This window comes from Zea mays, chromosome 3 (assembly GCF_902167145.1).
Source record: "Zea mays cultivar B73 chromosome 3, Zm-B73-REFERENCE-NAM-5.0, whole genome shotgun sequence".
In the NCBI taxonomy this organism is placed as follows: Eukaryota; Viridiplantae; Streptophyta; class Magnoliopsida; order Poales; family Poaceae; genus Zea; species Zea mays.
In genome coordinates this window covers 233,658,283-233,802,461 of record NC_050098.1, presented here as the reverse complement: position 1 = coordinate 233,802,461, position 144,179 = coordinate 233,658,283, and the positions used below count along the sequence as shown (strand labels likewise).

At 48.7% G+C, this 144,179-nt stretch overlaps 1 protein-coding gene and 1 pseudogene across 5 annotated transcripts; both read right to left on the bottom strand.

Moving 5' to 3' along the window:
• Window positions 1-55,278: 55,278 nt before the first annotated feature.
• On the bottom strand, window positions 55,279-113,607 carry LOC103651639 (callose synthase 7). 3 transcript variants are annotated; one of them, XM_020550613.3, is made up of 42 exons: window positions 113,346-113,607; window positions 110,148-110,248; window positions 109,265-109,362; window positions 109,081-109,165; window positions 108,886-109,002; window positions 108,666-108,797; window positions 108,443-108,532; window positions 107,931-108,016; window positions 100,585-100,717; window positions 99,312-99,431; window positions 99,147-99,223; window positions 94,497-94,563; window positions 90,447-90,554; window positions 90,246-90,363; window positions 89,806-90,137; window positions 89,642-89,694; window positions 89,512-89,572; window positions 88,808-88,889; window positions 77,480-77,529; window positions 77,330-77,416; window positions 77,122-77,205; window positions 76,880-76,962; window positions 76,714-76,795; window positions 76,476-76,639; window positions 76,254-76,377; window positions 76,057-76,157; window positions 75,872-75,953; window positions 75,646-75,797; window positions 75,274-75,383; window positions 75,037-75,159; window positions 74,889-74,957; window positions 74,627-74,792; window positions 74,444-74,549; window positions 73,861-73,983; window positions 73,673-73,788; window positions 73,463-73,546; window positions 58,016-58,128; window positions 57,705-57,934; window positions 56,430-57,227; window positions 56,298-56,348; window positions 56,033-56,218; window positions 55,279-55,881 (listed from the first exon to the last, which is right to left on the bottom strand). In XM_020550613.3, exons 2-42 carry the CDS (start codon window positions 110,166-110,168, stop codon window positions 55,528-55,530), a joined length of 5,418 nt encoding a protein of 1,805 aa, XP_020406202.1. In that variant the 5' UTR covers window positions 110,169-110,248; window positions 113,346-113,607; the 3' UTR covers window positions 55,279-55,527. The 3 variants fall into 3 exon arrangements, with proteins under 3 accessions (XP_020406202.1, XP_008675537.1, XP_020406201.1); XM_008677315.4 differs by having other exon boundaries at window positions 112,846-113,365; XM_020550612.2 differs by lacking the exons at window positions 73,463-73,546; window positions 113,346-113,607 and adding an exon at window positions 112,846-113,321.
• A 420-nt stretch (window positions 113,608-114,027) lies between these two features.
• On the bottom strand, window positions 114,028-115,142 carry LOC100191744 (uncharacterized; annotated as a pseudogene). Of its 2 annotated transcripts, none has more exons than NR_168462.1 (2): window positions 114,499-115,142; window positions 114,028-114,370 (listed from the first exon to the last, which is right to left on the bottom strand). The product of NR_168462.1 is annotated as an uncharacterized protein, transcript variant 1 (transcript). The 2 variants fall into 2 exon arrangements; NR_174188.1 differs by having other exon boundaries at window positions 114,029-114,370; window positions 114,977-115,142.
• Window positions 115,143-144,179: the final 29,037 nt, after the last annotated feature.

Sequence of the window (144,179 nt, the reverse complement as noted above, 5' to 3'; positions counted from 1 at the left end):
GCGCCGGCTCTGAAAATTCCTGAGGCTGAGGAGTTCAGCGCGAGGTCCCCTGGTGCACCGGACAGTCCGGTGCGCCAGACCAGGGAGCCTTTCGGGATGCCTTTAGCTCTCTATTTTGAACCCAACATTGGTCTTTTTAATTGGCTTGTTGTGAACCTTTGGCACCTGTATAACTTATACACTAGAGCAAACTAGTTAGTCCAATTATTTGTGTTGGGCAATTCAACCACCAAAATTATTTAGGAACTAGGTGTAAGCCTAATTCCCTTTCACACGGCCTTCATAGGCAGCCGACTAGGGGTTTGCCGCTAACCCACGCCTAGAACTCATGATACTCTTGGAACTCCTGGAAGTCTTCCTCCACGACTTCATCCTCTCATGAGCAGTGGTTGCAACGTGGACAACCTAAGGGGGTTTGGTGTGTAAAGCAAGGGTGAGTACACATCAACATACTCAGCAATTGTCCCGTTTGGCTGTAGTGGACTAGCTTTATGTGGGGTTAAAGTTAAGTAGTTGCTTTTAGTTGGTCAGGTTATTATTACTAGTAAAGAGCCAAGTTTTAGCATTTACCCAAGTTGTTAACCTAGAAGTACCCTTAACAAATGGAAAGAATACCAGAAACCATTACCATAATCATAATCAAAACCATCATTCTCATTATCACTTGTAAACAAAACATTTGTGATCAATGTGTCTCTAATCAATGGAGCTTTCTTGGCCGCTCATAACCGCGAGCACGGCTGATATATCAGTTTCATAACACTCTGCAGAGGTTGCACACTTTACCCATGAGCCATGATCTCTTTTTGCCTTGGGTTGTACGGACTCATAAACACTTCCAAGGTGAGTAGGCAAGGTTTCACTACATAGCCTTTACAAAGATCCCCTGAGGCTGTAGCCGCCTGTTAGGTTTCCTAAATGTATAGCACTCCTCCCCAAGGGGCAATCCACCCTCGGCAAAGCGAGCCGCATACACCGAGCCCCATTGACGGCACGACGGTGAAGCGAACTACACCCCAGTTTCTCTAATTATTCAGCTAAGGGCGTCCCATACTACCCTCATGGTTGCACTGTTTTCCCGGGTGATCATCCAACGAACCAGTCCTTACGGAGAGGCACTCGAGAAACCGCTCGAGTCCCCTTAAATATCATAATATCATCATCATAAACAAAAGGAAGACATCGCATCATAAATAATCTCATTATGTTCATTGATTAGTGTGGAGCAATAGCATAGAGCTAAACCAAAATAACCCAACCCACATAGGTAAACAAGGACATGATAAACAAAAGCTAGTCAATCCTTAGGTATAGATTGTGTAAATGTGGAGAGTGAATTATAAAATGAGTAGGACATAGATGGGTCAAGGGACACTTGACTTCACCAACCAGCTGTTGCTCAGGGTCTTCACCTTCAACTCCTTCGGACTCTGCCCACAGACTATTATCTATGCGAGTGCAAACATACATTCACATCTTAAATCAGAAAAGGAACAGTACACCATATAAGGAAACAAACAAAGCTCGCGTTTACGATCACGCGAAAACTAGCGTCGACGGAACGACACACGATGACGCGTGAAACCGCACGTGCTACTCACAAGAACTACTAACTTGACGACACGTCTATGCCTAATGAGTATAAAACATTCGAGTTGATCTAATTACACTATCGTATGATCACGAAGTGTAAGTCCAGATTGTAAACTAGTCTTCGCTAGCTCGCTATTTTAATAATTATTGGATCAACAATTAATTAAATAATTAGAGAAAGCATGCGCTGCAATAAGCTATTATTACTAGTATATGAATGATATTATCAGTTTATCACGAGCCCATCGTATGCATACATAACTTCAATACACACCTATGATTATTCTGTTACTCGAACACCTGTCGGTTCACTAATGAATCAATTGATCAACGTAATCTACTTCACGCGAGAAATAATAATCGTGCGCGCAATGCGGACGCACGCGCGACGAACTCGGAGTAATCGCGCACCCGCGTCGGGGACACTGAAAGGGAAATAGGGTTTAACCTTTTCCTCTAAATAATTTTGGTGGTTAAATGCCCAACACAAATAATTGGACTAACTAGTTTGCTCTAGATTATATATTCTACAAGTGCATAAAGGTTCAACACAAACCAATAAAAGATAAAAGTTAGGGTTCAAAAGCAATGAAGCAAAGGAACCGAGGATGCCCTGGTTTGGCGCACCGGACTGTCCGGTGCACCAGGACCGTACATGATCAAACTCGACAGTCTTGGGTTTCTCCAGCGCCGCTCCGCTATAATTCACCGGACTGTTGAAAGGGAAATGTGCCCTTGGGCCATTTCTAAGTATTTTGGTGATTAAGTGTCCAACACAAATGGTTATGTGTTAAACTATGCCAAATGGTGGACAAAGTGCAAATCAATACAAAGGTATGATTCTAGACTTAGTACATTGGTTTTTGTGTACTAACATATTTGTCTAAGTGCTAGAATCAGAGAAAAGGCAAATGGAAAAGACTTGGCTCGAGCAGCCAAGACTGCTCAGTCTGGGTGCACCGGACTGTCCGGTGCGCTAGGCTGGCGTCTGGTGAACTGCCTGCTAACGGGTCTCGACGGCAGCGTACGACTATAAATCACCGGACTGTTCGGTGGTGCACCAGACTGTCCGGTGAGTCGGCTGCGGCGAAGTCGCCGCCCTCAGGAATCAAGTCAACAGCGTACGACTAAAATTCACCGGACTGTCCGGTGGTGCACCGGACTGTCCAGTGAGCCAACGGTCGGCCGAGCCAACGGTCGGCCGCGCAATCCGGACGTGACGCGTGGCCGGGCCAACGGTCTGAAGGGGGCACCGGACTGTCCGGTGTGCACCAGACAGTGTCCGGTGCGCCAACGGCTCCAAATCGCCAACGGTCGGCTGCACCAGAACATGAAAGAAATCTGCACCGGACAGTGTCCGGTGGTGCACCGGACTGTCCGGTGCACCAGTCGACAGAAGGCAAGATTTGCCTTCCTGGATTGCTCTCAACGGCTCCTAGCTGCCTTGGGCTATAAAAGGGACCCCTAGGCGCATGAAGGAGAACAACCAAGCATTCTTTGACCATCTCTTAGCACCAAGACATCTCTCTAGCGCATTTGATTCGTTGTGATAGCAATTTGAGCTCCTCTTGAGTTGAGAACTCCGTGTGTGATCTTAGAGCTCAAGTTGCGACTTGTGTGCGTGTTTGTGCTCGTGCTTGAGGCTTGTGTGCGTTGCTTTTTGAAAGGGAAATGTGCCCTTGGGCCATTTCTAAGTATTTTGGTGATTAAGTGCAAACACAGGTGCCAAAATGTGAAAATATGCCCATGGATGGACAAGTTGCAAATCACAAGTAAAGGTATGTTTCTAAGCCTTAGTACATTGGTTTTGTGTACTAATATATTTGTCTAAGTGTTAGAAACAGAAAGAAGAAGAGAAGAGAAGACTTGGCTGTGTACAGCCAAGAGGCTGTTTCGGTCTGGGGCACCGGACTGTCCGGTGGTGCACCGGACAGTGTCCGGTGCGCCAGGCTGCCTCGGCTGAAGAGGCCGCTCTCGGGTTTTTCTCCGGCGACTTCGGCTAAAATTCACCGGACTGTCCGGTGTGCACCGGACTGTCCGGTGAGCCAACGGTCGGCCGGGCCAACGGTCGGCCGCGCGATCGGCGCGCGACACGTGGCCGAGCCAACGGTCGGAAGGAAGCACCGGACTGTCCGGTGTGCACCAGACTGTCCGGTGCGCCAGATCTGCAACGGTCGGCAACGGTCGGCTTCGCTTTTTATGGAAACAAATCGGGCACCGGACAGTGTCCGATGTGCACCGGACTGTCCGGTGCGCCACGAGACAGAAGGCAAAGATGGCCTTCCAGATTTGTTCCCAACGGCTCCTAGCTGCCTTGGGGCTATAAAAGGGACCCCTTGGCGCATGGAGGAGTAGACCAAGAATTCCTTGAGCACTCTTGATCACTCACACATCAATCTCGCGCACTTGTTCGACATTCTAGTGATTTGAGCTCCGTTCTAGTGTGCTAGTCTTTTGAGCTCAAGTCTGGGTCTTGTGTGTGCGTATTCGCTGTGATCCTTGTGTCGTGTGTGAGTTGCTAATCCCTCCTTTGCTCTGTGATTCTCTGTGAACATCTTTTGTAAGGGCGAGAGGCTCCAAGTTGTGGAGATTCCTCGCAAACGGGATTGAGAAAAGAAAAGCAAGAACACCGTGGTATTCAAGTTGATCATTGGATCACTTGAGAGGAGTTGAGTGCAACTCTCGTCCGTTGGGACGCCACAACGTGGAGTAGGCAAGTTTTGTACTTGGCCGAACCACGGGATAACCACTGTGTCATCTCTGTGATTGGATTCTTGTGGTTATTGTGTTTTGACTCCTCTCTAGCCACTTGGCATAAACTGTGCTAACACCTAATCAAGTTTTGTGGCTATAAGTTTAAGTTTTTACAGGATCACCTATTCACCCCCCCCCCCTCTAGGTGCTCTCAATTGGTATCGGAGCCGTTCTCTTCAAGAAAGGGACTAACCGCCCGAAGAGATGGATCCTAAGGGGAAGGGAATTGTGATCAACGACAAGGAGAAGGAGTCCTTCGTCAACGAGCCAAGGGATGACAAGTCCAATGACTCGGGCTCGGGCCACAAGCGAAGAGATGGGAAGAAGAAGAAGACAAGACGCATCAAGGAGATCGTCTACTACGACAGCGATGAGTCCTCTTCTTCCCAAAAGGACGACGACTACGACAAACAAAGGAAACCGGTTAATTCTAACTTTTCTTTTGACTACTCTCGTATTCCGCATAGTTCAAATTCACATTTGCTTTCCATTCCACTCGGCAAGCCCCCACACTTTGATGGGGAGGACTACGGATTTTGGAGCCACAAAATGCGTAGTCACCTATTCTCTCTCCATCCTAGCATATGGGAGATTGTAGATAGTGGAATGCACTTTAATAGTTCGGATAGTCCTATATTCATTAATGAGCAAATCCATAAGAATGCACAAGCTACTACTGTTCTTCTAGCCTCATTGTGCAGGGATGAATATAATAAAGTGAGTGGCTTGGATAACGCCAAGCAAATCTGGGATACCCTCAAGATCTCTCATGAGGGAAATGACGCTACCTTGCTCACCAAAATGGAGTTGGTGGAGGGCGAGCTTGGACGGTTCGCGATGATAAGGGGCGAGGAGCCAACTCAAACATACAACCGGCTCAAGACCCTTGTCAACAAAATAAGGAGCTACGGAAGCACGCGATGGACGGACCACGACGTCGTCCGACTAATGCTCAGGTCCTTTACCGTTCTTGATCCTCATTTGGTGAATAATATTCGTGAGAATCCCAGGTACACCAAAATGTCGCCCGAAGAAGTACTAGGAAAATTCGTCAGCGGGCGAATGATGATCAAGGAGGCAAGGTATGTGGACGACGCCTTGAATGGACCGATCAACGAGCCGCAACCTTTTGCTCTCAAAGCCACAGGGAACAAGGAGGCGCTACCCAGCAAGGTGGCGCAAATTGAGGCGGCCGGTCTTAATGAAGAAGAAATGGCCCTCATTATCAAGAGATTCAAGACGGTGCTAAAGGGTCGCAATGGACAGCCGAGCAAGACTAAGACCAAGGGGAAGCGATCATGCTTCAAATGCGGTAAGCTTGGTCATTTTATTGCTAACTGTCCTGATAATGATAGTGACCAGGAAAAGGGGAACAAGAGGGAAAAGAAGAATCATTACAAGAAGGCAAAGGGCGAGGCGCATCTAGGCAAGGAGTGGGACTCGGATTGCTCCTCGTCCGACTCCGACAATGAAGGACTCGCCGCCACCGCCTTCAACAAATCAACCCTCTTCCCCAACGAGCGTCACACATGCCTTATGGCAAGAGAGAAGAAGGTATGTACTCGCAACTCTACCTATGCTTCTTCAAGTGAGGACGAATCTAGTGATGAGGATGAAGTAGATTATTCATGTTTGTTCAAGGGCTTAGATAGATCTAAGATAGACAAAATTAATGAATTAATTGATGCCTTGAATGAAAAGAATATACTTTTAGAAAAGCAAGAGGATTTGTTGTATGAAGAGCATGATAAATTTGTTGAGGCACAAAAATCCTATGCTTTAGAAGTTAAGAGAAATGAAATGCTTTCTTTTGAACTATCTACTTGTCATGAAACCATTTCTACTTTGAAAGGTGTCAACAATGATTTAAATGCTAAATTAGAAGTAGCAAACAAATCCAATTCTTGTGTAGAACATGTTGAAATTTGTACTAGGTGTAAAGACTTTGACATTAATGCTTGTAGTGAACACCTAGTTTCAATTTCCAAGCTTAATGATGAACTGGCTAGTCTTAATGCTCAACTTAAGACTAGCAAGAATGATTTCGATAAGCTAAAATTTGCAAGGGATGCCTACACAATTGGTAGACACCCCTCAATTAAGGATGGACTTGGCTTCAAGAGAGAAGCTAAGAACTTAACAAGCCATAAGGCTCCCATTCCCGCCAAGGAGAAAGGGAAGGCCCCTATGGCTACTAGTGCTAAAAGGAACCATGCATTTTTGTATCATGATAGAAGACAAACTAGAAATGTAAGTCATGATGCTTATGATTCATATGTTTATGATTCTCATACCATGTTTGCTCCTAGTTCCTCTTATGTGTATGATAGAAATGTTACTAGGAGAAATGTTGTTCCTAAAAGAAATGCTATTCATCATGTGCCTAGAAGGAATGTTATTCATGCTCCTAGGAAAATAGCAAATGAACCTTCCACAATTTATTATGCTTTAAATGCTTCCTTTGCTATTTGTAGAAAGGATAAGAAAATTGTTGCTAGGAAGTTAGGGGCAAAATGCAAGGGAGACAAAACTTGCATTTGGGTCCCTAAGGATATTTGCACTAACCTTGTAGGACCCAACATGAGTTGGGTACCTAAGACCCAAGCCTAAATTTGCCTTGCAGGTTTATGCATCCGGGGGTTCAAGCTGGATTATTGATAGCGGATGCACAAACCATATGACGGGGAAGAAGAAGATGTTCACCTCCTACGTCAAGAATAAGGATTCCCAAGATTCAATCATATTCGGTGATGGGAATCAAGGCAAGGTAAAAGGGTTAGGTAAAATTGCGATTTCTAATGAGCATTCTATCTCTAATGTATTTTTAGTAGAGAGTCTTGGATATAATTTGCTATCTGTTAGTCAATTATGTCATATGGGGTATAACTGTCTATTTACAAACGTAGATGTGTCTGTCTTTAGAAGGAGTGATGGTTCACTAGCTTTTAAGGGTGTATTAGACGGCAAACTTTATTTAGTTGATTTTGCAAAAGAAGAGGCCGGTCTAGATGCATGCTTAATGGCTAAGACTTGCATGGGCTGGCTGTGGCATCGCCGCTTAGCACATGTGGGGATGAAGAACCTTCACAAGCTTCTAAAGGGAGAACACGTGATAGGTCTAACCAATGTTCAATTCGAAAAAGATAGACCTTGTGCAGCTTGTCAAGCAGGGAAACAGGTGGGAGGAGCGCATCACAGCAAGAATGTGATGACCACTTCAAGACCCCTGGAGCTGCTGCATATGGACCTCTTCGGACCCGTCGCCTATCTAAGCATAGGGGGAAGTAAGTATGGTCTAGTTATTGTTGATGACTTTTCCCGCTTCACTTGGGTGTTCTTTTTGCAGGATAAGTCTGAAACCCAAGGGACCCTCAAGCGCTTCCTCAGGAGGGCTCAAAATGAGTTTGAGCTCAAAGTGAAGAAGATAAGGAGCGACAACGGGTCCGAATTCAAGAACCTTCAAGTGGAGGAGTTCCTTGAAGAAGAAGGGATCAAGCACGAGTTCTCCGCTCCCTACACACCACAGCAAAATGGTGTGGTAGAGAGGAAGAACAGGACGCTCATTGACATGGCGAGGACGATGCTAGGAGAGTTCAAGACCCCCGAGTGCTTTTGGACGGAAGCCGTGAACACTGCTTGCCATGCCATCAACAGGGTCTACCTTCATCGCCTCCTCAAGAAGACGTCGTATGAGCTTCTAACCGGTAACAAACCCAATGTATCTTACTTTCGTGTATTTGGGAGCAAGTGCTACATTCTAGTGAAGAAAGGTAGAAATTCTAAGTTTGCTCCCAAAGCTGTAGAAGGGTTTTTGTTAGGTTATGACTCAAATACAAAGGCGTATAGAGTCTTTAACAAATCATCGGGTTTGGTTGAAGTCTCTAGCGACGTTGTATTTGATGAGACTAATGGCTCTCCAAGAGAGCAAGTTGTTGATTGTGATGATGTAGATGAAGAAGATGTTCCGACGGCCGCTATACGGACCATGGCGATTGGAGAAGTACGGCCACAGGAACAAGATGAACGAGATCAACCTTCTTCCTCAACTATGGTGCATCCCCCAACCAAAGATGACGAACAGGTACCTCAAGTGGAGGCGCTTGATCAAGGGGGAGCACAAGATAATCAAGTGATGGAGGAAGAAGTGCAACCGGCACCTCCAACCCAAGTTCGAGCGATGATTCAAAGGGATCATCCCGTCGACCAAATTCTGGGTGACATTAGCAAGGGAGTAACTACTCGATCTCGATTAGTTAATTTTTGTGAGCATTACTCCTTTGTCTCTTCTATTGAGCCTTTCAGGGTAGAAGAGGCCTTGCTAGATCCGGACTGGGTGTTGGCCATGCAAGAGGAGTTAAACAATTTCAAGCGCAATGAAGTTTGGACACTGGTGCCTCGTCCGAAGCAAAATGTTGTGGGAACCAAGTGGGTGTTCCGCAACAAACAGGACGAGCACGGGATGGTGACGAGAAACAAGGCTCGACTTGTGGCAAAAGGTTATGCCCAAGTCGCAGGTTTGGATTTTGAGGAGACTTTTGCTCCTGTGGCTAGGCTAGAGTCAATTCGAATCTTGCTAGCATATGCCGCTCACCATTCTTTCAGGTTGTTCCAAATGGATGTGAAGAGCGCTTTCCTCAACGGGCCAATCAAGGAGGAGGTGTACGTGGAGCAACCCCCTGGCTTCGAGGATGAACGGTACCCCGACCATGTGTGTAAGCTCTCTAAGGCGCTCTATGGACTTAAGCAAGCCCCAAGAGCATGGTATGAATGCCTTAGAGACTTTTTACTTGCTAATGCTTTCAAGGTTGGGAAGGCCGATCCAACTCTTTTCACTAAGACATGTGATGGTGATTTGTTTGTGTGCCAAATTTATGTTGATGACATAATATTTGGTTCTACTAACCAAAAGTCTTGTGAAGAGTTTAGCAGGGTGATGACGCAGAAATTCGAGATGTCGATGATGGGCGAGTTGAACTACTTCCTTGGGTTCCAAGTGAAGCAACTCAAGGACGGCACCTTCATCTCCCAAACGAAGTACACGCAAGATCTGCTAAAGCGGTTTGGGATGAAGGACGCCAAGCCCGCAAAGACTCCGATGGGGACCGACGGACACATCGACCTCAACAAAGGAGGTAAGTCCGTTGATCAAAAAGCATACCGGTCAATGATAGGTTCTTTGCTTTATTTATGTGCTAGTAGACCGGATATTATGCTTAGCGTATGCATGTGTGCTAGATTTCAATCCGATCCTAAGGAGTGTCACTTAGTGGCGGTGAAGCGAATTCTTAGATATTTGGTTGCTACGCCTTGCTTCGGGCTCTGGTATCCAAAGGGGTCTACCTTTGACTTAGTTGGATACTCAGACTCCGACTATGCTGGATGTAAGGTCGATAGGAAGAGTACATCGGGGACGTGCCAATTCTTAGGAAGGTCCCTGGTGTCATGGAACTCTAAGAAACAAACTTCCGTTGCCCTATCCACCGCTGAGGCCGAGTATGTTGCCGCAGGACAGTGTTGCGCGCAACTACTTTGGATGAGGCAAACCCTCAGGGACTTTGGCTACAATCTGAGCAAAGTCCCACTCCTATGTGATAATGAGAGTGCTATCCGCATGGCGGAAAATCCTGTTGAACACAGCCGCACAAAGCACATAGACATCCGGCATCACTTTTTGAGAGACCACCAGCAAAAGGGAGATATCGAAGTGTTTCATGTTAGCACCGAGAACCAGCTAGCCGATATCTTCACTAAGCCTCTAGATGAGAAGACCTTTTGCAGGTTGCGTAGTGAGCTAAATGTCTTAGATTCGCGGAACCTGGATTGAATTGTAGCATACATGTAGTTATGCTTTTGATCATGTTCCTTTTTGCATTATGTTGCTTATTATGGTGCTCAAGTTGTACAAACACTCCCTGGACCTCACAAGTCCGTTGCAAAGTGATGCACATGTGTAGGGGGAGATGTGTTACAACTTGACCCTTTGAGACTAACCATGTGCTTGAGTTTGATAATTTAGTCTCGAAGGAGGATTGAAAGGGAAAAGGTGGACTTGGACCATGAAAGACTTCCACTGCACTCCGATGAGAGGGTAACTAATTCCAAGTTCATCTCATGAAATCTTATTGCCATTTGCTCTTAATTGAAGACTTTGGTGAGGCAATGGGGTTAACAGGCCAAGATTGATCCCGTTTTGGTGCTTGATGCCAAAGGGGGAGAAAATAAAGGCCAAAGTGATAAATGGATCAGCTACCACTTGAGAGATTTTGAAAATAGTAGAATAGAGTTTTTGTTTTGTCAAAAGCTTTTATTGTCTCTTATTGTCTCTATTTTCAAAAGTTGGCTTCTTGTGGGGAGAAGTGTTGATTATGGGAAAAAGGGGGAGTTTTTGAAATCCGTGGTCAAATTCTTTTGAAATGACTCTCTTTATGCTTCAATATGTGTGTTTGACTTATAGATAGAGATTTGAGTTTGATTTGCAAAAACAAACCAAGTGGTGGCAAAGGATGATCCATATATGCCAAAATTGAATCAAAACCAATTTGAGTTTTTATTTGAAGTGATTTTGCACTTGTTCTAGTTGCTTTATGTTGTGTTGGCATAAATCACCAAAAAGGGGGAGATTGAAAGGGAAATGTGCCCTTGGGCCATTTCTAAGTATTTTGGTGATTAAGTGCAAACACAGGTGCCAAAATGTGAAAATATGCCCATGGATGGACAAGTTGCAAATCACAAGTAAAGGTATGTTTCTAAGCCTTAGTACATTGGTTTTGTGTACTAATATATTTGTCTAAGTGTTAGAAACAGAAAGAAGAAGAGAAGAGAAGACTTGGCTGTGTACAGCCAAGAGGCTGTTTCGGTCTGGGGCACCGGACTGTTCGGTGGTGCACCGGATAGTGTCCGGTGCGCCAGGCTGCCTCGGCCGAAGAGGCCGCTCTCGGGTTTTTCTCCGGCGACTTCGGCTAAAATTCACCGGACTGTCCGGTGTGCACCGGACTGTCCGGTGAGCCAACGGTCGGCCGGGCCAACGGTCGGCCGCGCGATCGGCGCGCGACACGTGGCCGAGCCAACGGTCGGAAGGAAGCACCGGACTGTCCGGTGTGCACCAGACTGTCCGGTGCGCCAGATCTGCAACGGTCGGCAACGGTCGGCTTCGCTTTTTATGGAAACAAATCGGGCACCGGACAGTGTCCGGTGTGCACCGGACTGTCCGGTGCGCCACGAGACAGAAGGCAAAGATGGCCTTCCAGATTTGTTCCCAACGGCTCCTAGCTGCCTTGGGGCTATAAAAGGGACCCCTTGGCGCATGGAGGAGTAGACCAAGAATTCCTTGAGCACTCTTGATCACTCACACATCAATCTCGCGCACTTGTTCGACATTCTAGTGATTTGAGCTCCGTTCTAGTGTGCTAGTCTTTTGAGCTCAAGTCTGGGTCTTGTGTGTGCGTATTCGCTGTGATCCTTGTGTCGTGTGTGAGTTGCTAATCCCTCCTTTGCTCTGTGATTCTCTGTGAACATCTTTTGTAAGGGCGAGAGGCTCCAAGTTGTGGAGATTCCTCGCAAACGGGATTGAGAAAAGAAAAGCAAGAACACCGTGGTATTCAAGTTGATCATTGGATCACTTGAGAGGAGTTGAGTGCAACTCTCGTCCGTTGGGACGCCACAACGTGGAGTAGGCAAGTTTTGTACTTGGCCGAACCACGGGATAACCACTGTGTCATCTCTGTGATTGGATTCTTGTGGTTATTGTGTTTTGACTCCTCTCTAGCCACTTGGCATAAACTGTGCTAACACCTAATCAAGTTTTGTGGCTATAAGTTTAAGTTTTTACAGGATCACCTATTCACCCCCCCCTCTAGGTGCTCTCACTTTTCCCACTCTTACATCTGTGCTTCTTTGTCATTTCATTGTTAGGGCGAGAGGCTCCAAATTGTGGAGATTCCTCGCAAACGGGAAGGAGTAAAGGAAAAAGAACACCGTGGTATTCAAGTTGATCATTGGATCACTTGAAAGGAGTTGAGTGCAACTCTCGTCCATTGGGACGCCACAACGTGGACTAGGCAAGTGTTGTACTTGTCCGAACCACGGGATAAATCTCTGTGTCTCTTGTGCTTGTTCTCACTGTGTCAATTGTGGTTCACAAGAGTTCTCCTTAGCCACTTGATTTCATTGTGCTAACACTTAATCAAGTTTGTGGCTTTAAGTTTCAAGTTTTTACAGGATCACCTATTCACCCCCCTCTAGGTGCTCTCAATTGGTATCGGAGCCGTTCTCTTCAAGAAAGGGACTAATCGCCCAAAGAGATGGATCCTAAGGGAAAGGGGATGGTGGTCAATGACAATGAGAAGGAGTCCATCTTCAACGAGCCAAGGGACGACAAAGTCAATGACTCCGACTCGAGTCAAAAGAAGAAAGACGGAAAGAAGAAGAGGCGCATCAGGAAGGTTGTCTACTACGACAGCGACGAATCTTCCTCTTCTCAAAAGGACGAGGAATACGAGGAGAAAAAGAAAACGGTTAACTCGAACTTTTCTTTTGATTATTCTCGTATTCCGCATAATTCAAATGCTCATTTGCTTTCCATTCCACTTGGTAAACCCCCACACTTTGATGGAGAGGACTACGGATTTTGGAGTCACAAAATGCGTAGCCACTTGTTTTCTCTTCATCCAAGTATATGGGAGATAGTAGAAAATGGGATGCAATTTGATAGTTCGGATAACTCCATGTTTATCAATGAACAAATCCATAAAAATGCACAAGCTACTACTGTTCTTTTAGCATCCTTGTGCAGGGAAGAGTACAATAAGGTGAGCGGCTTGGACAACGCCAAGCAGATATGGGACACCCTCAAGATCTCGCATGAGGGGAACGACGTCACCATGCTCACCAAGATGGAGTTGGTGGAAGGCGAACTAGAAAGGTTCGCAATGATCAGGGGAGAGGAGCCAACTCAAACGTACAATAGGCTCAAGATCCTGATCAACAAGATAAGAAGCTATGAAAGCACGAGATGGACGGACCACGACGTCGTCCGACTCATGCTAAGGTCCTTCACTGTCCTTGATCCTCATCTTGTAAACTCTATTCGTGAGAATCCTAGGTACATCAAGATGACGCCCAAGGAAATACTCAGAAAGTTTGTAAGCGGGCGAATGATGATCAAGGAGGCGAGATACGTTGATGAGGCGTTGAATGGCCCAATCTACGAGCCTCAAACCGTTGCTCTCAAAGCAACAAGTAGCAGGGAGGCGCTACCTAGCAAGGTGGCGCATGTTGAGGCAGACGGGCTAAATGAAGATGAAATGGCCCTCATCATCAAGCACTTCAAGACGACGCTCAAAGGTCGCAAGGAGCACCCCAACAAGAGCAAGACGAAGGGGAAGCGCTCCTGCTTCAAGTGTGGTAAGGTTGGTCACTTTATTGTTAATTGTCCTGATAATGATAGTGACCAGGATCAAGGAAAGAGCGGAAAGTGGGAAAAGAAGAAGACCTACAAAAAGACGAAGGGCGAGGCACACCTTGGAAAGGAGTGGGATTCAGATTGTTCCTCGTCCGACTCCGACAACGAAGGGCTCGCCGCCTCAGCCTTCAACAAGTCGGCTCTCTTCCCAAACGAGCACCACACCTGCCTCATGGCAAAGGAGAAGAAGGTAAGTACTCGAAGTACCACTACGTATGCTTCTTCATGTGACGATGAGTCTAGTGATGATGAAGTAGACTACACTAGCTTATTCAAAGGTTTAGATAGAACTAAAATTGACAAGATCAATGAATTAATTGATGCTTTGAATGAGAAGAATAGATTGTTAGAGAAGCAAGAGGAACTTTTATATGAAGAGCATGATAAATTTGTTAGTGCACAAAATTCTCTTGCTTTAGAAGTTAAAAGAAATGAAATGCTTTCATGTGAAATATCTACTTGCCATGAATCTATTTCGAGCTTAAAGAGTATTAATGTTGATTTAAATACTAAGTTAGAAATAGCTAATAAATCAAGCTCTTGTGTAGAACATGTTAGGATTTGCAATAGGTGTAAGGATTTTAATGTTGATGCTTGTAGCGAACACTTAATTTCCATTTCCAAATTAAATGATGAAGTGGCTAGTCTTAATGCCCAACTTAAGACTAGCAAGAATGAATTTAACAAACTAAAATTTGCAAGGGATGCCTACACTATTGGTAGACACCCCTCAATCAAGGATGGACTTGGTTTCAAAAGGGAAGCCAAGAACTTAACAAGCCAAAGGACTCCCACTTTCACAAAGGAGAAAGGGAAGGCCCCTATGGCTAATAGTGCTCAAAAGAATCATGCATTTATTTATGATAGGAAATTTTCTAGAAATATTCATCATGATAGGAGTTGTAATGCTCATGATTCAAATGCAATGTTTGCTTCAAGTTCTTCCTATGTGCATGGTAGAGATGTGCCTAGGAAAAATGTCATTCATCATATGCCTAGGAGAAATGTTGCTCATGTTCCTAGGAAAATAGTTAATGAACCTTCTACAATTTATCATGCTTGCAATGCTTCCTTTGCAATTTGTAGAAAGGATAAGAAAGTGATTGCTAGGAAATTAGGGGCAAAATGCAAGGGAGATAAAACTTGCATTTGGATCCCTAAGGCTATTGTCACTAACCTTGTAGGACCCAACAAGAGTTGGGTACCTAAGACCCAAGCCTAATTTGCCTTGCAGGTTTATGCATCCGGGGGCTCAAGTTGGATCATCGATAGCGGATGCACAAACCACATGACGGGGGAGAAGAAGATGTTCACCTCCTACGTCAAGAACAAAGATTCCCAAGATTCAATCATATTCGGTGACGGGAATCAAGGCAAGGTTAAAGGACTAGGAAAGATTGCTATTTCATCCGAGCACTCCATTTCTAATGTGTTTTTAGTTGAGTCGCTCGGGTATAACTTGTTGTCCGTTAGTCAACTTTGTAACATGGGTTATAATTGCTTATTCACAAATGTAGATGTGTCTGTCTTTAGAAGAAGTGATGGTTCATTAGCTTTTAAGGGTGTACTAGACGACAAACTTTATTTAGTTGATTTTGCAAAAGAGGAGGCCGGTCTAGATGCATGCTTAATTGCTAAGACTAGCATGGGCTGGCTGTGGCATCGCCGTTTAGCACATGTGGGGATGAAGAACCTTCACAAACTTCTAAAGGGAGAACATGTGTTAGGTCTAACAAATGTGACTTTCGAAAAAGATAGACCTTGTGCAGCTTGTCAAGCAGGTAAACAAGTGGGAAATGCTCATCACAGCAAGAACGTGATGACCACATCAAGACCCCTGGAGCTGCTGCATATGGACCTCTTCAGACCCGTCGCCTACCTTAGCATCGGGGGAAGTAAGTATGGTTTAGTAATTGTTGATGATTTTTCCCGCTTCACTTGGGTATTCTTTTTGCAGGATAAATCTGAAACCCAAGGGACCCTCAAGCGCTTCCTAAGGAGAGCTCAAAATGAATTTGAGCTCAAGGTGAAGAAGATAAGGAGCGACAACGGGTCCGAGTTCAAGAACCTTCAAGTGGAGGAGTACCTTGAGGAGGAAGGAATCAAGCACGAGTTCTCCGCTCCCTACACACCACAGCAAAATGGTGTGGTAGAGAGGAAAAACAGGACACTCATCGACATGGCAAGGATGATGCTTGGAGAGTTCAAGACGCCCGAGAGGTTTTGGTCGGAAGCCGTGAACACGGCTTGCCACGCCATAAACCGGGTCTACCTTCATCGCCTCCTCAAGAAGACTTCGTATGAGCTTCTAACCGGTAACAAACCCAATGTTTCATACTTTCGTGTATTTGGGAGTAAATGCTACATTCTAGTGAAGAAAGGTAGGAATTCTAAATTTGCTCCCAAAGTTGTAGAAGGGTTTTTGTTAGGTTATGACTCAAATACAAAGGCGTATAGGGTCTTCAACAAATCATCGGATTTGGTTGAATTCTCTAGCGACGTTGTATTTGATGAGACTAATGGCTCTCCAAGAGAGCAAGTTGTTGATCTTGATGATGTAGATGAAGAAGATGTTCTAACAACCGCAATACGCACCATGGCAATTGGAGATGTGCGGCCACAGGAACAAAAGGAGCAAGATCAACCTTCTTCCTCAACAATGGTGCAACCCCCAACTCAAGACGATGAACAGGCTCATGAAGAAGAGGTGTGTGATCAAGGGGGAGCGCAAGTTGATCATGTTATGGAGGAAGAACCACAACATGCCCCTCCAACTCAAGTTCGAGCGACAATTCAAAGGAATCATCCCGTTGACCAGATATTGGGTGATATCAGCAAGGGAGTAACCACTCGCTCTAGATTAGTTAATTTCTGTGAGCATTACTCTTTTGTCTCTTCTATTGAGCCTTTTAGGGTAGAAGAGGCCTTGCTAGATCCGGACTTGGTGTTGGCCATGCAGGAAGAGCTCAACAATTTCAAGAGAAATGAAGCTTGGACACTGGTGCCACGTCCCAAGCAAAACATTGTGGGAACCAAGTGGGTGTTCCGCAACAAACAGGACGAGCACGGGGTGGTGACAAGGAACAAGGCACGACTTGTGGCAAAAGGTTATGCCCAAGTCGCAGGTTTGGACTTTGAGGAGACTTTTGCTCCTGTGGCTAGGCTAGAGTCAATTCGCATATTGTTAGCCTATGCCGCTCACCATTCTTTCAGGTTATTCCAAATGGATGTGAAGAGCGCTTTCCTCAACGGGCCAATCAAGGAGGAGGTGTACGTAGAGCAACCCCCTGGCTTTGAGGATGAACGGTACCCCGACCACGTGTGTAAGCTCTCTAAGGCGCTCTATGGACTTAAGCAAGCCCCAAGAGCATGGTATGAATGCCTTAGAGACTTTTTAATTGCTAATTCTTTCAAGGTTGGGAAAGCCGATCCAACTTTATTCACTAAGACTTGTGATGGTGACTTTTTTGTGTGCCAAATTTATGTCGATGACATAATATTTGGTTCTACTAACCAAAAGTCTTGTGAAGAGTTTAGCAGGGTGATGACTCAAAAGTTTGAAATGTTGATGATGGGCGAGTTGAACTACTTCCTTGGGTTCCAAGTGAAGCAACTCAAGGACGACACTTAATTTCATCTCCCAAACAAAGTACACGCAAGACTTGATCAAGCGGTTTGGGATGAAGGACGCCAAGCCCGCAAAGACTCCAATGGGAACTGACGGACACATAGACCTCAACAAAGGAGGTAAGTCCGTTGATCAAAAAGCATACAGGTCTATGATAGGTTCCTTGCTTTACTTACATGCTAGTAGACCGGATATTATGCTTAGTGTATGCATGTGTGCTAGATTTCAATCCGATCCAAGGGAGTGTCACTTAGTGGCCGTGAAGCGAATTCTTAGATATTTAGTCGCTACGCCTTGCTTCGGGATCTGGTATCCAAAGGGGTCTACCTTTGACTTGATTGGATATTCAGACTCCGATTATGCTGGATGTAAGGTTGATAGGAAGAGTACATCAGGGACGTGCCAATTCTTAGGAAGGTCCATGGTGTCCTGGAGTTCGAAGAAACAAACTTCCGTTGCCCTATCCACTGCTGAGGCCGAGTACGTTGCCGCAGGTCAGTGTTGCGCGCAACTACTTTGGATGAGGCAAACCCTCCGGGACTTTGGCTACAATCTGAGCAAAGTCCCACTCCTATGTGATAATGAGAGTGCTATCCGCATGACGGATAATCCTGTTGAACACAGCCGCGCAAAGCACATAGACATCCGACATCACTTTTTGAGAGACCACCAGCAAAAGGGAGATATCGAAGTGTTTTATGTTAGCACCGAGAACCAGCTAGCCGATATCTTTACCAAGCCTCTAGATGAGTCAACCTTTTGCAGGTTGCGTAGTGAGCTAAATGTCTTAGATTCGCGGAACCTGGATTGATTTATAGCATACATGTGTTTTATGCCTTGATCATATTCCTTATGCATTTTGTTGTTTATTCATGGTGCTCAAATTGTACAAGCACTCCCAGGACCTCACAAGTCCATTTGCAAGTGATGCACATATTTAGGGGGAGATATGCTACAACTTGACCCTTTGAGGCTAACCATCTGTTTGAGCTTGCTTGATTTAGTCTCAAAGGTGGTTTGAAAGGGAAAGGTGGACTTGGACCATGAAAGACTTCCACTACACTCCGATGAGAGGGTAACTTACTCCAAGTTCATCTCCATACTCTTATTGCCTTTTACTCTTATTTGAAGATTTTGGTGAGGCAATGGGGTTTAAGGGCCAAGATTGATCCTGTTTTGGTGCTTGATACCAAAGGGGGAGAAAATAAGGCCAAAGCAAGAAATGGATCAGCTACCACTTGAGAATTTTGAAAATAGTAGAGTTAGAGTTTTTGTTTTGTCAAAATCCTCTTAAATGTCTCTTCTTGTCAAAAGTTGGTCTCTTGTGGGGAGAATATTTGATTATGGGAAAAAGGGAGAGTTTTTGAATCTTTGATCAATTTCTCTTGGAATACCTTTCTCTATGCCTCAACAAGTGAATTTGACTTAGAGATAGAAAATTGAGTTTGATTTGCAAAAACAAACCAAGTGGTGGCAAAGAATGATCCAGATATGCCAAATTTGAATCAAAACAAATTCTTGTTCTCATTTGCATTGATGTTGCACTTCTATATGTTGCTTTTTGTTGTGTTGGCATAAATCACCAAAAAGGGGGAGATTGAAAGGGAAATGTGCCCTTGGGCCATTTCTAAGTATTTCAGTGATTAAGTGTCCAACACAAATGATTATGTGTTAAACTATGCCAAATGGTGGACAAAGTGCAAATCAATACAAAGGTATGATTCTAGACTTAGTACATTGGTTTTTGTGTACTAACATATTTGTCTAAGTGCTAGAATCAGAGAAAAGGCAAATGGAAAAGACTTGGCTCGAGCAGCCAAGACTCTGCTCAGTCTGGGTGCACCGGACTGTCCGGTGCGCCAGGCTGGTGTTTGGTGAACTGCCTGCTAACGGGTCTCGACGGCGGCGTACGGCTATAAATCACTGGACTGTCCGGTGGTGCACCGGACTGTCCGGTGAGTCGGCTGCGGCGAAGTCGCCACCCTCGGGAATCAAGTCAACAACGTGTGAGCCAACGGTCGGCCGAGCCAACGGTCGGCCGCGCAATCCGGGCGTGACGCGTGGACGGGCCAACAGTCTAAAGGGGGCACCGGACTGTCCGGTGTGCACCGGACAGTGTTCGGTGCGCCAACGGCTCCAAATCGCCAACGGTCGGCTGCGCCAGAACAAGAAAGAAATCTGCACCGGACTGTCCGGTGCACCAGTCGACAGAAGGCAAGATTTGCCTTCTTGGATTGCTCTCAACGACTCCTAGCTGCCTTGGGGATATAAATGGGACCCCTAGGCGCATGAAGGAGAACAACCAAGCATTCTTTGATCATCTCTTAGCACCAAGACATCTCTCTAGCACATTTGATTCGTTGTGATAGCAATTTGAGCTCCTCTTGAATTGAGAACTCCGTGTGTGATCTTAGAGCTCAAGTTGCGACTTGTGTGCGTGTTTGTGCTCGTGCTTTGAGGCTTGTGTGCGTTGCTTTTCCCACTCTTACATCTGTGCTTCTTTGTGATCATTTCATTGTAAGGGCAAGAGGCTCCAAGTTGTGGAGATTCCTCGCAAAAGGGAAGGAGTAAAGGAAAAAGAACACCGTGGTATTCAAGTTGATCATTGGATCACTTGAAAGGAGTTCAGTGCAACTCTCGTCCATTGGGACACAACGTGGACTAGGCAAGTGTTGTACTTGGCCGAACCACGGGATAAATCTCTGTGTCTCTTGTGCTTGTTCTCACTGTGTCAATTGTGGTTCACAAGAGTTCTCCTTAGCCACTTGATTTCATTGTGCTAACACTTAATCAAGTTTGTGGCTTTAAGTTTCAAGTTTTTACAGGATCACCTATTCACCCCCTCTAGGTGCTCTCAACTGTCCGGTGTGCCACCGGACTGTCCGGTGTACCAGCGCAGCAACGGCTACCAGCGCAACGGTCAACTGCAACGAACACCTGCGAACGCTACAGTGCGCGGACAGTGCGCGCAGAAGTCAGAGCAGCCGTCAGAGGCGCACCAGACAGTGAACAGTACCTATCCGGTGCCACTAGAAGACAAAGCTCCAACGTTCGTCTGCGCCCGAACTCTAACGGTTGGGTGACGTGGCTGGCGCACCGGACAGCGTCCGGTGGCACACCAGACTGTCCGGTGCGCCCATCGACAGCAGCCGAACCCCAACGGTTGGTTGGTGGTTGAGGGTTATAAATACCCCCAACCACCTCCACTCTAACCATCCAAGCATTCAACACATTGCATTCAATACAAGAGCAATAGACTCCACTCCAAAGACACAATTCAAGTGATCGATCCGCTCAAAGTCCCCAATTCAACTCTAGCGCATTAGGACTTGTGAGAGGATCATTTGTGTTTCTTTGTTGCTCTTGTTTGCTTGGTTGGCTTTCTTTTCTTTCTCACTTCTTACTCTCAAGCTTTGTAAGCAAGGCAAGAGACACCAATTGTGTGGTGGTCCTTGCGGGGTCTAAGTGACCCGTGAGATTAAGGAAGAAGCCTCACTCGGTCTAGGTGACCTTTTGAGAGAGGGAAAGGGTTGAAAGAGACCCGGTCTTTGTGACCACCTCAACGGGGACTAGGTTCTTTAGAACCGATGTAAACCCTAAAATACATTTTTAGAAAATAGGAAGTAACTTTGTTCTATTTGAGGGGTAATAATGGGATTGAATCTAGTGTATGATTTATCCTTCCAAATGATTAAACAAATAAAAAAAAATCAGGGTTTAATGACTCAGATTTAAATTTAACTTATAAAATTTAGATTATAATTTCAAATCTCAGAAAAAATAAATAATATGGAGTTTTCCTATTTAATTTAACAAATGTTTCTTTCACCAAAATTACATCTGGAAGCATTTATTTGAAGGGAATAAATAATAAGCAAATAAAGAATGAAAGAAATATTTTTGCATTTATGCTAAAGTTCTTGAGTTATGTATTTGATTTTGAGTTACACTTTGAAAACAAATGAGAATTTAAAATCTAATTTGGAAAAGAAAAACTTGAAAATGGAAAACATAAATAGAAATTAGAAAAAGAAAAAAAAGAAAGGACCTCTCCGTGCGTTTGGGCCAAAACTCCTTCCCTCAGCCCACTCTTCTCCCCCTCGGTCTGGGCCTAGAAATCCCGTGCAGCCCACTTGTCCTCAGCCGCACTCACCACTTACGTGTGGGGCCGATCTCTCAGCCTCTACTGGCGCGCGCTCGGGTATGACATGTGGGGCTCGCGCGGTCAGTCACCCACCAGCCTGTGCCGCGCGCGCTTGGTTGCCGAACTGCGGGGCCCGCACATCAGTATCCGCACGCGCCTTTCCCCTCCGTTCCTTCTCCTTGTTTCACTTCCGGGTCGGGCCCAAGCCGTCAGCGCCATCTCCCACCTACCTACCGCCGAAATCTCCTCCGCGCCGTGCTCTCCGCGCATACTTCGCCGCGGCCGCTGCGGTTGTTGACCAACCGGTTGCTGGATGTTGTCCGCACCCAACCATGTCCCTGGCCCACTCGCCACCCTTGGTCCTCCCCGTCAAGCTCCGACAGGTTCTTCTCCTGTGTACAACGGCGGAGCGAATCTCGCGGATGCCGTGCCCAACAGGGCGGACTCCAACCAAATCAACCGATCTCCACGCGCACGATTCTAGAGATCAAGTCAAATCTGGATTGCACTCGCACCATAAAACCCAGGCCCTCCCATCAACCGAGCCACCATCGCCATGAGAGCAAGAGAGAGAGAGAGAGAGGGATCGGGTCGTCGAGAGAGGAAAAGCGTGATGCGTCCGCCGCGGGGAGAAAAACTTCGATTCACCACTTTCGAGCTCTGCGGTGCGGGTCTGGTAGTCTCGCCAGAGCATTATTATGGCGTTCATGGGCCCTCGGTGCTCAATGGCGGCGTGAGCTCAAGGGAATCCCTCACCGGCGCTCTGTTCATGTCACAGACCCGCCCCAAACCGTGGACGAGCTCGCTACTCCTTCAATCGCGGGTACGAATCTCCCTTCCGTGCTCGCCATCACCCCGTCTAGGTTTAGCACCGGCCAATTTCAGGTTAGGGGCGTCCGGGCGTCGGCATGCCGTCCACCGGCGATGCTCCGCCGCTGGCAGCCCTATGCGCCGCCATTGTATGACTAGAGATGGGGGAAAGGGCTTTCGGCCGTTAGATAAGCGATCGGCGGCCACGATTAGATGTTGGATACCGGTTCGATCAGGTCCGTCGATCTGGATCTGACGGGCAGAGTTAGATTTAGGGTAATAAAACCCGCACCGTGGATCCTGGATCCAACGGTAGGATTTGCATACCGATTCGGATGAGAACTTGGTTTAATCTGGATCGCTCACGCTTGATCGGACGGCTGTGAGCGCACCGTACCCCTTCGCGGGTCAATTTTGCTAAAGAACCCCCGCGAAAGTAAAGAATCAACCCGCAGTCCTGTCTGCGGGATTCTGTGTCTCGGTTTATTTTGCGCCAGGGCCCCTGCACTCTCTAAAAATAGTGCGCCCAGTCCAGAGATCGTTTAAATCGAATAAATGAATAGAAAATGGATTTTTAACATAAAAATAATTACTAGAACTTGTTTAATTCATAGAAAAATCATTTTAACTCCAAATTGAGTCATTCCAGTTGCAATAATTTTGTATTAATATTGTTTATCATTTAGTGCCACTGTTTGGACATAAAAGCCATATTAAAATTGATATCCTAATTAATCTTGTACAAAGCACCTAGAATCGTTGGAAATCCATAACTTAAAATCTACAACTCCAAAATTAATAATTCTTTTTCCTGTGATCTTATTTTAATATGTAGATTATTAATATGTATTTTGCATATATGTTTGTTGTGATGTTAAATTTTCCTATACCATGTTTGTTTGTATTGCTACGATTAGCAGCGAGGTTACGAATCTTGAAGATCATCCTGGTACCTGGAATCTCAAGTCCCAGGCAAGTTGTGCCCTTGATCACTTCCTTTACCCACTCATGTTCTAATTAATCATCATGATCTGCATAGGTTAATTTTGATGGGACCTAATAGGTTACCCAGTTTGTCTATCTTTATGCCTTGTTTACCACTAAACTTTTTGGGTAGTACTTGCTAGTGCTATATGTGGTTTTGGGCATTGAGATACACATTATTCATGATTATACTTTTGTTATCCGTTGTTATTTACTGTTCATGTCAAGATCATTAATGTTAATTGGAACATAGAGCTTAACTTGAGAAACACGTGCCACCACAAGGGTTTATGGACGCCCTTGGCTGATTAATTAGGAAAGCTAGTGGGGGACTACCTTACCCGAAAGGGGCAAGGGCAGTAGGGGAGTGGTCAGTGTAGGGAGGTCCTTGGTTGATTTTGCTGCGATGGCGGTCAGGCAAGAACCCTGCATTGGAGCTTCCTATAAACTGTAGCGGGTTTTCTGAAACTAGTGGAACTTTGTAAAGGCCTCGTAGTGTTACCCTGCCTCGCCTCCTCGGTAGAGGTGTATGGGAAGTCGCGATCCCTTGGCAGATGGGTAACATGACTTGTGGGTAAAGGGTACCACCTCTGCAGAGTGTAAAACTGGTATACTAGCCGAGCTCACGGTCATGAGCAGCTCAGGACTCTCTGATGATTAATTTATGGAACTAAATTCAATTTGTCATATGCATTGCATCGCAGGTGATGATGTTACTTTTGTTCTACTACTTAATTGGGTTGGTATTTACTTATACTTAGTAACTGCTAATAAAATTTTGACCAACTTTAAAAGCAATGCTCAGCTCTAACCATCCTCTTTGGTAAGCCTTACACTTCACGTGAACTCCCACCTTTGGTGAGTTCATGCACATTATTCCCCACAACTTGTTGAGCGATGAACGTATGTGAGCTCACTCTTGCTGTCTCACACCCCCCACAGGTCAAGAACAGGTACCGCAGGATGAGGCGCATGGAGGATGCTGTGACGAGTTCGTGAGAGGTCTAGGCCGTCGTCTCCCAGTCAACTTTGGGTTGCTGGACCGTTGTCTCCTTATAATGTAATTATTTGTTTATTTTGTACAGAACTCCTGTTATGTAGTAAAGATGTGACATTCGATCCTGTGCCATGAATCATCATATGTGTGAGACTTGGTCCCAGCGCACCTGGTGATTATGTTCGCGCCCGGGTTTTGGACCCCTAAAATCCGGGTGTGACAGAAGTGGTATCAGAGGAATGTTGACTATAGGACGAAACCTAGATAGAACTGGACAACCATTGTCTACTTACCTTTGCCACTCTGATTCTTTCTAAACTTTTCTTAATCTTTCCTCATCTATTTCCGCTTTACTCTGATTACTCTTACCTTTTCACTTTAAAAGACAAAAGTGGATTTCACACTTTGAAATCATGTACCTAATGTGACTTTTAGGGATAGGAAACCTAATCTTAGGAACAAAAAAACTAAACTATTATTTTTTTATATGCTTGAATGCTTGTTCTTATGATATTTGTCTGATTTGGATCTTTGATTGAGTGTGATAGGTTGTGGATTAATGTCCACAATTACATCTGCATATACATCTAGTCATAAAGGATAGTATTTATAAAATAACTAGACAAACTAGATTATCCCTTATTAAAAGTATCTAGTCTAACAATATTCATCCCATCTTAAAAGATTTTATCCTACACTCATAGATCCATCTCATCCCAAAAGATCCTAACTTATCCTAACATATCTAGCATCATAGATCCATTCATTCTTATCTTAAAAGATTCTAACTTATCTTATCTTATTCTATCCTAACTAGCTTGCTTATCTCACTCTAGTGTAACAACCATGACTTAATCCAAAATAAATTAATTAGATCTTAACCATCTAAACTAGTCATACCAATCTAATCTAGATTCTATCTAATCTATTATGATTTAATCTAGAGTAAGTTACTTAATGCTGGTACAAAGGATCAAGCCATACTTCAAATCCACTTAAACTTAAACTAGTGACCTAGATCAACTCGGCCATGCCCAACAACTTGACCTACATAACAAATCTATGTTAGCCTCTTGTCCCAAACCCGGATGGAGACACCAAAGAGCAGGATTGGAAAAGGACAAGATCAACCTCATCAAGAAAGGGGAGAATTCAAACTCGATCTTCAGATGCATTACCACCCAAAAAGGAATCCTTTCTCACCGTAAACTCTTACCCCAGGCTATTCTTGCCCTAACCTATCCATCTCTTATTCCAAATAATAAGTAGCTGGATACAAATGCTCTCCTAATCACCCACTATTGACTAAAAAATGAGACTCTAAATTTTTGAACCAAATATAAACTAATAGCTGGCCAATCCTTCTGTGTCTTTTTTTTTCACAAATCTCGAGGTCGAGATTTCTGTTAAGGGGGTAGGATTTGTAAATCCTAAAATACATTTTTAGAAAATAGGAAGTAACTTTGTTCTCTTTGAGGAGTAATAATGGGATTGAATCTAGTGTACGATTTATCCTTCCAAATGATTAAACAAATAAAAAAAATCAGGGTTTAATGACTCAGATTTAAATTTAACTTATAAAATTTAGATTATAATTTCAAATCTCAGAAAAAAATAAATAGTATGGAGTTTTCCTATTTAATTTAACAAATGTTTCTTTCACCAAAATTACATCTGGAAGCATTTATTTGAAGGGAATAAATAATAAGCAAATAAAGAATGAAAGAAATATTTTTGCATTTATGCTAAAGTTCTTGAGTTATATATTTGATTTTGAGTTACACTTTGAAAACAAATGAGAATTTAAAATCTAATTTGGAAAAGAAAAACTTGAAAATGGAAAACATAAATAGAAATTAGAAAAAGAAAAAAAAGAAAGGACCTCTCCGTGCGTTTGGGCCAAAACTCCTTCCCTCAGCCCACTCTTCTCCCCCTCAGTCTGGGCCCAGAAATCCCGTGCAGCCCACTTGTCCTCAGCCGCACTCACCACTTACGTGTGGGGCCGATCTCTCAGTCTCTACTGGCGCGCGCTCGGGTATGACATGTGGGGCTCGCGCGGTCAGTCACCCACCAGCCTGTGCCGCGCGCGCTTGGTTGCCGAACTGCGGGACCTGCACATCAGTATCCGCACGTGCCTTTCCCCTCCGTTCCTTCTCCTTGTTTCACTTCCGGGTCGGGCCCAGGCCGTCAGCGCCATCTCCCACCTACCTACCGCCGAAATCTCCTCCGCGCCGTGCTCTCCACGCATACTTCGCCGCGGCCGCTGCAGTTGTTGACCAATCGGTTGCTGGATGTTGTCCGCACCCAACCATGTCCCTGGCCCACTCGCCACCCTTGGTCCTCCCCGTCAAGCTCCGACAGGTTCTTCTCCTGTGTACAACGGCGAAGCGAATCTCGCGGATGCCGTGGCCAACAGGGCGGACTCCAACCAAATCAACCGATCTCCACGCGCGCGATTCTAGAGATCAAGTCAAATCTGGATTGCACTCGCACCATAAAACCCAGGCCCTCCCATCAACCGAGCCACCATCGCCATGAGAGCAAGAGAGAGAGAGAGAGAGGGATCGGGTCGTCGAGAGAGGAAAAGCGTGATGCGTCCGCCGCGGGGAGAAAAACTTCGATTCACCACTTTCGAGCTCTGCGGTGCGGGTCTGGTAGTCTCGCCAGAGCATTATTATGGCGTTCATGGGCCCTCGGTGCTCAATGGCGGCGTGAGCTCAAGGGAATCCCTCACCGGCGCTCTGTTCATGTCGCAGACCCGCCCCGAACCGTGGACGAGCTCGCTACTCCTTCAATCGCGGGTACGAATCTCCCTTCCGTGCTCGCCATCACCCCGTCTAGGTTTAGCACCGGCCAATTTCAGGTTAGGGGCGTCCGGGCGTCGGCGTGCCGTCCACCGGCGATGCTCCGCCGCTGGCAGCCCTGTGCGCCGCCATTGTATGACTAGAGATGGGGGAAAGGGCTTTCGGCCGTTAGATAAGCGATCGGCGGCCATGATTAGATGTTGGATACCGGTTCGATCAGGTCCGTCGATCTGGATCTGACGGGCAGAGTTAGATTTAGGGTAATAAAACCCGCACCGTGGATCCTGGATCCAACGGTAGGATTTGCATACCGATTCGGATGAGAACTTGGTTTAATCTGGATCGCTCACGCTTGATCGGACGACTGTGAGCGCACCGTACCCCTTCGCGGGTCAATTTTGCTAAAGAACCCCCGCGAAAGTAAAGAATCAACCCGTAGTCCTGTCTGCGGGATTCTGTGTCTCGGTTTATTTTGCGCCAGGGCCCCTGCACTCTCTAAAAATAGTGCGCCCAGTCCAGAGATCGTTTAAATCGAATAAATGAATAGAAAATGGATTTTTAACATGAAAATAATTACTAGAACTTGTTTAATTCATAGAATTATCATTTTAACTCCAAATTGAGTCATTCCAGTTGCAATAATTTTGTATTAATATTGTTTATCATTTAGTGCCACTGTTTGGACATAAAAGCCATATTAAAATTGATATCCTAATTAATCTTGTACAAAGCACCTAGAATCGTTGGAAATCCATAACTTAAAATCTACAACTCCAAAATTAATAATTCTTTTTCCTGTGATCTTATTTTAATATGTAGATTATTAATATGCATTTTGCATATATGTTTGTTGTGATGTTAAATTTTCCTATACCATGTTTGTTTGTATTGCTACGATTAGCAGCGAGGTTACGAATCTTGAAGATCATCCTGGTACCTGAAATCTCAAGTCTCAGGCAAGTTGTGCCCTTGATCACTTCCTTTACCCACTCATGTTCTAATTAATCATCATGATCTGCATAGGTTAATTTTGATGGGACCTAATAGGTTACCCAGTTTGTCTATCTTTATGCCTTGTTTACCACTAAACTTTTTGGGTAGTACTTGCTAGTGCTATATGTGGTTTTGGGCATTGAGATACACATTATTCATGATTATACTTTTGTTATCCGTTGTTATTTACTGTTCATGTCAAGATCATTAATGTTAATTGGAACATAGAGCTTAACTTGAGAAACACGTGCCACCACAAGGGTTTATGGACGCCCTTGGCTGATTAATTAGGAAAGCTAGTGGAGGACTACCTTACCCGAAAGGGGCAAGGGCAGTAGGGGAGTGGTCAGTGTAGGGAGGTCCTTGGTTGATTTTGCTGCGATGGCGGTCAGGCAAGAACCCTGCATTGGAGCTTCCTATAAACTGTAGCGGGTTTTCTGAAACTAGTGGAACTTTGTAAAGGCCTCGTAGTGTTACCCTGCCTCGCCTCCTCGGTAGAGGTGTATGGGAAGTCGCGATCCCTTGGCAGATGGGTAACATGACTTGTGGGTAAAGGGTACCACCTCTGCAGAGTGTAAAACTGGTATACTAGCCGAGCTCACGGTCATGAGCAGCTCAGGACTCTCTGATGATTAATTTATGGAACTAAATTCAATTTGTCATATGCATTGCATCGCAGGTGATGATGTTACTTTTGTTCTACTACTTAATTGGGTTGGTATTTACTTATACTTAGTAACTGCTAATAAAATTTTGACCAACTTTAAAAGCAATGCTCAGCTCTAACCATCCTCTTTGGTAAGCCTTACACTTCACGTGAACTCCCACCTTTGGTGAGTTCATGCACATTATTCCCCACAACTTGTTGAGCGATGAACGTATGTGAGCTCACTCTTGCTGTCTCACACCCCCACAGGTCAAGAACAGGTACCGCAGGATGAGGCACATGGAGGATGCTGTGACGAGTTCGTGAGAGGTCTAGGCCGTCGTCTCCCAGTCAACTTTGGGTTGCTGGACCGTTGTCTCCTTATAATGTAATTATTTGTTTATTTTGTACATAACTCCTGTTATGTAGTAAAGATGTGACATTCGATCCTGTGCCATGAATCATCATATGTGTGAGACTTGGTCCCAGCACACCTGGTGATTATGTTCGCGCCCGGGTTTTGGACCCCTAAAATCTGGGTGTGACAACCGAACCTCGGTAAAACAAATCACCGTGTCATCCGCTTTATTTCTTGGTTGATTTGTTTTCCCCCTCTCTCCCGGATTCGAATTTAATTCTAACGCTAACCCGAACTTGTAGTGTGTGCTTAAGTTTATAATTTTCATATTCCGCCTACCCCTCTCTAGGCGACTTTCAATTAGTATCGGAGCCCGATACTTAATTTATAGTCTAACCACTCGAAGTGATGTCGGGAGGATCCGCCAAGAGGGAGATGGAAACCGGTGAGAAGGCCATAAGCCACGGTAAGGCTCCATCAAGGGAGTCCGGCGCCAAAGGAAGGGAGGAATCACCTTCCCGCGTCAAGTCGCATCGGAGTGGCGATAAGAAGAAAAAGATGAAGAAAGTGGTCTACTACGAGACCGACTCTTCGTCGCCCTCCAGCTCTGACGCCGCGTTCGTCACTTCTAAGCGCCATGAGTGCAAGAAGTTTAGTAAGATCCCTCTACTCTATCCCCGCATTTCTAAATGCGCTCCTTTACTTTCCGTTCCATTAGGCAAACCAACATATTTTGATGGTGAGGATTATTGTATGTGGAGTGATAAAATGAGGCATCACCTAACCTCACTCCACGCAAGCATATGGGACATTGTTGAGTTTGGAGCGTAGGTACCTTCCATAGGGGACGAGGGCTACGACTCGGACGAGGTCGTCCAAATCCGACACTTTAACTCCCAAGCCACTACTATACTCCTTGCCTCTCTATGTCGAGAGGAGTATAATAAGGTGTAAGGGTTAAAAAGTGCCAAGGAGATTTAGGATGTCTTAAAGACCACACACGAAGGAGATGAGATGACCAAGATCACCAAGTGGGAGACGACCGAGGGGGAGCTCAGTCGATTCGTCCTCAACCAAGGAGAGGAGCCACAAGCAATGTACAACCGGCTCAAGACCTTGGTCAATCAAGTGCGCAACCTCGGGAGCACAAAATGGGATGACCATGAGATGGTCAAGGTTATTCTTAGATCCCTCGTATTTCGTAATCCTACTCAAGTTCAATTAATACGTGGTGATCCTAGATATAAGCTAATGTTTCCCGAGGAGGCAATTGGGAAGTTTGTTAGCTTTGAGTTGATGATCAAAGGCTCCAAACAAATCGTCGACTTGGAGCAAGGCGGCACCTCCACACCCGAGGTGCAACCTGTCGCATTTAAAGCGACAGAAGAAAAGAAAGAAGAATCTACATCAAGTAGGCTCCCCATCGACGCCTCCAAGCTCGATAATGAGGAGATGGCGCTCATCATCAATAGCTTCCGCCAAATCCTCAAGCAAAGGAGGGGGAAAGACTACAAACCCTGCTCCAAGAGGGTGTGCTACAAGTGTGGTAAGCCCGGTCATTTTATCGCTAAATGTCCTATGTCTAGTGATAGTGACAGGGGCGACGACAAGAAGGGAAATAATAATAATAATAAGAAGTACTACAAGAGGAAGGGCGGCGATGCTCACGTATGTCGGGAATGGGACTCCGACGAAAGCTCCACCGACTGCTCCTCCGACGAGGATGCCGCCAACATCGTCGTCAACAAGGGCCTCCTCTTACCCAACGTCGACCACAAGTGCTTCATGGCAAAGGACGACAAAAAGAAGAAGGTACAATCTAGAACCACCCCCAAATATACTACATCTAGTGATGAGGGTAGTTCTAGTAATGATGAAGATGATTTACTTACTCTTTTTGCCAACCTTAACATGCAACCAAAAGAAAAATTAAATGAATTGGTAGGTGCTATTCATGAGAAGGATGAACTCTTGGACAGCCAAGAGGAATTCCTTATTAAGGAAAATAAAAAGCATGTTAAAATAAATAATGCTTATGCTCAGGAAGTAGAAAAAAAATGAAAACATGACTAATGAGCTTAGCATTTGCCATGATTCAATTGCCAATCTTAGAGATGAGAATGCTAGTTTAATTGCTAAGATTGACAAATTAAATGAATCAATTTCTAGCCTTATAACTGAAAATGCTAGTTTAATTTCCAAGGCTAAAGATTTGACTGTTTGCAATGATTCTATTTCCTGTCTTAGAGATGAAAATGCCATGCTAAAATCTAAGATAGATGAATTAAATGTTTGCAAACCTTCTACATCTAGTGTTGATCACGTTACTTTTTGTACTAGATGTAGATATGTTAATATTGATGCTATTCATGATCACCTTGCTTTAATTAAACAACAAAATGATCATATAGCTCAATTAACTGCTAAAAAAAATGAGCACGAAATTGAAAATGAAAAGTTTAAATTTGCTAGAAGCATGCTCTATAATGGGAGACGCCCTGGCATTAAGGATGACATTGGTTTCCAACAGGCAAGCAATGTCAATCTTAATGACCCTAAAAGATTGTCTAATTTTGTTAAGGGCAAGGCTCCCATGGTTCAGGATAACGACAACTATATTTTATATCCTGTTGGTTATCTCGAACACAAAATTAGGAGAATTCATACTAAGAAATCTCATTCTGTTCCTCACCATGCTTTTATGTATAAGAATGAGGCATCTAGCTCTAGACATTCTACACATGTTAAAATGCCTAAAAAGAAAACTCCTACTGCATCAAATGAGCCTAACATTTCATTCAAGACTTTTGATGCTTCATATGTGCTTACTAACAAATCAGGCAAAATAATTGCCAAATATGTTGGAGGCAAACACAAGGGCTCCAAGACTTGTGTTTGGGTAACCAAGGTGCTTGTTTCTAACATCAAAGGACCCAAGACTGTTTGGGTATCTAAGAACAAGGCCTAAATTGTTTTGCAGGTTTATGCATCAGGGGGCTCAAGCTGGATAATTGATAGTGGATGCACAAACCATATGACAGGGGAGAAAAGGATGTTCTCCTCCTACGAGAAAAACGAAGATCCCCAAAGATCTATTACATTCGGGGATGGAAATCAAGGTTTGGTCAAAGGACTTGGTAAAATTGCTATATCACTTGACCATTCTATTTCTAATGTTTTTCTTGTAGATTTTTTAGATTACAATTTGCTTTTTGTTTCTCAATTATGTAAAATGAGCTACAACTGTCTTTTTACGGATATTGGTGTTACTGTCTTTAGAAGAAGTGATGATTCAGTAGCATTTAAGAGAATATTAGAGGGTCAACTATACTTAGTTGATTTTAACAAAGCTGAACTCGATACTTGCCTAATTGCTAAGACTAATATGGGTTGTCTCTGGCATCGCCGACTAGCCCATGTTGGGATGAAGAATCTTCACAAGCTTCTAAAGGGAGAGCACATTTTGGGACTAACAAATGTTCATTTTGAGAAAGACATGATTTGTAGCGCATGTCAAACAGGAAAGCAAGTTGGTACCCACCATCCACACAAGAACATCATGATAACAGACAGGCCACTGGAGCTACTCCACATGGATCTATTCGGCCCGATAGCTTACATAAGCATCGGCGGGAGTAAGTACTGTCTAGTAATTGTGGATGATTATTCTCGCTTCACTTGGGTATTCTTTTTGCAGGAAAACTCTCAAACCCAATAGACCTTAAAGGGATTATTGAGACGGGCTCAAAAGGAGTTCGGATTGAGAATCAAGAAGATAAGAAGCGACAACGGGACGAAGTTCAAGAACTCACAAATAGAAGGCTTTCTTGAGGATGAGGGCATCAAGCATGAGTTCTCTTCTCCCTACACACCTCAACAAAATGGTGTAGTGGAGAGGAAGAATAGAACTCTACTAGACATGGCAAGGACCATGCTTGATGAGTACAAGACACCGGACCGGTTTTGGGCGGAAGCAATCAACACCGCTTGCTACTCCATCAACCGGTTATATCTTCACCGAATTCTCAAGAAGACATCATACGAACTCCTTACCGGTAAAAACCCCAATGTTTCATATTTTAGAGTCTTTGGCAGCAAATGTTTTATTCTTATTAAAAGAGGTAGAAAATCTAAATTTGCTCCTAAGGCTGTAGAAGGCTTTTTACTTGGTTACGACTCAAACACAAGGGCATACAGAGTCTTCAACAAATCCACTGGATTAGTTGAGGTTTCTTGTGACATTGTGTTTGATGAGACTAATGGCTCCCAAGTGGAGCAAGTTGATCTTGATGAACTAGATGATGAAGAGGCTCCGCGTGTCGCGCTAAGGAACATGTCCATTGGGGATGTGTGTCCTAAGGAATCCGAAGAGCCCATACAAGCACAAGATCAACCATCATCTTCCATGCAAGCATCTCCACCAACTCAAGATGAGGAACATGCTCAAGATGATGAAGATCAAGAGGATGAGCCACCTTAAGAGAAGGACAATGATCAAGGGGGAGATGAAGATAAGGAAGATGAGCAAGAGATACAGGGTTAAAGACCGCCACACCTAAGAGTCCACCAAGCGATTCAAAGAGATCACCCCGTCAACTCCATTCTTGGTGATATTCATAATGGGTAACCACTCGATCTGGAGTCGCTCATTTTTGTGAACATTACTCTTTTGTGTCCTCTATTGAGCCATACAGGGTGGAGGATGCACTAAGAGACTCAGATTGGGTGCTGGCAATGCAAGAGGAGCTCAACAACTTCACGAGGAATGAGGTATGGCATCTAGTTCCACGTCTTAACCAAAATGTTGTAGGTACCAAGTGGGTATTCCGCAACAAGCAAGATGAGCATGGTGTGGTGACAAGAAACAAAGCCTGACTTGTGGCCAAAGGTTATTCACAAGTCGAAGGTTTGGACTTTGATGAAACTTATGCACCCGTAGCTAGGCTTGAGTCAATTCGCATATTACTTGCCTATGCTACTTACCATGACTTTAAGCTTTATCAAATGGACGTGAAAAGTGCCTTCCTCAATGGATCGATCAAGGAAGAGGTCTATGTTGAGCAACCTCCCTGCTTTGAAGATAGTGAGTACCCTAACCATGTTTACAAACTCTCAAAGGTGCTTTTTGGGCTCAAGCAAGCCCCAAGAGCATGGTATGAATGCCTGCGAGATTTTCTTATCACTAATGGCTTCAAAGTCGGAAAAGCCGATCCTACACTATTTACTAAAACTATTGCAAAGGATTTGTTTGTATGCCAAATTTATGTTGATGATATCATATTTGGGTCTACTAACAAATCTACTTGTGAAAAGTTTAGTAGGATCCTGATTCAAAAATTCGAGATGTCGATGATGGGGGAGTTGAAGTATTTTCTAGGATTTCAAGTCAAGCAACTCTAAGAGGGCACCTTCATTAGCCAAACTAAGTACATTCAAGACATACTTAACAAGTTTGGAATGAAGGATGCCAAGCCCATCAAGACACCCATGTGAACCAATGGGCATCTCGATCTCGACATGGGAGGTAAGTCCGTAGATCAAAAGGTATACTTGTCGGGGACCATAATTAGGGGTACCCTCAAGACGCCTAATTCTCAGCTGGTAACCCCCATCAGCATAAAGCTGCAAAGGCCTGATGGGTACGATTAAGTCAGGGATCAGTCCACACGAGTGACTCGATCACGCTTCACCCGAGCCTAGCCTCGGCCAAGGGCAGCCGACCTCGAGAGACTTCCGTCTCGCCCGAGGCCCCCTTTTTATGGCGGACACATCACCGGCTCGCCCGAGGCCTTGGCCTCGCTCAGAAGCAACCTTGACTAAATCGCCACACCGACTGACCAAATTGCAGGGGCATTTAACGCAAAGGTGGCCTGACACCTTTATCCTGACACGCGCCACCGGCAGAGCCGACGTGACCGCCGTCACTCCACCGCTCCACTGGCCGGTCTGACAGAAGGACAGCGCCGCCTGCGCCACTCCGACTGTAGTGCCACTCGACAGAGTGAGTCTGACAGGCAGCCAGGCCTTGCCAAAGGCGCCACGGCGAACTCCGCTCCGCCCGACCCCAGGGCTCGGACTCGGGCTAAGACCCGGAAGACGGCGAACTCCGCTCCGCCCGACCCCAGGGCTCGGACTCGGGCTAAGACCCGGAAGACGGCGAACTCCGCTCCGCCCGACCCCAGGGCTCGGACTCGGGCTAAGACCCGGAAGACGGCGAACTCCGCTCCGCCCGACCCCAGGGCTCGGACTCGGGCTAAGACCCGGAAGACGGCGAACTCCGCTCCGCCCGACCCCAGGGCTCGGACTCGGGCTAAGACCCGGAAGACGGCGAACTCCGCTCCGCCCGACCCCAGGGCTCGGACTCGGGCTAAGACCCGGAAGACGGCGAACTCCGCTCCGCCCGACCCCAGGGCTCGGACTCGGGCTAACACCCGGAAGACGACGAAACTCCGCTTCGCCCGACCCCAGGGCTCGGACTCCGCCCTGGCCTCGGCCGAACGACTTCCGCCTCGCCCGACCCCTTGGCTCGGGCTCGGCCACGGCAACAAAAGGCAGACTCAACCTCGGCTTCGGAGGAACCCCCACGTCGCCCTGCCTAGGGCACAGACCGCCACGTCAACAGGAGGCGCCATCATCATCCTACCCCGAATCGACTCGGGTCACGGAGAACAAGACCGGTGTCTCATCCGGCCAGCTCCGCCGGAGGGGCAATGATGGCGCTCCACAAACTCTATGACGACGGCAGCCCCCAGCTCTCTTACGGAAGCAGGACGACGTCAGCAGGGACTCGACAGCTCCAACAGCTGTCCCTCCACCAGGCTCCGCCGCACCTCCGACAGCCACGACATCACGCCAGCAGGGTGCCCAGATCTCTCCGGCTGCCACATTGGCATGTACCTAGGGCGCTAGCTCTCCCTCCGCTAGACACGTAGCACTCTGCTACACCCCCCATTGTACACCTGGATCCTCTCCTTACGACTATAAAAGGGAGGACCAGGGCCTTCTCAGAGGAGGTTGGCCGCGCGGGACCGAGGACGGGACAGGCGCTCTCTTGGGGCCGCTCGCTTCCCTCACCCGCGTGGACGCTTGTAACCCCCCTACTGCAAGCGCACCCGACCTGGGCGCGGGACGAACACGAAGGCCGCGGGACTTCCACCTCTCTCACGCTCGGCTCCGGCCACCTCGCCTCTCCCCCCTTCGCGCTCGCCCACGCGCTCGACCCATCTGGGCTGGGGCACGCAGCATACTCACTCGTCGGCTTAGGGACCCCCCTGTCTCGAAACGCCGACAGTTGGCGCGCCAGGTAGGGGCCTGCTGCGTGCTGACGAACAGCTCCCCGTCATGCTCCAGATGGGCAGTCTCCAGCAACCTCTCCAGCCCGGGACGGTGCTTCGTTTCGGGACTCTTGAGTTCATGTCCTTCGACGGCAGCTACGACATGATACTTCTTCCACCGCCGCGCGACTACGACAATGGCGGCCGACAACCCGCCCGCCGGCGGCGGAATCGACGACGTCTTCCCCGCGTGGTGGAAGAGCAACATTCGAGCTCGCTCCGTTCTCTCCCTCGCCAACGGAGGAGGAGGCGGGGCCGTCAAGGCCAGGCGGGAGGCCGCGCTTCGTCGGCCATCGAGCGAATCGACGCCCCCGACGCCCCGGCGGAAGGCACGCCGGACGTCGACCTCGCGTTCAAGACGGAGGCAAGCGCCGTCCCCCCGCGGCACGCTGACCCCGAGCAAGAAGACGACGCCGGCGCGCTCGCGGAAAGCCTGCAGGACGTCGCCCTCGAACCAGAGATGACGGTGCAACCAGTCCCCGATGTGACTACGTCGCTCCTCGTCGACCAAAAGGTACCGACTAACTCCCACCTTGCGTCATTTCGACTCGGCCTCAACCCGCCAAACGACCTCGTTTTGGCGGGCGCTCTCATTGAGGCGAGTGCAACCCCACTGAGGTTCCGTATGCGGTCGCCTTGGGACCGACTGACGGACGTCTCGACCTACGGGCCCTCTGGGTCCGAGGAAGATGACGATCCCAGCATTGGTTGGGATTTCTCCGGACTTGGCAACCCCAGTGCCGTGCGGGACTTCATGACCGCATGTGACTACTGCCTATCCGACTGTTCCGATGGAAGCCGCAGCCTTGGCGACGAGAGCTGCGGCCCAAGCCGCGAATGTTTCCACATCGAGCTAGGGGATCCCTCCGAAGGAAACCATCTTGGCATGCCGGAGGATGGTGATCTCCCTAGGCCGGTGCCTCGCGCCGACATCCCACGGGAGCTAGCTGTGGTCCCCGCTCTGGCGGGGGGTTACGACCCACAACTCGAGCAAGTCCGCGAGGCGCAGGCCAGGCTCAACGAGGGAACAGGAGCGCTTGAGCCGATCCGTCGGGACGTCGGACAGGCATGGGTGGGCCAACCCCTGGTCGGAGAAATACGTCACCTGCCCCAAGGTCTCCAGCACCGCGTCGCCAACGATGTCAGGATCAGGCCGCCGCCCGCATCCAGCGGGGTTGGTCAGAACCTGGCAACCGCAGCAATGCTCATCCGCGCGATGCCGGAGCCGTCAACCACCGAGGGTCGGCGAATCCAGGGAGAACTCAAGAATCTCCTGGAAGGCGCTGCGGCCCGGCGGGCCGAGAGCACTGCATCCCGAAGGCAGGGATATCCCTCGGAGCCTCATGCCGCGACTTCCCGATTCATGCGGGAAGCCTCGGTCTACACCGGGCGCACGCGCAACACCGCGCCTGCGGCCCCGGGCCACCTCGGCAACGAGCACCATCGACGCGACCGTCGGGCTCACCTCGACGAAAGGGTGCGCCGAGGTTACCACCCCAGGCGTGGGGGGCGCTACGACAGCGGGGAGGATCGGAGTCCCTCGCCCGAACCACCCGGTCCGCAGGCCTTCAGTCGGGCCATCCGACGGGCGCCATTCCCGACCCGGTTCCGACCCCCGACTACTATCACGAAGTACTCGGGGGAAACGAGACCGGAACTGTGGCTCGCGGACTACCGCCTTGCCTGCCAACTGGGTGGAACGGACGACGACAACCTCATCATCCGTAACCTCCCCCTGTTCCTCTCCGACACTGCCCGCGCCTGGTTGGAGCACCTGCCTCCGGGGCAGATCTCCAATTGGGACGACTTGGTCCAAGCCTTCGCTGGCAATTTCCAGGGCACATACGTGCGCCCCGGGAATTCCTGGGACCTCCGAAGCTGCCGGCAACAGCCGGGGGAATCGCTCCGGGACTACATCCGGCGATTCTCGAAGCAGCGCACCGAGCTGCCCAACATCACCGACTCGGATGTCATCGGCGCGTTCCTCGCCGGCACCACTTGCCGCGACCTGGTGAGCAAGCTGGGTCGCAAAACCCCCACCAGGGCGAGCGAGCTGATGGACATCGCCACCAAGTTCGCCTCTGGCCAGGAGGCGGTCGAGGCTATCTTCCGAAAGGACAAGCAGCCCCAGGGCCGCCCATCGGAAGAAGCTCCCGAGGCGTCTGCTCCGCGCGGCGCCAAAAAGAAAGGCAAGAAGAAGTCGCAATCGAAACGCGACGCCGCTGACGCGGACCTTGTCGCCGCCGCCGAGTATAAGAACCCTCGGAAGCCCCCTGGAGGTGCAAACCTCTTCGACAAGATGCTCAAGGAGCCGTGCCCCTACCATCAGGGGCCCGTCAAGCACACCCTCGAAGAGTGCGTTATGCTTCGGCGTCATTTCCACAGGGCCGGGCCACCCGCCGAGGGTGGCAGGGCCCGCGACGACGACAAGAACGAAGATCACCCAGCAGGAGAGTTCCCCGAGGTCCGCGACTGCTTCATGATCTATGGAGGGCATGCGGCGAATACCTCGGCTCGGCACCGCAAGCAAGAGCGCCGGGAGGTCTGCTCGCTGAAGGTGACGGCGCCAGTCTACCTAGACTGGTCCGACAAGCCCATCACTTTCGACCGGGCCGACCACCCCGACCATATGCCGAGCCCGGGGAAATACCCGCTCGTCGTCGACCTCGTCATCGGCGATGTCAGGCTCACCAAGGTCCTGATGGATGGGGGCAGCTGCCTCAACATCATCTACGCCGAGACCCTCAAGCTCCTGCGCGTCGATCCGTCCTCCGTCCGAGCAGGCGCTGCGCCCTTCCACGGGATCATCCCTGGGAAGCGCGTCCAGCCCCTCGGGCGAGGTGGTCGGGTTCCGAGGAACCTACCACGCCGTGCTAGGGAGGCCATGCTACGCGAAGTTCATGGCCGTCCCCAACTACACCTACCTGAAGCTCAAGATGCCGGGCCCCAACGGGGTCATCACCGTCGACCCCACGTACAAACACGCGTTCGAATGCGACGTGGAGTGCGTGGAGTACGCCGAGGCCCTCGCCGAGTCCGAGGCCCTCATCGCCGACCTGGAGAACCTCTCCAAGGAGGTGCCAGACGTGAAGCGCCATGCCGGCAACTTCGAGCCAGCGGAGACGGTCAAGGCCGTCCCCCTCGACCCCAGTGGCGACACCACCAAGCAGATCCGGATCGGTTCCGGGCTCGACCCCAAATAGGAAGCAGTGCTCGTCGACTTTCTCCGCGCAAACGCCGACGTCTTTGCGTGGAGTCCCTCGGACATGCCCGGCATACCGAGGGATGTCGCCGAGCACTCGCTGGATATTCGGGCCGGAGCCCGACCCGTCAGGCAGCCTCTGCGCCGATTCGACGAGGAGAAGCGCAGAGTGATTGGCGAAGAGATCCACAAGCTAATGGCAGCGGGGTTCATCAAAGAGGTATTCCATCCTGAATGGCTTGCCAACCCTGTGCTTGTGAGGAAGAAAGGGGGGAAATGGCGGATGTGTGTAGACTACACTGGTCTCAACAAAGCATGTCCGAAGGTTCCCTACCCTCTGCCTCGCATCGACCAAATCGTGGATTCCACCGCTGGGTGCGAAACCCTGTCCTTCCTCGATGCCTACTCAGGGTATCACCAGATCCAGATGAAAGAGTCCGACCAGCTCGCGACTTCTTTCATCACACCGTTCGGCATGTACTGCTATGTCACCATGCCGTTCGGTTTGAGGAATGCGGGCGCGACGTACCAGCGGTGCATGAACCATGTGTTCGGCGAACACATCGGTCGCACAGTCGAGGCCTACGTCGATGACATCGTAGTCAAGACACGGAAGGCTTCCGACCTCCTCTACGACCTTGAAGTGACATTCCGGTGTCTCAAGGCGAAAGGAGTCAAGCTTAATCCTGAGAAGTGTGTCTTCGGGGTGCCCCGAGGCATGCTCCTAGGGTTCATCATCTCCGAGCGAGGCATCGAAGCCAACCCGGAGAAGATTGCGGCCATCACCAGCATGGGACCCATCAAGGACTTAAAAGGGGTACAGAGGGTCATGGGATGCCTCGCGGCCCTGAGCCGCTTCATCTCACGCCTCGGCGAAAGAGGTTTGCCTCTGTACCGCCTCTTAAGGAAGGCCGAGTGTTTCGCTTGGACCCCTGAGGCCGAGGAAGCCCTCGGCAACCTGAAGGCGCTCCTTACAAAGGCGCCTGTCTTGGTGCCCCCGGCGGACGGAGAAGCCCTTTTGGTCTACGTCGCTGCGACCACTCAGGTGGTTAGCGCCGCGATTGTGGTCGAAAGGCAAGAGGAAGGGCATGCATTGCCCGTTCAGAGGCCGGTCTACTTCAACAGCGAAGTGCTGTCCGAGACTAAGATCCGCTACCCACAAGTTCAAAAGCTGCTGTATGCTGTGATCCTGACAAGGCGGAAGCTGCGACACTACTTCGAGTCCCATCTGGTAACTGTGGTGTCATCCTTCCCCCTGGGGGAGATCATCCAGTGCCGAGAGGCCTCGGGCAGGATCGCGAAGTGGGCAGTGGAAATCATGGGCGAAACGATCTCGTTCGCCCCTCGGAAGGCCATCAAGTCCCAGGTGTTGGCGAATTTCGTGGCCGAATGGGTCGACACCCAGCTGCCAACGGCTCCGATCCAACCGGAGCTCTGGACCATGTTTTTCGACGGGTCGCTGATGAAGACGGGGGCCGGCGTGGGCCTGCTCTTCATCTCGCCCCTCGGAAAGCACTTGCGCTACGTGCTGCGCCTCCACTTCCCGACGTCCAACAATGTGGCCGAGTACGAAGCTCTGGTCAACGGATTGCGGATCGCCATCGAGCTAGGGGTCAGACGCCTCGACGCCCGCGGTGATTCGCAGCTCGTCATCGACCAAGTCATGAAGAACTCCCACTGCCGCGACCCGAAGATGGAGGCCTACTGCGACGAGGTTCGGCGCCTGGAAGACAAGTTCTTCGGGCTCGAGCTCAACCACATCGCTCGGCGCTACAACGAAACCGCGTACGAGCTGGCTAAGATAGCTTCGGGGCGAACGACGGTCCCCCCGGACGTCTTCTCCCGGGATCTGCATCAACCCTCCGTCAAGCTCGACGACACGCCCGAGCCCGAGGTACCCTCGGCTCAGCCCGAGGTACCCTCGGCCCAGCCCGAGGCACCCTCGGCCCAGCCCGAGGTACCCTCGGCCCCCGAGGGCGGGGCACTGAACGTCGAGGAAGGGCAGAGCGGGGCCACACCAGATCAAGATTGGCAGGCCCCGTACCTGCAATATCTCCGTCGAGGAGAGCTACCCCTCGACCAAGTCGAGGCTCGGCGGGTAGCGCGACGCGCCAAGTCATTCGTCTTGCTGGGCGACGAAGAGGAGCTCTACCATCGCAGCCCCTCGGGCATCCTCCAGCGATGCATCTCCATCGCCGAAGGTCGGGAACTGCTGCAAGAAGTACACTCGGGGGCTTGCGGCCACCACGCAGCGCCCCGAGCCCTTGTCGGAAATGCTTTCCGGCAAGGCTTCTACTGGCCAACGGCGGTAGCTGACGCCACTAGAATTGTCCGCACCTGCGAAGGGTGCCAATTCTATGCGAAGCAGACACACCCGCCCGCTCAGGCTCTGCAGACGATACCCATCACCTGGCCCTTCGCTGTATGGGGTCTGGACCTCGTCGGTCCCTTGCAGAAGGCGCCCGGGGGCTACACGCACCTGCTGGTCGCCATCGACAAATTCTCCAAGTGGATCGAGGTCCGACCTCTGAACAGCATCAGGTCCGAGCAGGCGGTGGCATTCTTCACCAACATCATCCATCGCTTCGGGGTCCCGAACTCCATCATCACCGACAATGGCACCCAGTTCACCGGCAAAAAATTCTTGGATTTTTGCGAGGATCACCATATCCGGGTGGACTGGGCCGCCGTGGCTCATCCCATGTCGAATGGGCAAGTAGAGCGTGCCAACGGCATGATTCTACAAGGGCTCAAGCCTCGGATCTACAACGACCTCAACAAGTTCGGCAAGCGATGGATGAAGGAACTCCCCTCGGTGGTCTGGAGCCTAAGGACGACGCCGAGTCGTGCCACGGGCTTCACGCCGTTTTTCCTGGTCTACGGGGCTGAAGCTATCTTGCCCACTGACCTGGAATACGGCTCCCCGAGGGCGAGGGCCTACACCGAACAAAGCAACCAAGCTAGCCGAGAGGAATCGCTGGACCAGCTGGAGGAAGCTCGGGACAGGGCCTTACTACACTCGGCGCGGTACCAACAGTCCCTGCGACGCTACCACGCCCGAGGGGTCCGGTCCCGAGAACTCCAGGTGGGCGACCTGGTGCTTCGGCTGCGGCAAGACGCCCGAGGGAGGCACAAGCTCACGCCGCCCTGGGAAGGGCCATTCGTCATCGCCAAAGTTCTGAAGCCCGGAACATACAAGCTGGCCAACAATCAAGGCGAGATCTACGGCAACGCTTGGAACATCAAACAGCTACGTCGCTTCTACCCTTAAGATGGTTTCAAGTTGTTCATATACCTCGCACCTACGCAAAGTTTAGTCGTCAAGGAAGGGTCAGCCTAGCCTCGGCAAAGCCCGACCCTCCCTCGGGGGCTAAAAGGGGGGAGACCCCCTCTGCGTCGAATTTTTCCTCGAAAAAGGATCTCTTTTTAGCAGGATTTCTTTCGTGCTTCTTGACTACTTCGGAAAGCGGATCCTGGAAACGACGAGGTACACGTAAGCAGCCAAGGCTGACCGAGCCGAGGGACTCCTACGCCTCCGGGATACGGATACCTCACTCATCACCTTCTGCAATAAGTAACTTGCGCTCGGATAAAGCGACTCCGTGGACCGAACGAGTCATCACGTTCGGAAGCTCTCCTGCCAAAGCAGTCCTTCAAGCTTTCTCGACTAAGTCGGGGACAGGGCCTCATGGACGGGTGAAAGTACGCCTAAGCGGCAAGGCCGACCGAGCCGAGGGATTCCCACGCCTCTGGGATACGGATACCTCACTCGTCCCTTCCGCGAAAAGCAACTCTCGCTCACACAAACATCCCTGTTACCGACAGAGTCCAGATGCTCGAAACAAGAGGAAAAAAGACGCAGCTTCGCAAGCGCGGCGAGGGTGTGTTCTTCTGGCCTCGGTGGCCGCAGAAAGCACACGCTACAAGGTGATCTGATCCTGCAGGCTCGGGTCTTCACGCTGAAGGGAGCCGTAGCACCCTCGGCATCGACGACGTCTTCAGCAAAGCCCGACCCAGCCTCGGGCGGCGCCGCGGTCGAGGGACTCCTCCGGGAATCCGGCCCGAGCAGGCGGCTCAACCGGTTACCCCTGGGGCCTCGGTCAACCGGCTTCCAAGGGCGCCAGCCCGACCCGAGGCCTCGACTGATCGACTTTGGCGTCGGCTCCGCTGACGGACAACACGGCTAGGCTCCGGCCAACCAGGTTCCCATTCTCGAGCCAACTCCGCCTCTGTTCATACTGATATCGCTACCCCTGGCCTCGGTCCACCGAAGGGCGGCCGAGGGGTCTCTTTAACTAAGCTAGAGGAGCCCCAGACAACAAGGCCGAACGGGTCGAGGGATTCCTACGCCTCCGGGATACGGATACCTCACCCGTCACCTTGACACGGGGCGACTCATGCTTGGTAAAGCGGTTCAGATAATAAAAAGGCGAGACTTAGTGCTCAAAAATGAGGAAAAAACACGGCTCCGTGCCGAAATTACATACATGTTCAGGCCCCGACAGCCGCAATGAACAAAAAACACCGGCATTCGAGATGCCATTACGAACGGAACTCCGGTTCCCCCTCCGCAGGCACGAACGACCCCACTCCGAGGGGGAAGGCCTGCGGAGCAACGGAAGGCCGACGAACGGCGCGCCGTCACCTGCTCCGGCAGCAGCGACAACGACGACTTCTGCTCCGGGGGGCCGAACAGCGGCAGCACTGACCTCAGGGTCGATGCCGCTGTCAGGAGGCCCCCGCCCATGCCAAAACTTGTGAGGCAAGGATGGGCAGAAGGCCGAGAAGTTGGAGGTCATCCCGTGGTCGGTCCCGGCCGCCGCGCCGGTGGAAGAACCTCTTCCAGCTGCCGTGGCGGACGCCGGCGCCGCGAGCGGCCCCGAAGCCACTCGCGGCTGAAGACCGGGCACGCTGCAGCTGTCGGACGCCACGGGCAATGCCCGCTTCTCCCCCCATCACTGAGTGAAGGAGCGGGCCACCGCCCACGCAGGGGCCGACCCCAACTCGGCACTCTCCCCTCCCCAGCCTTGGTGATGAAAATCCTTGAGGCTGAGGAAGGGGCAGAGGCCGCAGCCCGGCTCGCTTTCCCCCACCATCAAGCTGGAGGTCGCCATCTCGGGTGACCGCCGGTGAAGGGGTGCGACCGGGCTGCGTGATGAAAATCCTTGAAGCCGAACGATGGCTGAGAGGTACCAACTCCCATGGAGTTGCGTTCCTCCAACGAGGAGGCGGAAAGGCGGCGGATACCCCCCATCCGGGGGCTTGGAAGATGGGAAGACACGACGCTTAAGGGAGGAAGAAGACATGGTTGCCTTCCGAAAGGAGTCTCCCTCCTTTTAAAGGCAACTCTCCCTACGTGCACCCCCAGGCGCCGCGGGCCGAGTCTTCTCCAACACGCTCCAAGGCCCTCCCCTGCGACTCGGGGGCTGGGTCCCGCATGTCATGCAAGCCGGCTCAGGGCAGAAGAAGCCAAACCGCCGCGCGTGGTGCGCACGACCGTCCAGCGGTTACAAGCGACCCCCCATTTTCGCCCAGACTAACGGGCAGAAGGGGCGGGCAGCCATGCAGGCGGCATGCAACCGCGCCAGGTGGACGCGCTTCTCCGACTTCTGACACGCCAGCTTGGGAACCCAGGCCCACGCGTCGAGCAACCGGCGCGCCAGTTGCTGCATGCAAGCAACTGCACCACCACTTGTGCCACCGTCGCGCCTCTTCGGTTGCGAAGCCTATGCCACGACTCGAGGCGACCCAACAGCACCAGACTGGCGCGTCGGTCAAAGCGACCGAAAGTGGGCCGGCAGTAATAGCGGTGACAAGCGGGCGGGCGCAGCGGTCACGTCGTCAGCCAGGCTCACGTCCTATCCTGAGACAGCAAGAGAGCCTCCTCTCATGGCGTGGAGATGGTGCACCCGTGACCCATTCCTCGAACGGATCGCACGCGCGCAGCGGCCGCCCCGCCAACCACTCGCCCCATCGCATTAACTCCGCGGCGGGACACGCGGCGCCTCTGGCAGGAGGAGCGCGCGACGCTTCACCTTCGCCGTAATAACCGCGTCAGAAAAGGTACGCCACGTCGTCCGATTTCGTATCCTTTTCCGTTTTCCTCTTTCTCTATCTCTTGCAACAGGGACCGGGAAAGGGGGATACCCCGAAAGGGATCCTTCTCCGCGAAGGAACCGGGCTCCGAGCCCCCCATTACTGATCAGGGGTTCGAAGGCTGGCCCTCCGAAGGGTTCAACAGTCGCCTCAGATCGCGTGGGCCCGACACCCACTACTGGTCAGGGGTTCGAAGGCCAGCCCCCCGAAGGGCTCCATGGCCGCCTCGGGCTACTCGGGCTCCGCGCCCATTACTGATCAGGGGTTCGAAGGCTGGCCCCCGAAGGGTTCACAGTCGCCTCAGACACCGAGCGAGGGATGACCAGGGGTACGTTCGATACATAACCAAGGCTCGGGCTGCGCTCCCGAGGTACCCTAGGACATTTCCGAGACCAGCGGGAACGATCTTGTAACGGAATCCCATCGGAGGGAGGCATCGAGCCCTCGGACCCCGTCGCCAGGGGACCGGGTCCGGCAAATCACCCGCAGGTACTTTTGGGCGTGCCTCTGGGCCCCTAGCCGACCCCCAACGAACGGGGCACGGACGTCCACTCGGATTACCCGCTTGCAGCTCACCGGAGACACCATGTTCGGTGCCCATCGAGGGTAACATGGCGCACTCCCCCCCTCCTCCTTGCGGAAAGGCGACGTAGGGGCGTATGTAAAAAGTCGAGTCTGTCCCTGATCGTCCTCTCGCCCTGTGCAGAGGCTCGGGGGCTGCTCTCGCAAAAACCGGCTCCGGCCAAATCGTTGACAGCGTCAACATACCAGCCCGAGAGCTTGGGCCCCGACCGTGCACCCGGGCTACGGCCAGTTCGCATGAGGGAACGATCAGACCAGCCGAAGCGTTAAGCGAAGTATTAAGACCTCGAAGGAGTGTAACCACTCCTCCGAGGCCTCGGGGGCTACACCCGGCAGGTGCGCTCGCGCGCACCCACCGGAACGAAATGCAACCGAGAAAGGCTGGTCCCCTTGCAAAAAAGTGCGACAAAAAGCCTCCAAGCGAGTGCTAACACTCCCTTCGAGGCTCGGGGGCTACTGTCGGGGACCATAATTAGGGGTACCCTCAAGACGCCTAATTCTCAGCTGGTAACCCCCATCAGCATAAAGCTGCAAAGGCCTGATGGGTACGATTAAGTCAGGGATCAGTCCACACGAGTGACTCGATCACGCTTCACCCGAGCCTAGCCTCGGCCAAGGGCAGCCGACCTCGAGAGACTTCCGTCTCGCCCGAGGCCCCCTTTTTATGGCGGACACATCACCGGCTCGCCCGAGGCCTTGGCTTCGCTCAGAAGCAACCTTGACTAAATCGCCACACCGACTGACCAAATTGCAGGGGCATTTAACGCAAAGGTGGCCTGACACCTTTATCCTGACACGCGCCACCGGCAGAGCCGACGTGACCGCCGTCACTCCACCGCTCCACTGGCCGGTCTGACAGAAGGACAGCGCCGCCTGCGCCACTCCGACTGCAGTGCCACTCGACAGAGTGAGTCTGACAGGCAGCCAGGCCTTGCCAAAGGCGCCACGGTGAACTCCGCTCCGCCCGACCCCAGGGCTCGGACTCGGGCTAAGACCCGGAAGACGGCGAACTCCGCTCCGCCCGACCCCAGGGCTCGGACTCGGGCTAAGACCCGGAAGACGGCGAACTCCGCTCCGCCCGACCCCAGGGCTCGGACTCGGGCTAAGACCCGGAAGACGGCGAACTCCGCTCCGCCCGACCCCAGGGCTCGGACTCGGGCTAAGACCCGGAAGACGGCGAACTCCGCTCCGCCCGACCCCAGGGCTCGGACTCGGGCTAAGACCCGGAAGACGGCGAACTCCGCTCCGCCCGACCCCAGGGCTCGGACTCGGGCTAAGACCCGGAAGACGGCGAACTCCGCTCCGCCCGACCCCAGGGCTCGGACTCGGGCTAACACCCGGAAGACGACGAAACTCCGCTTCGCCCGACCCCAGGGCTCGGACTCCGCCCTGGCCTCGGCCGAACGACTTCCGCCTCGCCCGACCCCTTGGCTCGGGCTCGGCCACGGCAACAAAAGGCAGACTCAACCTTGGCTTCGGAGGAACCCCCACGTCGCCCTGCCTAGGGCACAGACCGCCACGTCAACAGGAGGCGCCATCATCATCCTACCCCGAATCGACTCGGGTCACGGAGAACAAGACCGGTGTCTCATCCGGCCAGCTCCGCCGGAGGGGCAATGATGGCGCTCCACAAACTCTATGACGACGGCAGCCCCCAGCTCTCTTACGGAAGCAGGACGACGTCAGCAGGGACTCGACAGCTCCAACAGCTATCCCTCCACCAGGCTCCGCCGCACCTCCGACAGCCACGACATCACGCCAGTAGGGTGCCCAGATCTCTCCGGCTGCCACATTGGCATGTACCTAGGGCGCTAGCTCTCCCTCCGCTAGACACGTAGCACTCTGCTACACCCCCCATTGTACACCTAGATCCTCTCCTTACGACTATAAAAGGGAGGACCAGGGCCTTCTCAGAGGAGGTTGGCCGCGCGGGACCGAGGACGGGACAGGCGCTCTCTTGGGGCCGCTCGCTTCCCTCACCCGCGTGGACGCTTGTAACCCCCCTACTGCAAGCGCACCCGACCTGGGCGCGGGACGAACACGAAGGCCGCGGGACTTCCACCTCTCTCACGCTCGGCTCCGGCCACCTCGCCTCTCCCCCCTTCGCGCTCGCCCACGCGCTCGACCCATCTGGGCTGGGGCACGCAGCACACTCACTCGTCGGCTTAGGGACCCCCTGTCTCGAAACGCCGACAATACTGGTCGATGATAGGATCTTTACTCTATTTATGTGCATCTCGACCGGATATTATGCTTTCCGTATGCATGTGTGCAAGGTTCCAAGCCGATCCTAAGGAAGTTCACCTTAGGGTCATGAAAAGAATAATGAGATATTTAGTTTATACTTCTAAGTTTGGACTTTGGTACCCCAAGGGATCCACTTTTGATTTAATAGGATATTCAGATGCTGATTGGGCAGGGTGTAAGATTGATAGGAAGAGCACATCAGAGAATTGTCAGTTTCTGGGAAGATCCCTGGTGTCTTGGGCTTCAAAGAAACAAAACTCCGTACCTCTTTCTATCGCCAAAGCCGAGTATATTGCCGCAGACCATTGTTGTGCGCAATTACTTTGGATGAGGCAAACCCTCAAGGACTATGGCTACAAATTGAGCAAAGTCCCCCCCTCCTATGTGATAATGAGAGTGCTATCCACATGGCGGATAATCCCGTTGAACACAGCCGCACTAAGCACATAGACATTCGGTATTACTTTTTGAGGGATCACCAACAAAGGGGGGATAGCGAGATAGCTTATGTTAGCACCAAATAACAATTAGTCGATATCTTTACCAAACCATTAGATGAGAAGACATTTAGCAAACTTAGGAATGAGCTAAATATACTTGATTCTCGGAACTTTGATTGAAACATTGCACACATAGCTCATATATATACCTTTGATTATATATCTTTCATGACTATGACTAATGTGCTTTCAAGTGTATTTCAATGCTAAGTCGTAGATTGAAAGGGAAATGGAGTACTCGACGAAGACAAGGCTTCCATTCCACTCTACCGGTATCATTTACCCTTCATCGTCACTCCACACATCTCTTCGATTGGTATAATCTTTCACTCATATTTACTTGTACCAATCGGGGAGAAAGTAAAAAAGGGCTCTCAATGTCTCCGTTTTTGGCGATTAATGCCAAAGAGGGAGAAATATTAAGCCCAAAGCAAAAGGACCGCACCACCACCCTTTCAATTTTTTTTATATATTTCAAATTGGTATGATGATTTTCAATTTGTATATTTTCAAAACTAGCATCTAAATATATTTCCAATTGATATCTATTAAAACCCTCTTTAAAGCTAAGAGGAGAATTTCATTCAGGAAGAGTTTTGTTTAAGTCAAAGGAAAAGCATTTGAAACAGGGGAGAAAATTTCAAATCTTGAAAATGCTTCTCAAAATCTTATTCATATACCTTTGACTATTTGCAAAAAGATTTTGAAAATGATTTTCCAAAAGATTTACAAAAACAAAACAAGTGGTGCAAATGTGGTCCAAAATGTTAAAAGAAAGAAAGCATACATGCATATCTAGTGAAAGTATAAATTGGTTTAAATTCCATGTAACCTATGCACTTACATTATGAAAACTAGTTCAATTCTGCACTTATATATTTGCTTTGGTTTGTGTTGGCATTAATCACCAAAAAGAGGGAGATTGAAAGGGAAATAGGGTTTAACCTTTTCCTATAAATAATTTTGGTGGTTGAATGCCCAACACAAATATTGGACTAACTAGTTTGCTCTAGATTATATATTCTACAGGTGCATAATGGTTCAACACAAACCAATAAAAGATCAAAGCTAGGGTTCAAAAGCCAAGGAGCAAAGGAACCGAGGATGCCCTGGTGTGGCGCACCGGACTGTCCGGCGCACCAGGACCGTAGAGAATCAAACTCGGCAGTCTCGGATTTTTCCAGCGCCGCTCCGCTATAATTCACCGGACTATCCGGTGTGCCATCGGACTGTCCGGTGCACCAGCGGAGCAACGACTACCAGCGCAATGGTCGACCGCAACCTACACCTGCAAACACTATAGTGCGCGCAGAAGTCAGAGCAGCCGTCAGAGGCGCACTGGACTGTCCGGTGCCACTAGAAGAAAAAGCTCCAACGGTCGTCAGCGCCCGAACCCTGACGGTTGGGTGACGTGGCTGGCACACCAGACAGGGTCCGGTGGCGCACCGGACTGTCCGGTGCGCCCATCGACAGCAGCCCCTCCCCAACGATTGTTTGGTGGTTGATGGCTATAAATATCGCCCAACCACCTCCACCCAACCATCCAAGTATTCATCACACCTCATTCAATACAAGAGCAAAGTGCAACACTCTAAGACACAAATCAAAGCCACTGATCCAATCAAAGTCCCCAATTCAATTCTAGTGCTTTAGGACTTGTGAGAGGATCGTTCTTGTGTTTCTTTGTTGCTCTTGTTGCTTGGTTGGCTTTCTTCTTTCTCTCATTCTTATTCTCAAAGCCTTGTAAGCGAAGCAAGAGACACCAATCATGTTGTGGTCCTTGCGGGGTCTAAGTGACCCAAGAAATCAAGGAAGAAAGCTCACTCGGTCTAAGTGACCGTTTTGAGAGAGGGAAAGGGTTGAAAGAGACCCGATCTTTGTGACCACCTCAACGGGGATTAGGTTCTTTAGAACTGAACCTCGGTAAAACAAATCACCGTGTTCATCCGCATTATTTCTTGGTTGATTTGTTTTCCCCTCTCTCCCGGACTTAATATTTGTTCTAACGCTAACCCCGACTTGTAGTGTGTGCTTAAGTTTATAATTTTCAGATTTCGCCTATCCACCCCCTCTAGGCGAATTTCAGATAGGAGATACCTTCAGGTAGACAAAATCTCCGACTTCAAAACTCAGCTCTCTTCTTCTTGTGTCTGCATAACTTCGCTGCCTTGACTGTGCTATCTTTAGATTCTCCCGAACCATCCTAATGTTCTCTTCAGCTTCGAGCAAAATGGCTGGCCCAAACACTTGCTTTTCTCCAGGCTGATCCCATTGCAACTGAGTTCTATAACTCCTCCCATAAAGCGTCTGAAACGGTGACATCTTCAATCTAGCCTGGTAACTGTTGTTATAGGAGAATTCTGCATAAGGTAACCTCTTGTCCCATCCGGACTGATCTTGCAATGCACAGACTCTCAACATATCTTCGAGGATTTGATTAGTTCTTTCAGTCTGACCGTCTGTTTGCGGGTGATAAGTTGAACTGAAGTTTAAATGTGTACCCAAAGCTTCATGCAACTGTTGCCAGAAATGAGAGGTGAACTGTGTTCCTCTTTCTGACACGATCCTCTTTGGCACACCATGAAGACAAACGATCCAGGACATGTACAGCTCCGCCAACATTGCACGACTGTAGCTAGTCTTGACATGTATGAAGTGGACTGACTTGGTCAAGCGATCCACCACTACCCAAATGGAATCGTAGCCGGCTCAAGTGCGAGGCAATCCGACTATGAAGTCCATCCCGATTTCATCCCATTTCCACTAAGGAATTCGCAATGGCTGCAACAACCCAGCTGGCTTCTGATGCTCTGCCTTGATCCTTCAACAGCTATCACACATAGCCACGTGCTCTGCGATCTCCCTTTTCATTCCGTACCACAAGAATTTCTTCTTCAGATCCTGATACATATTCTCACTTCCAGGGTGTATGGAATAAGCTGTCTCATGAGCTTCCTTGAGGATCAACTCTTGAATAGACTGGACATTGGGAACACACAAACGGTCCATGAACCATACCACACCTTCTACATCCTCCCGAAAATCTTTGCCTTTTCCTTCTAGAATTAGTTGCCGGATTTCATTGATCTTCTCATCGTTCTTCTGTGCTTCCTTGATTTCCCGCTCTAAGGTGGGTTCTAACTCAACTGTTCTCCTCGCATGTTATTCAGAAATCTGAGACTCAACATGTCAAATTATTTGGCCAACTCATAAGGCATCGGATGAGCGACCATCATATTGACTTGACTTTTCCTACTTAAGGCATCTGCTACCACATTCGCTTTTCCTGAATGGTAGTGAATTTCCAATTCATAGTCTTTGATCAACTCTAACCATCTTCGTTGTCTCATATTCAGCTCCGACTGGGTGAATATGTACTTCAGACTCTTATGGTCTGTGTAGACATCATATTTCTGCCCGTACAAATAATGCCTCCATGTCTTCAGTGCATGGACCACTGCTGCCAACTCTAGGTCATGGATTGGATAATTCTTCTCATGAACCTTCAACTGTCGGGACAAGTAAGCCACAACTCTCCCCTCTTGCATCAATACACATCCCAAGCCAGTGTAACAAGTGTCACAATACACCGAGAAGGGCTTGTGCACATAAGGCAAGACTAAGACAGACGCTGTAGTCAACTTCTCTTTCAGCGCTTCAAAGGCCTCTTGGCACTTCTGGGTCCACTTGAACTCAAATTTGTTAGCTAGCAAAGCTGTCATTGGTCTCACAATCTTCGAAAATCCTTCAATGAATCATCGATAATATCCGGTCATTCCAATGAAGCTCTTGATTCCTCGAGCATCTATTGGCGCTTTCTAGTTCAGAAGATCTGCCACTTTCTTGGGATCCACGACCAATCCATCTTTGTTTATTATGTGACCCAAGAACAGGACTTCATCAATCCAAAACTCACACTTGCTCAACTTTGCATACAGCTGGTGCTCTCGCAATCTCTACAAAAACCATCTTCAAATGATCCACATGCTCCTCCTCACTTTGAGAATATATGAGAATGTCATCAATAAATACCACCACAAACTTGTCGAGATAATCCATGAATACATTGTTCATCAGATTCATGAAGAAGGCTGGTGCATTCGTCAGGCCAAAAGACATCACGGTGAACTCATACAACCCATACTTGGTAATAAATGTCGTCTTTGGAATGTCCGAAGGTCGGATCCTGAGTTGATGATAACCTGACCTTAGATCTATCTTTGAAAACACGCTGGCTCCTCTCAGCTGGTCGAACAGATCTTCTATTCTGGGCAAGGGGTACTTGTTCTTAATTGTATCTTCATTTAGAGCTTGGTAATCGATGCACATCCTCCTAGTGCCATCCTTCTTCTCCACGGATAGGACATGGGTGGCCCAAGGTGAGGTACTTGGTCTGATGTAACCTTTCTCTGACAGCTCATCTATTTGCTTCTTGAGCTCAACCAACTCTGGTCTAGATACCCTGTACGCTCTTTTAAAAATGGGGGCGGTTCCAGGAAGAAGCTCTATGGCAAACTCAACCTTTTGCTTAGGTGGCATACCTGGTAAATCTTTCGGGAACACGTTCAGAAATTCTGAAACAACCTTGATAGTCTTGAGTGGATCTGCCTCCTTGCTATCAATCACCATCTGGTGACAACCTCCTTTCCTTGGCTCGGGTGAGACTAACTCAGTCACCACTTCTTCTCCTAGTGGGGACACCAACTTCACTGTCCTCTTATCACAACTGATAACTGCTTGGTACTTATCTAGCCAATTTATCCCTAGGATAACATCTATCCATTGAGTACCCATTACTATGAGGTTAGCGGGGAACTCTATCCCTCTTATTTCCACACTTACATTCAAGCATACACTATCGGCTCAAACTTTACCACCGATTTGGATGGGTGTTGATGAAAGTCGCCTAGAGGGGGAGGGGTGAATAGACAAAACCTTTGAAAGGGCAATCAAGTGAAGATGGCTTTTCTCTTCTTCTCACTCTAACCTGGCCTTATTTTGAACTAACCTTTTATTGGGACCAAGTTTGTGTTTAATGTTGTATTTTACAGGCATCACCTATTCGCTCCTTCTAGGCGCTCAAGAGAGTGGGGGCTACACGCGATGGCGATGATTGCAGCGGCGACACTCGAGGGAGGGAGCCACATGGGGGGTCTGATCCGTAGGTTGATTACAAATAAATATAAGAGTTTTTTTTGCATTAGTGTTGACACACGACGAGGGTGGAAACTGGTACTTTATAGTGCAAAGATTAAAGTAGCAATCTTTAAATAAATATTGACATCATGAATTCAAGTATCTTAAGAGCAAACATTCAATAGTAAATTGATATAAATAAAGCATTTAATGAGAGAAACACAACATGTGGGAGAACTAATTGGCGAGTCAAAGATGATCAAACCAAAATGATAGTCTATCATATCATTGTGAAAATACGTCATGTCCCAATTGCATAAGGGAGAAAGAATGATTCAAATAACATTAGCCATTGGATTTGAGTAGAGAGAAGAGAATTATCCAGCGATCTGAGCCGTTGGTTTTGAGGATGTGTTATGTTTGAGTGCATTTCATTTCATGGATTTAGGAGAGGTTATGGATGTGCGGGTGATTTAATTGAAAGAGTTTTAAAAAGTTAAAACTAGTGGGTTATTTCGAAGAAATGCAAAGAGTTTTTTTAGAAGTGATGATGCAGGACGACGGTCAAAACTAGTGCTTCATAGAAGTACTAATATCATCATGTTTGTGTGTTACAACGACACACAATTATATTTGATAACTATAAAAAGTAAATTTAATATTAAAATGAACATATGGTTCACATATCATATATTAAACTATATATATAAACTGATAAAAACAAATATTATACTTTTAGCCAAAATGTTGAGAAAGTCATGAGTTGAACATAAGTCTAGCCTCTATTTTTATAGCTCACTCAATCGCTTGTTCTCGTTCAACTAGCGATTTAATACTATGTGAAAGCGCTACACTGGATATGGCTTCCTCCTGTCGTGTTAAGTTTGAGTGGTCTCTCATAACCTATTTCTATTTGTGGTAGACGAGAAGCGAGAAAGAAACGAATCCACATGCTTCGTACGCAAAGCATGACATATAAAATTGGTGCTTTAAAGGAGTAGAGAAAGTTCTAGCTAAAAACAAACACTTACTTTTAACACCGAAAATCAGACAGATTCCAACGTATACGTGCAAATCAAATGGAAACAACCAATGAATATGAACTGAATTAAGAGGTTAAAATCCGACATACACACTCAAACTGCGCGACACTTTTTCAAACGATGAACATACTTGATTCTACACATAACGGTAGCGGACAATAGCAACGAGATACCACATGGCACAACGGAATGGATAACTCCGTTAATGTCAAAGCATCAGTCGCTCTTTGTGCCGCTACCATTCTGCCCCGCGAGGATCCTAGAGATCTGCAGCCCCCTGCTGAAGGCCTGGTTGAAGAGCAGCCGTGTCTGGAATTCAGAGACGAAGGGGAACCACGATAGCACGGCAATGGGCAGGAAAATGAGGAGCCCCATGGTGTATTCGTACATCCTCGCCATCTCCTGGATGGAGTCCCATGGTCCCATCTTCCGAAGCGCAGCACCGGTCCTCTGTCTGAACCTGGCACAGCAGGGACCTCTGCATGCACCACCGGTACCATATGGGCAACACAGCAAGTGAAGTGGCTCTATGATCAACCTCCGAAACAGCGGTCCACATAATTGCGCAACCTAAAGCAACAGAAGGTGCCACAAACATGAATCAGAAAAACAAGCCAATACATCTAAAATCTAAACAAAGATTAACAGGAGCAATAAGTACACTGACAAACAGCAAGTAGCTAAAAAGAAAGACGTGTGGAAGAACCCAAGAATGGCTCACCAGAAGAATAAACCAGCCAGTGGGAATGAATGCCAAGATACTGGCGCCAACATCCGAGACAGCAAGGTCAAAACCAACAAATAAAAGGACAAGCAAACCAATGAGCACAAGGAACACAATGCCCTTGAGGATGCGGAACACTAGTTGAATCCTTGTAACAAACTTCTCTCTCCCCATTGAAACAACCTGGAACAAGGGAGCACACCCCAGCTGTAAATGCAGTATCAGACAAAATAAGATGCGCTACAACACGGAAGACTGTTACCTTTAGTGACACAAGAGCAACTGCTATAACCAGCCATGACAGTGCATATACCTGTTGGAGAAAGCAAGCATTAAGTTAACTGAGTTCAGTAATGAAGATTAAAACAAGGGACATTCTAAGTAGGTAGAATACCAAGAAGCTTTTGTTGCCATGCACTATGTGCAAGTGGTAAACAATACCATACTGATAGATCAAGAACCGCAGGGAAAGGATGAACTCCAAGAGCAAGCTTCGAATTGTTGCATTCCTCAGGTGGTCATGTTCACTCACCCACCAAGCCTCCCAACTTTGTTCAGGCGCTAATCCAATACCACCTCTATTGCCCATCCACTTCCACCAGTCATTCCAGTCATCAACAGTCTTGTGCCACTCAAAGCAGGATGGGTTGAAGACAAAAGGTGCAAACAGCCAACAGAAAACAAGGAACCATATCGAAACTGTGACATACAAATACAAACTTGAGCTTCTGTATGAACTCCCATAAGCTAGGTAGACAACCAAAAGAATAAGCAGCTCCAGTGCTTTGACAAAGTGACTCCGGGAGTACATCCGATAATTCTCAGCGAACTTTGCATGACGCACAACAAACCCTCTCCCAGTAGCTCTATACTTTGCTCCACCATGAAGTATCGTCCTGCCATAGTAGTGAGTCTTTGTTCCAAGATGAAAAGTGAAGAATACAGAAGCTAACTGAAGTTGCATGATTACAAACTCTGCCAATGCTCTGCCAAATCCTTTCTCAAGGCCAATCTCCATCATCATTGGGAGAACGAGCAACATCCCAAGTTGGAATACAGATTGAGTGGCAAGTGCATTTTCAAATGGTTTTATGTTTTGGATATTTGGATCTTGCAGTATTGACTTTTCTAAGCCACTCAAAACAAGGTATAACCTCCCATATAAAAATACATACACTGTGAGAACAGCCACCTGAAGGTAATATACACGTCCAAGTCAACTCATGAAAATTATAGAACAAAGATCACAAAATGCATCAAGATTTATGCACTATGTGTTTCGAATAATATACTCGTTATGAGCTGCTGTTTCATGTTTTCACAAAACATCAATAAAACACACTAATCAGTAATCACTTTATACAACATGCAAGCTTTGTATGAATTATCTGAGGTAAATAAATAAAACATCAGGGAGCATACTTTGTGTCCCAGCTTAATCTTGCACAAAGTACCAGTTTCAATCTTTCAAAAACATAATTTTCTAATGGTTTTAGCAGTGAGAACTTCTGCATGTTTGATTGCTCAAAAGTTGAAACTCCAAGCCCCAGATATCACCTTTTTTCCTTTCGTAAAAAGAAGTTATAGGGTGAATCAATCTGCTTTTCTACTTCCTGGAATTTGTATTTGTCAGTTACTAAGTTGATAAGTCCAAGCATAAGGCTCATACCATGCTATTGAAGTAGAAGCCAACTGTGGTAAAATACAGAGATAGCATCCTGTAGAAATCAAATCTGTGTCCTAGTCGATAAATATCACGGCATAGTGTTTGTTCACCATTTCCATTTGCCACCTTGGCCTCAAAGTTGGATATTTGGTTCATTCCAACATCACGTCCTTTGCCCAACTGTATGTATTCATGATGTGTAACATTTCCTCGACGCAGAGTTGAATTGAAACCTTTGGTGTCGATATAACAACTGTAAACTTAATGGGCAGAAATAAGCAACTAAGTTTTTGCATAATCTCAGAAAAACTAACCTGCAAATATATCTTCGCTAAGGTTGATAATCTTTGATGCCTTGCTTATGCCACCCCTTGTCAGATGAAAGAGTCTATCAAAAACATCAGGATGGCCATAATGAAATCGTACCCTGCGATAAAAAAGTTTGTTAGACTTACACTCCAATAATAATGAGGATCGCCAAAAGAAGTTAGAACAGGAGCATTCAATGCTATCGCGTTTGAACTCTACCACTCCCATAAATTATATAAACTGAGAATTTACAACCTAGACTCCAATAGTCTAAATTATTAAGTTGCATGCACCAACCAATTCAACTCAAAACCTGTACATAGGAAGATGTGGATAATTCACTTATATTATATTCCAACACTCTCCGACATGGAATAGAAGCAAACGACAATTGTTTTTATTTTAATTACGCTAACCAGTATTTAAACTCATGACCACTGGCTCTGATACCATATTAAGTTGCATGCAGCAACCAATTCAACCCCAAAGCTTATGCTTTTGTTGAGGTGGGCAGTACACTTATATTATATTCCAACATAAATATGAACTGCAAATTATCTCATACGGTCATGCCTCTATTTTATGTGTAAATTCTACCCGACCTATATTGAAAACACTTTGGTAAATTATTACTTCAACAAGCAGCAATGTGTGATAATCACAAAACATATCTAGTCACAGCACATGATTTCCTCTAAAAATTATAAACCAAGATAACCATAATCAAAAGACTAGACATTTTATAAGTTACAACTTATCAACTCTAAGGGTGTGGGCAATCTAATAGGCATCTATTGAGTAGTTTTTTTTCTCGAAAGGCGTAGGAGAACTGCACCCCCATATATTAAGAAGAATGAAAGAAGGTAAAAAAAAATAGACCAAATACAGCGACTGCCTTACGGAGGTCGAAAACACAAGAACCTAAGGAGATCCATCCAATAGCTAGAACACACCAATAGCTATGCTACAGAGGGAAGAGCAACAAGGTATGAAAAACCCTTAGCCCCAGTCATCTCCCACATCAATCTCTCTTCCCCCCTATCTTGAGAGCTAGAGAAACATTACAGACCCAGCCATCAAAAATACACTTATTCCAGTGATTCCAAATGATCCAAGCTCCCAAAGCAACAATAGAATTGATACCCTTCTTAGCTTGACCAGTAGCTGAATCTGAAGCACTTCCCACCAGTTCATAAATGAGGATATACCGGGCTGTGGGGTTAAATTTTGCAGACCAAAAGGTTGCAGAAGCTGGAACCAGAACACCCTCGAGAAAACGCAAGAGACTAGAAGATGATCCAAGGTTGCAGCTTCTTGGTGACAGAGGGGGCAACTGGTTGGATGACCCAGCTCTCTTTTAGCAAGTCTGTCAATCGTCTAACATCTCTTATGAGTTGTGAGCCAGAGGAAGAACCTACACTTCGGAGGAACCCAAGTTTTCCACACCCTAGAGTAGGGGCCAAAGGAGGTTGAGCCTGCAAAGAAGCCCTAATATGCAGCCTATGCCCTCTTGGCTATAGAACAAAAGGATTGTTTTTTGCTCATGATATTTTATTAACCTTTAAGGAGGTGATTGGATGTCTGTGTTAGATTACTGGGTTTTTATTTTTAATGTAATGCGTCTTGGCAGCCCATGTACTATTACTATATATATGTTAATCCTACTGTTGGCGCTGATTTGGTATTCTGGGTGCCAAACACCAGGAGATGTCCACCTGGCGGTGCTCTCTGCGGAGGCGCAGATGGTCCACGAACTGGGCGCAGGAGTGGCTCCTTCTCTGAGTACGTCCGGACAGTCCACGCCTAGGGCTCGGACGGTCCGAGATGGTGCAAAGGGTCATCTTTTTCGCAGCAGACCTAGATCTTGCGTCCCAGGATGTGTCTTGGAGTCGGCAGGCCACCCAAGATGCTTCTAGTCGACGTAGAGCCAAAGAGAGGTGAAGATTTGAGGTAGAGGAAGGCTAAACTAGGGCTACTCCTAATGCATAAAGTAAAAATGATAAGTACAAATGATTGGATCGATTGTGAGGGGTTCAATCGGCCATACCCCTTCATCTATATAAAGGGTGGAGGTCTGAACCCGTTAGAAGTCAGTTCTCGAGTTAATCTCGCAGGTTTTGCTAACAAATCCCGCTAGAAATCCAGAACCCTAACTGATTCTGCGCACGCGGGGACCGTCCGTGTCGCCACCGCGGACAGTCCAGCCCCAGGGGCGAACAGTCCGCCAGGCCAAATTCAGTGCTCAACAAGGGGTGGGCGTTCGGGTTACCCGAAAATTTCGGGTCGAATAATTCGGGTATTTAAAATTTCGGGTTTTGAGAATCGATACCCGAAATTACAACAGGTTTACAATACCCGAAAATTCGGGTACCCGAAATTTCGGGTTCGGGTATTCCCAAACTACCCGAATTGTTGTGTCGGCTTCATGAAAACACATACACCCTATTAAATTAGTATAAAAATACAGTTTGAATAATGATATACATGGCCATATAGAACACAAGCAATCTACAATCACAAGTTATGCACACTTACATATAATTATAGATGCACAAATTAATAATTAAGCATGACATGAATACATGACACATAAAAGTTCGGGTAATTCGGGTATTCGGGTACCCGATTGTGATACCCGAATTACACGAAATAAATTCTGGTTTTGCAAGTTGCTACCCGAAATTCCCGAACAAAATTCGGGTTTCGGGTATATCGGGTTCGGGTTTCGGGTTTTTTGCCCAGCCCTACTCAACATATGACCCCTGCCTTTTGGTGGAGGTTAACGAACCAAAAGCATATGTACTGTCAGCACCCTTCGGGAAACAATAGACCTCACGAGTCATCTTGTTCCCGAAGTAAGAACTAAGCCTGATGCAAGTCATCGGCTTTTCAATCCGACAGGGTGATCATTCAATAGAGCTCTAATGCATAAGGCCATTTCAGATTGCATCTTTCTCGGCCATGACCATCCGATCAATGGATCAAAAGGTATAGAGTGGAGGTGCCCCTAGCCTGAACAGGCAAAGAGACTATGCATGTGCCATGGGTTCATCGTCGTACCATTCCACATTTGAACAGGATAATATATCGACGATGAGTAGGCAACTGGAAAGTATCATGGCATCACTGGATGAATAGGCGATGTCTGCTGCATCGCCTTTTGGGTCGTTTTGTTTTAGCGGGTGACTAGGGTTTTTTTGTTGGCTGATCGCGTAGAACGACCTTCTTGCTAGCATATTTGGAGAGGAATTGATCAAAAGTAGGGCCAGCTTTGACCAACCGATCATGTGTGTTTCGCCTCCGTGTCCCCTTTTTTGCTTTGTGTGGAGGTTGACGCCCCTGGTTATGGGCGGACTGTCCGGCTGACTAGGGCCAGCTTTGACCAACCGATCATGTGTGTTATGTGTGTTTTGCCCCCGTGTCCCCTTTTTTGCTTTGTGTGGAGGTTGACGCCCCTGGTTATGGTCGGACTGTCCGGCTGAGTCAGCCGGACCGTCTGCTTGAGCACCGAACAATCCGCGCACAGGTGCCGAACCGTCCGCGATGCTCGAGTCAGGGAGCTTAGCTCGATTGCTCAATTGAGCCTGCCCCCCGGCGTCTGCGGACTTGTTAGTCTTCCTGTTCGGAGCTTTTCAAGCAATCCCTCCTTGTAATATATTCGACATGCAAGGATCACCAATGACAATGTTTTTGCCTTTATCGGCCATTTCCGACCGAACCAAGACTTTTTGCTTGCTAGTTCTATTACATTGACAGAAAATGCTTGTGTCCACTTGCATCTCCTGAAAGATCAATCGACCCTCATTTATGGACGATTGTATTTGTCTGCGAAAAACATTACAATCATTGGTGGCATGGAAAAAAGAATCATGCCACTTGCAATAAGCATGTCTCTTTAATTCATCTAGACCATATTCTATCTGAGCATGGTGAAAAAGCAGCAGCAGTGGACCTCTTCTACAAAAATCTTATTGGGCAGGATGGACAGAGGGATGCAACAATTGACCTGGAAGCTCTTGGCCTTCCTAGACACAACCTGGCGGTCTTGGACTCCCCCTTTGCAGAACAGGAGGTCCTGGAAACCATCAGAGGTTTACCCTCGGATAAGGCCCCTGGGTCGGATGGCTTCACTGGCCTTTTTTATAAAGTGTGTTGGAACATTATAAAGGGTGATGTTATGGCAGCTGTTTCAGCTGTTTGGAGCAGGAGATTCATCAATTTCTGGAAGCTTAACACTGCCTACATTATTATGGTGCCGAAAAAAAGAAGGGGCTGAGCAAATTAAGGACTTCAGGCCAATTAGCCTCGTCTACAGCTTTGCAAAACTGATTACAAAAATCCTCGCGAACCGATTGGCACCAAGGTTGAATGAATTGGTTTCCCCGAATCAAAGTGCATTCATTAAGGGGAGGTTCATCCAAGACAACTTCATGTTAGTGCAACAGACATCAAGACTGTTTCACCAACAAAGAATGTCTCGGCTGCTCCTCAAACTTGATATCACCAAGGCCTTTGACTCAGTCTCCTGGCCCTTTTTAATTGAAGTCATGCAACAACTTGGGTTTGGACAGATCTGGAGAGACATGGTTTGTGGTCTCCTTGCTTCCTCCACTACACAAGGTATGCTAAATGGGTTTCCTGGAGAACAAATTCAGCATAGAAGAGGGCTTAGACATGGGGATCCCCTTTCCCCGATGTTATTCATATTGGTCATGGATGTCCTTGGCTATCTTTTTTCGAAGGCAGAGGAGGCAGGTTTACTACAACAGCTAGCAGAAGAGAGCTACATAGGGTCTCCATTTATGCAGACGATGTAGCCCTTTTCTTACACCCTACGACTGATGAAATCTCCATTACTTTAGATATATTGCAGCTCTTTGGCAGTGCTTCTGGTCTAAAAAATAATGCGCAAAAATCTAATGTCTACCCCATACAGTGCTCAAAGGAAACTCTATTGGAAGTCCAAAGTTTGCTACCTTGTGAAACTGCAGCTTTTCCTTGCAAGTACTTGGGTCTTCCTCTATCCTTGCACAAGCTGTCCAAGCAGCAGTTTCAGCCATATGTTGAAAGATTTGCTGACCAACTCCCTAATTGGAAAGCTGATTTGATGACCAGAGCAGGTAGGAGAATTCTAGTGCAACATGTTCTTACAGGTATGACTGTGTATCTTGCAATGGCAATTGATATACCCCATTGGGCCCTAGATGCTATTGATAAAATAAGAAAGGGCTTTCTTTGGAGAGGAAAAAAGGAAGCTAGAGGGGGGCACTGTTTGGTGGCTTGGGGCAAGGTATGTCGTCCTCTTCAGCTTGGAGGTCTGGGAATATCAAGCCTCCCAGAGCTTGGATGGGCCCTTCGGATGAGATGACTGTGGCTTCAGAAAACTGATTCTAGAAGACCTTGGACAGGGCTTCCTATTCAGGTTCCAAGTAAAGCCAGAGTTTTCTTCTCCAAGGTCCTTGTCTCTGAGGTGGGAAATGAGTCTAGTATCCTTTTCTGGTCTGATAATTGGCTGCAGGGTAAGAGCATCTCGACCATTGCCCCTAGACTATACTCTATAATCCCAAAGAAGATAACAAAAAGTAGAACAGTTCAAGAGGCCTTGTTAAACAGAAGATGGATATCTGACATTAGAGGTGGTCTTACTGTTGGGCTTTTGGCAGATTACTTAAAGCTCTGGGTTTGTCTCTCCGAAATTGAGCTGCACCCTCACATTGAAGACAGACATATCTTTAGTGTAGCCCCAGATGGAAAGTATTCGGCGAAAGCAGCTTACAAGGGTCTTTTCCTGGGATCCTGTACATTTGGCCACTACAAGAGGGTCTGGAAAACTTGGGCTCCATCAAAATATCGTTTCTTCTCTGGCTGGTGGCCCATAACAGGTGCTGGACTGCTGACAGATTGGCAAAGAGGGGGCTGACTCACAAAAGCAATTGTCCATTATGTGACCAAGAACCTGAATCTATCAACCACCTGCTGGTCTCATGTGTGTTTGCAAGGATTTTCTGGTATAATCTGCTCAGAAAGTTTGGGCTGGATAACCTTGCTCCCCAGCCGGGCCTGACATCCTTCCTGGACTGGTGGGAGACATCTTCTAAAACAGTTCAAGGAATGGTCAAGAAAGGATTGAGCTCTTTGATCTCTTTGGGGGCCTGGATGGTTTGGAATCACCGCAATATATGTGTGTTTGATGGTCAGACTCCCAGTCTCCCCTCTATCCTTCGGCAGGCTGATGACGAGAGAAGACTTTGGGAATTAGCTGGAGCCAAGGGTCTTTCCTTCTTGGCAGCTCCTTTGTCTGACGTCTGAACCCCCCTGTTTTTCATTAGTAGTTTTTTGAGTCCGGTTTCCATGGACCCTTTCATTTATGTGCGTTGCTGACCTCCGTAAGGAGTTCCTTGCTGTAACCTCTGGTCTTCTATAGACCTTTTTTCATCTTCTTAATATATTTAAGGCGCAGTGTCCCCGCGCTTTCGAGAAAAAGGAAGAATAGTATGAGTTACCTTAATGTTGTCACTTTTTACTAGCTCGTCAAATATTTTATCACATTTGGCAACATTAAAAATAAATTTAACTTCTTGCCGATTCTTTTGAATCGGCTGCAAAGAACATGCAGAAGGTTTGGCCTTCGTCGGCCGAACAAGCTCAGCGGTATATACATCTGCGGATTCATCATCTGAACTACAACGCTCCACTAGATGATTTCGATGTCTCTTTACTTCGACTTTCACATGCCAAAGCTCGCTGATGTAGCTTAGCTATTGAAAAGAACTGAGTGCCATCCAATTTCTCTCTTAAGTAGGATAGCAACCCATTAAAGGCTAGCCCTGCTAGCTCTGTCCGCGACACGGATTTGAAAGCATCGGTTTCTAGTGTCCCGGAACCTTCGGATATAATCAATAACCAATTCTTCGCGTCCCTGTCGGACTGAGGCTAAATCGGCCAACCCTAATTCATATTCCCGAAAAAAATGCTCATGAAATTTACTTTCTAAATCATTCCAGGAAGTAATGGAATTAGGAGGCAGGGCGGCGTACCATGCAAAAGTGGTACTAGTAAGGGATAAGGAAAATAAGCGAACACGAAATGCTTCCCCATCGGCCAATTCGCCTAGGTGTGCTAGGAACTGACCTACATGTTTGTGTGCTTCTCCCCCTTTCACCAGAAAACTTGGAAAACTCTGGTATCCTTGCCCCTTGTGGGTATGAGACAGTGTCAAACCGGTGATCATATGGCCTTTTTTCTCGAACACGCAGGAGAGCTGCACATCTATTATATTAGAGAGAAGAAAAGGTTTGACAAGATTGTTAGACTGCCCGTCTAGGGTTTGGGGTATTCCCCTTGTATTTACCGTCATACCCTCAGTGTAATGGGCCTGGCCCATTTACTCATTCTATTAATACTACTCCCAACCCTGCTTAGGGTCATGGGCACATATTCCAACATGGTATCAAAGAGCTAGGTTTAGGGTTTCTCTGTTTTTTTCCACCAGCAGCCACAGCCGCCGTGGGGGGTTTCCTACCTACCTCCTGCTCTACGTCGACGACATTGTGCTCACGGCATCCACCGCCGACCTTCTGCACCGCACGATCGTCGCCCTTCAGCAGGAGTTCGCGATGACGGACCTGGGGCCCCTACACCACTTCCTTGGCATCACCGCCGAGCGCCGTCCTCAGGGTCTCTTCCTCCACCAGCGCCAGTACGCCATCGACATCCTGGAGCGGGCTGGCATGTCTGACTGCAAGCCCTGCTCCACGCCTGTCGACACTCAGGCGAAGCTCTCTGAGGACGACGGGCCTCCGGTCGCCGACGCGACGTCATACCGGAGCCTCACCGGCGCGCTTCAGTACCTCACGTTCTCCAGGCCCGACATCGCTTACGCCGTCCAGCAGGTGTGCCTGCATATGCACACTCCGCGGGAGCCCCATCTCACTGCCCTCAAGCGGATTCTGCGCTACCTCCGCGGCTCCCTCGACTACGGCCTCCTACTCCGCCCATCCCCGACGTCGGAGCTCGTGGTCTACACCGACGCTGACTGGGCTGGCTGTCCCGACACGCGCCGGTCCACCTCCGGTTACGCCGTGTTCCTGGGCGCCAACCTCGTCTCCTGGGCCGCCAAGCGGCAGCCCGTCGTCTCTCGCTCCAGCGCTGAGGCCGAGTACCGTGCCGTGGCCAACGGTGTGGCAGAGGCCTCCTGGCTACGTCAGCTCCTCCACGAGCTCCACAGTCCCCTCCAGCGCGCCACCCTCGTCTACTGCGACAACGTCAGTGCGGTCTACCTCTCCACCAACCCTGTGCAGCATCAGCGCACGAAGCACGTAGAGATCGACCTGCACTTCGTCCGCGAGCGTGTCGCTGCCGGTGACGTTCGGGTTCTCAGCGTCCCCACCACGCTGCAGTTCGCCGACATCTTCACTAAGGGGTTACCGTCGAGTGTCTTTTTAGACTTTCGATCCAGTCTCAACATCTGTACAGGATAGAGTTGTGACTGCGGGGGGTGTTAGACTGTCCGTCTAGGGTTTGGGGTATTCCCCTTGTATTTACCGTCATACCCTCAGTGTAATGGGCCTGGCCCATTTACTCATTCTATTAATACTACTCCCAACCCTGCTTAGGGTCATGGGCACATATTCCAACAAAGATGAGGACCTTGCTAAGCAAGATCATCACCCACACCACACCGAAACTGAACCCGAAACTGGAACGAAGATTACATCTTAACAGGAGAACTCGACCCAACCGATCATATGGCTTTTGATATGATTGCCCTACTCTGGCTACACTAACTCCAATCCTATCTCGAAATAGTTCAACCATCTCTTCCCTGATTTTCTCCATTGCACCCGGTGGCAGGCCACCAGAGCCTGGGCTGTGGGGCTCATTCAGACAGGTATTGTTATGCCGACCTTGCCAAGGCCGATCGAGAACGTTGATCGGACTGTGATTATATGGTGAGTTGTGGTTTAAATATGTAGGGGGAGGAACGTACTGTTGCTGTTGTGGTGTCCAGTACATTGGTGTATAGTGTCCAACAGTAGGTTCTGCGTATGCGTATCCTGACGGTCCGATGCGATGCCGAACTGTCCGATGGTAAATCCGGACTGTTCGATTGTGTTTGCAACTATTGGGGCGCCACGTGGTGGTCCTGGTGCAGCCCTAAGCTGTCCGACAGGTAAAGCCGGACGGTCCGCGTAAGGACTGGACTGTCCGGGCCAAGGCACAGACGACTCGACCGTGTACAGGGGCGCCGATCTGCCAAGCAGGGACGACGATGGTGGTATTTGCGTTGGATATGAGTTCATCGACATACCATATAATGGATGGGGCTACGAATCCCCATTTGTTGCCGATGTATTAGACATAGAAATCCTGTTACTAGTTTCAAATGATGGAAAACTAAGAGCAATAGATTTCTCCAACGAACGTTTTAATTTTCTAATTGATTTTTCTAACCCACCAATCTGTTGTTTCATTTGATTCTGCTGCTGATCTACATACTGTTTAATAGATTCGGTGTCGGCGGGTTTACTTACGTTGGGGATTTAAAGCGAGAAGATAGAAGAGATGCGACATTGGTCTCTCCATGTTTGACAATCTTCTGGTGGCGATCCACCATGAATTGTGACAGAAATTTCTCCTTCGCTTGACGCATGTAGCCTTCGTATTGCTGCTGCTCATCGGCCGATAGGCTTTCAACAACCAGCTTTAGGATATTGTTTGGGGAGATATCGGTGTGATCTTTAGAACCAACCATCTGAGGGCCTAATTTTTAGTAGATCTAGACACATGTCCCCAGCGGAGCCGCCCAACAGTGTGTTGGTGACGATCTGGGCACCAAACACCGAGAGATATACCACCTGGCGGTGCTCTCTGTGGAGGCGCAGACGGTCCGCGACTCTTCTACGTACGCCCGGACGGTCCACACCTGGGGCTCAGAAGGTCCGTGATGGCGCAGAGGGTCGTCTTCTTCGCAGCAGACCTAGATCTCACCTCCCGGGAGGGACCCTACCGAGGAGAGATCCTAGGATGTGTCTTGGAGTCGCCAGGCCATACAAGACGCCTCTAGTTGACATAGAGCCGAAGAGATGTGAAGATTTGAGGTAGAGGAAGGCTAAACTAGGGCTACTCCTAATGCATAAGGTAAAAATGATAAGTACAATTGATTGGATCGATTGTGAGGGGTTCAATCGGTCGTACCCCTTCATCTATGTAAAGGGTGGAGGTCTGGACCCGTTACAAGTCGGTTCTCGAGTTAATCCAGTAGGTTTTGCTAACAAATCCCGCTAGAAATCCAGAACACTAACTGATTCTGCGCACGCGCGGACCGTCCGTGTCGCCACCGCGGACTGTCCGGCCCCAGGGGTAACAGTACGCCAGGCCCAATTCAGTGCTCAACACCTACCCTAATCAGGTTAGGGGTTTTCCTATCCAACATGGCATAGCCTCCAATCATGTCTTCCTCCACCATCTCCGGTGTCTCCCTCCTCACGCCATTCATGAGCCCCTGCCTCAACGTCTCTACAGTCCACTCCACTTTGGTGGTTGCCCACGCCACTGCCAAGGCCACCATAGGCGCTGGCCGGGACCGCGAACGTGTTGCGGCCCTCGCCTGGGAGCACGAGCGCACAGCGGCTGATGCCCTCGCTTCCCAGCTGGCTGAGGCTGAGCGACACCTCCTCGGCTCCTCTGTCGCTTAGCCTACTCCGGCAGCCCCAGTGCCACCACCTCCCTCAGAGTTTGCGGTCGCGGTCATCGCAACATCCACGCTCAAGCGAAGAGTTTCTAGAACATCTGGTCGCTCGTCTCCATTGTCCTCGACCCCGCATCTAGTCACTACATCCGCTGGCGCGACCAGGTGCTCCTGACTTTTCAGTGTTATGCCCACGACGACCACGTCCTCAACGACACCATTCCACACCTAATCTCTTTCTGCCACCAGTCTCTTCAGGATCTCGGCATGCCCGTCTCCGACCGCATGCTTGTCCTCAACCTTCTACGCGGTCTCAGTTGACGCTACAACCACCTGAAGGCCTTCATCAAGCGCTCTGTGCGCTTCCCCTCCTTCCACGATGTCTGCAATGAGCTACTTCTCGAGGCGCTCACCCTAGACATTGAGTCCCCCGTGTCCGCCACGGCTCTATACGACGCGTCCTCCGCCAGCTAGCCCCCTCGCCCTTCGTTACCAAGGGGGCACCTTCATGCCCTCCTGCCTTCACCCCTCCTCCCGACGTTCCTCGTTCGGCTCCAAGTTCCGAAGGCGGTCGCGGACCTCGCAAGGGCGGCCGCAGCGGCGGCGGCCCTCACTGTGGTGGTTCTCTCGGGCGCGGCGGTCCCGCGTGGCCGTCCTTTTTTTTTCTCGAACGCGCAGGAGAGTTGTGCATCATTATATTAAGAAGAAAAAGAAGGTCCAAAGTAGACAAAATACAGGAACAAAGAGGAACACCAAACGGTGGCCAAAAACAGTAAATAAACTACACAACAACCTCCATAGGCGGCAGACTGCTAAAGGACTCTCCCCACTAAATCCCAGGAATGGGAGCCGTTGGGGAAGAAAGACTCTTGGCCCCTGCCATCTCACACAACTCCAATTCCTCCTCAGCTTTCCTAATGGCCGAAGCAACAACAGGAATGAGCATCTCACAAGCGCAGTCGTTCCTGTGGTTCCGAAGTGTCCAGAACCCCAGGATGATAAGGGAATTGAGCCCTTCCGCAGCAATGCCCTGCAACTGATCAGTGGCCTTCCACCAATCCATAGTGCTCCTATCGCCAGGCTGAGGAGTGAGGCCCTGCAGGTTGACCTGCCCGAGCCATCCGTACCAGAATTGTCTAGAAAAAACATACCCCGCCAGCAAGTGATCAATATCTTCAAATTCTTGATCACAAAGAGGGCAACATTCAGGGTGTGGGAGTCCTCATTTCTGCAGCCTATCAGCAGTCCAACATCTTTTGTGAGCCACAAGCCACATAAAAAATTTACATTTCGGAGGAGCCCACGAATGCCAAATTCTGTCACAAGGCTCAAACTGAGTAGATCCCACAAAGAGGCTCTCATAGGCAGCCTTGGCTGAATATTTACCATTGGTTGCCGTCCTTCTACAACACGTGGATCGGGACCATCTCCATGTGGCCGGGTCCGACACGGGTGTTTCCTCACCGTGCATCCCTCTGTCGGCTTTGCTAGTCACGCCTCACTATGGTGCCCCTCCATCTATGGTGCCCCTCCATCTATAATGCCCCCTCTTCAGCAACAGTTGTCGCTTCCGCCTCTCCTTTTCCTCCCAAAGACTCTGACCTCGCCCACTTGGTCTCTATGGGACAGTGGTTGGGATTAGCAGTCTCTTGTCGGCTCGTTCAGCATCATGGCATTGACACCCCGCCCACGACACCAGATTGGGTGGCGGACTCCGATGCCTCCTCCCATACCACTCCTGATGCCAACACGTTATCTCAATCCCATCCCCCTTACCCATCTTTTCCCTCCTCTATCATTGCGTGGAACAGTTCCACTCTCCCGGCTACCTCAGTAGGTGACTCGATTCTCTTGGGACCGTTCCATCTCAAAAACATTCTTGTTGCTCCCAACATCATCTAGAATCTTCTTTTTGTTCGTTACCACCGACAACTCTTGTTCTATGGAGTCTGACCTTTTTGGTTTAACTATGAAGGACCTGCCTACCAAGGTCCTTCTCGCTCGATATGGGGCCACTGTACACTCTTTGGCTACACGCATCCTCCACCACCACCTCCTCCATGCATGCCTTGGCTACCACCACTTCATCCACCATCTGACATAGTCGCCTCGAACATCCTGGGTCCGATGTCATATGTAGGTTGTCTAGCAGCTATGTCATCTCTTGTAGCAGGGGCCATTTTGATAGTCTGTGCTATGTTTGTCAGTTAGACCGCCATGCTCGTCTCCCTTTCTCCGGTTCCTCTTCCCGGGCTGCTCAAGCTTTTGATCTTAAACACCGTGATATGTGGACATCACCTATTTTCAGCCTCTCGGGGTATAAATATTACTTGTTGATTCTAGATGATTTCCGCACTTTCTTTGGACTTTCCCACTGCGTTTGAAATCTGACACTTTCACCACTCTCTTGCACTTCTTTGCTTAGGTCTCCACCTAGTTCGACCACCCTATTTGTGCTCTCCAGTGTGAAAATGATCACAAGTTCGATGACTCCTCCTGCTCCTTCATCCATTCTCATGGTGTTCAGCTGCGACTCTCGTACCCCTACACCACCCCTCAGAATGGTCGGGCCGAATCCATGATTCACATTACCACCAACATGTTGTGTTGCTTACTCTTACAGGTCTCTGCCCGACAACTACTGGGTGGAGGCGCTCAAGTCTCAACATTGCCACCTATCTACTCAAGTGTCTTCCCTCCAAGGTGGATAGTCATCCCACTCCTTTCTTCGCCCTGTTCGGCACCACCCCTCCTATACGCACATCCGCGTCTATGGTCGTGCCTCCTATCCTAACACCTTTGCCAGTGCTCCCCACAAACGTGCACACTGACCCACTCGTATTTTTCACGGGTACTCTTCTGATCACAAGGGGTATCGGTGCCTCGATCTCCTCACCCACCGTGTCATCACCTCTCTTCATGTAGTTTTTTATGGTCTTAAAATAGGCGCCACAAGCCTGATACAGTCGCATCGCCTCCTAGGCAAAGTCAGACATGTCGTTGTTAATCCTTCAACGCGACGACGACACTGTTTACCTCTTGCTCTACGTCGATGACATCGTGCTTATGGCATCCAGTGCCACCCTTCTACAATACACGATCGCCTATTCGCCTCCCTGCAGCGCGAGTTCGCAATGGACTTGAGCCCTCTCCACCACTTCCTCGGGGTCGCCATGGAACGTAGCCCCAAGTGACTCTTCCTTCATCAACGCTAGTACAACATCGATATTCTCGAGTGGGTTGGCATTAGGGCTGGAAAATAAGCTCGAGGCTCGCGAGCCGGCTCGAGCTCGGAGCGGCTCGCGAGCCTCGAGCGAGCCGAGCCGAGCCTGCCTTTTGGGCTCGTTCCCGTAGCGAGCCGAGCCGGCTTGCGAGCTGTGTCAAATTTCTTAATATGTAGAATAATGATGGATATTGGCTAATTTTATAGATTGTCAGTTTGTTGCTTAGCGTTTCATGATAGATATATGACAATTAATAATTTAGATTCCTCATAATAATGAATGATATCTATATATTTCATATTTATATACTAATAATTCACTATATAATGCAATTATATAATATCAGGGTGTGGCTCGCGAGCCGAGCCGGCTCACGAGCCGCCTTTGAGCCGAGCCTGGTTCCTCAGCTCGTGAAAGCATCGAGCCGAGCCGAGCTCGGTCAGGCACCGAGCTGCACCGAGCCGAGCTCGGCTCTTTTCCATCCCTAGTTGGCATGTCAGACCGCAAGCACTACTTCATGTCGGTTGACACCCATGCGAAGGTCTCCGACGACGATGGCGCCCTAGTCGGCGACGCGATAACCTATTGGAGTCTCACCAGGGCTCTCCAATACCTCACCTTCACCCGGCCCAACATCGCGTACACAGTCTAACAAGTGTGCCTTCACATGCACACCCAACGAAAGCCACACCTCACCGTCGTGAATCAGATTCTTCGCTACCTCCACTTCACCCTCGACTAAAGCCTTCTTCGACCCTCTCTGACTTCTGAGCTGCCTGGTTGTCTACACCGGCGCTGATTAGGCTGGTTGCCTCGACACATGCTGGTCCACCTCTAGCTAACTGTGTTCTTGGACGCCAATCTCGTCTCCTGGTCCTCGATGCGACAGCTAGTCGTCTCCCGCTCCAGCGTTGTGGCCAACAGTGCGGCCGAGGCTTCCTGGCTCCTTTAGCTACTCTAGGAGCTTTATAGTCTCTCGTGTGCGCCATCCTTCGTCTACTGCAACAATGTTAGCGCGGTTTACCTATCCACCAATCTCGTGCAGCACCAGCGCACGAAGCACGTGGAGATCAACCTTCACTTCGTCCACGGACATGTCGTTGTCGGTGATGTTCATGTCCTCCGTGTCCCGACCACTTCGTAGTTCGCCGACATGTTTACCAAGGGTATCCCATCCACGGTATTCTCAAAGTTTCGGTCTAGTCTCAACATCTGTACATGCTAGAGTTGTGATTGTGGGGGTGTTAGATTATTGTGTGCTTAGTCTTAATGTAATGGGCCTTGGCCCAGCCCATGTACTATTATTATATATATGTTAAGCCTAATCAGGGTCAAGATTTTTCCTCTCCCAACACATAATCTATTCATAAAAGCTGAGTAAATATCAGCAAATCTTAAATCTTTATGGGCAGCATGGGAATGTTCAGCAGGTATGAGTTCCTTGTCAAGCAAAAAGATTACAATCCATGACTACATTGTAACAACTAAGAGTTATACAAGATGAAAGTTTGTTAAATTTTAAAAGAGAGGAGCTATACTTAAGAGGGTTGGCAAGAACACGTTGTCCAATAGTGACGAAGCTGGTCTCCTGGCTGGACATAAACCAGGCGAGGGATGAAACACTACATGTCAGGTGACACCAGAATTACGTAAGCATTAGACCACAAATTTAGTTAGTAAAAAAATCTGTACGGAAAAATGAAGGCTCATAAAGTTAGTTAAATTGGTAGGAAATAGAAAAAAACAACCTTCCTGTAAATATATGCTCCCGAACACCCAATATGGTGGGCTCTGACTTTCCATGTGTAAGAAGGAACTCTTCCAAGAGATTTCTCATTTTAAATGCTTCCTCTAGATAGTTATCCTACAGAGCAGAAAAATGTAAAAAGTCTGCAGACTTAAAAGTTAAAACTTATTGCATAACTGATTAGAGTACCTGGTTCATGTCAATTGCTTGAAGTGCTTCTCCTCTAGTGAAGATTATGGCATGATTTTGATTATTAGGCTTGCCTTCTCCAACTTCTGTTGGTTTACCAGGGAGCCTTATCCGGTAGATTTCCTGTGACAACAAAAATTGATTCTAATACACCAGCAGCACTAATCAGTCTAATACAATCATGTTCTCTGGCTAATGTTATTCATGGTCTACATTCTGTTGCATGCATCTTTTAAGTTGAAGGATACTTCACGTACTGAGCAGTGATGAAGGATATCAATCAATTGTTATTTCCCTGTAATACTTTTTTTCTCAAATATGCAGGATAGATGAGCATCTTTGCAATAAGAAATGTACATATGAGTACTACAACACAATACCACCACCACCACACACAAAGGCACGCGCACACACGAACACACAAACATGGATAATCAAGTTATGATCTTAGTATAGTTACATGGCCTACTGGTCCAACATGTGCTAGGAACCTAGTCAAAGCTAAATGTAAAAATGAATTGTAGTTACGGATATGAACAGAAGGAAGGTAAAGATTTAAGTTCATGCAACATAAACTCAGTACCTCATCATCACCTTTCACAAGAACAGAGTAATACTGTTTCTCTATTTTACCATTTCGTAATTGTACTTCTTTCTCATCGATGTAAGCAATGCGCAATGCTGGATACCTGTATTTTTTGCATATGAAACTGAGAAAACCCACAAAATATAATTCAAACAGGCAAAAAAATGGTCAGGAACTTACGTCAACATGAGGTTTAAGATATTCTCGTAGAGACCTCTTTCTCGGGAATCCTTGGATGTCTTATGCACGCCATAAAGTTGACAGGAGACAACATAAGTGAATTTAATATCAGCAATGGCCTTGGACCTTGCAGCTTTAGCTGTATCCAAATCAGCTAGGCCATAACCTGGTAATTCAATTCATCACAGCATTACCAATGGATACTGTTTTCAATTGCATCCACATAAATAAAAATGCACATGCTCAGAGGACTCTGGCTAACCTTGGTCATTTATCATATCTTCATAGCATTGTAGTTCAAGAGCTCGTCTATAGTACATCATTCCTCTCACTATACAAGACAAGTTAGAATAAGGTAAGTACAGAATACACAGTTTGGTAGGTCAATAAAGGATAGGACAACATATTACCAGTTCTGGCAAGTGTTTGACCACGGTAAGATGCCCATAAACGGATGTCATCCATGCGCCCTTTTATCGACACTTCATTATTTGATTCAACTCCAATACGTTCTAGGAAGTTATTCCATTCATCTAGTGGGTGTGGCAAGAATTAGCTATTAAATTTAGCCTGAGTCCTCAGTAATACTTTCAGCTAAGTATATAGCAACCTAATGAATTTTGTTTCAGAAACAGTCACCAATTCACCTGGATAGATCTTTTGTAGGTAGAACAAAATTGAGATACCATCTTCATTTTTTCTATTCAGGTCATGTGATGAATACAGTACTTCTTCGTTGTAGTATGGTGTCAGAACACTGAACATGGAAGCTTGTTAGAATGTGATGCATCTCAAAATAGTTGTGTAAGGGAAAAGCATGAAAGAAACAACATTTCTGCATAGGATATATACTTCTGATTTTTTTTCTTATGAAACACAAATTTCAATATATTCAATTCTGAAACAAAAATATCTTTTTGAAAAGACCCAAAGGTGTAATAACAGTACAAGTTTGCAGTGTACATATGCATATCGGTTATACTACTAAAATAAAAGCCCAGGGATAATAATATACACACCTAAATGAAATCATATCATGCACGCGTGGTGCTCTTGGCATTTTCATAAAAAGCGAGTTTGCAAAGAAGGTGATCCTACGGCGAGCATCCAAGTTTATTGGAACATCCATTGCAGAATCCTTCATAGTCAACAATAAGTGCAGCCGGACAAACTGAAACCAAAACACACTATTCAGTACGACAGAAATATTAGCATCAATTTTTAGAAAGCAGTGTAATTGCAGACCTTCTCCCTCCAATAATCTTCCTTTATCATATTCATATTTAGGTTCATGAATCTTTGATTTCTCTCATCCTCATCTTTGAAACTGCTTCCACAATTTCCCATACAAGTAAATATCACATTTTAAGAGGAATGGTCTTACCCAAACTGTTAAAACCAATAACCATATAAATCATCATAAATTTTACCTCTGTCCATCTTTCATGAAATCACGTGTCGTAATTTCCATAAAGTCTTGCAGGGCATTAACAATTTTCCTCTCTCCAACATCATTAATAGGTTCACTTTTCTGCAAATGTAAGACAGTAAGCAAAAACATAACAGTAAAGACAAACCGCATACCGAAATTAATGGAAAATATAGCACTAATAATGTTACCACGTACCAGGAGCTGCAACAATCTAGCCAATGTAGAACTTACTTTGCCGATTTCTGCCATTTCGAAGTCTTCCAAGAAAGTTTTTTTTATCATGCTATAAGTCACTTTTTTATCAATATCATTGACAATACTGCAATTTTATACCAAAATGTGCATGTCAACACCATCTGAGAAATTCAATTAACAAGTTAGTTAATTCAATCGAAATTAGTTGATTTGTATTTTTACTTCTGATCATTAGTGTCTAGCAGAAGGCTATTGAGTATAATCATCAAGGATTTGTAGCATTCTATAACTGCATCATATCTGTCTCCATCAAGTTTGATTTTCTCAATAAGCTCATGCTCATCCCCTTCTTTGGAATTCATGGCCATATGAACAGCTGCGGGTACCTGGTAAATCCAAAGTCCATAAGTTTCCTAGTTTACATATTTGGTCATTTTTGTGAGGTATGATAATTATTCACCTTGCTAGCAAGGAGGAAAGGTGGCCACTGAATGATGGATAAATTGCTTGAATATGACGGAGCCATCAACATGTCCTTCTCTCTGACATAACAAAAACATATTTTGTTTAACCTTAAGGTGAATAATATACTGGTTCGACAAACTGTAAACTTTTAGGGTTCCAACCTATCACTAATGAAGTCTTCCTCTCTTAAGGAATTGATGAATGAATTCCAAACACGAAAGAAGCTTCTGTGCTCAAATGCTTGCTAGCGGTTAAGAATGACACAGTTAGTCAAATACAAACAACTGGTTGCAACTTTGCGTTCTTCAAGTGAAAATAAGGCATCTGCTTGTTCAGCAACTCGAGGCATTGGCTAATAACAATTAAAAACAGTGAAAAGAAAAGTATTTGTTCAGTATGAAACCTCTCGCTGTTTTATCGCATTGCATTGACTGAAAGCTTCTGGAATTGATTTGAATCTGGCCCTCAACATGCCAAGGGTTCGTATCTACATTAAAAGCAAATGTAAGATCTAGTAAGTGGTAGCAAAAAATTCATAAATACTGGTTCCTGCCCAAGAAAAAAAATATGACCTTACATACTGTAAATACATCACAAATGAGACAACTTACTTCACCCACATGACTTAGGGCACCTGAAACACCTCCAAAGACAGTGGAGAAAATGGCATACCATATTTGTGTGTCCATGAAGTAAACCTACAAGTAACAGGGGTATGACTAATGGAACGCCAACAGGAATCTTGTAATTTATTTAAATACCATGACAATCGGTGCCCATATGGTAATGACAACACCAAGGTTGCGTGGCACTGCAAAAGTAGAGAAAATATTAAAAATACAAACTACACATTTCTATCATGGTTACATAATAGCCTCCAATCTCCTACAGTCCTAACTCCTAAAAAGACAAAAGTTTAAGACAAGGAAAAGGAAATCGGGGCTACTGAACATAAAAAACAAGAAGTATAGAGGAGTTTTAAAAATATATATAATAAATATCAGAAAATTCAAGTCTAAATTCAGAAATTTTGCAGACAATATCATGATGCTTTATTCATTCTAGAATTGTATAACCGATCTCCCCTTCCCCTTCTCCCTAGTGAGGCTCCGCCCCCTCCCCATTCCGCGGCGAGCTCCCCCTCCCCCTCTGTCGATCTGCTCTCTGCCTCTTTATTCTCTTCTCTCCCCCATCTCCCTTTTTAGGAGTTATTCAGTTCAGTTAGTCCATTTCCCTTTGTAGGTCAGTGATGGAGAGCGCAGGCTCTGCTCCCGCTGGCTCTGTGCTTGTGGATGCAAACACTGACCCTATGGCAGAAGTTGCAGCACTAATGGATAAGGCAAGAGAGAGGATAAAGCTTAGTTTTACATCACAAAACAAGCAAGCTTTGCTAAAAAGAATCTTGAGTATTGTTGAGCGTCGATGAGTGTCGCAAATGGACCATCCATTGTATGGTGCTGCATTGTATTTGAATCCGGGAAAATTCTTTGCAATTAAGAACAAAGGAGATGATAGATATGTTGCAGAGCTAAGAAGCTGCTCTAATGATGTGCTTGCAAGAATGGGACCAGATGATGCTATTCGGTCTAAGATTGATGAATTTGCAATGCATTATGAGGACCAACGTGGTCCTATCCTCTCAAACAATTTGGCACTTGCAAGCATTGAAACAAAAAGCCCTCGTAAGTCAGGGTCTTAACTCCCTTATCATCTTGGGTGCTTGGGCGATTTGGAATCACCGGAACAAATGTGTCTTTGATGGTTGGAATTCAAATATAACGCTAATCCTTAATTGGGCAAAAGAAGAGATGCATCGATGGGAAATTGCGGGGGGGCAAAAGGCATTTCTTACCTGGCAGCCCCCTTAGCTGAGCCCTAAGGGCTTTCCTGGCAGTGTGTGTGTTTTTTTTCCTAGATGGATTCCTTCCTATATGCGTGTTTCTGGCCCCCGTGAGGGGTCTTTTGTATTGGGCCTTCCTTTAGACCCTGGTTTCTTTTTTCTTCTTAATATAATGAGGCGCAGTTCTCCTGCGCGTTTTCGATAAAAAAAAGTCTATGTGCTTTTGTTAATTTCAGCATGCTACATGTTTCAATCTCCCTAATATGTATGTGTCACGTGACATGTTATTATAGTTGAATGGTGGTGTTCGTATGGTGGTCGTGCCTTCGAATTGCAAAGGTTTGTAAAGCGTGTGGTTAGTCTATGTGCTTCATCATCCGGTTGTGAGAGGAGTTGGAGTACCTTTGAATTTGTGAGTATAAGTTGACTTGTGTTCATAAAGTAAGCGAAAGGGCCTCTAGCTGAGTTGGTTAGGTGGTCTGAGTAGCACTCCTCAGGTCCTGGGTTCGACTCCCCGTGGGAGCGAATTTCAGGCTGTGGTTAAAAAAATCCCCTCGTCTGTCCCACGCCAAAGCACAGGTCTAAGACTCAGCCCCGGTCGTGGTCGTTCTCACAAGGGCTTCGATGCCGCTGTGTATGGGTGGGGCAGGGGTTCGGGGGTTTTCTTGACCTGTGTGAGAAGGTCTTCTTCTTAATACAATGCCCGGGGGCTGTCTTACCCCCCGCAGGTCAAGTTTTTTGTTCATAAAGTAATCTTCATGTATGGCATGGCTACCATTTACTTTTCTCAACTTTTAGATGCACACAAAAAGGAGGAACCGATTGCTACACAAAAGGCTAAATGACTTAGTCTTTGTATCATACAACCGGAAGATGCAAAGTAGGTTCCAAAAGAGTAGGGAGACAGGTGGTACAAGTTATGACCCATTAGTGCTTGAGGATTTTGATTAGGACAATGAGTGGGTACACTCATCGGTTGTACACGCTGGTAGGGATGATGATGAGCATAACTTGGCATGGGAACAAGTTGATGATGCCATCATTGTTTTCAAATCGTCCGACTAATCGCGATTAGTCGCAATTAGTCGGGCTGATCGGTACTCAATGCTCGATAAGGGGGGTCAATTCGATCAGGTGATCTGATCGTCCATATCGTCCAACTAGTCGGCGATATGTAGTGATTAGTCGTCCGGTTAGCGATTAGTCATCCGGTTAGCGATCAGTCGTGTTAATTACTCAAGTTCAGACTTCAGTTCATAGTTTCAGACTTCAGTTAAGACTTTAGACTTCAGTTGTATGATGATCTCATATAGGTGTTGCCTTCTTGGTCATGGCCTAGTAAGTTGTAGAATTATAGTTTCATAGTTTCATATAGACTTGTTGCTGGAGATGTACTGCTGTTTTGGACTATTCAAGTATTCATACTGCTGTTTTGGACTATTTATACTGCTGCCTATACTTGTGCTTCTCCTGAGCAAGTCTTTATACTATATAAGTATATATCTATATATAGTATTACATATGTCCGGAAAATACATAGGATGACCAGGGGACGATTAGGGTCGATCAGGGGCGACTAATCACCCTGATCGTCGCCTAATCACGACTAATCGTCCGATCACCCAATGGCATCGATGAGTTTGATGATAACTTTTGAGATTGAGGCTTGAGAGAGGAGAGTGTCATCTACTCTACTAGACTACTACTACTATTATCTATTACTTATGTTGAACTTTATGTCTATGATGTTGGTTTGTGTTGAACTTGCACTCCTATTTTTTTTCGAACACGCAGGAGAGTTGTGTATCATTGAATTAAGAAGGGTCTAAAATTAGACCAAATACAAACAATAACAGAAAAAGGAAGTTTGCGGGGGCCAAACATCTTGCCCTTATTACAGCTCCCATTCCAGGGGTCATGTAGGGCTCTAGTAGAGAGTTTAGTAGCAAGCTTCATAAGGGAAGAATGTTGTTTGAGTCTAGGCTGTGGGGGCAGGATGGCCTTGTTTATTTTCTTTCTTCTCCTTTTTCTTCTTTATTACTTGCACTCCTATTTGCTACTATAATACTATTATCCCTATCTATTTGAGACTATATTCCTATATATTCTGTTTTATTGCCTATTTTTTATATATTAGTAAGGCGTCGCCTCGCCTTATGCCTTATCGCTTAAAAGGTGAAAAGGGGGTCGCTCATCTTACCTCGCCTTACCGCCTTAACAACTATGCTTCTTGGAGATAGGCAGTCCCAAATACGTACATGGAAAATCAGCCTTAATACAAGATAGAACCAACTCTGCAGCCTCTGCCTGCTCATGATCACATTGAATAGGAATGCCACAACTTTTCTGCTGGTTAGAGTGCAAGCCTAAGGCTTCCCCAAATTTACTGAGAATAGCTCTAGACAACGGTAGATCACCATCAGACGACTTGAGAAAAAGGACGACATCATCCGCATAAAGAGAGAGCCGCTGAATAGAAGGCCCAATGGAGAGGGATTGAAGAAGTCCTAGATCACTAGCCTTACGAAGCAGGCTATTGAGGACATCCATGACAAAGATAAAAAGCATAGGCGAAAGGGGTCACCTTGTCGGAGACCTCTTGTGAATAATCTTCTTACTAGGCTGGCCATTAAGAACAACCCGAGTAGAAGCAGTACCAAGAAGGTTGGAGACCAGGTTACACCAAGAGGTTCCAAAACCAAGATGACGAAAAACTTCCAACAGAAATGACCATGCAACAGAATCAAAGGCCTTAGATACATCCAATTTGAAGAAGAGGCTAGCAACCTTCTTCTTATGGAGATGCTTAATAGTTTGCTGCACCATAAGATAATTATCATGAATACAACTCCCTCGAATGAAAGCATTCTGATTGGCAACCACTAAAATGTCAAGATGGGGAGAAAGCCTCTTAGCCAGGACCTTCATGATTAGTTTAGCAAAACTATGTATAAGGCTGATTGGTCAATAGTCTTTAGTATCAATATAGCTTCATCCTTCTTATGAATCAAAGTGCGATATGCCGAGTTCAGCAGCCACAACTTTCTTGCATCATCATGATGCAAAGTAATGATAGCAGCCATAAAATCAGCCTTGATAATAGGCCAGCAAGTTTTGTAGAACATGCCCGCGGAGCACGATCTGGAGGCAGATCCTTAATAGTGTCCCAGGCCTCATCCTCCGTGATAGGGACATCTAGTGCTGAAAGATCAACCCCAAGTCTATGGAAAAATTCCATGTTCAGAGAGTGTGTCCTCTGTAAAGGGAATCCTACCAGGCCATTGAATTTCAAACATAAAATCTTGCTTCTCATCCTGAATAGTGATAACTGACCTTCCTTAATCAGTTTAGCAACAAAATTCTTTCGTTTCCTAAATCCAGCAACCCTGTGAGAGAGGTGTTGGCATCACCATCTTTGAGGTATTTAATACGAGAATGCAGTCTAGCAATAGTTCTTTAGAGGGACACCAACACCAAACAACACCTCTTGGCTTCTCTCCGCAACCATTCTTCCTCATTATTGAGTTGCCTAGAATCACAAGCGATCTCCAATCTATGTAGAATCTCCTTGTCTATCCTCAGCTGGGTTTTGACGTGACCAACCTGCTTTTGACCCATAGATTGGAGACATCGGGCTAGGTGATGGATATTTGTTCTAAAAGACATACCACAGGAACTGGTGCATTCCATGAGCAGGTCATAGTATCAAGGAACACTGGGAGTTTCGGCCGAAAATTCTCAAAAATAAATCTTTTTTTGCACCGAGAACCTTCAGAGATACTTAAAAGAAGAGGACAGTGATCCGAGGTTTCCGAGGCCAAGCTTTTTTTTTCTTTTTTTCTCGAATACGCAGGAGGGCTGCTTATCATTATATTAAAGTAGAGGGAAAAGGCCTAGGACAATCGGAACACAACACAAAAAAAGAACACATCAGACGCACACACAAAAAAACACACCAAACACACACAACACAAACACATACCAATCACACGACACACCACCACCCCAGCCTACCAAGAGGCTACAAGACTTTCCTTTCTCTAACCGGGGTCAAAAAGGGAGCGCATGCTCCTGGCTCCAGCAGAAAACCACTGTCTCATCTCATCTTTGAATCCATCCTCTAAGGTAGAAAGGCAGGGTCGAGCTCCGTAAAAAACACACCTGTTTCTCTGTTTCCAAAGACTCCAAGCCCCAAGGATTATCATACTATTAAACCCCTTACTTCTGCTTTTAGGAATCCTAGTTGAAGCATTTCTCCACCATTCAGAAAAATTTGAATCTCTTCTCTTAGGACCCACAAAAGAGAGACCAATTGGAGTTAAAATATTATGCCAAAACTGTCTTGCGAAGACGCGATTAGATAGAATATGTTGCACAGTTTCATCTTCTTGATCACATAGAACACAATTTTCAGGATGATTGAGCCCCCTTTTTTGAGTCTGTCGGCTGTCCAACATTTGTGGAGCATACAATCCGGATATAGTGCTTCTCAATCTGAGGTGCAAATAACTCTGTCCAACTTGACAAGAGTGGGAGATCTTCTTTCATTGGACCAAGTATACCTTCTCCCCACTAACAGAATGTCTTTGAGATCAAGGTCATTAACAAATCGACGAAAAGACCCAACATAGCTCTATTAATGTTGATATTGTTTTTATCCTCAGCTGAAAGGATCATATTGAAATCATGTAACCATCCAAGGCTCGGGACATAGAATCCTGACCTCTCTCAGTCCATTTAGAAACTTATTCTTTCTTCATCCGATTGAGGGCTATAAACCCCAGTAAACCACCAACTGTAGTCCCTCGCGGTATCTTTAACTTTGACTGTAACAAAATGGAGCATGACCCTCTAGATATTCTGGATCGTACTGGGATGACTGACTGGAGGCCCTATTCCACCCTGGTTGATACTCAGGCCAAGCTCTCCTCTGCTGTTGGTGCCCCTGTCGATGACCCCTCTACCTTCCGAAGCTTGGCTAGCGCCCTACTGTACCTCACTTTCACTCGGCTAGATATCTCCTATGTTGTTCAACGGGTGTGCCTTCATATGCATGATCCCCGAGAGCCGCACCTCGCCGTTGTCATGCGGATTCTTCGCTACCTTTGCGGTGCCCTCGACTTCGGTCTTCTTTTCTGGCGATCTTCGTCGATCGAGCTTGTTGTCTACACCGATGTTGATTGGGCTGGCTACTCGAACACGCAACACTCCACGGCAGGCTACGTTGTCTTCCTGAGAAGCAACCTTGTCTCTTGGTCTTCCAAGAGGCAGCCCGTTGTCTCCCGCTCGAGTGCTAAGACTGAGTATCGCGCCATGGCCAACGGTGTGGCTGAGGCGTCCTGGCTGCGCCAACTTCTCCTGGAGCTCCACCAGCTACTTCACCGAAGCACTCTTGTCTATTGCAACAACGTCAGTGTGGTGTACCTCTCCACCATCCCCCACTAGCGCACGAAGCATGTTGAGATTGACCTCCACTTCGTCCGTGAGCACGTCGTTGTCGATGATGTCTGTGTCCTCCACGTTCTGACGACTTCACAGTTTCCTGACATCTTCACCAAGGGGCTTCTCTTCGGTCCAGTCTTAACGTCTGCAGTGGCTAGAGTTTCGACCACAAGGGGTGTTAGAGTTATTTTGCCCCTTGGGGGCTCTATGTAACTAGACCTATGGGTTGTTGGATCAATTCTATTGAATCACTTTTACTCCAATTCTCCCAATCCGATTCAGATAATCTCCAAGAGTCTTGAAGCAAAAATGGTGGCCCAAGCCTTACACAAGAGAAGATGGGTATCAGAGATTGAGGGGGCTTTGACAGTAGATGTCTTAATGAAGAATTTGCAAATCTGGGACATGGTTGATGATATTAGTCTTCACTCGGACATCCCTGATCATCACCAGTGGCAGCTTACTGGATTGATTCTTATTCTAGCCATTATATGGCGTTTTTTACTAGGACCATCAAATTTGCACCCTGGAGGCGGCTTTGGAAATCTTGGGGGCCCTCCGCTGCAATTTTCGTCATCTGGTTGGCAATGAAGAACCGTCGTTGGACAACTGATTGACTTGTGGTTTCTGTTGGGTTTCAGCTCTAGTCTACCCCAACTTGATTGGGACTAAAAGGCTTTGTTGTTGTCGTTGTTGGACAACCGATTGCCTTGCAAAACGAGGACTTCCACATCCTCCAATGGTCAGGCTGATGAAACAATACAACATACCCTGGTTGCTTGTGTTTTTGCAAGGCAGGTTTGGTAAGCTATCGTTCATGTGTTGGGTTTGCTTCCATTTGCACCACAGATAGAGGATTCTTGTTTTTCTAGCAGGTGGTGCAAGACAATCAAGGTTGTTTCAAAGGATCAAAGAAAGGGCCTGAATCGCACATCGTCCTGCGCCTTTGAGGGTGTCAGTCCTTGTGCCCAAAAAGTTTTAGCTGTAGTTTTTGAGGAATGTATTTTGTGGTGTTGGTCTGATGCTAAGTGTTAGAACCTGTTTAGGGTTTTGGGGTTAGCCCCTTGTAATTACCATCATACCCTTGTATAATGGGCCAGGCACAACATCAATTGGTCTACTAATACAACTCACAACCCTGAGTTAGGGTTAGGGTTTCATTCTCCAACTTGGTATCACAGAGCTAGGTCTAGAATTTCCTGTATACATTTTTCTCCCTCCCACCTCCCCCATGTCCGTCGTCGACCTCCCCCCGTCGCCGGCCATCTCCAGGCCTGCTCGGCGGCCTCCCACAACCTCCCCTGGCGAGCAGCGCGAGTTCGTGCGCCCACCGACCCGTGTGTCGTCCTTGCCTGCGCGGCCCGCAAGTGCGCTCACTGGCCCGTGCGCCGTCCTGGCCTGCACGACCGCCGCCACCTCCCTTCCCGGCCCCGGCCCTGCGCTTGCTGCTCACTGGCGCGGTCCAGCCCCGCCGTCGTCGGTGCTTCACATGGCGGCGTCTTCCTCGACACCGAACCACCTCGTCGGCCTTCTCGCGGACGCGCTCCATGCCAGCGCCCTCTTCCACGGCGTCCCCCCCACCTCTGCTCCAAGCCTCGGCACGTTGCACCCCACGGAGGCAGGCCTCCCTCCCGCTGCCACCTCCGGTGCAATCGTTCTGCACCAAGCAGCGCTCGGTCTCCTTCCCGCGACACTCGGCGCGGCGCCCATCACCACCACCAGGCACGCCACCCCGTTGCCGAGAGCTTTCCTTCGCCGGCCTCCTGCGGTCCCGTTGCCCTCTCCCGCAGCCGGGCTACTCCTCTCCTCTGGCGACAACCCCACGCCCCCTGGTGCCGCCCCCCTGTCGTGGCTCTAGGCGCCACCCGACCCGTGCTGACCCCTTGAGTCGTCGTGCCCCCTTCATTCCCGGCCTTGGGCCTCTCACCAGTGCTCCCCTCGCTGTCCTCGGCGGCCACCGCCACTCTTACCGACCCTAGCGCTGCCCTATACAACAGCACCTCCCTTGGTGCGTCCCCTGCTACTCCACATCCCGTCGTTGCCTTGGTCGTCGGCGCCACTTTCTCCCGGGCTCCTCCCAGTTGTACTACTCTTCTTGTGTGTTCTCCTCCACGATGGCCAACTTGTCTAGGGCACCTTTGTGGCCTTCGATCGCGCCATGAGCTCTGTCCTTCGTGACTGCGTCGAACTTCACCAACATGTGGGTCGCCACGTGCCTGGATCGATTGTCTTCCCAGAGGTGTGATTGCCTCCCTAGCGATCGAGACCTTGTTGTCTCCCTCCCCTACTAGTGACTTTGTCAAAGCACCTCCCCTGGCTCTTTTCGCGCATTCTGTGGCTTCACCACCCTCTCCCTCTCCCACCGATTGAGTGGTCGACTCCTGAGCCTCCTTCCACATTACTCCTACCACTAGCTCATTATTCCACTCCCATCCACCACACCCCTCACATCCTCCCTCTATCGTTGTGAGCAACGGTTTCACCCTCCCGGTCACCTCAGTAGGTGCATCGGTTCTTCCGGGACCATTCTACCTTAATGACGTCCTTGTTGCTCCTGGTATGACTCATCCCCTTCTCTCGGTTCGTCGCTTCACTAGTGACAAGCACTGTTCTATGGAGTTTGATCCTAGGGGGCTCACCATACGCCACCTTACCACTCGTGTCGTGCTCGCTCGATGTGACATCTCTAGTCCCCTCTACTCTATTCACTTGCCCTCCACTTCCCCGCCGGTGTATCCTCCCCCCATGCTCTTACTACCACCACTACCTCCACCATTTGGCATCGTCACCTCGGTCACCCTGGACCTTATGTGGTGTCCCAACTCTCACGTTGCTCCGATATCTCTTGTAGTCGGGGTTCCTCTGGGCACCTCTGCCATGCCAACCAGCTCGGTCGTCACTCTCATCTTCCTTTTTCCACTTCCACGTCCAGGGCTGCTCAGGCCTTTGATTTTGTTCATTGTGATCTCTAAACCTCCCCTGTCCTCAGCCTTTCTGGTTACAAATACTACCTAGTCATTCTGGATGATTTTTCTCATTTTCTTTGGACTTTCCCACTTCGGTTGAAGTCTGAAACGTTCGCCACCCTCACCCACATCTTCGCCTGGGTCTCCACCCAGTTCCGTCGTCCGGTTCATGTCCTCCAGTGTGACAATGGTCGTGAGTTCGACAACTCCACCTCTTGTTCCTTCTTCCTCCCACGGCATGCAGTAGCGTCTCTCATGCCCTTACACCTCTCCCCAGAACAACCGAGCCTAACGCATCATCCGCACCACCACCAATATGATTCGATGTCTCCTCTTTCAGGCGTCTCTCCCTGCCAGCTACTAGGCAGAGGCCCTGAACACCGCTACCCATCTCCTCAACCGCCTTCCCTCGAAGGCGGTGAGCCACCCCACTCTACCCTGTATGGCACAGCCCCTCCTACGATCACCTTCGTGTCTTTGGCTGTACTTGCTATCCTAACACCTCCGCCACCGCTCCCCACAAGCTATCTCCCCGCTCCACTTGTTGTCTTTTCCTCGGTTACTCTCCTGACCACAAAGGGTACCGCTGCCTTGACCTCCTCTCTCACTGCATCATTGTCTCTCGTCATGTCGTCTTTGACGAAGACATTTTTCCCCTTGCTAGCTCCTCCCCACCTACAGATCTTGACTCTACTTGAGTCTGATCATGTTCCCCTCCACCATGGTCGTTCCCGACCGCGCCCCACCCCACCTCGATGCCTTCGCTCGCACCTTTACCCGCGCCACACGCGGCTCAGACGTCGCGCCTTGTGCCGCTACACGTGCCACGCGCGGACCTGACGCCTCCGCCCGTGTTTCTATCGGCGCCACGCACGGCCCCGTCGATAGGGCCTGCGCCACGCGAGGCCCTGTCTCCTCCGGCTACGCCATGTGTGGCCCCATCGACGAGCGCGGCTCGCTTCGCCAATCCCGCCCTCGTCTACCACTGTCGTGAACGGGCTACTTCCTCGGTCCCCGCCGACTCGCATGCCCGTTCCCGCACCGAGCCTCCAGTCTACCACCCGGTCGCCATCCACCGCGACCCCGACTACGTCCACCCGATGGTGACTCACCGCGCAGCCGGCGTTCTCCGCCCTGTCAATTGGCTAATATTGACGGCTGATGCTCCTCTAAACGCCTCCTCAGTCCCCTCCTCCGTTCGCGTTGATCCCCACTGGCATCGCGCTATGGAGGAGTATGTGGCCCTGCTGGCCAACCACACCTGTTTAGGGTTTTGGGGTTAGCCCCTTGTAATTACCGTCATACCCTTGTGTAAGGGGCCACGCCCAACATCTAATGGTCTCTTCCCTGAGTTAGGGTTTCATTCTCTAACTCTAAGTAATTGCAACAACTTCTTTGTAGGTCTCTGCTTATGGATGCTTAGGCACCTAGTGGACTGAGGTCCTGTGTATTATTATAGCATGTGGGATGTGGTGCTAAAAGTTAGGCACCTGGTGTGCTGAGGTAGTTTGTGTTTTATAGTGTGTGGCGCTAAAAGTCCTGTACTAGGTTTCTGGGTGGGGGGGTAGGCCCTGCCTCTCCTTTGTTTTCTCTCTCTCTCTCTTCTTATTCTTAATGAAACAACACGCAGCACTGTTTTCAAGTCATCCGATTAATCGCCCTAGTCGGTCAGCCAGAACGACCAGCAAGTCATCCGACTTGGAAACATTGACACGCGAGACGCAACTCTTGCGTTATTCGAGAGAAATAAGTAGCATTCACATTTTACAAAAAGAACTGAAGCATAGACATTATTGCATGAACTATGGAACACAATCACAAACTCATCACAATATGCTTACAGAAAGGGAAGATTTGATGCCATTCATAGTTCCCAACTTGTTGGTCAAGAATGAACTTTGTTGGATCAATCAATGGTGATATCTGTACAAAAATGAACATGAATAGAGTTAAGAACATATTCTTAAGTGTGACTTCACATGTAAAGCAAAGGAAACTATTTAACAATATTATCTATGTAAAATATATTCTAGATTTTTCCCACAAAAATACACCTGCAAGATGAGTTTGACTTGCAGGTCTCTCTTTTTTGAGACAATCTTGATAAATATTCAAAAAACGCACAGGAGGCAATCTTGACCGTTGAGGATGACCCTAGGGATCTTTCCTAATCATCACTAAGACCTCAAACAAAAAAAGGAAATAATGCCTCGCTAACAAACAAATTAACTAAGTTTATCTCAAAATCTGCTCTTACGCAAATTCCTTTCTGTGCCACTCATCGTTATCACATCCTCTAAGGTTACCAATTGTGCAAACCAAGAAATACCAGAAAAATTAATTGGAAACTGGGCAATGAACTTTTTAGGGGAACAAAATCCTCATGATATATGGTGCGATAGATTTCTCAACTCCTGATGCAAATAAATTGTTTTCTACACGTAAACAAATTTGCATCAGCCCAGCAGTATAAGTAGTAATGCATCAAGCCAAAATATATATCTTGCTATAACAGAAATGCTGCTTAAAGTGTGTCTTAACATACCTCAACATAGAAACTGAATGCAAGCTTGGAGATGAGCAGAACAGCCCAAAAGAAGACATACCTGTTGATTTCATTTGAGTGTCGTCAATGATAAGAAAAGGCAATAACTTGAGAAATGTGAAGCGCTTACTTAAGGATTGACAAAATATCTCCGTGCATCCCACGTCCAACATACAATCTAGGCTGGACATAGCAAAACATTGTGTAACCACTAATGATGTGCAATGCTTCAAGCAACCGTGTGAAGACATTGCGTTCAAAAAAACCGTGTGAAGACAAAAAGGAGGGACAGACCTGAATCCACCACATCAGGAGAACCAACACTCGTGAATCTGAGCGCTCCATGACATTCTGAAGTTGTGGCAACAAGAAAAACAAGGCAGCAAGAATATCCGGAACCATATATATGACGATCGCAATGTTATAAACTGATTGATTATACCAATCCCCAATCCAACTATTTAGGATTTTGCCAGCACCGGATGGGTATTTGATGGAACTAGAATAGGTCAATGGAAGAATAATTATCCAAGCAATGGCGACAACAAATTTTAGTAAATATCTGACTAACTTTGTCCACTCCATACTACCCCATGCTTGTACAGTAAACATTATATCCAGAGTTACTGCAGAAGTAGAAACCAGAAATTTGAATTATACCATGTAAACATATTTTACTTTAAACATAAATAAAGTGCCTGTGCATAGGTCAATGCACTAAAATATTGATGTACCTGTTATAAAGTTGAGTAGAGCTGCTGTGATAAAAACACTTAATACATTTTTTAAAACAGTTCCATCGGTAATTCCAGAAAGAGATCCAGAAGAACTCCATGAAACTATGAGCATTGCCTGGAAAGACAAGGCATATCTTCTTAATATTCATAAGGAGAAACTCAAAAATAATCTTCATGCACTTCAGGAGAAAGAATTACCTGGAAAGCAAGTATAAAAAACATCCACATTCGATTAAAACTTCTAAATATGTGCAGAAATGTGCGTACTTCAACAAAATTGGTCTTGGGCTTTCTTGCCATGCCGCACTGTAAAAAAGGAAAAATAGTTTGAGAAGAGCACCTGGCATAACCATTTGGTCAAGTGAACATGAAACTCTTCTAATTTCTAATCGTGTTTAATGGCTCCTTTTTAGGGAAAATCTATGCCTGGGAAGAACGCTACCTTAATGTTTCCATGCAATTATAAATTCATCTGATGTCTTTGAAGGATACATGTTAGCATGTCTTATAGTTATAGTAGAAGCTATACGGTTCTGATGTTCTCCCTCAGTCCCAAAATAAACACACTTCTAGCATTCAAAATTTGTCCCATAATAAGTGATTTTTTAGGCTACCGATCATCTAGCACTATTACTGTTTCCTACTCTCTACTTCCAAAGTGTAATTATTACTTGTTACTATAACTTTGGATAGGGTTATATATGTAATTTATACTAGCATTGGTCTCTCCACCCACATCCTAGAAGTGCACTTATTTTGGGATGGAGGGAGTATTATTTTTTATACAAAAGGTGATTATAATATACTATATGCACCTGCTGCTTAAAATAGCTCTAGGATAGTACTGATGGAACTGCATGATGATCCAATGTCATTTCTGTAAACATCTAATGCATTAAGTGTGCAAAAGATTTACATTGTCATAGTATTTATCTTGCACATGACGATAAGTCTAGTTGCTTAAAGTATGAATTGATTCATGACATCATTATGTGCGCAGGTTTAAGGAATAATTTTCTATTCGCCATTGCAAAAGATACCATTGCAAAAGGAATAATCCCAATATGTCATTTGTGTTACAAATCTTGACCTTATTTGCCACAGCCGTCAATTACATTACTTTTTTCCGATAAATTTCTTCAAAACTATCAATTTTGCATGTCTTGAACTTGAAGTTCAGGCTCACTCTCTGTCTCTCATACCTCTCTTCTGCTCTCCCATGGAGATTGTCCAGGTAAACAGATAAAGGGAGGCATATGGAGCAGTAGGCAGAATTCCTCATCCGCTATCCATCTCCGATAATCACGCTTACCCTTTAATAGCTCAGCAGCATTAGGAAGTACCAGCGAATAATTTGACTTCGACCACCGATCACGCGGACGGGGGCATGAGTGGGCGGCATCGACGGGACCAGCAGTGCGCCGCTAGATCGGCAGCGGACGCTCGACCGCCCGTTGGGGCGTCGCGTCGGGCGGAACCACGGAGGGCAGCCACACGTATCAGCGAGGAGAGTGCGGTGCTCCGGCAGTCCGCGCTCGGCTGCCGGTCGAGGGCATCGCGTCAGGCGGAGCCACGGACGGCTGCAGACCGGCCGCTACCAGCAAGACAAGTGGGCGGGCCGGGATCGAGGAGTGGTGGCCAAAGAGAACAGGTAAGTGCTCTTCTCTCATTCTCGTCGGAGGGGGCTCTCGGTGTTGGGAGGCGGCCACCTCGGCCTGTCTCTCGCCGTCGTTTCTCTAGTTTCAGAGGCATGCAACGGCGATGCCTGGCTACGTATGCACGGAAGGGTTGTCATCGCAAGACTTTGGCGCCTACAGAGGTGGTCGCCGTGAGTGCTCCGGCGAAGGAGACGGAAAACCTGTTACGCCTTGAGCAAGTGGTAGATGACGAGCCCGGGTCTGTAACCAGTGTATGCTCAACGCCGGTGAAAGCTGGAACTCGGTTATCTGTCCCTGGGACTGGGTCCAAGGGTGGCGTCGGTGGCAGGCAGCCGGGTTGCTTGTCCGCTCCTTCAAAATTTCTATGGAAGGAGTTACTGAAGCCTGTAGGTGATGGTGCCATTGGAGTATGTGGATCGGGACCAGGGCCGTCGCTGGGTCCAAGCTTGCATTCTCCCTCTTCGTCTCCTCCATCCAGGAACAAGGTGAAGCCATGGCAGGGCAAATTGCCATCACCGCGGCGTTCCCGAAGTTCACAGTTGAAGACGCAATCGCAAAGGCGCAGTGGCGATGCACCTCTGGTCAGAGTCGTATTCATGGGTTGAAGATAACGCATTCGGAGGATGTGTCTGTGGATCTGTTAGCTGTCAATTCAAATTCTCGCTCTTTTGGAAAGGCTGGTGATCGGGCGATTTTTAGGGATTCTCAAAAGGATTCATCACTGCAATCATGGGGGTTTGCCATAACTGGTGCATGTCCTCGTTGGTTTGGGAGGGCCCAGCAGCTAATACTCAACCCTGGGATTCCTTATAGGCCTACGCCTGGGTTGGCATCCCTTTTCTCCCGATCGGGTACCAGATCATCACCTTCCAGAGCAGTCCATACTCCTCGCACGGTTTTGGCTCCCTGCTCTTACGTCGCGGTGGCCAGGAACGGGATGGCTCGGGTGGAGAACATGGCGGCCCTGGAGGTGGCAGAGGCCAGAATCTGTCTGGAGGCGCAGGCAATCATGCCGTCGGTCATCATCAGCTTGGCGGCGCAGGCAGTCGCATTGTTGATCAGGGACAGGGCACCAGCCTGGGCAGGGGAGGAAACCAACTGGTGTTCCACCCCGGCTATGGGGCGGTGGTCGTCCTTTTAGGCGTCGTGGAGGATTCCGTGGAAGGCCAAGTGTCTAGTGTGGTGGCAGAGGCAGCGCTGTCGGGGGCCGAACCTTCGCTGGTCGTGCAATGCCACTCCAGAATAAGGTTGGAGGCGCTCATGGCAGGTTCACTAATGGAGGGTCTTCTTCAGTGTCGGCTGTTGGACAGGGACAGGGACAGGGGGTTTCAGGGTGTTCTTCGGTGACTCCAGATGTTTCAAAGATTGTGGACTTGCTTCAACAGGCATTCGTAGCGGCAAATGGTAGCGGGAGTGCAGCTAGGCATGTTCCAGATAGAACTTGGGAACAGATTGTTTCCCTGCTGCAACAGTCTGTGGGGAAGGACCATTCCACGCCTAACTCTAGGTGGGATGTAGTGAGTCTGGATCAGGGGTCTCATCTCAGTTCTAAGCTTGAGACAATCAAAGAGCTCTCTAAACCAACTCAATTGGATGACAAGGTGGGATCTTCTATGGTAACAGTGGCAAAAGAAAAAGTGTTGTTCTGTTTCAGGTGCAAAACAAAAGGACATCAGTTGAGTGACTGCAACATTGAGTTGTTTTGTGAAGTTTGTGATGTCAAAACGCACTTAACTTCGAAGTGTCCGGTGGTTCGTACCTGCAAAACCTTTGTTGTTCCTTGTGGGTATGCGGTAGAGGGCCTGGGGTTTTACTTTATACCTCAACCCAACCCAGTCAAGCCGAGGCAAGGTGGCTGTAATGGTACAGTGACCGTTGTGGATGGTTCATTAGCAGAGGAGCAGAATAAGAATGAGCTGAAAAGGTTGGTGGCACCTGATTGGGAATGGAGTGTGAAGAGTTTAGGGAACAATGTGTTCTCAATGGGTTTCCCTTCAACGAGTGAACTTCACAGAATGATTGAATGGGGAACAGTTCATACAAAATTTGGAGCACAAATGCAAGTCAGGGAAGATAGTTTTGGAGAGGAAATAAAATAAGAGATGCCTAAGGTTTGGGTACAGTTTACTAGTCTACCTAAGGAACGTTTTTCTCATGTACATCATGGCTTGACTGGTCAATAGTGGCAAATAATGCTAAGGTTTGGAGTATGGATGCATATTTAAGATTAGACTTTTTACATTGCATATTGTGGATTTGAATTTTTGTGATGGTACATTCTGAATTGGCAACATTTGCAATAGCAAATAAAAAACTTATTCCTTAGTTACAAGTACAACATTGGATTTACTACAAGGATGCACATTGCAATCCTTGTAATGAACACATAAGTCTATATGGACTAGGAATACTAGTTATGAACACATTTGCTCCAGATTTTATTGAGCAGCTTGAAAAATAAAACTGCGCACTATACTTAAGTCATAATGTTGTTGATCAGACTATTGACACTAAGCTCATACTGCAGCAATGTTTAGGAGGGAGTTCCAGTACACTGAAGATATTAAATTAAATAATAACTATTACTTACCCCTTTATAAAAGAAGTTGGAAGAAAGATCCGGCGGCCAGTTAAGCTCAGTAAAACATTTCTCTGACCTATGAGAGAAAGAAATCCCCAAAAAAATAATAAGTAAATTTTGCAAATTTACACTAACATTGCATAAACTATCACAAAACTACAGCATTAATGTCACTCATTCAATCTGGACCCCATGTCAGGACAAATGGGCCAGGAAAGAGAGAGATGGCAACGGGGATTTCCCCGTCGGGGGATAGCTCCCCATCCCCGCGAAAAAAAAAATTCCCCGTGGAGATCCCCACGAACGCTCGCGGGGGACATTTCTTCCCCATCCCCGTTCCCCGTGGGGATAAATCCCCGACGGGATCCCCGTCCCCGCTTAAATTATAATTAGAATATATGTCCTTTGTTATTAATATAAACCATTATCACTTATACATATTGTCATATATAGAAAATCATTATGTGTGTATCAAAATGAACACATTTGTAACAATGAGTGATCTCTTGACAAGGTAATTATTTATTTTTTATCATTAACTAGTACACGAAAACAACATCACGTGAAAGTCTAACGGGCCCCCGCGCCCCGTCCCCGTTTACCCTTCGGGGGAAGAAATTTCTCCGTTTACATCCCCGTGGGGAAAGAAACTTCCCCATCCCCATCCTCTAACGGAGGAATTCCCCGCGGGGAATCGGGGATCGGGGCCCCATTGCCATCTCTTAAGAACTAGGACCAAGCCCTGGCCAACCACAAGGCCACCCGGTGTGCGGCTAGGGGATAAAGCCATCGTCTTCCCCTCAAATCTCCCGCCCGATACCTAGGAGGATTTGATATAAAAAGAAGTTTGGCATAAAAAATTACGGAAAATAAATATTGGGACAAAAAGAGGTTTGGGACAAAATCAGGAGAAATGAATAGAGAAATGTTTAGGAAATAAGGTCGAGTTTATTTAGGAAAAAGAACGGGTTTGCTAGGAAAGAATAAACCTATACTATAACCTATTAAGAACCTAATGTGGGCACCTGGTGCTACCACGGCTTCACCCTCGGCGCTGACATGCTGGACCCGCCCCACGCGCCCACCTGCCTTGCCTAGCACCCGACCCCGCCCGCGCAGCTACCATCAGACCACACATACCTTAGCCTTGCCTAGCACCCGACCCCACCCGTGCAGCTACCATCAGACCACACATACCTTAGTGTTTAGAAATAACCAATAATTCAACATCAACATAGCTTTTAGTCTCAAGCAAGTTGGGGTAGGCTAGAGTTGAAACCCAACAAGATGTCACAAAAAGGAGAAAGAGAGAGAAAGGGGAGAGGAAAAGCTTTTGAGAGCACTAAAAGGAAAAAGGCCTAATCACGGTTCAGGCACGTGGATAGCTTCTTTCCAAGCACTTCTATCCAAACACAACTCCATTGGGATATTCCATTCCTTCAAGTCCCTTTTGATTGCCTCCTCCCATGTCAATTTTGGCCGACCTCTGCCTCTCTTCACATTATTGCCACATCTTATGATGCCTCTATGCATCGGTGCCTCTGGGGGTCTCCGGTGGACATGCCCAAACCATCTCAACCGGTGTTGAATAAGCTTTTCTTCAATTGGCGCTACTCCTAGCCGATCGCGTATGTCATCGTTTCTCACTCGGTCCAGTCTTGTGTGCCCACATATCCAACGAACATACGCATGTCTGCGACACTTAGTTGTTGGATATGTCGCCTCTTAGTAGGCCAACACTCAGCCCCATATAACATAGCAGGCCTAATCGCTATCATGTAGAACTTGTCTTTCAACTTCTGTGGCACTCTCTTGTCGCATAGGACTCCTGATGCTTGACGCCATTTCATCCACCCGCTTTGATTCTATGGCTAACATCTTCATCAATATCACCATCTCTTTGTAGCATCGATCCCAAATAACGGAAGGTGTCCTTCTTTGGTACTACCGGACCTCCCAAACTTACATCTCCATCCTCACTAATTGTAGTACCAAAGTCACATCTCATATACTCGGTTTTGGTCCTGCTAATTCTAAATCCTTTTGACTCTAGGGTCTGACGCCATAACTCTAACCAATAATTATATAAAAAATAGTGCAGAGCGAGCTCTCGAACCCACGTCCCCTTGCTCCAGAAATGCGGGTCTAACCACCAGACCACACATACATTAGTGTCTAGAAATAAACAATAATTATATTTGAATAAATACCTTAGTATCTATTTATATGATATATAAAAAACGTAGCAAAGCATGGGCATTTGGCTAGTCAAACTTTAAGGACTATTCCTATAGTATGCTTGGAGTACAAGTCCTTTAGGGACTATAAATATAGGGCCAATATAACCATCACAATCTAAGCAAGGAATAGAGCCCTCCCTCCCTCCCTGTGTCACAATCTGCTACCCTAGCAGCAGCCGCTAGGCGCTAGCAACTCAACCGGCCCTCAGGAGAGGGCCGTGACATTTAAGCTTCTAATTCATGTTTCCCTCGACCTCTCTTAACACAAAACTATACTCAAAATCTAAGCTTCACAGCCCAAGCCTAAATCCTAGACTCAACCTTGAACAAGCTCTATTTGCAGACAAGGGGTAGTGTCACGTGGGGTTCTCTTGCACACATCAGCAGTTTAACACTATCGAACGAAGAAAACATGTTATGTAAAATTTAGGCTTGGGCCCGCGCTCCGATCGGACGACTAAAACTGTAACGGTAACAGAATTACTAAAACTGTAACGGGATAACTAAAACTGTAATGAAATGACAGAAACTGTAACGGAATAAACGAAACTGTAATGAAATGACTTAATTGAACAAATGTGTACTGAATGAGTGAATGACCGAGGGAAAAAGTAATATCTTAAATTATCATCAAAGTGTCTTAAATCAAATTACACATGATTAAGAATACTTGAATGTTAGTGAATGTCTTAAAATATAATTTGAATGACTTAATGTAAAACAAAAAAAACTCAACCTACGGGGGTAAGACAACCCCCGAGTATTGTATTAAGAAGACCTTCTCACACAGATCGAGAAAACCCCCCAAACCCCTACCCCACCCATACACAGCAGCATCAAAGCAAAAAATAGTTGTGAGAACAACTGCAGCCGGGGCCTAGCCTTAGACCTGTGCTTTGGCGTGGGACAGACAAGGGGATTTTTTTAACCACGGCCTGAAATTCGCTCCCACGGGGAATCGAACCCAGGACTTGAGGAGTTCTACTCAGACCACCTAACCAATTCAGCGAGAGGCCCTTTCGCTTAATGTAAAACAAGAAGGATGAAAATGTTGAGTGACTTAAATGAAACTACAAAATAGTTGTTAATTGAACAAAATGTATACTGAATGAGTAAATATCTTGAGAGAAAAAAGGGAATGCTTGAATAATCATCAAATTGTCTTAAATCAGATTACATGTGATTAAGAAATACTTGAATGTTACTGAATGTCCTAAAATATAATTGGAAGAACTTAATGTGAAACGAGAAAGGTGAGAATGGTGAGTGATTTAAATGGCACTACAAACAGCTGACACCAAAATATAAACTGAATGAGTGAATGGTTGAGAGAAAATAGGGAATGTCTTAAATAATCATCAAAGTGTCTTAAATCAAATTACACATAATTAAAAAATAGTTGAATGTTACTGATTGTCTTAAAATAAATTAGAACGACTTAATGTAAAATGAGAAGGATAAGAATGTTGAGTGACTTAAAAGACACTACAAATAGCTGACATCTCTTTAAAATGGTTGAAGAAACAACTAATTGCTTAACATATAATAAAAATAACTTAAAACGACCTGAGATTGTTTGGACATCATATGGCAAATAATAAAACCGAACAAAAATCAGTGAAATGGCTGAAAATTGCATTAAAATAACATAAAAGGGACCCAAAGAATAAATAATGGATGTAAAAAAAGTCATCACCCAACCAAATCGTGGCCTTGATCTAATAAGTTATTAGTGGGTTCGTTCCGCGGTCTGGTTGCTCGGCTGGCTGGATCGGTTGGACCGTGGGTTCTAGGTGATGCGCCAATTGGTTTATCACCTTAGGTGACAAATAGAGTGTGTGTATGTATATATATAGGGCAACACTACTCGTCGCCTAGGTGAAGCTTCCCACAGCCGGTAATAACTAAAGAATGTTCAGTAATTATCGCGCGTGCCTCCCGCTCAGGCGTCGCTTCGCGCGAATTTTTCTCCCGCCTGCCCAGCGGCCTCGCGCGCGCGAATGCCTTTTCCCTCGTGTGCTCTGCTCTTCCGTCCTGCTCATTTTAAACGCCTGCGCGCGAGGGTAGCAGCCAGCGAGGAAATTTGCAAAAAAAAAGGGGTTGTGGCGATAATATAAATATATATACTAAGTATTTGAAAATAAAAATATAATCATGTTTGAATAAATACCATATTTAATCCAAATCTACCTGTAAGATATATATATAAACCGTAGCAATGTATGGGCAAGTAACTAGTACAATTAACATATATATTTGGTCAAAATTAAGAATCTTTGACTACTCGGCAAACGAGATTTACATTCTTTTTTGGTATAGAGTGAGTATTACAATCCAAGAGGACAAACAAAAATGTCATTGTGGAAAAACACATACACACTAATAGCCTAGTTTTGCAATAGTTTGGCAGAGAAGTTACCAAAATAGTTCATTCAGGTCATCATAATTTCTCCAAGCCGAGTGGCCTGCTGTACCCCCTCTACTTTTTTGTGCTTCCTTCAGGATGAATGAAGAATAATAACTTTTTAAGCACAATACATCTAGAATATTAATGTGGATTGCTCTTTGAACTTTATGCACTCACTTTTTGCAGAACCTTAAAGATAGGTTCAATGACATTTTTCAGAAATGATCCCTCTTCCACAGGTGCTTGTGGTGGTTGAAAATTGTTTTCATCAACCATGTCATGCAACTGTTTTGCCATCTGTCACATAAATTAAAATTGCATGGCTGTCAAAGTTTTATATTAGTATATATATACAAGAAACTCAACAAATCTGCAACTACACACATATTACAATTCAACTTTATGTTGCACAATGACAGCCTCGTTGAATAGGTAGTATAGTTCATGATTGGCTATTGATAAATTTATTTCTTACAATGGATATTCAGCGAATCATGCTTACAACTGGATCTTGAGTGAATGCCAAGTTTCCCATAGTTACAAGAGCTTTAATCCATCTTTTTTCCATCTCTAGTGTTAGGAATTGTGGTTTGGTGTAGTAACTCATATTCAGTACCAATGGGATGGATTCAACTGAGGCTCATATATCCATATTGTTCTGAACCGTATGATTGTCTATTAACAAATTCAACATTTTACAATTGATATTCATACATAGCATAAGGACCAATGTGATTTGTGTTGAGCTATTAGGGTCTGGAAGAGTACTAATAAGTATTAAGGATCTCAACCTATCATTTAACACAAGTTTTTCTTCAGTGGATTATGTCGCCTCTGATGATCAAATCACATATTAATGCCTTATAAAAAGTGATAGATTTTGATGAAACATTGAAGCTCATCCTGTAAGAACTAAACATCAAGAAACTGGCCATATATTTGTTGGAGCAAATGAGTGAGTCAGACTTTGGAGATTTCAAATTGTTAGAGTAGTCCTCGCTGATGTTAGTCTTCTGTTATTAAGTCAAGTCAAGAGGTCAAGGTCTCTACCTTAGGCTGCAAGTTTGAATCAAGTCAAATCTTTTTCTTAGGTTGTAAAAAGCACTAGGGTTGTTATCTGTCCTCCCTTTCATCAGCTATATAACAGGTGAAGGCACCAGTCAGCTGCAGCTTACAGCAGCCCAAGACCAGACTCCCTCCTCACAACTAACATGGTGCATCAGCAAAACAGCAGCTACACCATACCAGTCCAACCAGCAACTGCACTATGCTAGTCCAACACAAACATCTTGAAAACTATCATGTTTAAACAGAATATGTCAACAATGTTCTTTTTTCTATGGAAAGGCAACAGATAAGCCATTCTAGAGAAATAATTAAAGCCCAAAAGTTTATCTGAGTAAATCAGAAGGAAGCTCAAAATGTTGTTTCTTAAATGAGAGATACTTACATGGTGGAATATGTAGCACAAGCATTCAGGCATAAACCGAACATTAGAAGCCTCACCCCAGATAAGAAGATACAAGCCAATGTGAAGAAGCTTCAGCTGTTGCTTCTTATGTTCTGTAATATCATGACTGATTCTACAACACAAAATAAAATAGCAGAAATTAAAATGGCATGTATGTGCTCTTAAGAACAATTGAGGTATGAAATGTTAATGGTTTCTTTCAAAAAAAGAAGAAATGCTAATGGAGGAAATGAGGAGAGGCTACAAGGAAACCCTCGATCAGAGAGCTCGATGGCCTCGCGTCACGTCTCGCCTTCCCCGCGCGACGTCCCGCCTTCCCCTAGCCCCCCTGCCGCGGTTCACTACGATCCCGGCGGCCACCCCTAGCCTCCCGCCGTTGCTCACCCCGGGCGCGGCGGCCACCCCTTCTGCCTCGTTGGTCCCTCCCCCGTCGCGCGGCTTGTTTCGTGTGGGCGTTCCAAGCTGGAGCGCTGGTGTGCGGAGAGCCCGGACTCCTCCGATTCTGGCGGCGTCCATCGTTCCTTCCGCGATGTTGTTCTTTCCTCCTCTGACGCGTCCTGCGCGGCGGTTTCTGTGGTGGGCGGTCGGGCGCTGTTGGCCGTGGCACTGACGCTTCGTCTTCGGCGGCTCCTGCTGGTGTTGCTTGCCCCTCGCCGGCCTGTCCCCGGGTTTCCCCCCGGATTACGCTCGTCCGGCGGGATCGTCCGAGGGGTGGTCGCACGGTCTACTCGCCCTGTTCCGCGCGTCCGGCTCCGGGCGGCTGGCAGAGGGCGGAATCCCACGGCTCCAGGTGCCGCCGTCTCCGTGCGGCTCGTCCTCCTCGCCGTGCCGTCCCGGCGGACCTCGTCGGCAAGTGTTTCAACTGCCTTTCGCCGTCGCACACTGCTGCTCTCTGTCGCTCGCGGACTCGCTGCTTCCGCTGCAAGTCCCTTGGCCATCGTTCTTCGGTGTGCCCGCAGGCGGCCTTCAGCGTGAGCCCTGCTGCCAGTACCGCTCCGGCTCGCATTTCTGTGTGGCAGCGTATCTCTCCGGCGGTGGCTGTCTCTAGTGCTGCCCATCCGCGACGGTCTTCTCCGGCGGATATGTGGCGGCGTATTTCTCCAACTGTGTCTGTCTCTAGTGCTGCCCTTCCGCGACGGTCTTCTCCGGCGGATATGGCAGGTAGTGCTGGTGCGACGCAGGGCGATGGGGGGCTCTCTGCCATGGATCGCGGCGGCATGGAGGGCCCGTCTCGTCGTCGCTGGCGTCCGCGGTATCGGGGGGGCCATGGTGATGGTCAGTCCGACCCTGCTATGGTGGTGGTTCAGCAACCAGAGCCTGCCCTGGAGCCTGCTCGTGGAGATGTGCCTCCTCCTTGTATCATTGACTGGAGCGATCAAGTGGCTAGTGGCGAGGAGGATCTCGCTAATGCAGTCATGGTTTATGTTATCAGTGATGAGCCCCTGGTCTCTGCTGGCGAGGTGGCGGCGGTGCTTGCTGCCAGGATCGATGTTGCCGCCAGCTCTCTGGTTCTCCGTCGGGCCTCTCCGTCGAGCTTCTTGTTGGTTCTTCCGGACCTGGTTCTGGTTGAGCGGTTGATTGGCCTTCGGCAGCCGGTCAGTTCTTCTGGAGGCGGTCTCAGTCTTCTGTGCAAACGTTGGAATCGTTTGGCCGGAGCTCATGGTCGTGTGTTGTCGTCCTTGATTGATGTGGAGCTTCGTGGCATCCCTGCCCATGTGTGGGAGACGTCTACTGTTGATCGCCTATTGTGCCCTTATGCCTGGATACAGCAAGTGCATCCTGATACGCTGGGGTTGTTGGATCTGTCAAGTTTCAGATGCTTGGCTTGGTGTTCCGCAAGTGCATCCTGATACGCTGGGGTTGTTGGATCTGTCAAGTTTCAGATGCTTGGCTTGGTGTTCCGATCTGTCCAAGCTTCCTTCTTCCAGGGAACTCTGGGTAGTTGAGCCGCCGTCGGCCATCGTTGAAGTCCCTCCTGTGAAACGGGTGTTATCCTATCCAGTTGAGTTGCGGTTCTCGGAGGTTCACGCTCCTGCTGCGCCTAGTCCTCCCGTGTCTGATGGCAGGGATGAGGACGATGGTGGTGACTCCTCCAGGGGTCGTCGGCGTCGGCCCCGCTCTCCTTCGCAGTCGACAGTCTGATCCGCTGGCGGGTACGACTTCCGGCGTGGGTGGAACGCTTCGGGAACCGGGCCCGGGCCGGGCTGGTTCCTCTTCCCTGCCGGCGTGCTCGGCGTTGTTGTCTGGTGGAGTCGAGGCGGAGGTCGCGGGTTCCGGGGAGTCTCCCGTTCCTGTGATGGTTCAACGTGGTCCCGCTTTGGTTGATGCGCCCGCATGCTCGTCCTTCCGGGGCGTGGGAGCTTAGGAGGGTGCTTTGGTTTGTGCCCTGATTAGTAATTGTTGCCCGGCTGTTTCGGCTTCTGAAGAGATGGCGGCGGCATCTGCATGTGTTGCTCCTAATGCTTTGATTGGGGGCGGCACGTCTGTTCCCATGTAGCACCCTATTGTTGTGATGCTTGCTTCGGGGTCCCCTGATCTTGGCCCAGTTGGTGTGGCTGAGCATGGGCCGGTTGGGCTGGACATGTTTTCGGGTATGGGCCAGGGTGAGGCTACGGATGGGTGTTCCCCCGGCCTGCTGACAGAACTGTGTCCTCCTGCCGGACTCCCTGTCGGCTTGGCAACGGGTGGATCCCCATTACCAGCCTCGTCGTGCTCTCCTCGTCACACCTTGGTGGCCGGCTCTGCAAAGTTGCCTTCCTCCTTGCCACCTACCCCTGCGGCTGTTGGCGCATACCGCCTGAGGTGGAGGAGCCTGCTCTCCCGTCCTCGGTATCGCCTATGGGCTATGGCCCGGCTGGCTGGGGCTTCCTCTTCGCCGACGCACGCGGTGGTGGAGGTGCCTACTCTCCCGGAGCCGGTCTCGACGCCTGCCCTGCCAGCTCGGTCTGCTCTCCCAGAGCCAGCCTTGCTTCCTGCCCGGCCAGCTGAGGTCCCCACTTCGCTGGCCCTGCGTGTCTACTCTCGGCGGAGGAGCCGTCCTGGGGCCCCGCCGCCCCTTGTCCCTGACGGTGCTAGGGTTGTTCCAGGGGCGGATTCGCCTCTGTTGGGATTGGACCGGGTCCGCAAGCCGGTGGACGCTCTCCTTCCTCAGCCCGTGATTCAGAGGCGTAGAAGGAAGGCTCCACCGCCTCACTCTCTACCTCGCTGCAGCCGGCGTGTTGCTGGTGCTGCGCCTTGTTCTCCAGGGCCGGTGCTCTCTGCTGCTCAGAAAAGGGTGATGTGCCATCTTGGCTATGAAGAGAAGGAGATTTTCTCTCCTAGTGCTCAAGATGAATTTTGTAAGCTGTTCATGCCTTCGCCTTCTGATTCTCGTGTGTGCTATGGCTGCCATTTTTGGCTGGGAGGTTGGAGATGGAGAGCAGGTGAGGACTGCAGAGGTCCTTACAATTCTGTAAGATCTGTTTTGTCGGATTTGGTCGTTCTACTTCTTGTGTCCTCATGAATCCCTCTGCTATTCTTATTTGGAACGTGCGTGGCCTTAATAAAATTGATCGTCGTAATGCTGTCAGGGATGTCATCCTCTCTAGTAATGTTGATATTATTGTTTGCAAGAGACGAAGGTCGCTATTTTGACCCAGCAGGTGCTCCTTTCAGTTTTTGGGACTGTCTATGATAACTTTGTTGCTTTACCTGTTGTTGGCACTAGAGGTGGAGTTCTGGTTGCTTGGAAGGGGGGTTCTTGTCAGGCCGTCGCTTCAAGGGTTGATAATTTCTCAGTTTCTGTTCTTTTCGCTGAGCAGGAAGGTCGTAATTGGTGGCTAACTGGAGTCTATGGTCCTCAAGGTGATGATGAAAAAGTGTTGTTCCTGCAGGAGCTTAGAAATATTAGGGCTCTTTGCAATGGGCCCTGGCTTGTGGCAGGTGATTTTAACTTAATTTACCAAGCCGCTGACAAGAAGAATGCCAATCTGGATAGGGCTATGATGGGGAGATTCCGACGTTTTTTGGATGATAATGATCTATTGGAAATTCCGTTGTTGGGTCGGAAATATACTTGGTCCAATGAAAGGCGATCTCCTACTCTGGTGAGGTTGGACCGTGCCTTCTGTTGTGATGGCTGGAATGGCATTTTTCCTGATGCAGTCTTGCAAAGTATGGCGGCTGGGGTCTCTGATCATTGTACGCTCCTGCTTGGTTTGAATGTGGCCAACAAGGGTAAGCGCAGATTCCATTTTGAGAGCTTCTAGTTGAAGGTTCATGGTTTGTTTGATGCAGTTAAGCAAAGTTGGGAGGCTCCGGTGCAATCTAACTGTGTCATTGAGCGTATGTTCATGAAGCTGCAGCGGCTCAGCAGGAGCCTGCAAAAGTGGGGCCAGAGGAAAGTTGGGAGCATCATATCACAATTAGAAATTGCTAAAGAGCTTCTCCATCGTTGGGAAATTGAAAGAGATGAAAGGGCTCTTGCTGATGATGAGGAGTGGCTGAGACGGAAGTTGAAGCTTCATTGTCTTGGTTTGGCCTCTCTGGTGAGAACCATCGCCCGGCTGCGTTCTCGGATTTTGTATATTCAGGAGGGTGATGCCAACACCTCCTTTTTTCATCAGCAGGCTAAATACAGGAAAAAGAAGAACTTCATTCCTAAGCTGCACGTTGGTGATCAGGTGGTCACCTCACAAGAAGATAAACAGAAGGCTGTTTTTGATTTCTATGAGAACATTTTGGGTAAGGCTGAGGAGAGGAGCTACACTCTTGACTTGGATGAGTTGGCCATCCACAATCATGATTTATCTGCATTAGATGCTCCGTTTATTGAGGAGGAGATGTGGGCTGTTGTAAAAGATTTGCCTCCGGATAAGGCCCCGGGGCCGGATGGTTTCACAGGTCTATTTTATAAATCCTGTTGGAATATTATTAAAGGTGATGTGTTGATGGCTTTGGATGTCATCCAGCGTGGCCATGTTTTCAAATTTCGCCTGCTTAACACGGCTTATATCTCCTTAGTGCCTAAGAAGATGGATGCTGTTGAGGTTAAGGATTTCCGGCCTATAAGTTTGATTCATAGTTTTGCCAAATTGGTAGCTAAGCTCATGGCTACTCGACTGACCCCTTTGCTTCCCTCACTGGTTTCTGTGAACCAGAGTGCCTTTGTGAGGGGGAGGAGGATTCATGATAACTTTATGCTTGTCCAACAAATTGTGAAGTCGCTGCACAGGAAGAAAGAACCACATATCCTTCTTAAGTTGGACATCTCCAAGGCTTTTGACTCTATTTCTTGGTCGTTCCTTTTGGAGGTTTTAAGTAAAATGGGATTTGGTCAGCGTTGGCGGGATCTCCTTTGTTTATTACTGTCTACTTCATCCACTCAGATTTTAGTCAATGGAGAGCCTGGAGACATCATTATTCATCGTCGCGGTCTCGGGCAGGGAGATCCTCTTTCTCCAATGCTCTTTATCCTAGTCATGGATACTCTGAATTCTTTAATCAATTATGCCACTTCGTTGGGTTTGCTACAACCTATTGTTGTTCAGCAGGTCAGGCATCATGTTTCCTTCTATGCTGATGATGTTGTGGTTTTCTTGAGGCCTCACATTCTGGATCTGATTGCGGTCAGACGCATCCTTGATTTATTTGGTCACGCCTCAGGCCTCCGGACCAACCTGGCTAAAAGCTCGGTCTCCCCTATTCATTGTTCCGATGATGAGCTGGCTCTTACTGTGGAAACTCTCTCTTGTTCAGTTAAAGCTTTTCCTTGCACTTATTTGGGACTTCCTCTCACAATCTGTAAGCCTTCTACAGAGGTGTTGCTGGCCTTTGTGGATAAGGTGGCAGATTACCTTCCTGGGTGGAAAGCTTCTTTGATGAATAGGGTTGAGCGTCTTGTGCTAGTGAAAGTGGTTCTCACTGTTGTTCCTATTTATTTGCTTATAGCTTTGGATCTCCCGAAATGGTTCATCAAGGCTATTGATAAAAAGCGGTGGGGGTTCTTGTGGATGGGACATCAACAAGCTAATGGAGGTAACTGCTTGGTAGCTTGGGAAAAGGTCCAGAGACCTCTTCAGTATGGCGGCCTTGGAATCCATAATCTTGAGCTTCTAGGTTGGGCCCTGAGAATTAGATGGCTTTGGGCTCAGAAGACTGATGTGGAGAGGCCGTGGGCTGGTCTCTCAATTTCTATTCCTTATAAAGCTCGGGCCCTCTTCGATATGGCTGTGAATGCCGTGGTTGGGAATGGTGAGAAAATTATTTTCTGGTCTGACCGTTGGTTGGATGGGCTTACTATGGCTGAGATGGCGCCCAATCTTTCCAGAGTTGTCCCTATGCGAACTGCTAAGCGAAAGACTGTGGCTCAGGCCTTGCTTGGGCGGAGTTGGGTTCGTGATATCAAGGGTGCTCTTATTGTTCAGGTTTTAATTGAGTACCTCCAGGTCTGGGATTTTGTTGAGGAGGTCGTGCTGCAATCTGATGTTCCTGATCAGTTCAGGTGGAAGTTGACACAAGATGGCTGTTATAGCAGCAAGTCTGCGTATGAGGCCTTCTTCGTGGGCTCTACCAAGTTTGGCCCTTGGAAGAGAATCTGGAAAACCTGGGCCCCGTCGCGTTGTAAGTTCTTTATATGGTTGGTGTACCATAATCGGGTTTGGATCACTGATCGTCTTGAGCTGAGGAACCTGCCCCAGCCAGTGTCTTGTCCATTTTGTGACCAGATGAATGAGACGGTGCATCACTTGTTGGTTGGGTGTGTTTTTGCTCGCCAAATTTGGGCCCTGATCCTTCAACAGTTGGGGCTGCTGCAGTTGGCTCCTCAGCCCTCAGTGTCTCGATTCTCAGGTTGGTGGAAGAGAACCGTTGCTGTTGTTCCCAAGGGGCTTCGTAGAGGCCTCAATTCTCTAATTACGTTGGTGGCTTGGGGAGATTCGGAAACACCGCAACAGGTGTGTCTTTGACAATTCAAGACCATGTGTTGAGGAAGTGCTAAAAGCTGTTAATGTGGAGGGTGGGCTTTGGTGCTTGGCGGGAGCTGCCAAGCTCCAGGAACTTGTTTTTGGGTCGGTTCCTACTGGAACTTAGTTAGCTCTGTAGGTTGTATAGGTTGTGGTCGCCTTTCTTCATTGATGTGGCGCGATGGTTGTATTTAAGGGGAGGCGTGTGGGGGGGGGTGTTTGTGTTTCGGGTCACTTTTGACCCTTGTACCTCTTTCTTCCTTAAATGAAATGACCCGCAGTTCTCCTGCGCTGTTCGAGAAAAAAAGAGAGGCTACAAAAGGAAACTTGAAAACTGTAGGACAATTACATGATAAAGATTTCTCAAACTACTACACCACTTACATGATACTTGAAGTAATATGCAAATAGCAACACCATGACTTATAATTTCCAAATATTTTTTTCCACAATTCATTCACTGTATCAACCTGAAAATAACATGCTAGATCAGTATCATATTTGTTTATATCAAAATGTGTAGTTCACCAGTGCAAAAACATTACTAGTTAGTTGTTGTGCATCACTACAGTTTCTATATATCATATAGGTAGACATTGCTTAAATGTGATATTTACAATATCTATCCTTATATGGCACAAACCAACACGAGCTGCAGTAGTTAGGAGGCGAACGCTCGTTCCTTGCGACCATTGTTTGAACCCCAGCGAGTGCGCTCCATTTTTGGATTTTTCGCGGGCGCGTGCGGGGAGCGGACGACACTCGCTAGGCGCGTGGGGAGGGGGACGACGCGCGACCAAACACCCACTTTAAAGGTGTAGTGACTTTTGCATAAACATTACTTGAAATATAAAAAAATGTCTCAAACAATGTCTTCCAAGTAGCATTGAGCTTACCAAAGGATGCCCTTCCTGGGCAGCAGTTCTTGTACTAATATTTGCGAGAAGCAAAACCATATTTTCTCTTTGATTTTCTACATTTGATTTCTGCACAAAAGACATATAAACACACCATTCGGTTCCAATATAATGATTTTTGGCAAACAAATGCAGGGTAAGAATGAAGACCTCCCTTGAACATACCGATGCCAGATTATGGATGGATAAGAAACGAAATTACCTGAAATCCAAATGCTAGTGAAAGATATTCAATTAGATCTTGGATAGATTTATCCTCATGCCTTTGGATAGAAGACATGTCTGGCATTGGAAGGCCATCTATGTCACTTATTGCATCAATGGCACCTCTTATCTACATCATTTACAGGGTAACAAAAATCAAACTTACTTCAGCCTTTCAGAAACAAGTAAAATAGTATTATAAAAGATGAGTGCTAGACCTCCGGAAGTTCCATAATTTCCTCGGAAGAACCAGGAAAATTGAGGGGAATAATGTTGTACTTGTAGTTCTTGAAATGACGACCATTTTCCTCAACCATGTCTGCACACCGCAACACCTAGAGTGGAAAATTGTGAAGTTGACCAAAGAAATAGGAAAATAGCATATATCTAACAAGACAATTACAAGACATCACCTGATCATCAATGTTTTTATTTGTTACATCCTGTAGCACTTCATAAAGAGCATACACCACTTGGTAATATCTAGCCATCTCCTCACTGGTTCAATATTAAAAAATGTTTATTAACAGTACAACAGAGGAGAAATAACAAACAGGTGTAATGTTTTTACTCTAATAAAGTTTATAGATTCCTTACAAGTTTCTCTTTTTTGAAATATGACTCATACTAGCACAGTACTTCTTATAAAACTGTTGAATCTCATTTGCATCATTGCCTAGAACTTGTGTGTCATCCTGTCAGACAGAGATTAACCTCAAGTATTCACTACTGAAGAAAAGGTGGCAAGTAAATAAATTTTGAAAAAAAGAAAAACTGGACCAAGATAAGTTGGCTCAGCCTAAAGGCAGGCATAGTCACAAAATGCAAATGTGTGCTTAGAATGCTAGCCAACCCTGCAAGGAATAATCTGCTTTATCTGTTATCAAAGTAAATCAAGAATGCAACAGTGTCATGAATCATGACTAGGAAACAAGAACCACTAACACTAAGGTAGTGTTTGGTTGAGGAGCCAAGTAGAACAGAGCCGTTCCATCCTTGATTCTAGGAACGGAGCCGCTCTGTTCTGTGTTTGGTAATCTGGAACGGAGAGGCTCTGTTTTTTGTTTGGTTGCAGAGTGAACGGAATGGAGCGTGACTGTGCGAGCGGGCTAGGAACGGAGCGGCTCCGTCCGGTTGATTTTTTGGAGCGGGATGGTTCCGGATCTGAGGAGAATATTCCCTAATTGGAGTCATTCCGTTCTAGTTACTTTGTAACCAAACAACAACAAAACTGGGACAGAACGGCTCCGTTCTACTTGGCTCTTCAACCAAACACTACCTAACTCACTGAGTGATTAGTTTGCTCCTATAAGAAGCCAAAGGAATAATCAATAATGAATATGGTTTGGCAACACGCACCATTTCTAATGGTAAGATACAACTGAAGTAGAAAGGAATATAAATCATAACTAAGCACAAGTGAAGAATACTTAGCTAGTGTGAGGATAGGAAGATATCAAAGCAACAGAAAACAGATTACCTGGTCCAGCTTAATTGACATGTAAGTTTTGAACTGTCGAACACCTCGTTGAGTTGATGATGGGTCCAGTGTTTGAACTTTCTTGAAAGCATATTTGCGACCTTGATAGATCCAACTTCATATCAAAATAAACTCTACTATGTGGTACATAAATAGATGAAACAATTGTTCAAAAAATAAATAGATGAGACAATAACAGATACATGTTTTTAAAAGGACAAACTAAAACCTTGAAGTAGAGAAAAATTGAACATGTCAAAGTTGTGTATGATACAACTAGATATGCAATGTCAATCAGATAGATTGAGTTAACTTAGAAAGCTTGCACAGGATTCGCACGGTATACCTAGTTACTGTTTTTCTAAAGTAAACAATTACATAACACCGTTTTGCAGGGAGTTGAGTAAGTAATGCACATTCCACAAAAAGCCTGCCTGTGTTGTTTCAACATAACTGGCACCATGTCTTTTCCCTAAAAGGTAGTGATAGACATGGCAAGCCAACATAAATCCATATGGAGATGGAACCCAAGATCATTATTACTGACTCTTACAAATTTTTATTTTCGTTTTCTCTTTCTTTTCCCTTTCAATTGTGGCCCATGTTGGGTTTCAACTCTATCCAACAACTTGCTTGGGATTAAAAGTGCAAATCGAGGGTACGTTGGTTTAGTGTTGTGTTGGTCGAGTACCATTTTGTCTCGGCGAGGGAAAGGAAGAAGGTAATAGAAAGGGAGGAACACAGAAAGGTAAAGGAGTAGAATGATTCTATTCTTGTTGTTTTTCCCTGTCCACTTCTGATTACACGCCTTGCTTTATATTGCTGCTATAGTTATGGCCTAAGGCCCATTGCTCGATCTATTCTGCTCCTTTGACTCAGAGATTAGGCCTGCGAATACGACGGCCCACCATTTGAACACCTTCATTTGGCTCCTTTCCTCCCGCGCTCCTTCCATCTTGTGCTGGCGCTGGTAGGTCTCTGACATTCTCCTCCCCTTGAGAATCCACTTGTTCCCAAGCTGGCGCGGCTGGAAAACGAGCACGAAGAGCTGCTTCATCTTCCCAGGACGACAGTGCTTCATCCGTAGCCGACCAGTGAATGAGGACCTGTTGTATGGACTTGCCTCCTCAAGTGATAACACGTCGGTCAAGCACCTGTTCTGGTATCTGAAGAGGAATGGACATGTCAGGCTGAACTAACGTTTTGGGAGCCCACTGAGGCTATCCGCAACCGTTACCCCTAAATTTTTCCCCCTATATCACTTTTCGCCCCTATTTTTCTCTCTATTTTTCCATCTCCCGCAGCGGTTCCCCCTAAATACTCCCCTATACCCCACTACAACTATAAAATATCATTTTCTATATCAACTATTAATTTTTTATCTACTAACAATTACTCGTGGACCCACAACACAGTGTTTAGGGTGATGAACAGTGACACGCTAGATTTGGGGGGAGAGAGAAGGGGACCAACGCGTAGGGGGCGCTGTAGGGGACACCGCTGCAGCCGTGGGGTGCCCCCTACAGCCGACATGCAAGGGGAGGGGGATCGCTAGGGTGTACCGCTGCGCACAGCCTGAGTGCTTGAGTTGGGACACATGGAAAACTGGATGAACAGTGGATGAAGAAGGCAGCTGCAATTTGTATGCAACCTTGCCGATGCGTTCAATAATTGCAAAGGGCCCAAAGTACTTGAAGCTGAGTTTGTGATTAGCTCTAGTGGCCACTGAAGATTGGACATATGGTTGTAGTTTAAGGTAAACCATGTCTCCAACTTGGAACTCTCAGTCTGTCCTCTTCTTATCTGCTTGGAATTTCATTTTCTGATGTGCTCGTTGAAGGTGGTGTTGAACCAGCTTAACCATGAGTTTACACTGGTCAAGCCAAGTCTGAAGGTCTAAGGAAGGAGCTGCATCGGTCAGCGTTAACCCCAAATGGATCGCCCCAATGATGAATGAAAACTGGTATTATTCCAATATTCTGCCAGAGACAACCAATGAGACCATTTTGTAGGACAAGCGTGCACAAAACTGCGCAGAAAGGTTTCCAAGCATTGATTGACACGCTCGGTTTGGCCGTTCGTTTGAGGATGATAGGAAGAGCTCATGCGAAGTGTTGTGCTTGTCAACTTGAATAGTTCTTGCCAAAACTTACTAGTAAAGACTTTATCTCGATCTGATACTATCGACTGAGGCAACCCATGCAACTTGTATACCGAATCCATAAGGAGTTGAGCCACTTTCAAGGCTGTGTAGGGATGCAGCAATGGCAAGAAGTGTGCATATTTAGAAAATAGGTCCACAACCACCAAGATAGTGTCAGCATGAGCAGACCTGGGAAGCCCCTCAATGAAATCCAGGCTTATGATTTGCCAAGCAGCCTCTGGTATGGGAAGGGGTTGAATTAACCCGGGGTATTTGTGTCTATCAGGTTTAGATAGCACTTACCATCAACAGCAAGCTAACGCCCCAAAATCTCAACTCAACGATGTGTAAAGAGTACTTGGAAGCAGAGGAACATATTTGCCACATCTACTGGTAACGTTATTAAGGTTTGTGGCATTGTTTAGTCTTTATATAGAGAAAAGAACATTCTTACTAGGTAGAATCCCCAACCAACTCCTATAGCTACGGCATTGCACTTGGAGACAAGAATGGTCTATATAGGGAGGCGAGGCGGGGCACCGCGTGACTACTCACATAGGAATGCGACGCGCGGGTTGTACGGCTCGATCTCGTCGGCGGCGCGCAGGAAGGGCATGACCTCGGGGGCGAGGGCTCCGGGCACCAGCTCCCCAGCTTCCGCCATACCCTCCGGCAGCCTCCGCGATGCCAGCGTCTGCGCCAGCGCGTCCCGCCTCCGCCTCGCCGCGCTCATCGCCGCCGAACTCGACGGCCCCGCCTCCATCGCCGCGCGCGTGAACGTGATGCTGCTACTGATGATGATGATGGGGGCAGGGCGGTCGGCGGCAGCGGCGATTTATACGCCATTGGAGAGAATGGAGACTGACGGAGGAATGGGGTGAGATGTGCTGCGGTTGCCGGGGCGGCGGGGCAACCGCAGTATTCGTATTCGACCACCCGCCGAGCAAGCAAGGAATTCTGCCCTCCCCTCTCCTCTGCTTGGCTAGCCTAGCCTAGCCCTAGTCACGTGACAGGGAGAACTGGAGAAGAATCGAAAGAGGAATGTAGTAGCTTGCCTTCAAAAAAAGAATGTAGTAGCTTTTTCCCTCGCTTTTTTCGAGGCGCATATGCTTTTGGCTTGGCTTCTTCGCTCCGTTTCCGAGTTGCGGCTGCCGGTGGCCAGATGGGTATGGGTCCGGCTCCGGCCTCCGGTCGAGATGCAAACCTAGAAAAGGCCTGGCGTCGTGGCCCGTTGTTGTATATAAGACTGCGTTCAGCGGTTCTCCCTAAATTTCTCCCCCTATATCACACTCACGTGCCACGTCAGTGTTCTCTTTCCCCCTATATCTTCACGCTCTACAGCGGTTCCCCCTATATCAAACCTCTATACCCCACCACACCAATATTTTATACTTTCATCATCAACTAACTCAACTAACTCAACTACCAAGAGTAAGACTTTTCTTATCATACTGTCTCAAAAGGTAATCTAACATTCTCAGCACTTCTTTTTTTGCTTCAGTCAATCCATGATCATGACATATATACAGAATAGAATGTAAAACTTTAAATTCTCTTATCATAGACCAAAAGATATCAACATTCTGCAAGTGCTTTCTTCATATGTTCTGAAAATATGCCTTGTTACTTTCTTTATAAAAATAGATACTGTTATACAGTTATCACTAATGAAAGGTAACAGAACCATGATTGGAATTAGAACTGGATGCACAGGTCAATTCGCATGGACAACCAAGAAAAGGTTTTAAAATCTTGTTATTACTCAGCTAAAAATATAGCTCGGGACCATGCCAGTCTTTTTTAAAGCAATTACATGCAGAACATTACGAGTATACAGGGACTGGAAGAGCAAATTGAAGCCAAAAAATTGCATAGGAACGCTGCGGTTGTTTTGAAGTGGCTGGGAAGGTGCTGCAGATCCATCTCCTGTACTTGCTGAAAACTTCTGTTCAAGTGGAACGGCAGCAGTGGCTCCATCTAGCATGGGTAACCCATTCGTGAGTGATGACATCCAGCTGAAGAAAGATGTACCACATTTTTGCAATAATCTGATATTGTTCGCTGCTCTGTATGTTGACGCCTGCAGCCAAAAACAAACGTCAGCGCATCAGCAACAAATGCGGAACGACGAGCAAAACAAAACAGCGGCGCGTAGGAATCCGCAGAGACGCGTGAGAGATTCAATGAAGAACCCGGCGAGATGCTAACCTAGATAGAGCTCGCCGAAAGATCCGCTCCCGATCTTCTTCCCAGGCTTAAACTTCCCTCCGAACACGTGCTCCATTCCCGCAACCCCGCCAACAACCGCCCCGTAGATCGTCGCCCTCCAATGGAGAACGCTTACATTGCCAGTCCGCAGAAGATTCGAGCCGGAACGACCAGGAACGAGGGTTTCCCCGGATCTGTCAGCACAAGGTAGATTCCGCGCTGCGAACCGCCACGTGCGACGGAGCAGTCAAGGCCGACCGGCGGACGGGCGGCGACGGTGAGGCGGATCAAATTGGCGAGAGAACTCGGAGGTTTCGGGGCTTGGGGCGAGGGATTCGCGTCTCTGATTTCCGAGAGGATTTTAATTTTGGGTGGGATCCGCGAAGCTTGAAGGCGGATCCGCGAGGACGACCCCCACTGCTGCTCGCCGCCTGGAGCAAGACAAACGAATCGTAGGACACGGCGGATCGATGCTTACCTTCTCCGGCGACAGATACGTCGTCCTTGGTTCACCTCCTTCGCTGTCCGTGGAGTTTTCCGAGCGCGCGGTCGCGTGGCCGAAGGAACCGGCTGGGGAGAAATCTGGCGCAGTAGCGTGCCCATCCATTTAGCGGGAGAGAGAAGGAATCGAGAGGGAAGAGGAGGAGGAGGAGGAAGCCGGTGAAGGGGATAGGGGCGGACTGTAGCCCCTAAAACGGCTACAGTGGTAGGGGAGGGGGAGCCAAGGGTGCACCGTTGAATATAGTCTAAGGCCTGTTTGGTTCTAAACCTAAAATACCAAAAATTATCATATATTTTGTCACACTCTATATGTTTAAATTATATGTCACAGTTAGTCACGTCTAAAAAAATAGTATCATACTTTTATAAATTATTGACGAGTAATATCTATGTAGCTAGCTAGAGAAAAAATCTTGCCACAATTCTAAATACAAACCAAGCACACCTATTTAAGAACATCGGCACAGACGTTCTTAGCCAGATCGATGTTACTCACAATTTTCCTGTAGTAAGACATACTTGAGCCAAACTTGTCTAATAACATCTTCAAAGGACTCTTTATTTTTGGTTCTCTATTTACCTTTCCATAAAGATTACACTATATATGTAACATCTCACTCTAACATACTATCTGTCTAGTTTGGCTAGTCAGAGTGGATAGCCAAGTTTAGCTAGTGAGGGAGTCAATTTAGAGAGTCGAATAGCTTGGCGAGTTAGATGGCTAGTCTGTTGGAGAGTTTTTTTGCTGTTAAGTAGCTAAAATTTGGCTGAACGAACCATTTGACTAGTCTCTTGGAAATGCTCAACGTGGCAAACTGTGGCAAGTAGAGTAGCAAACCAAACAACCCCTATATGTGCTCGGTCGGTGTGTGCATCTGGTTTTTTCATCATATACGTCCGTTTGGTTGTTGCACGATGATATCATGGTTCGTACGTGAGTGAGAGCACCTAGAGGGGAGGTGAATAGGTGATCCTGTAAAATCAAACACTAAATAGTCACAAACTTGATTATGAAAGAGTTAGTGTGATTTAACCAGGTTGTTATGAAGCGAGCTCTTGCGAACAAAACAATCATAGAACGGCAACACAAGAGACACGCGATTTTTATCTCGTGGTTCGGCCAAGTAACACTTGCCTACTTCCACGTTGTGGCGTCCCAATGGACGAGGGTTGCACTCAACCCCTTTCAAGTGATCCAATGATCGACTTAAATACCACGGTCTTTTCCTTTTGATATCTTTTCCCGTTTGTGAGGAATCTCCAGAAGTTGGAGCCTCTCGCCCTTACAAAGTTTTGATCACAAGAAACACAAGAGTAAGGGAGGGAAAGTAACGCACACAAGTTTCAATCCGCAGCACACACACACAAGCCAAGACTTGAGCTCAAAACACAGCACGGGGAGTTCACAACTCAAATGGAGCTCAAATCACTAACACAATTAATCAAATGCGTGAAGGCGGAGTTTGGGAGTCTTAGGATGCTTAGTGAATGCTTGGTGTTCTGCTCCATGCGCCTAGAGGTCCCTTTTATAGCCCCAAGGCAGCTAGGAGTTGTTGGAGATCAACTTGGAAGGCAATTCTTGCCTTCTGTTGAGTGGTGCACCACCGGACATCTACTGTAGCAGTCCGGTGCGTGATCTCCTTCCATATCGGGTGCAGCCGACCGTTGGGCCTCGGATCTGATGGCACACTGGACACTGTCCGGTGCACACCGGACAGTCCGGTGTGCCCAACTGACCGTTGGCGCGGGCCACGCGTCGCCCGCTGATTGCGCTGGTGACCGTTGGCTCGGGCGGCTCTGACTCACCGGACAGTCCGGTGATTTTTAGCCGCGACGCCTTTTCCTTTTCCCGAGAGCGACGAGTTTGTCGCCGATGTACTTGGGCGCGGTCGTAGAAGGCTCACCGGATAGTCCCGTGCACCACGGGACAGTCCAGTGAATTTTAGCCACGTCGTCCCGCCAATTCTCGAGAGCGCCCAATTGGCGCCGAGCCAGCCTGGGGCACCGGACAGTCCGGTGTGCCAGGCTGGTGCTGTTTTTTTTGTCCTGAGTCATTCTATCTTCCATCATTTTTCTCTTTTATTGGTCATGTCTCTAGCACTTTGATAAACATGATAGTAACCAAAAACAATTGAATAAGTCCAGAGACATACCTTTCTCTTTGATCTTCATTCCTCACTTAGTTAGCACATATGAACTCAAAGCAATGTGTTGGGCATCTAATCACCAAAACAATTATAGAAATGTCCCAAGGGCACATTTCCCTTTCAATCTCCCCATTTTTGGTGGTTTATGCCAACACATTAAAAAGCAACTAATAAGTGCAAATTTGAGACCAAATTTCCTCACATAGGATTTTGTCATATATGGATCACTCTTGCCACCACTTGCTTTGTGAAAGAGAAATAGGGTTTAACCTTTTCCTATAAATAATTTTGGTGGTTAAATGTCCAACACAAATAATTGGACTAACTAGTTTGCTCTATATTATATATTCTACAGGTGCTAAAGGTTCAACACAAACCAATAAAAAAAGACCAAGTTAGGGTTCAAAAAGAGAGGAGCAAAGAAACCCAAGTGTGCCCTGGTCTGGCGCACCGGACAGTGTCCAGTGCACCAGGACCGTACAAGTCCAAACTCTTCACCTTCGGGTTTCTCCAGCGCCACTCCGCTATAATTCACCGGACTGTCCGGTGCACCAAGCGGAGCAACGGCTACCAGCGCAACGGTCGACTGCAACGGATGCCTACAACGCTACAGTGCGCGGACAGTGCGCGCAGAAGTCAGAGCAGCCGCCAGAGGCGCACTAGACAGTGAACAGTGTCTATCCGGTGCGACACCGGACTGTCCGGTGCGCCCATCGACAGCAGCCACCCCCAACGGTTGTTTGGTGGTTGAGGGCTATAAATACCCCTCAACCACCTCCACTCCAACCATCCAAGCATTCAACACATTGAATTCAATACAAGAGAAATATACTCCACTCAAAAGACACGATTCAAGTGATCGATCCGCTCAAAGTCCCCAATTCAACTCTAGCGCATTAGGACTTGTGAGAGGATCATTTGTGTTTCTTTGTTGCTCTTGTTTGCTTGGTTGGCTTTCTTTTATTTCTCACTTCTTACTCTCAAGCTTTGTAAGCGAGGCAAGAGACACCAATTGTGTGGTGGTCCTTGTGGGGTCTAAGTGACCTGTGAGATTAAGGAAGAAGCCTCACTCGGTCTAAGTGACCGTTTGAGAGAGGGAAAGGGTTGAAAGAGACCCGGTCTTTGTGACCACCTCAACGGGGACTAGGTTCTTTAGAACCGAACCTCGGTAAAACAAATCACCGTGTTCATCCGTTTTATTTCTTGGTTGATTTGTTTTCCCCTCTCTCCCGGACTTGATATTTGTTCTAACGCTAACCCCGGCTTGTAGTGTGTTTAAAGTTGTAAATTTCAGTTTTCGCCTATCCACCCCCTTAGGCGACTTTTAGTTTGTTTTTGCAAATCAATTTCTTTTTCCTATCTCTAAGTCAAACACACTTGTTTGGGCAAATAGAGAAATATTCTAAGAGTGAAATTGATCAAGTGCCAAAAACTCCCCCTTTTTCCCATAATCAAAATTCTCCCCCATAAGAGACCATATTTTGCAACAAGAGGATTTAGGATGAAATACAAATTCTAACTCTACTTTTTTCAAAATTCACAAGTGGTTGGCTGATCCATTTGCTTTGGACCTTAATTTCTCCCCTTTGGCATTAAGCACCAAAACAAGATAACTTTTTGGCCCTTTTAACCCCATTGCCTCACCAAAATGTCAAATAAGAGCAAAAGGGCAATGAGAGCATTAGTATGAACTTGGAATTTAAATACACTTATACCAGAGTGCAGTGGAAGTATTTTCATCGCTCAAGTTCATTTTCTCTTTCAATGGTCCTTCGAGACTACTTCAAGTGTACTCAAACAAATATGTTAGTCTCAAAAGAGTCAAGTTGTAGCTCATCTCCCCCTACATATGTGCATCATTTGCATACTGACTTGTGAGGTCTGGGGATGACTTGTACAACTTGAGCACCACAAATAAACAGTAAATGAAGTAAGTGCTCAAGGTAACATGATCAAGGCCATGAAACACATGTATGCTATAGATCAATCCAAGTTACGTGAATCTAAGACATTTAGCTCACTACGCAATCTGCAAAATGTTTTCTCATCTAAAGGCTTGGTGAAGATATCGACTAGCTGGTTCTCGGTTCTAATATGATAAATGTCGATATCTCCCTTTTGTTGGTGGTCTCTTAGGAAGTGATGCCAGATGTCTGTGTGCTTAGTGCGGTTGTGTTCAACAGGATTATCCGCCAAGCGGATTGCACTCTCATTGTCACATAGGAGTGAGACTTTGCTTAGATTGCAGCCAAAGTCCCGGAGGGTTTGCCTCATCCAAAGCAATTGCGCGCAACTAAAAGGGAAATGTGCCTTTGGGCCATTTCTAAGTGTTTTGGTGATTTAGTGTCCAACACAAGTGCCTAAGTGTCAAATGGTGGACAAAGTACAAATCAAGTATAAAGGTATGTTTCTCAGACTTAGTACATTGTTTTAGTGACTAATGTATTGTGTCTAAGTGCTGGAAACAGGAGAAATCGAATTGGAGAAGAGATGGCCTTGTTCAGCCAAAGCCAGCTCTGTCTGGGTGCACCGGACTGTCCGGTGGTGCACCGGACAGTGTCCAGTGGTGCACCGGACAGTGTCCGGTGTGCCAGGCTGGCTCAGGCGAACTTGCCGCTCTCGGGAATAAATTAACGGCGTACGACTATAATTCATCGGACTGTCCGGTGTGCACCGGACTGTCCGGTGAGCCAACGGTCGGCTGAGCGATCCGCGCGAGACACGTGGCCGAGCCAACGGTCGGGAGGGGGCACCGGACTGTCCGGAGTGCACTGAACAGTGTCCGGTGCGCCAACGGCTCCAAGGCTGCCAACGGTCGGCTTCGCCAAATAAGGAAGGAAATCCGCACCGGACTGTCCGGTGCGCCAGGCGACAGAAGGCAAGAATTGCCTTCCCGGATTGCTCTCAACGGCTCCTAGATGCCTTGGGGCTATAAAAAGGACCCCTAGGCGCATGGAGGAATACACCAAGCATTCCTTGAGCACTCTTGATCACTCACACTCCATTCTTGCGCACTTGTTCGACATTCTAGTGATTTGAGCTCCGTTCTAGTGTGCTAGTCTTTTGAGCTTAAGTCTGGGTCTTGTGTGTGCGTATTTGCTGTGATCGTTGTGTCTTGTGTGAGTTGCTAATCCCTCCCTTACTCCGTGCTTCTTTGTGAGCATCTTTGTAAGGGCGAGAGACTCCAAGTTGTGGAGATTCCTCGCGAACGGGATATAGAAAAGAAAAGCAAACACCGTGGTATTCAAGTGGGTCTTTGGACCGCTTGAGAGGGGTTGATTGCAACCCTCGTCCGTTGGGACGCCACAACGTGGAAGTAGGCAAGTGTTTGTACTTGGCCGAACCACGGGATAAACCACTGTGTCTACCTGTGTTGATTCTCTTGTGGTTATTGTGTTTCGCTAAAACTCTTCTCTAGCCACTTGGCAATACTGTGCTAACCCTTAACCAATTTTTGGTGGCATTAAGTTCAAGTTTTACTGGATCACCTATTCCCCCCCTCTAGGTGCTCTCAATTGGTATCGGAGACGTTCTCTTCAAGAAAGGGACTAACCGCCCGAAGAGATGGATCCTAAGGGCAAGGGGATTGTGATCAATGACAAGGAGAAGGAGTCATTCGTCAACGAGCCCAAGGATGACAAGCCTACCGACTCGGGCTCGGGCCACAAATGCAAAGATGGGAAGAAGAAGAAGACAAGACGCATCAAGGAGGTCGTCTACTACGACGACAACGATGAGTCCACTTCTTCCCAAAAGGACAACGACGACAACGACTACGAGAGAAGGAAACCGGTTAATTCGAACTTTTCTTTTGACTACTCTCGTATTCCGCAAAGTACAAATGCTCATTTGCTCTCCATTCCACTTGGCAAACCTCCTCACTTTGATGGAGAGGACTACCGATTTTGGAGCCACAAAATGTGTAGTCACCTGTTCTCTCTCCATCTGAGCATATGGGAGATTGTGGAAAGTGGAATGAAATTTGATAGCTCGGATAGTCCTATGTTTATCAATGAACAGATTCATAGAAATGCACAAGCTACTACTGTGTTGTTAGCCTCTTTGTGCAGGGACGAGTATCATAAGGTGAGCGGCTTGGACAATGCCAAGCAGATCTGGGACACCCTCAGGATCTCACATGAGGGGAACGACGTCACCTTACTCACCAAAATGGAGTTGGTGGAGGGCGAGCTTGGAAGATTCGCAATGATCAGGGGAGAGGAGCCAACCCAAACATACAACCGGCTCAAGACCCTCATCAACAAGATAAGGAGCTACGGAAGCACACGATGGACAGACCACGACGTCGTTTGTCTAATGCTAAGGTCCTTTACTGTACTTGATCCACATTTGGTGAACAATATCCGTGAAAATCCTAGGTACACCAAGATGTCGCCCGAAGAAGTTCTTGGAAAATTTGTAAGCGGGCGAATGATGATCAAGGAGGCAAGATATGTCGACAACGCGTTGAACGGTCCAATCCATGAGCCTCAACCCATTGCTCTCAAGGCAACAAGGAGCAAGGAGGCGCTACCTAGCAAGGTTGCACAAGTTGAGGCGGCCGGGCTCAATGATGAAGAGATGGTCCTCATCATCAAGCGCTTCAAGACGGCGCTAAAGGGTCGCAAGGGGCAGCCAAGCAAGACCAAGACAAAGGGGAAGCGCTCATGCTTCAAATGTGGTAAGGTTGGTCATTTTATTGCTAACTGTCCCGACAATGATAGTGACCAGGAACAAGGGAACAAGAGGGAGAAGAAGAAGAACTATAAGAAGGCAAAAGGCGAGGCACATCTTGGCAAGGAGTGGGACTCGGATTGTTCGTCGTCCGACTCCGACAACGAAGGACTCGCCGCCACTGCCTTCAACAAGTCATCCCTCTTCCCCAACAAGCATCACACTTGCCTCATGGCAAGGGAAAAGAAGGTAAGCGCTCGTAACACTAGTACTTATGCTTCTTCAAGTGAGGATGAGTCTAGTGATGATGATGAAATAGATTATTCATGTTTATTCAAGGGTCTAGATAGAACCAAGGTGGATAAAATAAATGAATTGATTGATGCTTTGAATGATAAGAATAGATTGCTAGAAAAGCAAGAGGATCTCTTATATGATGAACATGATAAGTTTGTAGAAGCTCAAAAATCCCTTGCTTTAGAAATAAAGAGGAATGAAATGCTTTCTTGTGAATTGTCTACATGCCATGACTCTATTTCTAGTTTAAAAAGCATAAACGATGACTTGAATGCTAAGTTAGAAATACCTAATAAATCAACATCTTGTGTAGAACATGTTGTGGTTTGCTCTAGGTGTAAAGATTTTAATGTTGATGCTTGTAGTGAACACCTAGTTTCAATTTCAAAATTGAATGATGAAGTGGCTAGTCTTAATGCCCAACTTAAGACTAGCAAAAGCGAATTTGATAAGTTAAAATTTGCAAGGGATGCCTACACGATTGGTAGACACCCCTCAATTAAGGATGGACTTGGTTTCAGGAGGGAAGCCAATAACTTAACAAGCCATAAGGCTCCCATTCCCGCCAAGGAGAAAGGGAAGGCCCCTATGGCTAGTAGTGCTAAAAAGAACCATGCTTTTATGTATCATGATAGGAGACATGCTAGAAATGCAAATAAAAGTTATGATGCTTTTAATTCACATATGTATGATTCATATGCTATGTTTGCTTCTAGTTCTTCCTGTATGCATGGTAGAAATGTGCCTAGGAGAAATGGTGTTAATGTTCCTAGGAAAATTAATGAACCTTCTACCATATATCATGCTTTAAATGCTTCCTTTGCTATTTGTAGAAAGGATAGGAAGATAGTTGCTAGAAAATTAGGGGCAAAATGCAGGGGAGACAAAACTTGCATGTGGGTCCCTAAGACAATTGTGACTAACCTTGCAGGACCCAACAAGAGTTGGGTACCTAAGACCCAAGCCTAAATTTGCCTTGCAGGTTTATGCATCCGGGGGTTCAAGCTGGATTATCGACAACGGATGCACAAACCATATGACGGGGGAGAAGAAGATGTTCACCTCCTACGTCAAAAACAAGGATTCCCAAGATTCAATAATATTCGATGATGGGAATCAAGGCAAGGTAAAAGGGTTAGGTAAAATTGCTATTTCATCCGAGCACTCTATATCTAATGTGTTTTTAGTTGAGTCTCTTGGATATAATTTGTTATCTGTTAGTCAATTATGCAATATGGGATATAATTGTCTATTCACAAATGTAGATGTGTCTGTCTTTAGAAGAAGTGATGGTTCATTAGCTTTTAAGGGTGTATTAGACGGCAAACTTTATTTAGTTGATTTTGCAAAAGAGGAGGCCGGTCTAGATGCATGCTTAATTGCTAAGACTAGCATGGGCTGGCTGTGGCATCGCCGCTTAGCACATGTGGGGATGAAGAACCTTCACAAGCTTCTAAAGGGGGAACACGTGATAGGTTTAACTAATGTGCAATTCGAAAAAGATAGACCTTGTGTAGCTTGTCAAGCAGGCAAACAGGTGGGGAGCTCTCATCACACCAAAAATGTGATGACTACATCAAGACCTTTGGAGATGCTTCACATGGACCTCTTCGGACCCGTCGCCTATCTAAGTATAGGAGGAAGTAAGTATGGTCTTGTTATAGTTGATGACTTTTCCCGCTTCACTTGGGTATTCTTTTTGCAGGATAAATCTGAAACCCAAGGGACCCTCAAGCGCTTTCTAAGGAGAGCTCAAAACGAGTTTGAGCTCAAGGTGAAAAAGATAAGGAGCGACAATGGGTCCGAGTTCAAGAACCTTCAAGTGGAGGAGTACCTTGAGGAGGAAGGGATCAAGCACGAGTTCTCCGCTCCCTACACACCACAGCAAAATGGTGTGGTAGAGAGGAAGAACATGACACTTATAGACATGGCGAGGACGATGCTTGGAGAGTTCAAGACCCTCGAGCACTTTTGGTCGGAAGCCGTGAACACGGCTTGCCACGCCATCAACAGAGTCTACCTTCATCGCCTCCTCAAGAAGACGTCGTATGAGCTACTAACCGGTAACAAAACCAATGTTTCGTATTTTCGAGTTTTTGGGAGTAAATTCTACATTCTAGTGAAGAAGGGTAGGAATTCCAAATTTGCTCCCAAAGCCGTAGAAGGGTTTTTGTTAGGTTATGACTCAAATACAAAGGCGTATAGAGTCTTCAACAAATCATCGGGTTTGGTTGAAGTCTCTAGCGACGTTGTATTTGATGAGACTAATGGCTCTCCAAGAGAGCAAGTTGTTGATTTTGATGATGTAGATGAAGAAGAAGTTCCAATGACCGCAATACGCACCATGGCGATTGGAGATGTGCGGCCACAGGAACAAGATGAGCAAGATCAACCTTCTTCCTCAACAATGGTGCAACCCCCAACTCAAGATGAAGAACAGGAGGCATGTGATCAAGGGGGAGCACAAGATGATCATGTAATGGAGGAAGAAGCACAACCGGCACCTCCAACCCAAGTTCGAGCAATGATTCAAAGGGATCATCCCGTCGACCAAATGTTGGGTGATATTAGCAAGGGAGTAACTACTCGATCTCGATTAGTTAATTTTTGTGAGCATTACTCCTTTGTCTCTTCTATTGAGCCTTTCAGGGTAGAAGAGGCCTTGCTAGATCCGGACTGGGTGTTGGCCATGCAGGAGGAGCTCAACAACTTCAAAAGAAATGAAGTTTGGACACTGGTGCCTCGTCCCAAGCAAAATGTTGTGGGAACCAAGTGGGTGTTCCGCAACAAACAAGACGAGCACGGGGTGGTGACAAGGAACAAGGCACGACTTGTGGCAAAAGGTTATGCCCAAGTCGCAGGTTTGGACTTTGAGGAGACTTTTGCTCCTGTGGCTAGGCTAGAGTCCATTCGTATCTTGCTAGCATATGCCGCTCACCATTCCTTCAGGTTGTTCCAAATGGATGTGAAGAGCGCTTTCCTCAACGGGCCAATCAAGGAGGAGGTGTACGTGGAGCAACCCCCTGGCTTCGAGGATGAACGGTACCCCGACCACGTGTGTAAGCTCTCTAAGGCGCTCTATGGACTTAAGCAAGCCCCAAGAGCATGGTATGAATGCCTTAGAGACTTTTTAATTGCTAATGCTTTCAGGGTTGGGAAAGCCGATCCAACTCTTTTTACTAAGACTTGTGATGGTGATCTTTTTGTGTGCCAAATTTATGTCGATGACATAATATTTGGTTCTACTAACCAAAAGTCTTGTGAAGAGTTTAGCAGGGTGATGACTCAGAAATTTGAGATGTCGATGATGGGCGAGTTAAGCTACTTCCTTGGGTTCCAAGTGAGGCAACTCAAGGATGGAACCTTCATCTCCCAAACGAAGTACACACAAGATTTGATCAAGAGGTTTGGGATGAAGGACGTCAAGCCCGCAAAGACTCCGATGGGAACCGACGGACACACCGACCTCAACAAAGGAGGTAAGTCTGTTGATCAAAAAGCATACCGGTCAATGATAGGGTCTTTACTTTATTTATGTGTTAGTAGACCGGATATTATGCTCAGCGTATGCATGTGTGCTAGATTTCAATCCAATCCTAAGGAGTGTCACTTAGTGGCTGTGAAGCGAATTCTTAGATATCTAGTTGCTACGCCTTGTTTCGGGATCTGGTATCCAAAAGGGTCTACCTTTGACTTGATTGGATATTCAGACTCCGACTATGCTGGGTGTAAGGTCGATAGGAAGAGTACATCGGGGACGTGCCAATTCTTAGGAAGGTCCCTGGTGTCATGGAGTTCTAAGAAACAAACCTCCGTTGCCCTATCCACCGCTGAGGCCGAGTACGTTGCCGCAGGACAGTGTTGCGCGCAACTACTTTGGATGAGGCAAACCCTCAGGGACTTTGGCTACAATCTGAGCAAAGTCCCACTCCTATGTGATATTGAGAGTGCTATCCGCATGGCGGATAATCCTGTTGAACACAACCGCACAAAGCACATAGACATCCAGCATCACTTTTTGAGAGACCACCAGCAAAAGGGAGATATCGAAGTGTTTCATGTTAGCTCCGAGAACCAACTAGCCGATATCTTTACCAAGCCTTTAGATGAGCAGACCTTTTGCAAGTTGCGTAGTGAGCTAAATGTCTTAGATTCGCGGAACTTGGATTGATTTATAGCATACATGTGTTTATGCCCTTGATCATGTTCCTTTTGCATTGTGTTGTTTATTTATGGTGCTCAAGTTGTACATGCACTCCCCGGACCTCACAAGTCCTTTGCAAGTGATGCACAAATTTAGGGGGAGATGTGCTACAACTTGACCTTTTGAGACTAACTATGTGCTTGAGTTTGTCTGATTTAGTCTCGAAGGTGGATTGAAAGGAAAAAGGTGGACTTGGACCATGCAAGACTTCCACTGCACTCCGATGAAAGAGTAACTTCCTCCAAGTTCATCTTAGTACACTTATTGCCTTTTACTCTTAGTTGAAGATTTTGGTGAGGCAATGGGGTTAAAGGGCCAAAATTGATCCTGTTTTGGTGCTTGATGCCAAAGGGGGAGAAAATAAGGCCAAAGCAATAAATGGATCGGCTACCACTTGTGAATTTTGAAAATAATATAGTTACAGTAGTTCTTGTTTGTCAAAATACTCTTAATTGCTCTTATTGTCGAAAGTTGGTCTCCTGTGGGGAGAAGGTTTAATTATGGTAAAAAGGGGGAGTTTTTGAATCCTTGATCAATTTTTCGTGAAATATCTCTCTTTATGTTTCAACATGTGCGTTTGACTTAGATATAGGAAATTGAGTTTGATTTGCAAAAACAAACCAAGTGGTGGCAAAGAATGATCCATATATACCAAATTTGATTCAAAACAAATTTGAGTTCTTATTTGAATTGATTTTGTACTTGTTCTACTTGCTTTATGTTATGTTGGCATTAATCACCAAAAATGGGGAGATTGAAAGGGAAATGTGCCCTTGGGCCATTTCTAAGTGTTTTGGTGATTTAGTGTCCAACACAAGTGCCTAAGTGTCAAATGGTGGACAAAGTACAAATCAAGTATAAAGGTATGTTTCTCAGACTTAGTACATTGTTTTAGTGACTAATGTATTGTGTCTAAGTGCTGGAAACAGGAGAAATCGAATTGGAGAAGAGATGGCCTTGTTCAGCCAAAGCCAGCTCTGTCTGGGTGCACCGGACAGTGTCCGGTGTGCCAGGCTGGCTCAGGCGAACTTGCCGCTCTCGGGAATAAATTAACGGCGTACGACTATAATTCATCAGACTGTCTGGTGTGCACCGGACTGTCCGGTAGGCCAACGGTCGGCCTGGCCAACGGTCGGCTGCGCGATCCGCGTGAGACACGTGGCCGAGCCAACGGTCGGGAGGGAGCACCAGACTGTCCGGTGTGCACTGGACAGTGTCCGGTGCGCCAACGGCTCCAAGGCTGCCAACGGTCGGCTTCGCCAAATAAGGAAGGAAATCCGCACCGAACAGTGTCCGGTGGTGCACCGGACTGTCCGGTGCGCCAGGCGACAGAAGGCAAGAATTGCCTTCCCAGATTGCTCTCAACGGCTCCTAGCTGCCTTGGGGCTATAAAAAGGACCCCTAGGCGCATGGAGGAATACACCAAGCATTCCTTGAGCACTCTTGATCACTCACACTCCATTCTTGCGCACTTGTTCGACATTCTAGTGATTTGAGCTCCGTTCTAGTGTGCTAGTCTTTTGAGCTTAAGTCTGGGTCTTGTGTGTGCGTATTTGCTGTGATCGTTGTGTCTTGTGTGAGTTGCTAATCCCTCCCTTACTCCGTGCTTCTTTGTGAACATCTTTGTAAGGGCGAGAGACTACAAGTTGTGGAGATTCCTCGCGAACGGGATATAGAAAAGAAAAGCAAACACCGTGGTATTCAAGTGGGTCTTTGGACCGCTTGAGAGGGGTTGAATGCAACCCTCGTCCGTTGGGACGCCACAACGTGGAAGTAGGCAAGTGTTGTACTTGGCCGAACCACGGGATAAACCACTGTGTCTACCTGTGTTGATTCTCTTGTGGTTATTGTGTTTCGCTAAAACTCTTCTCTAGCCACTTGGCAATACTGTGCTAACCCTTAACCAAGTTTTTGTGGCATTAAGTTCAAGTTTTACAGGATCACCTATTCACCCCCCCTCTAGGTGCTCTCAGCAACACTGTCCTGCGGCAACGTACTCGGCCTCAGCGGTGGATAGGGCAACGAATGTTTGTTTCTTGGAACTCCAGGACACCAGGGAACTTCCTAGAAATTGGCACGTCCCTGATGTGCTCTTCCTATCGAACTTGCACCCGGCATAGTCGGAGTCCGAGTATCCAATTAAGTCAAAGGTAGACCCCTTTGGATACCAGATCTCGAAGCAAGGCGTAGAAACTAAATACCTAAGAATTCACTTAACGGCCACCAGGTGACATCCCTTGGGGTCGGATTGAAATCTAGCACACATGCATACACTAAGCATAATGTCCGGTCTACTAGCACAAAGATACAGTAATGAACCTATCATTGATCGGTATGCCTTTTGATCAACGGACTTACCTCCTTTGTTGAGGTCGAAATGTCCGTCAGTCCCTATCGGTGTCTTTGCTGGCTTGGCATCCTTCATCCCAAACCTCTTAAGAAAATCTTGAGTGTACTTCGTTTGGGAGATGAAGGTGTTGTCCTTGAGTTGCTTCACTTGGAATCCAAGGAAGTAGGTCAACTCGCCCATCATCGACATCTCGAACTTTTGCATCATCACCCTGCTAAACTCCTCACAAGACTTTTGGTTAATAGAACCAAATATTATGTCATCGACATAAATTTGGCAAACAAAAAGATCACCATTGCATGTTTTTTGTGAAAAGAGTGGGATCAACTTTCCCAACCTTGAAAGCATTAGCAATAAGAAAATCTCTAAGTCATTCATACCATGCTCTTGGGGCTTGCTTAAGTCCATAGAGCGCCTTAGAGAGTTTGTACACATGGTCGGGATACCTGTCATCCTCAAAGTCAGGGGGTTGTTCCACGTATATCTCCTCCTTGATTGGCCCATTGAGAAAAGCGCTCTTCACGTCCATTTGGAACAGCCTAAAGGAATGGTGAGCGGCATAGGCTAATAAAATCCGAATTGACTCTAACCTAGCCATAGGAGCAAAAGTCTCCTCAAAATCCAAACCTGCAACTTGGGCATAACCTTTTGCCACAAGTCGAGCCTTGTTTCTTGTCACCACTCCATGCTCGTCTTGCTAGTTGCAGAACACCCACTTGGTTCCCACAACGTTTTGCTTTGGACGTGGCACCAGGCTCCAGACTTCATTCCTTTTGAAGTTGTTGAGCTCTTCCTGCATGGCTAACACCCAATCCGGATCCTGCAAGGCCTCTTCTACCTAAAAGGCTCAATAGAAGAGACAAACAAGTAATGCTCACAAAAATTAGCTAATCGTGAGCGAGTGGTTACTCCCTTGCTGATGTCACCCAGAATCTGATCGAGAGGGTGATGTCTTTGGATCGCTGCTCGGACTTGAGTTGGAGGTAAGATTGTACAATAAATCTTCAAATATTATACAACATATGTGTTTTAGCTTTCTTTAAAAAATAACAGGAACACAAATATAAAATCGGTATTATGATTAAATATTCTAATTAAGAGATATAGCAAAAAACAAGCTAAAACTCTTCTCGTTTTGCATGTCGAAGCATGAGCTCAACCTGCACGACGAGCGACGCGCTTGGCGACCGTTTCGGGCGGGCCTGGCTGCGAGTGACATTTTGCACGATACGAGTCTGCCTCTGTGTACCGAGCAACCAAACAGATGTTGTTTTCATCATATAGAGTCTGCCTCCATGTGAATTGGATGATATTGAGTCGGTTTAAATTTATAACAACTCAAAATCTATCTTAATTACACCAAATCTCATCCAATCCGTATAGAACGGAAATAACCGAACAAGCACTAATAGGTCCCGTCTCTGGTTTTCATCATATAGCCTGGCCTAATAGTGTATGCTTCTTTGGTCTCGATTAGTTCATGAAATATAACGTAAACGGTAATAGTAATGAATCACGCTTAAGTACTAACGTAATAAGTTTGAAAATGTCAATAACATCTTTTAGTGTGATGTTCAATTACTGTCGGGGACCATAATTAGGGGTACCCTCAAGACTCCTAAATCTCAGCTGGTAACCCCATCAGCACAAAGCTGCAAAGGCCTGATGGGTGCGATTAAGTCAAGGATCGGTCCATTCGAGGGACGCGATCACGCCTCGCCCGAGCCCAGCCTCGGGCAAGGGCAGCCGACCCCGGAGGATCTACGTCTCGCCCGAGGACCCCCTCCAGCAACGGACACACCCTCGGCTCGCCCGAGGCCTAGTCTTCGCCAAGAAGCAACCTTGGCCAAGTCGCCACGCCAACCGACCGAATCGCAGGGGCATTTAATGCAAAGGTGGCCTGGCACCTTTATCCTGACGCGCGCCCTCCAGTCGACAGAGCCGAAGTGACCGTAGTCACATCGCCGCTCCACTGGCCGGCCTGACAAGAGGACAGCACCGCCTGCGCCGCTCCGACTGCTGTGCCACTCGACAGAGTGAGGCTGACAGCAGCCAAGTCCGGCCTCAGGCGCCATAGGAAACTCCGCATCGCCCGACCCCAGGGCTCGGACTCGGGCTCAGCCAAGGATGACGACGAACTCCGCATCGCCCGACCCCAGGGCTCGGACTCGGGCTCAGCCCCGGAAGACGACGAACTCTACTTTGCCCGACCCCAGGGCTCGGACTCGGGCTCAGCCCCGGAAGACGACGAACTCCGTTTCGCCCGACCCCAGGGCTCGGACTCGGGCTCAGCCCCGGAAGACGACGAACTCCGCTTCGCCCGACCCCAGGGCTTGGACTCGGGCTCAGCCCCGGAAGACGACGAACTCCGCTTCGCCCGACCCCAGGGCTGGGACTCGGGCTCAGCCCCAGAAGACGACGAACTCCGCTTCGCCCGACCCCAGGGCTCGGACTCGGGCTCAGCCCTGGAAGACGACGAACTCCGCTTCGCCCGACCCCAGGGCTCGGACTCGGGCTCAGCCCCGGAAGACGACGAACTCCGCTTCGCCCGACCCCAGGGCTCGGACTCCGCCCTGGCCTCAGCCGACGGTCTCCGCCTCGCCCGACCCAGGGGCTCGGACTCGACCTCGGCCTTGGAAGACAGACTCGACCTCGACCTCGGAGGAGCCTCCACCTCGCCCAACCCAGGGCTCGGACCGACCACGTCACAGGAGTCGCCATCATTACCCTACCCCAAGCTGACTCAGGCTACGGGGAACAAGACCGGCGTCCCATCTGGCTCGCTCCGCTAAACAATTAATGATGGCGCCCCGCACGCTCTATGACGATGGCGGCTCTTAGCCCCCTTACGGAAGCAAGAAGACGTCAGCAACGACTCGACAGCCCCGACAGGTGTCCTTCCACCAGGCTCCAGCGCTCCTCTGACGGCCACGACACCACACGAACCGGGTGCCAAAACCTCTCCGGCTGCCACGATGGCATGTACTTAGGGCACTAGCTCTCCTCCGCTAGACACGTTAGCACACTGCTACACCCCCCATTGTACACCTGGATCCTTTCCTTACGCCTATAAAAGGAAGGTCCAGGGCCCTCTTACGGAGGGTTGGCCGCACGGAGAAGGACGAGACGGCGCTCGCGCAGGGCCGCTCGCTCCCTCCAGCGTGGACGCTTGTAACCCCCTACTGCAAGCGCACCCGACCTAGGCGTGGGACAAACACGAAGGCCGCGGGTTTCACCTCTCACGCCTGTCTCCCTCCGGCTTCCCTTCCCCCTTCGCGCTCCATCTCGCGCCGACCCATCTGGGCTGGGGCACGCTGCGACAATTTACTCGTCGATCCAGGGACCCCCCGGGTTCGAAACGCCGACAGTTGGCGCGCCAGGTAGGGGCCTGCTGCGTGTTGACGAACAGCTTCCCGTCAAGCTCCAGATGGGCAGTCTCCAGCAACCTTTCCAGCCCGGGACGGTGCTCCGTTTCGAGAGTCTTGAGTTCATGTCCCTCGACGGTAGCTACGACATGATACTCCTTCCCCCGCCGCGCGACAGCGACAATAGCGGCCGACAACCCGCCCGCCGGCGGCGGAATCGACGACATCTTCCCCGCGTGGTGGAAGAACAATATTCGAGCTCGCCCCGTCCCCTCCCCCGTCGACGGAGGAGGAGGCGGGGCAACCAAGGCCAGGCAGGAGGCGGCACCTCGTCGGCTGTCGAGCGAGTCGACGGCGCCGGTGTCCCAACGGGGGCACGTCGGGCATCGACCTCGCGTCTGAGACGAAGACGAGCGCCGTCTCCCCGCAACACGCCAACCCCAAGCAAACGGACGACGCCATCACGCTCGCAAAGGACTTGCTGGGTGTCACCCTCGTACCTTAGGCGGTGGTGCAGTCTACCCCTGACGTGACTTCGTCACTGCCCGTCGACCAAGAGGTACCGACGATTCCCATCTCACACCTTTTGGATTCAGCCTCAACCCACCAAGCGACTTCGCTTTGGTGGACGCTCTCATAGAGGCGAGTCCAAACCCTCTGGGGTATCGTATGCAGTCACCCTGGGACCGGTTGACGGCCATCTCGACCTACGGGCCCTCGGGGTCCGAGGAAGATGACGAGCCCGATTTTAGTTGGGATTTCTCCGGACTTGATAACCCTAGTGCCATGCGGGACTTTATGACCGCATGCGACTACTGCCTTTCCGACTGTTCCGACGGTAGCCGCAGCCTCGGCGACGAGGACTGCGGCCCAAGTCGTGAATGTTTCCACGTCGACCTAGGGGGTCCCGACGAAGGCAACCATCTTGGTATGCCGGAGAACGGTGACCTCCCTAGGCCTGCGCCTCGCGTTGACATCCTTCGGGAGCTAGCTGTGGTCCCCGTCCCGGCGGGGGTCATGACCCACAGCTCGAGCAAATCCACGAGATGCAGGCCAGGCTCGACGAGGGAGCAGGAACACTTGAGCCGTCCCGTCGGGACAATGGGCAGGAATGGGCGGGCCAACCTCTGGCCGGAGAAGTGCGTCATCTACCCCAGGGCACCCAGCACCGCGTCGACGATGTTAGGGTAAGGCCGCCACCGGTTTCCAGTGGAGTCGGCCAGAACCTGGATGCAGCGGCAATACTTCTCCGCGCGATGCCGGAGCCATCAACCACCAAGGGGCGGCGTATCCAGGGAGAGCTCAAGAATCTCCTGGAGGATGTCGCGGTCCAACGGGCCGAAAGCTCTGCCTCCCGAAGGCAGGGGTACCCCTCGGAACATCGCGCCGCGACTTCCCGATTCATGCGGGAAGCCTCGGTCCACACCGGGTGCACGCGCAACACAGCGCCTGCGGCACCGGGTCGCCTCGGCAACGAGCACCATCACCGCAACCGTCGGGCCCACCTCGACGAGAGGGTGCGCCGAGGCTACCACCCCAGGCATGAGGGACGCTACGACAGCGGGGAGGATTGGAGTCCCTCGCCCGAACCACCCGGTCCGCAGGCTTTCAGTGCACCATACGACGGGCGCTGTTCCCGACTCGGTTCCGAACCCCGACTACTATCACAAAGTACTCGGGGGAGACGAGACCGGAACTGTGGCTCGCGGACTACCGGCTGGCCTGCCAACTGGGTGGAACGGACGATGACAACCTCATCATCCGCAACCTCCCCCTGTTCCTTTCCGACACCGCTCGCGCCTGGCTGGAGCACCTGCCTCCGGGGCAGATCTCCAACTGGGACGACCTGGTCCAAGCCTTCGCCGGCAATTTCCAGGGCACGCACGTGCGCCCTGGAAACTCCTGAGATCTCCGAAGCTGCCGCCAGCAGCCGGGAGAGTCTCTCCGGGACTACATCCGGCGATTCTCGAAGCAGCGCACCGAGCTGCCCAACATCACCGATTCGGATGTCATCGGCGCGTTCCTCGCCGGCACCACCTGCCGCGACTTGGTGAGCAAGCTGGGTCGCAAGACCCCCACCAGGGCGAGCGAGCTGATGGACATCGTCACCAAGTTCGCCTCTGGCCAGGAGGCGGTTGAGGCCATCTTCTGGAAGGACAAGCAGCCCCAGGGCCGCCCACCAGAAGATGTCCCTGAGGCGTCAACTCAGCGTGGCACCAAGAAGAAAGGCAAGAAGAAGTCGCAAGCGAAACGCGACGCCACCGACGCGGACCTTGTCGCCGCCGCCGAGTACAAGAACCCTCGGAAACCTCCCGAAGGTGCCAACCTCTTCGACAAGATGCTCAAGGAGCCGTGCCCCTATCATCAGGGGCCCGTCAAGCACACCCTTGAGGAGTGCGCCATGCTTCGGCGCCACTTTCACAAGGTCGGGCCACCCGCGGAGGGTGGTAGGGCTCGCGACGATGATAAGAAGGAAGATCACAAGGCGGGAGAGTTCCCGAGGTCCACAACTGCTTCATGATCTACGGTGGGCAAGTGGCGAACGCCTCGGCTCGGCACCGCAAGCAAGAACGTCGGGAGGTCTGCTCGGTAAAGGTGGCGGCGCCAGTCTACCTAGACTGGTCCGACAAGCCCATCACCTTCGACCAAGACGACCACCCCGACCGCGTGCCGAGCCCGAGGAAATACCCGCTCGTTGTCGACCCCGTCATCGGCAACGTCAGGCTCACCAAGGTCCTCATGGACGGAGGCAGCAGCCTCAACATCATCTACGCCGAGACCCTCGGGCTCCTGCGGATTGATCTGTCCTCCGTCCGGGCAGGCGCTGCGCCTTTCCACGGGATCATCCCGGGAAGCGCGTCCAGCCCCTCGGACGACTCGATCTACCCGTCTGCTTTGGGACACCCTCCAACTTCTGAAGGGAGACCCTCACGTTCGAGGTGGTCTGGTTTCGAGGAACCTACCACGCAGAGCTGGGGAGACCATGCTACGCCAAGTTCATGGCCGTCCCCAACTACACCTACCTCAAGCTCAAGATGCCGGGCCCCAACGGGGTCATCACCGTCGGCCCCACGTACCGACACGCGTACGAATGTGACGTGGAGTGCGTGGAGTACGCCGAGGCCCTCGCCGAATCCGAGGCCCTCATCGCCGACCTGGAGAGCCTCTCTAAGGAGGCGCTAGACGTGAAGCGCCACGCCGGCAACTTCGAGCCAGCAGAGACGGTTAAATCCGTCCCCCTCGACCCCAGCAGCGACACCTCCAAGCAGATCCGGATCGGCTCCGGGCTCGATCCCAAATAGGAAGCAGTGCTCGTCAACTTTCTCCGCGCAAACGCCGACGTTTTCGCGTGGAGTCCCTCGGACATGCCCGACATACCGAGGGATGTCGCCGAGCACTCGCTGGATATCTGAGCTGGAGCCCGACCCGTGAAACAGCCTCTGCGCCGATTCGACGAAAAAAGCGCAGAGCCATAGGCGAGGAGATCCACAAGCTAATGGCGGCAGGGTTCATCAAAGAGGTATTCCATCCCGAATGGCTTGCCAACCCTGTGCTTGTGAGAAAGAAAGGAGGGAAATGGTGGATGTGTGTAGACTACACTGGTCTGAACAAAGCATGTCCGAAAGTTCCCTACCCTCTGTCTCGCATCGATCAAATCGTGGATTCCACTGCTGGGTGCGAAACCCTGTCTTTCCTCGATGCCTACTCAGGGTATCACCAGATCAGGATGAAAGAGTCCGACCAGCTCGCGACTTCTTTCATCACACCCTTCGGCATGTAATGCTATGTTACCATGTCGTTTGGTTTGAGGAATGCGGGTGCAACGTACCAACGGTGCATGAACCACGTGTTCGGCGAACACATTGGCCGAACGGTCGAGGCCTATGTCGATGACATCGTATTCAAGACGAGGAAAGCCTCCGACCTCCTTTCCGACCTTGAAGCGACATTCCGATGTCTCAAGGCGAAAGGCGCGAAGCTCAATCCCGAGAAGTGTGTCTTCAGGGTTCCCCGAGGCATGCTCTTGGGGTTCATCGTCTCCGAGCGGGGCATCGAGGCCAACCCGGAGAAGATCGTGACCATCACCAGCATGGGGCCCATCAAGGACTTGAAAGGCGTACAAAGAGTCACGAGATTCCTTGCGGCTCTGAGCCGTTTCATCTCACGCCTTGGCGAAAGAGGCCTGCCTCTGTACCGCCTCTTAAGGAAGGCCGAGCGCTTCACTTGGACCCCTGAGGCCGAGGAAGCCCTCGGGAACCTGAAGGCGCTCCTCACGAACGCGCCCATCTTGGTGCCCCCCGCTGCCGGAGAAGCCCTCTTGATCTACATCACCGCGACCATTCAGGTGGTTAGCACCGCGATTGTGGTTGAGAGACGAGAAGAGGGGCATGCATTGCCCGTCCAGAGGCCAGTCTACTTCATCAGTGAGGTACTGTCCGAGACCAAGATCCGCTACCCACAAATTCAGAAGCTGCTGTACGCGGTGATCCTAACGCGGCGGAAGTTGCGACACTACTTCGAGTCTCAATCGGTAACTGTGGTGTCATCCTTCCCCCTGGGGGAGATCATGCAGTGCCGAGAGGCCTCGGGTAGAATTGCAAAGTGGGCGGTGGAAATCATGGGCGAGACGATCTCGTTCGCCCCTCGGAAGGCCATCAAGTCCTAGGTCTTGGCAGACTTTGTGGCTAAATGGGTCGACACCCAGCTCCCAACAGCTCCGATCCAACCGGAACTCTGGACCATGTTCTTCGACGGGTCGCTGATGAAGACAGGAGCAGGCGCAGGCCTGCTCTTCATCTCGCCCCTCGGGAAGCACCTACGCTACGTGCTACGCCTCCACTTCCCGGCGTCCAACAATGTGGCTGAGTACGAGGCTCTGGTCAACGGGTTGCACATCGCCATCGAGCTAGGGGCCCGACGCCTCGACGCTCACGGTGACTCGCAGCTCGTCATCGACCAAGTCATGAAGAACTCCCACTGCCGCGACCTAAAGATGGAAGCCTACTGCGATGAGGTTCGGCGCCTGGAAGACAAGTTCTACGGGCTCGAGCTCAACCACATCGCCCGACGCTACAATGAGACTGCGGACAAGCTGGCTAAAATAGCCTCAGGGCGAACAACGGTTCCCCGGACGTCTTCTCCCGAGACCTGCATCAACCCTCCGTCAAGACCGACGACACGCCCGAGCCCGTGGAGGCCTCGGCCCAGCCCAAGACACCCTCGGCTCAGTTCGAGACACCCTCGGCTCAGTCCGAGACACCCTCGACTCGGCCCGAGGTACCCTCGGCCCTCGAGGGTGAGGCACTGCGCATCGAGGAGGAGCGAAGCGGGGTCACGCCTGATCGAAACTGGCAGACCCCGTACCTGCAATATCTCCACCGAGGAGAGCTACCCCTCGACCGTCCGAAGCTCGGTGGTTGGCGCGGCGCGCAAAGTCGTTCGTCTTGCTGGGAGACGGGAAGGAGTTGTACCACCGCAGCCCCTCGGGCATCCTCCAGCGATGCATTTCCGTCGCCGAAGGCCAGGAGCTCTTACAAGAGATACACTCGGGGCTTGCAGTCATCACGCAGCACCTCGAGCCCTTGTAGGAAACGCCTTCCGACAAGGTTTCTACTGGCTGACGGCGGTGGCCGACGCCACTAGAATTGTCCGCACCTGCGAAGGGTGTCAGTTCTACGCAAGGCAGACCCACCTGCCTGCTCAGGCTCTGGAGACCATACCCATCACTTGGTCGTTTGCTGTGTGGGGTCTGGACCTAGTCGGCCCCTTGCAGAAAGCACCCGGGGGCTACACGCACCTGTTGGTCGCCATGGACAAATTCTCCAAGTGGATCGAGGTCCGACCCCTAAACAACATCAGGTCCGAACAGGCGGTGGCGTTCTTCACCAACATCATCCATCGCTTTGGGGTCCCGAACTCCATCGTCACCGACAACGGCACCCAGTTCATCGGCAGAAAGTTCCTGGACTTCTGCGAGGGTCACCACATCTGGGTGGACTGGGCCGCCGTGGCTCACCCCATGACGAATGGGCAGGTAGAACGTGCCAACGACATGATTCTGCAAGGTCTCAAGCCTCGGATCTACAACGATCTCAACAAGTTCGGCAAGCGATGGATGAAGGAACTCCCCTCTGTGGTCTGGAGTCTGAGGACAACGCCGAGCCGAGCCACGGGCTTCACACCGTTCTTTCTAGTCTATGGGGCCGAGGCCATCTTGCCCACAGACTTAGAATACGGTTCCCCGAGGACGAGGGCCTACGCCGACCAAAGCAATCAAGCTAATCGAGAAGACTCACTGGACCAGCTGGAAGAGGCTCGGGACATGGCCTTACTACACTCGACGCGGTACCAGCAGTCCCTGCGACGCTACCACGCCCGAGGGGTTCGGTCCCGAGACCTCCAGGTGGGCGACCTGGTGCTTCGGCTGCGACAAGACGCCCGAGGGCGGCACAAGATCACGCCTCCCTGGGAAGGGCCGTTCATCATCGCCAAAGTTCTGAAGCCCGGGACGTACAAGCTGGCCAACAGTCAAGGCGAGGTCTACAGCAACACTTGGAACATCCGACAGCTACGTCGCTTCTACCCTTAAGATGCTTTCAAGTTGTTCGTATACCTCGTTCACACGCAAAGTTTAGTCATCAAGGAAGGGTCAGCCTTGCCTCGGCAAAGCCCGACCCTCCCTCGGGGGCTAAAAGGGGGGAACCCCCTCTGCGTCAAAATTTTCCTCGGAAAAAGATCTTTTCTGCCAGAATGTCTTTCGTGCTTTTCGACTACTTCAAAAGTGGATCCTGAAAACGATGGAGTACACGTAAGCAGCCAAGGCTGACCGAGCCGAGGGACTCCTACGCCTCCGGGATACGGATACCTCACTCATCACCTTCTGTGATAAGTAACTCACGCTCGGATAAGTGATTCTGCGGACCGAACAAGTCTTCACGCTCGAAAACTCCTCTGCCAAAATGATTTTTCGGGCCTTCTCGACTGCGTCGGTGACATAACCCTATGGACGAGTAAGAGTGCACGTAAGCGGCAAGGCCGACCGAGCCGAGGGATTCCTACGCCTCCGGGATACGGATACCTCACTCATCACCTTCCGTGAAAAGTAACTCTCGCTCGAACAAACAATTCAGTTACCGACAAATAAGTCCAGACACTCAAAACAAGAGGAAAGGAAACGCAGCTTTACAACACGACAGCAGTGTGTTTGGGCCTCGGCGGCCGCAGAAAACATACGCACACTACAAGATAACCCGATCCTGTAGGCTCGGACCTTGACAGTTAAAGGGAGCAGCAGCACCCTCGGCGTCATCTACACCTTCGGCGGGGTCTGACCTAGCCTCGGACGGCGACGCGGTTGGAGGATCCCCACTCCGAAGGACGACATCAGCACCACGCCCGGGCCATCGCCGCCAGGGTCTTCTCCAGGAATCCGGCTTGAGCAGACGGCTCGGCCGGCCACCCCGAGGCCTCAGCCAGCTGTCCCCCGAGGACATCGGCCAGGCTCGCGGCCCCGGCAACTCGACTCCGGCGTCGGTCCCGCCAGTGGATGACCCGGCCAGGCTCCGGCCGACCAAATCTTCTTTTCGAAGCCAACTCCGCCTCTGTTCGTGCTGACACCGCTACCTCCGGCTTCGGCTCATCAAAGAGCGGCCGAGGGTTTCCTTTAACTAAGCAAGAGAAGCCTCGGACAGCAAGGCCGACTGAGCCAAGGGACTCCTACACCTCCGGGATACGGATACCTCACTCGTCACCTTTGCACGAGGCGACTCACGCTTGGTGAAGCGGTTCAAATGGCCGACAGGCGAGTCTTAGTGCTCGAAACAAGGAAGAAACACGGCTCCATGCCGAAAATACATACATGTTCAGGCCCCGACAACCGCAATGAACAAGACACCGGCATTCAAGGTGCCATTACAAACGGAACTCCGGTTCCACCTCTGCAGGTACGAACAACCCCACACGATTGGGGGGGCCTGCGGAGCAACAAAAGGTCGACAGATGGCTCGCCGTCGCCCGCTCCAGCAGCAGCGACAACGACCCCCGCTCCGGGTGGCTGAACTGCAGCAGCGATGGCCTCAGGGCAGACGCCGCTGCAACCTTGCCCTCGCCCACGCCGACGCTCGAGGGGCGAGGGCAAGTACAAAGAGCCGGAGGCCCCGAGCGCGGATGGTGGCGGTGATCTCGCCGGCGACGAGGACTTCTCCAGCCGCCACCTCCGCACCGACGACAGGAGCCGTCTGCCCACCGGTAGATCCCCACTCGGATCCTCCCGGATGAGCGGAGCACCGATCTCCATGCAGAAGTGTCGTACCGGGGCAAAGGCAGGACGGCCCCAGAACACGGACGCCGCCCTTGCAGCGCGCGACGTCTTGGGCGGTCCTCCGGTGCGCGCGGCGCGACAACCGCCCTTGCGGCGAGAGGGGGCACCGCGTGCCGAGCCAGCGAGCCCAACGCGCTGAAGCTGACGACGCCCGCCGTCGACCAGCCCCGCGTTGTCGAAGTCCGACCCTCCCGCTGGGCCGCTGAGCGCCCTCTCCCTTGAATGCTAAGGGAGAGGCTGACCCACGAACCCGCGCGGGAGGTAGAGCTCCAACTCAGCCCGGCCCCAGCCCCAGCCAGGATGATGAACATCCTTGAAGCTGAGGGCGGGACCAAGATCGCAGCCCGGCTCGCTTCTCCCCGCCATCGAACTGGAGGTCACCGTCTTGGGTGATCGCCGGCGAGGGGATGCGGCCGGACTGCATGATGAAAATCCTTGAAGCCGAATGATGGCTGAAAGGTACCAACTTCCGCGAAGTTGCGTTCCTCCAACGACAAGGCGGAAGGATTGCGGGTGTTCCCCATCCGGGGGCTCGGAAGGTGGAAAGAAGCGATGCATAAGGGGGCGCAAAGACATGGTCGCCTTTCAAGGGGATCACCGTCCTTTTAAAGGCGACTCTCCCCACTTGCGTCCTCAGCCATCGCGGGCTGAGTCTTCTCCAACACGCTCCAAGGTCCTCCCCCTACGGCACGGGGGCCGGGTCCCACGAGTCATGCAAGCTGGCCCAGGGCAGAAGAAGCCAAACCGCCGCGCGCGGTGCATGCAACTGCCCAGCGGTTACAAGCATTCCTCCACTTTCGCCCAGACCAGTGGGTGAAAGGGCGGACAACCATGCAGTCGGCATGCAACCGCGCCAAGTGGGCGCACCCCTCCGACTCCAACGCGCCCAGCATGGAGGCCCAGGCCCACACGTCATGCAACCGATGCGCCGGTTGCTACGTGCGAGCAACTGCACCGCCACTCGCGCCACTACCACGCCTCCTCGACTGCGGAACCAGCACCGCGACTCGAGGCAACCCTGCGTATGACCCAACAGTGCCAGCCAGGCGCATCGGTCACGGGCCAGTCAGCCGCGGGAGAAGGCGCGACGGTCGATGCGGCCAAAAATGGGCCGGCAGTAATGGCGGTGGCAGGCGGGAAGAAGCACCGGTCACGTCGTCAGCCAAGCTCACGTCCCCTCGTGGGACAGCGAGAGAACCCTCTCCCACGGCGTGAAGACGACGCGTCCGTGTTCCGTTCCTCTAACGGCTCGCGCACGCGCAACGGCTACCCCGCGAACCACTCGCCCCGTCGCATTAACTCCGCGGCGGGACAGGCGGCGCCCTTGGCGGGAGAAGCGGGCGACGCTTTGCCTTCGCCATAATGACCGCGTCAAAAAAGGTGCGCCACGTCATCTCGATTTCGTATTCTTTCCTTTTTCCTCTTTCTCTCTCTTACAACAGGGACCGGGAAAGAGGGATACCCCGAAAGGGATCCTTCTCCGCGAAGGAAACGGGCCCCGAGCCCCCTACTGATAAGAGGTTTGAAGGCTGGCCCCTCGGAGGGGTTCAACAGCCGCCTCAGAGCGCTCGGGCTCCGCGCCCACTACTGGTCAGAGGTTCGAGGGTCGGCCCCTCGGAAGGGTTCAACGGCCGCCTCAAGCCACTCGGGCTCCACGCCCACTACTGATAAGGGGTTCGTAGGCTGGCCCACGAAGGGTTCACAGCCGCCTCAGACACAGAGCGAGGGATGACCCTGGGTACGTTCGATACATAACCAAGGATCGGGCTACGCTCCCGAGGTACCCTAGGACATTTCCGAGACCAGCGGGAACGATCTTGTAACGGAATCCCATCAAAGGGAGGCATCGAGCCCTCGGACCCCGTCAAAAGGGGTCCGGGTCCGGCAGATCACCCGCAGGTACTTTTGGAGCGCGCCTCCGGGCCTCTAGCCGACCCCTAACAAATGGGGCACGGGCGTCCACTCGGAATACCCGTCAGCAGCTCACCGGAGACACCATGTTCGGCGCCCTCCAAGGGCAACATGACGCTCCCCCCTCCTCCTTGCGGAAAGGCGACGCAGGGGCGTATATAAAAAAGTCGAGTCTGTCCTTGACCGTCCTCTCGCCCTGTGCGGAGGCTCGGGGGCTGCTCTCGCAAACCCGGCTCCGGCCAAACCGTTGACAGCGTCAACATACCAACCCGAGAACTTGGGACTCGACCGTGCACCCGGGCTACGGCCAGCTCGCATGAGGGAACAACCAGACCGGCCGAAGCATTGCGAAATGCATTAAGACCTCGAAGGAGTCAAACCACTCCTCCGAGGTCTCAGGGGCTACACCCGGCGGGAGCGCTCGCGCGCACCCGCCGGAACAAAACGCAACCGAGAAAGGCTGGTCCCCTTGCAAAAAAGTGCGACAAAAGCCTCTAAGCGAGTATTAACACTCCCTTCGAGGCTCGGGGGCTACTGTCGGGGACCATAATTAGGGGTACCCTCAAGACTCCTAAATCTCAGCTGGTAACCCCCATCAGCACAAAGCTGCAAAGGCCTGATGGGTGCGATTAAGTCAAGGATCGGTCCATTCGAGGGACGCAATCACGCCTCGCCCGAGCCCAGCCACGGGCAAGGGCAGCCGACCCCGGAGGATCTACGTCTCGCCCGAGGACCCCCTCCAGCAACGGACACACCCTCGGCTCGCCCAAGGCCCAGTCTTCGCCAAGAAGCAACCTTGGCCAAGTCGCCACGCCAACCGACCGAATCGCAGGGGCATTTAATGCAAAGGTGGCCTGACACCTTTATCCTGATGCGCGCCCTCCATTCGACAGAGCCGAAGTGACCGTAGTCACATCGCCGCTCCACTGGCCGGCCTGACAAGAGGACAGCACCGTCTGCGCCGCTCCGACTGCTGTGCCACTCGACAGAGTGAGGCCGACAGCAACCAAGTCCGGCCTCAGGCGCCATAGGAAACTCCGCATCGCCTGACCCTAGGGCTGGGACTCGGGCTCAGCCCCGGAAGACGACAAACTCCGCATCGCCCGACCCTAGGGCTCAGACTCGGGCTCAGCCCCGGAAGACGACGAACTCCGCTTCGCCCGACCCCAGGGCTCGGACTCGGGCTCAGTCCCGGAAGACGACGAACTCCGTTTCGCCCGACCCCAGGGCTCGGACTCGGGCTCAGCCCCGGAAGACGACGAACTCCGCTTCACCCGACCCCAGGGCTCGGACTCGGGCTCAGCCCCGAAAGACGACGAACTCCGCTTCGCCTCCGCTTCGCCCGACCCTAGGGCTCGGACTCAGCCCTGGCCTCAGCCGACAGTCTCTGCCTCGCCCGACCCAGGGGCTCGGACTCGACCTCGGCCTTGGAAGACAGACTCGACCTCGACCTCGGAGGAGCCTCCACCTCGCCCAACCCAGGGCTCGGACCGACCACGTCACAGGAGTCGCCATCATTACCCTACCCAAGCTGACTCAGGCTACGGGGAACAAGACCGGCGTCCCATCTGGCTCGCTCTGCTAAACAAGTAATGATGGCACCCCGCACGCTTTATGACGACAACGGCTCTCAGCCCCCTTACGGAAGCAAGAAGACGTGAACAAGGACTCGACAGCCCCGACAGCTGTCCTTCCGCCAGGCTCCAGCGCTCCTCCGACGGCCACGACACCACACGAACCGGGTGCCAAAACCTCTCTGGCTGCCACGATGGCATGTACTTAGGGCACTAGCTCTCCTCCGCTAGACACGTTAGCACACTGCTACACCCCCATTGTACACCTGGATCCTTTCCTTACGCCTATAAAAGGAAGGTCCAGGGCCCTCTTACGGAGGGTTGGCCGCGCGGAGAAG

What these genes read in the sequence shown, in the direction of transcription:
- LOC103651639 (XM_008677315.4), bottom strand. Translation starts at nt 113,053, where the DNA reads ATGGAGGCGGGGCCGTCGAGTTCGGCGGCGATGAGCGCGGCGAGGCGG. An exon ending in GCATCAAATCTTCCCTTTCT is followed by an intron (nt 77,530 to 88,807) that starts GTAAGCATATTG and finishes CTACTTTTGCAG; the next exon opens with TGCCACGCAACCTTGGTGTT. An exon ending in ATGCGATAAAACAGCGAGAG is followed by an intron (nt 76,963 to 77,121) that starts GTTTCATACTGA and finishes CTTAACCGCTAG; the next exon opens with CAAGCATTTGAGCACAGAAG.